The sequence below is a fragment of the Furipterus horrens genome, unplaced genomic scaffold, assembly GCF_987537825.1.
Source record: "Furipterus horrens unplaced genomic scaffold, mFurHor1.1.pri manual_scaffold_9, whole genome shotgun sequence".
NCBI lineage: Eukaryota > Metazoa > Chordata > Mammalia > Chiroptera > Furipteridae > Furipterus > Furipterus horrens.
Window position 1 is genome coordinate 15,123,995 of NW_028327179.1, and position 144,179 is coordinate 15,268,173.

The 144,179-nt window shown below is 38.9% G+C and overlaps 2 protein-coding genes, 1 long non-coding RNA gene and 1 other non-coding gene across 5 annotated transcripts; 2 read left to right on the forward strand and 2 right to left on the reverse strand.

Annotated features, from left to right (window-relative positions):
* Positions 1–215: 215 nt before the first annotated feature.
* On the forward strand, positions 216–61,993 carry HYCC1 (hyccin PI4KA lipid kinase complex subunit 1). Of its 2 annotated transcripts, XM_090287119.1 has the most exons (12): positions 216–428; positions 24,618–24,696; positions 30,963–31,064; positions 36,178–36,357; positions 37,184–37,264; positions 37,779–37,894; positions 38,275–38,370; positions 42,734–42,850; positions 45,975–46,062; positions 46,572–46,731; positions 60,161–60,456; positions 61,230–61,293. In XM_090287119.1, exons 2-11 carry the CDS (start codon positions 24,646–24,648, stop codon positions 60,427–60,429), a joined length of 1,260 nt encoding a protein of 419 aa, XP_090143245.1. In that variant the 5' UTR covers positions 216–428; positions 24,618–24,645; the 3' UTR covers positions 60,430–60,456; positions 61,230–61,293. The 2 variants fall into 2 exon arrangements, with proteins under 2 accessions (XP_090143245.1, XP_090143244.1); XM_090287118.1 differs by lacking the exon at positions 60,161–60,456 and having other exon boundaries at positions 61,230–61,993.
* A 52,732-nt stretch (positions 61,994–114,725) lies between these two features.
* Positions 114,726–117,725, reverse strand: LOC150001344 (uncharacterized). The gene is made up of 3 exons (XR_016513184.1): positions 117,613–117,725; positions 115,804–115,837; positions 114,726–115,347 (listed from the first exon to the last, which is right to left on the reverse strand). It is a non-coding gene; the product is annotated as an uncharacterized LOC150001344 (long non-coding RNA).
* LOC150001345 (small nucleolar RNA SNORD93) lies at positions 115,680–115,753 on the reverse strand. The gene has a single exon (XR_016513232.1). It is a non-coding gene; the product is annotated as a small nucleolar RNA SNORD93 (small nucleolar RNA).
* A 16,385-nt stretch (positions 117,726–134,110) lies between the features above and the next one.
* TOMM7 (translocase of outer mitochondrial membrane 7) lies at positions 134,111–141,752 on the forward strand. The gene is made up of 3 exons (XM_090287806.1): positions 134,111–134,289; positions 137,540–137,588; positions 141,526–141,752. Exons 1-3 carry the CDS (start codon positions 134,187–134,189, stop codon positions 141,539–141,541), a joined length of 168 nt encoding a protein of 55 aa, XP_090143932.1. The 5' UTR covers positions 134,111–134,186; the 3' UTR covers positions 141,542–141,752.
* Positions 141,753–144,179: the final 2,427 nt, after the last annotated feature.

A 144,179-nucleotide genomic window follows, 5' to 3' on the forward strand; every position in this document is an offset into this window, starting at 1 on the left:
ATCTCCCCTTGGGTGCTCCGACCTCGCCAGCTGCTGAGGCCACGCCCACCAAAGTCGTCCTCCCTGCCTCCCACCTCACGGGGCCGCCCCAGACCCAGCAAAGGGAGATTCTCATTGGTGGAGAAGTTGTTCTGGTCCCGCCCCGGGCAACGGCAATAGGCCAAACTGGCGTGGGGCGGTGGTGGTTGGCTGTCTAGGGACGGGTCTCTAGTTGTGCCTGTCAGACTATCTGGCGGCAGTGGCGGCTGTCGGAGCTGGGTTGTCAGTCAGAGAGCGGAGGGGGAAGATGGCTCGTCCGGACCCGTTTTGTTAGGAAGAAGGGGGGCAGGTGCTGCTGCTACCCGGGAAAACGCAGAGCAGACGCTGTTGCCGTTGCTGCGAGCCAGATAAGTCGGGGTTCCGGAGGCGGAGCTCAGAGATCCGCTCTGGTGAGTCCGGTCTAGCGACCCACGGCGGGCCCCCTAGGCGGCCGACGACCGATAACTTTTTTTGTCAGGGAGGAGCCAGGGCGAGGCAACGGGGAGGGAGCCGGGACTTTGTCACCCGGGCGGCGGCTTCGTTTGGGGTAACGGCTTCCACGCGAGGCGCCGCTGGTGGGCGCGGGGGCGTCACGGGCTGCGCGCGGCGGGGCCGGGTGAGTGGGCTGCTGTCGGCGGCTGCTCGTCCCGAAGTTGGGCGCAGCCCTCCTGCTGCTGCTGCCGCCTGGGCGACTGCAGCTTTGTGCGCGCGGACTCGGGTCTTTCTTCTTTCCGGCGAGGAGCGGTCCCGACCCTGGGCGTGACTCGGGTGCCACCGCCTCAGGGGTCCTGGCCGCCCCTCCGCGGGCTCGACCTGGGGTGGGGGACCCTCAGCCCCCACGGCAGCTGATGCTCCGGTCCGACCCCTCCCATCCCTTTCTCCGAGTCCAGCGAGGCTACTGCTGGCGCGCGGTCCGGTCTAGTGGCCAAAATGGTCACCGTCGATCCCGCTCGTTCTTTGAAAGCTTTCGCTTCGGTCTTCGGTCCCCCCGCAAGACTTTGGTCCCCCCGCAAGACGTAGAGATTGAGAAAGCAGCCGTGATTCTTGCCTTGCTTATTCTTCTAGATCTCTTCTTCAGCACTTGCCTCCTTCTTTCTGTGAGTTATTCCTCTCCCGAGGCCAATCTTAACAGGCTTGAGAATCGTCTGGGTTTTGTCTGGAAACTGTTGCATTTCAAGACCCCCAGTTTTCACGCTTCAGCTGACCCGAGTGTCCGCCCTTCAGTGTGCACACTTGTGCTCTGTACACTCACAGCTGAGACATTTCTGGGGGGCTGTAATTTGGCCATGCGGCTTTGCCTGCACAGAATCGGTTCTCTGAGAAATACCCTCTCGCATGCTGGGCGCTGCTCCGCGCCTCAGGTAGGGGGAGTTTGTTCCGCCGGCAGCTGCCACTTATCTCGGAGAGCGTCCTGCAGGCGGTGGGACCAGGCTGACCTTTTGCAAATGGTTTGTCCTTAGAGTCACAGGTAGCTTTTGGAGCAGGTATATTACCACTTGGTGCATGTAACACTTTATAGTTTGAGATTTCCAGCTTTTAAAAATCTTCTCTGTATAAAGTCATAAGGATCCGTGTAACCTTGAGTCAATGTTATAGTCCTGGGAGGCTTGTTTTCCTTAAGAACATTCTCTTAACATCCAAACTAACCCCTCATCCCCTCCCAATTTCTAAGCATTTTTTCCCACTTTAGGTTGATACATTTTAAGGTTTGCAAGATGAATGTTAGTCCGAAGCACCATATTTTTAAAATGCAGGGAAGGCAAGAAAGAAAGAAAGAAAGAAAAAAAAGGCTTTAGGGTCTGCTTGGCCAATAGTAGCTTCAAAGTCAGTTATTCAAATAATTAATTTAAACAAAATGGCAAGGGAGGAAACCGTCACATATTTAGGAAACAAATTCTGGGTTTGGCTTATTTTTTGATTTACTATGATTATTACCAGAGAGGGATTATAAACCCTCTTAGTTATCAGCATTAATAGCAGCTGGATATAGACATCCAGATGAGGCATTGGCTAGGTCAGTGTGTTATTCCTTATATGTTTCCTTTCTTTGTTGTATTTCTCTTTTCTGAAATCTGCTCTTGGTTGCATTTTTTTAGAGTGGTGTCCTTTTGACAGTTTAAAAATATCTTATTATCAAGATATTTGACTGTCGTATTCAAGATCCTGTTGTCTGATATTTATTTTATAATGAATATTAAGAAATCTCTAAATAATGTTAGTATCAAGACCATTTTGGGGGTTTCAAGTTTACATTTTGTATATTATTGAAATTATGTCAAACATATTTATTTTGTTCTGACAGGCTGAATAGGTACTAGGGATAAAGAATTAATGTCATAGCTCTTGTTATCAAGGAACTTACTGTTTAATTTACAAGACAGATAGGTAAAGTAACAATTATAATACCATGTGATAAATATGATTAGAGATATGCCTAGTGTAGTAAGGGAGCAGAGTAGGAGATGGCTACCAGTTTGGTGTAGTAGAGTCAGGAGCACACAGTAGAGTTTTGAAGTATGATATAATTTTGCCAAGTGCAGGAAGTGGATAGCTTTCCAAGAGGAGAATATAATGAGTGCGATGGCAAAGAGGCATGAGGAACCATGACAATTTAAAGATGTCGGTCAATGATAAATCCAAACTCAATAGCATTGACGCTGCTATGATTTGAATGCAGAGGTTAGTAGAATGGTGGAATATGAGAATAGTGAGGGTGGTTGAGGACCAGACCAGGGTATTGTTTCCTGGCTAAGGGGATTGGATTGAAGGTGATCAATAAGAAGCCATTTAATGGATTTGTGTTTTAGACCATCACTATGGTAGAGTGAAGTAGAATCTGATACGTCCTGTCACCTTTGGGAAGAAAGAAGGAGAAATCAGGACCCTGAGGGTTTGACTTGGTTTCATTGATTGGAAATGAGGAATAAATGGAGGGAAGATGATGAATTCTATTTCTGACTTTTTAGAATTTGAGGAAGCTATGGAGCATTCAGGTGAAGATGTAGATATCTGGGTCTATGGATGTGGAATTTGTAAAGGAAATCAGGATTAGAGGGAAGATTGGGGGTTAAATGGAAGCTGTATTTATTTGGTCATGGTGAAATGACTCAGGGAAAGCCTTTAGCATGATAACAGCAGTCCCCAGAGAACAGACTGATAAAGAGCCGAAACAGGTAGAAGAATAGTGTGAAAGAGATAGAAGAGTGCTGTAGTAGTTAGAGAAAGGTGAGACAGCCATCAGGAGAGATGCTAAGGGTGGAGAGATTTTAAAATAAAGGGGGAATGGATCAACAATTTTGAATGCTGTAAAGAGCTGTCAAGCATGGAGAGGACCCAAGGGACCAGTGAATTTATCAGGAGTCCACAGGTGACTTTACCAAGTACAGTTTTAGCTGAGTGTGACACAGAAACCAGTCTTCAAAAATTGAGAAAGAATGAATGATGATAAAGTAGACATGCTTGAGTGAGGCATTTCAAGAAAACTGAAATAATGAATTGAGAGAGGGTATAAAGCTAGCTATAGAGCAGTGGTTCTCAGTCTTAGCTGTACATTTACAATCATCTGGGGAGCTTTGAAGGATCCCAATTTCCAGGGACCCCCATCCCAATTTGTGTGGCGGGGTGGGACCTAGACACCAGTATTTATTTCAACACCTTTATTAAAGTGTAATTGGCATTTAATAAACTACACGTATTTAAAGTGTGCAGTTTGTATGACGTGTTTACACTTGCAAAACCATCACCACAATCAAAATAATGGACATATTCATCACCTCTAAAATTTTTCTTGTGTCCCTTTGTAATCTTTCCCTTTCATCCCCTGGAAACTACTGGTTTACTTTCTATTACGACAGAGTAGTTACATAGGTGTTTTAAAGTTCCCTAGGTTATGCCTCTGTGCAGGCATGTTGAAAACCACTACAGAGGGATACAGGCTGAAAGGATGCTAAGTCTGTCTCTTTACATTCATAAGGAAAGCAAGAAATGAGATATTCAGGCAAGATTAGCTATTTATTGGAATTAAGTTCCTGGGACAATAGAAGTGGTTGGAATTTAGAGCCTTGACCAATAAGAGAGGAAGATAATTCTGGAAGCAATGTCTCTAACAAAAATTATGATGTTAAAGATAGTATATTCCTTTGTTATCAGCATCAAAGCTGTCATCATGTAGTATCAAGGTTGGTGCTCTCAAGTGCTAAAAAAAAATTAGCATCTTAATGTTGTGAAAATGGATACCCTTCAGAAAACCCCTTTAAATGGATCCCGAGATCCCTGGCACCACCATGTAATGCTTTGTCATTTTTTGCAGGGGAACAGATGGAATTAACAGTTTGGCTATTGCTTATTGTTGAGAGCCAAGTACTCGTCTTTTTGGCCCTCTTGGAGTTAGGCTGCATATTTGCACTGAGGAAAGGGAACATCTAACATTTGAAAATCTCCTGTTTACAACATTTTTGCTCAGAAGAAATCCTGCTTGCTTGTGTCTTGAATATATTCCTTTAAAATATATTGGAAAAGAAAATCATTCCTCTGTCTCCCAAATGAGACAGAGAAGGGTTGTGACTAGATGTGTCGAAGGCCCACACTTTTTATACTGAGAAAGATAATACCTATATTCCCTCCATTTACTTTTTAGAAAAAAATTTCTGGCTCATGATTTGGATGTAGGTAAAAGCTGAGCACTACTGGTTCTGAGGTCCAGAGCTCTTTCCTCACCTTTGATTCTTACCTTTGGCAGGGGGCTAAATGCAGAATGGCCAATATCTAAATATTTTTGATATTATACTTGATCATAAGTAAAGGTGCAGTGAAAATCTTTGTTTGAATGTTTTCTAGAGTTCTGAAAATTTCATCCATTCAGAGATGATCATTATTAACACTTTGGTGAATATTCTTATAGATCGTTTTAATAGGTACTTAGTATTTTTTAACAAAAAGAAACCATGGTGAATGAAGACGTTTTTTAAATTTGCTGTTTTGTCACTGTCTTATTTTTACTTAATAGAATGAATGCTTACCCAAGTCAATAAAATATTATTTGTTTCCAGTGTAACATAATTTTAAATGTCTAATATTCCAGCAAATGGGTTTACCATAATTTATTTAACCACTATTTCAGTTGTTGAAAATTTAAGCTTTCTCCAGTAATTTTGAGTGAATAGTATAGCAGTTAGCTTCTTCACAGATTGCTATAAAGATATTGCCCATGTCTTTATTTTCTTAGGATAAGTTCTGAAGCCAAAAGTTATGCATATTTAAATTATTTTTAATAGATATTAATTGATTGCCTTCCAGAAAGGTTCATCTAATATTCACATTTATTAATTGTTTTGAGAAAGCCAGAAACCTTGCCATATTCAGCACTAGTAATTAAAAACTACCACTATGAGCCCTGGCTGGTGTGGCTTAGTGTATCGAGTGCCAGCCTGCAAACCAAAGGGACACCAGTTTGATTCCCAGTCTGGGCACATGCCTGGGTTGCAGGCCAGGTCCCTATTTGGGGGCACACAATAGGCAACCGTATATTGATATTTCTCTCCCTCTCTTTCTCTCTCTCTTCCCCTCTCTCTAAAAATAAATAAATAAAATCTTTTAAAAAGCAACAACCCCCCACCCCTGCTTTTTTGTTATGAAAAATTGTGTTTTCTATAAATTTTATTTCATTATTAGTGACACTAAATGTTTGAATATTTTTGTGATTTATCCATTAGTGTTCTTTTTTTAAAAGATACTGAAGATTTTAAATAATTGAGTTATGAGAGCTCCCTGTACAATATATAAAAGGGTTAGACTTTTGTCAAATTAGATTGAAATTATTTCTCCAGTTTGTCATTTGCATCCTAATGTTGTTTTTGGTGTGGGTTTTTCTTTTTAAACAGATTTTTGACTTTTTTAGTGTAATTAAATCTATCGAAATTTTCTTTTATGATATCTGCCTGCTTAGGAAAGCCTTCTTAAATTTCAAGATTATATAACTATACACATCTATTTCCTTATATTATTTCCACAGTTTTTAAAAACATTTACATTTTTAGTGTATTTGGGATGTATTTTAATGTAGAGTGGCCAGTCAATTATTTTAATACTGCCTATAAACAATTGTCTTTCCTCAGAGGTTTTAAATGTCATCTTTATTATATAACAAGTCATATATAGCTATATATATATATATATTCCTAGGCTTTTTATTCTGCTTCATTGGGATCTTTATTTTTTTGATCCAGTAATTTCAAACTCCTAAGTATTGAAACTTTTAATAATGTTTAACGTATCTAATTATATGGTTGTATGAATTCCTATTACCTTTTCTAAAGGTTTCCAACATTTCTCATATATTTCTTTTTTCAGTTTACCTTTAATTCAATTATTAAGATCCCAAAACAACCCCATTGGAATTTCTAAATCAATTTTTAGATATAGTTGTGATATCTTTACAATATATTTATCATTTCTCCAAGTCATCTTTAATGACTCAGTGTTTTGTAGTTTTCTTCGTGTAATTCTGCCTATTTTTAAAGTTAATTTTTGATATTTTAAAACTTATTGTTACTATTGTGAATGGAAACTTTTTTTCCATTGTATTTTGAAGAGGATTATATTTTCTGGATGGAACATAGAAAAGTTGGTGGCTTGTGTGTACTCTTTTCTAGATGGTGATCTTACGAACTCTTAATTCCAATAATTTTTATTGGATTTTTTTGTAATAAGGCAGTTGTAATGTTGGAAATGATGATAATTTTGTCTTCTTGCCAATATTTAATCCTTATTTTATATTTAAAATTACATTAACCAGAACATTTAGAATAATGTTAAATTATTGTAGTGAATAGTAAACATTGGCTTGCTCCTCATTTAAATGAGAATGATTTTACAGTTTCACAGCTGTGTATTCTTTTTGAGAACTTTTTTTTATAGCATTTTAAGAAAATAGTCTCAGTTTCCTTTGTTTTGTAATTGAGATTAAGTAGAAGATCCCAGAATGGGAATGGGATAAGTTTGTATAATTCACTTTATATAATTCACACTTTAATTTATTGGATGTTCAAGATTAATTTGTATTCCTGAATTCTGTTTGGACCTTGTAAATAATGTTAAGTGCAACACATTTAAGAGACCAAGGAACTTGAGAAACAGTAGTTTCCCACTGTAGTTTACATATTTGCCATTGTTTAGGCTTGTATCAGGGTAGCCTTTTGGTAGTAAATGTTAAGTGATATTTGTTTGGTATGTGTTTCTTGAACAATGAGTCTTTTGTTCTGATGAACATTAGTTGCTTTCTCATAAATGCATAAGGATTTATTCAGTTTTTGCACTAGGCTTAATGAAAACATTGTATTTGAGTTCTTAAACGGTACTGTGAAAATTATTTGAGGTTATAAAGTGACTTATAGGCTTGGAAATTTAAGAGAACATTATAAGCCTTGAACGAGTTAAAATTGCACAAGCAATTCTGTACTTTTTTTTATCTTTTTGAGCTCTTCTGGGTTTTTTTTGCCCCTTTAAAATATAAATATCAGTTAGGGTATGGGTTCCAATCAACATACACACAGTACCGTACTTCCCTCCCCTGCCCATGTGGGGCAGAAAAAGTTGCTGGTCTGGCTTCTTTAAACTTGCTAGGCATATATATGCCCTTTATCTAAATTTCAAGTTTCCCACTGATTTGTTGACCATAGATATTACAGTGGTGGACAGAGTGACGATACAGCCCCCCAAACAGTACATACTTCAGGCAGTTTAGAAGAGGGAAATACTTTTTTAGGAAATTGTGAAACTCCAAGTGGGCCCTGATAAAGAAGTAGAGAAGAGGTGGAAGTATTTTAGAAATGGGTGGAGGGAAAAGCATCCAATAAGTAGGGAGGGTAGAACTATGCCAATCAAATGGACTGTTAGAGAAGTACAGAAAATCAAAAGGATGATTACATGGGTGATAGAATACTGAAGTCAGTGTTCTTCTTAGTAGAGTTTCAGAAAGGAAGACAGTTGTGGCAAGGTTAGAAGTGAAAGAATGAGTATTGAGAAATAGATTTATTTATAAGATCATGGAAAATATATGATGAGAAACAATATATACTGTAAAGGGGGTTAAGGAATAAATTAGTGGTGAGATAATTAAAGGTGGTGGCATCAGAACAGGCCACTAAATCAAAGTTAATCATAAAGAATAAATAAGGATGGAAGTAACTGGAGGACATCAGAATCTAATAAAGCCTCCTTCTCATCCTCCCTCTAACCTCTTTCCAGGAAGTGTAAGGTCCTGAAATTCATTCTCAATTGTCAAATTGATATTTTGTAACTGATAATTAGTGTTGTCATTATTGACACCTGTGATGTGTCAGTGCTTTATTTGTATTATTTTTGGTCCCTAAACATTCTGGTAAGGTAGATGTTATCACCTACTTTTCACAGTTGAGGAAACTGAGGCTTAGAAAGTTCAAGTGACTTGCTGAAACTTGGGAATGAGTTTTGGACTTTTTCATTATATCATGTTGCTTCTTTTATTTATTGAGCTGTGTTAAAACACTGGGGTAGGGTGGGGTGCTTAAAAAAGGAATGTAATGTATGATTCCTCTCTTTATAGGAAGGAGTGGGAGAGAAATTTTAGTTATGCTCACTATACTTTGTGTTAGCTGTATTTTCTATTTAAAGTGTTTTCTAAAAGGATGCCTTCCAATAAGCTTATCCACCATTTCTGTAATATTTAACTTTTCACAATTACTTTTATTTGGAGATGAGATATTATTTTCATCCATGATAATTATTGATTGAAGGGAAAGGTATGATAGGCCAAGAAAACTTCAAGAAAAGTAAGAATAAAATTTGCTTTTTTCACTATGAGAACTTCAAATATCTTACACTATTTTAGTTAGCACCTCAAAAAGGCCAGCATCTTCAATGGAAATCATATTGAGCTGGTCACAAGATAGTAATCAGTGGAGATACTCTTCATGTCTCCAGATTATGAAGTCCTAGTTTATTGTAATATAATGTGATTTATTGAATTTGATTCCATCAACCAGTAATTAGTTATTGGTGAAAAATTCCAAACAGGTATTTAGTTTTCTGTTATAAACCTTTTATTCAGAAACAGTGCATAATTGAAAAAGACATACTTAAACTACTCTAGGGATTAAACATTCTTATAGGACTTCCAAGTACTTTTGGAGGAACCAAAACAGTAATTTTTGCTGTACTTACTTTAGTTTCATATTCAGCTACAAAGCAACATCTAGGTTACATTTTGTAATATTACTATAAGATTAATATTATTGAAAACTTTATTTAAAAAATAATTTTATAATTCAGACTCCGCTGAAACAAACAAATCGACTATTACCCCAGTTAATATGCATCAACATGATCATACTTGAACTATTTATTTTTGCTTTGGTTAGTATAATTTTTTAAACCAAGAAGAACAACTATATTAATAGGACCCACTGAGTTTCTGGTGGAGAAGAATCAAATAGAATTTTGTAGTACAATCAAAATCTGTTGCTTTTGTTGGGGAGGAAAAATAATTTTTCTTCAACCCTTTTAAATTCTTCTCTTGGACTAAGAATCATATTAACATAAGACAGATTAACAGGAGGACAGCTAAATTTATTATGTATGTACATACAGGGCTTTCCTGAGAATATGAAACCCAAGGACAGATTAGGCAGCTAAGGTTATTTGCCAATTTGAGCTAAGGAGAAGGGTAAGGTGAGTGTGTGTGGTTTGTGACTTCAAAGGGGAGGAAGGCAATTCACATGGAGATGGAAAAGCAAATGTTTGTCCTTTGTCCTCAGTATGTTAGAGCAGGGACAATTGTCAGTTAGAATACAAAAAGTGTGGGTAAGAAAAAAATTCCCCCTTTCTTTGCTGGTTCTTTTGGTTGGTTAAATTATCAAAATGACGTGAGACAGTTTAATAAGAGAAAAATCAAGCTTAATTTTCTGTGCATGGGAACTCCTTGTACATGAGAGTCAGAGACAGAAAAGGAAAATGAGATAAATATGGCATTCTGAACAAAGAGTGAGGTCAGGCACCGCGGGGCTTCAGCAGAGAGGCAGGTCATTGCAGGAGGATAAGAAGAGCAGATGATTAGTAATTAGTAGTTTGCCTTGCTGTATAGGCAGGTCAAAAATATTATTTCTGATAATCACTTATTATGGACAAGGCTCCTAACTTAAGTTCTAGGTGGTTGAGGTGGGGGCCAGAAGTTTCTCTTGAGCCTGCAGAGTTTCTGTTGCCTTTAGCTCAAAATAATCCAAGCTATGGGGTGACTTGTTCTGAATTCTTCAAACGCTTTAAAGGAATTAAAGTAGGACTGTGTTTTGGAAAATGTATTTCTGTATGCTATTATTTTTGGGAAAGAGCAAGGAAGCGGGCAGGGCCAAATGATAGCAAAATGATTACAATACAATATTTACATTGGGTTTTCTTTCGCACTCCTCCTCATAGCATTTGTTTTTATTATTTTATTTGCTTATACCATGATTTGCCTTGACCTGTTTCAAAATAAATTAAAGGACACTCACTTCTGCTGTGTTTTAGGTTTACTTGTCTCTCCAAGTGAATCCCTTAAGTCAGGGACTATGTCATGTTCAGTTTTGTAAACCTGGTATCTAAGATATAGTAAATTTAATAATTTAAGAATAAATGGATGATACTTAAGTATCTCTAGTACAAGAAAAGAGAGTCAGATTAGTTCCTGCAATCCTAGTTTATTATAGTTTTGATGGTGTTAATGGGCCACATTGTGTCCTTCCCCCATTTATATATTGAAGCATAATCCCCAGTATAATGTAATCATATCTGGAGAGAGGTCTTTACAGAGGTAATCAAGTTAAAATGAGGTAATTATGGTGGGCCTAGTCCAGTTTGACTGGTGTGCTTGTAAGGAGAGAAAATATGGACATGACTTGTACAGATGAAAGATGATGTGAAGACACAGGAAGAAGATGGCTATATGCCACGGAGAAAGGTCCAGAACAGATCCTTTCCTTATGGTTCTCTCAGCAGGATCCAACCCTGCTGACATCTTGCCTCCAGAGCTGTGAGAAAATAAATTTCTGTTGTTTAAGCCACCCAGTCTGTGGCGCTTTTTATAGTAATCCTCGAGAACTGATACAGGTGGCTTGTATGCTTGGATATGGCAAAATCCCAATCCCAAATACCTTAAATATGCCTATCCCCAGGGAACAGTTTGCCAAGCTCAAAGCCAAAACCTTAAAATGTTTATACTTCTCCCAGGCAAGACATGAGAGAGAGAAATTTGGATGGTTTAATAGAGAAAGTAATACCTAGTCATTTTCACCCCCCTGCCCCATCCTAATACAGTCATTGGCAAACATCTGGTTAATTTTTTAGTTCAATTGAATTTGTTTGGTTTGGCAAAGAGGAAGTGTTTATGGGATATTTATGTTCTTAAGTGTTGAAGAGTCTATGCCAAGAGACCTTGTTCCTTTTTCAAAATAGAAAATGGAAGAGGAAGACTGACTAAAATACTTTTTAATATAATGTTCATTTGAACTAATTACTTGTGCATAGTTTTAGCAACACTACTTTGTCTGTATTATATTCAATAGGAGCAGAGAAGTGTGTCTTTTGATTCATGTATATTGCTTTGATAGTTGCTATACCTTCAGATCTGCAACCAGTCATACTTAGTGACCACAATAATTTTCAGCATTTTTTCATCACATGCTTTAGCCACAAGCTAAATATAGTATGTCTGTCCAGAAGGTATCCAGCCATGTAATATGAAAAATAGAGACATTTATTGAAGAAGATACAAGATACAAGAACCTTTGTACACAGGACAGTGGCGTCTCATTCCCCTTCAAAGTAGGCTTCTTGGGACCTCACATAGTTTTCCTCATTGCCATCAGCTGTCCCATTGTATTTTCCTGAATCTCATCGATGGTCTGAAATCTCTTCCCTTTCAAAGGTGATTTTAGTTTTTGGAATAGCCAGAAGTTGCAGGGCATCAACTCTGGGCTGTAGCCGGGCTGAATCACTTGGGTGATTTGATGTTTCAAAAAAAAACTCTTCATGAGATGTGATGCATGAGCTGGCACATTGTTGTGATGAAGTTGCCAATCACCAGTTGCCCATAGCTGTGGCCTTCTGAATCATCCAAATAGTTCCCGTGGAGGAGTGTTTAAACTTAACACAAAATTTGATGCAGATTAGTTGCTGTACTCGCTCAGGCATTCTGAATGCAATGGCCACAGAGTACACCTGCTCCCTCAATGGCATCTACTGCCCCCACTGACTAGTACAGTGAAGTCATCATTGTTCATGCATGTGCATTCCAGTCCACTCTCCTTGGCTGCCAGGTTACATTAATGTCATTTTAAATTTGGGTCATATATTGAATAGTGCTGTGTTTAGTAAACTCTTTTATAGTGTTCTGAGGTAGTACTTTGCTGAAAGAGAAAAATTTTGAACATACACAAAAATATACCACTTGCTCATTCGTCACTTGGAAGCAGTTCACTAGAGTTCTGAGAATAGGGTAAAAACTAAGTTATATAGCAAACTGAATAAAGATCTCAGTCACAAAGTTAAAAAAATGTGTTTGCTATAGAGCAAAGCAAAACAAAACTACAAAAACCTCTAGCATATGGGCAAGTAAGAATTTTAACCAAATTTTGGCATTTAAACTTCAGTCACATCCATACAGTTGGGAGCACCCTTGTTAATAGTCTTAGGTCATTGTGGTAAATACCAGTGATAATACTTTTTCATCTCTTTCTCTTCATCCCAGTTGTTGATAAAAATACTGAAATCAAGAATTTCCTCAAAGTCCATGCTAGCAAGTGGCAGAGCTGGGTCTGTGTATAAAGACTGACTCCAGGAACCTACCATGTTCTGTCAATGATCCTACAGTTTTTAATTCTAGTTTTCAATTTGGAATGAAAATATTAGTGAGAAAAAGAGAATAAAGGTAAATTAGTCATAAATCAGTATTATAAACTTTGAAGTGTTATATGCTGGGAGTAGGACTGTTGATAGCATGAACGGTGGTGACTGAGAATGGGGACTCTGGAGTTGAGCTGCTTGGAGTCTAATGCTAACTCAACCCCTTAGTGTATGTGGCTTTTTAAAATAAAGATTTTGTTTATTTATTTTTAGAGAGAGGGGAAGGGTGGGAGAAAGAGAGGGAGAGAAACATCCCCAAGAGAGAGAAACATTGATCAATGCCTCTCGAATATGGCCTAACCAGGGATCAAACCTGAAACCCAGGCATGTGACTTGCACCTGTGACTTTTTGCTTTGCTGCCCGACACCCAACCAACTTGAGCCACTCTGTGAGGGCAGACAGATTATTTCTTTAGGCTTCATTGCTTGTCTCTCCTTCCTTCCTTCCTTCCTTCCTTCCTTCCTTCCTTCCTTCCTTCCTTTCTTCCTTCCTTCCTTCCTTCCTTCCTTCCTTCCTTCCTTCCTTCCTTCTTCTCCTTCCTTCTCCCTCCTCCTCCTCCTCCTTCTTTCGTGAAGTAGAGATTATATTAATTCACCACTTAGGAAAGCTGTGAGGATTAAATGAAAATTCCCTTAAAGCACTTAGCATGGTGCCGGACACATAAGTGCTTGAGGAATGTTAGTCATTACCCCAGTATTATCCATGGACATCCCACGATTGCTATGTATGACACCTTTGACTCACACTAAGTGTTTTTCAGACATTATTCCCAATGACACTAGTTGGTTCTGAAGAGTAAAAGATTCAATGGTCAATGCACTTGGGAAAATGTTTCATTCTAAACACCGTTCTTAGAGATTTATAGCACAGATTTAGCATATTAAAGGCCCCAAGAAGTCCTTTGATTAAGCTAAAAGGAAACAAATCTCTTTAACTTTCTTGAATAGTTAAATTTTCACAGGGAAAGCCTTTTTTTCTTTAGTACCATTGTTAATGTCTTTCTGGATAGCTTTCTTATAAGTTCACAAAGCACTGCCTAAACTAATGTACTTGCATTTACCTCATTTGTGAATTAATACAAATGGTGATCTTTTTATTTTCCCTGAATTTACTGTACAATGACAATATGATGTGTAGTTGGAAGGATCTAGGAGTTGGGGATTCTAGTAGTATTTCTGTAGCTAGGAGAGTGTTCTTGTGTTTAACCTCTATATGCACCTTGATTTTCTAATGTGAGGTGGATTGGCTAGATCTCTAAAGTTCTTTTCTTCTGAATTGTTGGACTTTATAAGAGATTTCAAAGAATATCTATTTAAGAAAAGTAACAAATGGGATAAATGATTGTAAACAGTTATATTTGAAGAGACATGTCACTGAAACATGCCTATTAGAGCTGACACTTTTTCAGCCTCAGTACCAACTGTTATATGACCAGTCTTGCAAATATATTCTAGGAACAGGAGCTGAATCCTGATCAAGTCCCTGATATCAAATTAATTATAGAAATAGCCACAAACAAAACTACAACCTGGTTAATAAAAATTCCTTGAGTACTTCAAATTTCTCAAAAGTCTGAGAAATCTGGTTAAGAAAAATTGCTTGAGCAGTTCAAATTCTGGTAAAAAGTTTAGTTAAATATTTTTTTACAGACTTAATTTAGATTAATTCATCATATTCTGGTAAGTCTGTAGCCTAACAAATAAAAAGTAATAAAATCTATCCTCAGCTAGAAATTATTTGTTAAAAAATATTTCCCCAAATCAATACTAATAATGATACCTTATGCTCATTTATCATTCTACAATTTATAGAGTGGTTTCATGTTTGTTTTTTTAACTATTAAGTGTGGTATGTAGGACAGCTGTCATTTTTTGGTACTTCAATGTCATTTATCAGCCAAGTTTCCATATTTGCCATGTCACATTGGAATAGTTGGTGAAAAGAGTAGTCTGGCCCCAGTTGCTATTCTAGCTTTTTTATAGCATCCTTAGTATATCATGTTCTATTGGTGTCACTCACTTAACTTCCTTGTCCTACATATTTCCTATTAATGCAGCCCATGGCATTAACTTTTTTTGTGGTTTGTTACATTTTAAAATCCCTCTTACTGTTTTTAAGCACCTAAATTATTTTTTCTGTAAATCGTCATGTTTCCCCATCCTTTTTGTCCATGTTTTAGACTCATTACCTTTTAAGAGTAAGTGCATGATACCAACTTGTCATAACAGTGTGCTTTGTATAGGTGTTAGCAGGACTAAAGTGTTTATGTCTCTTTGAGTGTGTGAGGGGTGAGAGTGAATTGGCTCAGGTTACTTGTCTGTGGTAGTGATAGCTCTCAGTAATGAACTAAATAAGCAGTTATATTAGCTAATTAGGTTAATATTTAAAAAATATTATTGGATTATTTATTTATTTTATTTTATTTTACTTTTTTTAATGTGTTTTATTGATTACAGTGTTACATTTGTTCCAATTTCCCTTCGCTCTGCTCCCCTCCACCCGGTGGCCCCCCTCCCTCCCCTTGTCCCCCTCTTTTAGTCCATGTCCATTGGTTGTACATATAGTTCTTCTCAACCTCTCTGTCTATTCCATTCCCTCCTACGATGTTTCTTAATTCCTATACCATCTCCCTCCCTCTCCCCCTTCCCCTTCCCTGCTGACTTCCCCCCAATATGCTCCCCATACCTATAGTTCTTTTTCCACTCTCATTGCCTGTTTAGTTTGCCTTTGTTTCAGTTCCCTAGCTTTTGTTGTTGTTTCTTGTGATGCAGTTTTCATTTTAGTGTTCATAGTTTTGATCCTCTTTTTTCTAAACCAGTCCTTTTAACATCTCATATAACAGTGGTTTGGATCTAATGAACTCTTTCAGTTTTATTTTGTCCTGGAAACACTTTCTCTGCCCTTCTATTCTGAATGACAACTTCGCTGGATAAAGTATTTGTGGTTGTAGGTTTTGGATTTTCATTACTTTGAATATTTCTTGCCAGTCCCTTCTTGCCTGCAGGGTCTCCCTTGAGAAGTCAGCTGATAGTCTAATTGGGACCCCTTTGTACATGATTCTTTTCTTTTCTCTTGCTGCTTTTAAGATTCTCTCTTTATCTTTAACTTTTGACATTTTGATTATAATGTGTCTTGGAGTGGTTCTCCCTGAGTTCAGTTGTTTTGGAACTCTCTGTGCTTCCTGGACCTTCCCCAAGTTTGGGAGGTTCTGCTTTATTATATTTTCACTTAATTTTTCAGTTTCTAGTTCTTCTTCTTCACCCTCTGGCAATCCGATCATCCGTATATTGGATCTCTTATAGCTGTCCCAGAGGTTTCTGATCCTCTCATCATTTTCCTTGCTTCCCGTTTCCTCTCTCTGCACTGGTTGACTGTTTATTCCTTCTCTATGTTCTGGTTTATTGATTTGAACTCTGGATTTTATTTCCTCACCATCTGTCTTGTATGTGGTTTTGTTCCTTTCAGTGTGAATGTTTTTCAATTCTTTCTCATCTTTTTCCAGATCTTTTGTTAATTCTGTAAGCCACCTGATAACAATGGCCCAGAACTGAGCCTCTTGACAGGTTTCTTATTTGTTCATCTGTCAGATTCTTCATCTGTTGCCTGGTGACCTGCGCCACCGGGATTTCTATAGTTGTCCGCCTCATTTTGACAGATGCGTTTTGTTTTCTTGGGCCGGCTATAGGGGACAGTGCCTGTGTACTCGTCACGACCCAGTGACCAGCGGCAATCTGCAACCTTTTTCGCCGCTCTGTGGCCCTTTGTCGTCACAACCCAGCAACCGGCGGTGGTCCAGAAACCTTTCTGGCCGCGCTGTGGTGCTTTGTCGTCACTGCCCAGCGACCAGTGGTGATCCACAACCTTTCTCGCCGGCACTTTGTGGTCACTGCCCAGCGACCAGTGGCGATCCGCAACCTATTTCGCAGCGCTGTGGCGCTTTGTGTGGGGGCGGGGGTCCAAGATGGATTCCTGCAGTTATTCCGCTAGGAGACCGGGATCAGTCCTCCCGCCCTCTGAGCCTCACTGTTCGGGGTGATGTGGTGGTTGCTTTTCTGAGCGTTGGGGTCGCAAGCTGCCGGGGTTCGACTGCAGCTGAGATTGCTCTCTCTGCCGCTGTCCCAGGTGCAACCACAAATAGCACCGCCCCCTTTCGCTCTTACCTGCCCGAAGGGCGCCGCTGGTTTATAACTTCATACGTTGGGCTTCCGTGTAGCTTTATTTTCTGGAATTTCTAGTTATCTTTTGTTTTGAAGTAGTTGTATTCCTCTCTAGTTGTAGAAGGAGACCGAGCGTGTCCGTCTAAGCCTCCATCTTGGCCGGAAGTCCTGGATTATTTATTTTTGAAAAGTTCAGGAATCTTTTCATAAAATAACATTTTATAAAACGTGTCATCCTAGCAGTAATGCCAACATCTCTTCATATCATGTCCATGGTAGCAAACTTTAAACCTACATGTTTAAAGTGTTTGAATTGTAAAATATGACATGTTAATCAAATACAAAATTCTTATAGGTAAGATTAAATTGGAGATTAACATTGTGGTAAAATAAGAAATTTACCTGTCATACTGTTTCCGAACCCAACCAGTGTGTGTGTGTGTGTGTTTGTGTGTGTGGGGGGGTCCTATCACTTGTGGCCTTCCAGGCAGATATCTAAAGATGGAGGTTGATGGAAAAGAAAGGAATTGCTTATTTAATGGCAAGTTTCTGCCTAAAATATCTGGGTAACAAAAGTAAGAGGAAAAAAAAGAGTATATCTATTTAACTATTTGTCATTACAACTACTACATAGATTCAATAACTGAAAATAATATAGGAAGAAAAGTCTCTTCACAGTGCTATTATCACCAATGTCTTTGGAAATAATGGCAAATTTCTGCCTCAAAGCCTGTTCCTTCTAAGATATTCAAAGAAAAATTACCCTGTCACCCTCTGGCAGGTCAGTTCAAGGTTGCACCAGGAACCTCTTTTCCCATCCAGAAATATCATGAACATAGGTGACTGAACTGGTCTACAGTCGCTGTCCAGCTTCAGGCATCTTTTGGAGTCTGTACCCCCAGGCCTGTGCTCATAGGCCTGCACTGGCCACCATTGACAGGCCTGCTGGCAACCATTGACACGCTCTCCCTCCCCGAGGAAAGGAAAGAACCAACTGCCTTTTTACTTTCTGGTGCGCTCCCTTTCAAAAGTCTTTTCCCAGAATCCCATGCATGTCGAAAGCCAGTGGGAGTGTCTGGCCTTCCAAATAATGAGGCTCGGTGTCCGCCATATTTGCCTTTGCCCTTCTTCTGGCCGCCATGTTTAGCAAGGGGGCAAAATCTCCAGTCACACATGCTCAACTCAACCCCTCCCCCATTGCTGAGGGGGTGTGTGCCCTTCTGTTACAGGATGGGACAGTTATTTATAATTAACATGATTGTCTATCTAGAAAATCCAAGATAATAGACTAAAGAATTATTGGCTGTCTAAACAATTCAGTAAGATTGGTTGAAATGAAATAATCAGAATGCATAGCAAAATGATGGCTTTCCTAAATACTTGTAATCAGTAATTGTAATTACAAAAAAGCAAAACATAAAGTTAAAAAAAAAAAAAGAGCTCATTTGTAATAGCAACATGAACTAAGCCCTATCAGCTAACAAAATGGACTTGTAGCATAGACTGCTGGTTGTTCACAAATATTCATTTTTCAGTTCTTAGGAGTAGAAACCAAATTTTTAGCTGTGTCACCCTGCTAAAGATTATTTTGCTTAGCCTCCCATAATGCTGTATGTGGTCATTAATACTTAATTGTGGTCAATGACCTGTATGTGTAAGTTTGTAAAGAGCTCAGGAAAGAAAGTCTCCTTATGGGGCATTCTCTATCCTCCTCATCTTCTTTTATGGAATATGGGCAGGATGGCTCTATGTAGGAGAGAGTCAGAGACCCCACATACAGGAGAGGTTCAGGAACAGAATGTTAAAAGGAGGTATGTATGTAGGGTATTCTGAGCTAACAATGAGGTATGGGTCCTTGGGGCTTCAAAGGGTCATTGCAGGACAATAAGAAGAGATGTTCAGTAATTAGTAGTTTGCCCTGCCAAATTGATTGGTCAAGAAGGGCAATCTCTCATAATCTCTTACCATGGGTGATGCCCCTGATTCAGATTCTTCTAGTTAGTTAAAGGGGTTGAGGGAAGGGACAAAGTGTCTCTTGAGTCCACAGAATCTTGGTTGCCTTTAGCTCAGAATAATCTGAATACCAGAGAGACACATCTTGGGGTCACTTATTCTGAACATTTTCCTCCTCTGAAACTTCCTGAGAAGTATCACATTCCAGGGGTTGGGTTGATTGTTCCATGTTTCATTTAACCAGTCTAAGTCTCGAGTATAGGTAAGTTCAATTAAACAGTTGTTATTCATTTCAGGACGTGGTGATGCAGGTGGGCTCCCAGAATTAGTCCTATGGTGCAAGCAATCAAGTATTTAATAAGAGGCATCTCTATGGAAACAAAAGAAGAACAAAGGTTACTGACTGGAGCAAACTATAATCCCATTTTCTGAGTTCTAAAGGCAGCCAGTAGAGAAGATTGCTAGATGTCTGGCTTCAAGCATCTTCAGATGAAGTGAAGGCAGGCATGACAGTCTGAGATTTTTTCTGGTTTGCAGTTTAAATGTCTCTGGTGATCTTTCTGCAACAAGCATGAAGATTTGTCAATCAATGGGCTGTAGTAGTGATTTCTCTGATGTTTATATCAAGTTGTCCCACCTTAGCTTGCATAGCTTTGAGAGAAGAACAGTTTTGGTTCTCAATGATTCCAAGTCAAAGGATGGGAGAAAAATTGTAACTTTTTGTCTGGAGAGTCATAGACAAATATTGGAGAAAACTAGAAGAATTCAGCATCCAGTCTATTTTACAGGTAGAAAATGAAAACCTTGAAAGATAACAAACGGCTCTAGAATTTAATATCCACAAATATGTATATTGAAACATAATTTTTCTCTCTGAAGTCATATTCATTTGCTCAGGTTGGCGTGGCTCTGTTGGTTGGGTGTCGTCCCACAAAGCAAAAGGTCACTGGTTCAATTTCTGGTCAGGGCACATGCCTGGATTGTGGGTGCAATCCCGAGGCAGTGCACCTGCGAGAGGCAGCTGATAGATATTTGTCTCTCACACCAAGGTTTCTGTCCTTCTCTCTCTCCCTCCTTCCCCCTCTCTCTAAAAGTAAATAAATAAAATCTTTCAAAAAAAATTTACCTCCTCAATTCTCAGTAACTTGATGTAGCCTGGTTTTATTTGTGATAACTTTCCTAATTTACTAGACAAAACAATGGATAAATACAGAAGAAAGCTCACATGAATTTATATTTCCTGTGCTTCATTTTGCTTCACAAATATGTATAATAGGATAAAAATAAACAAATCCAGGCAGAAAGAAAATAAGAGTAAGAGTATAATCTAAAACAACAGGTAAGATTAATTTAGACCTACTTTTTTTTTGGACAGTGTTAGGCCTGAAACTTTGACTCCCATTTTATTAGAATCAAAGCAAAGAGAATCAGTTATGAAATTCACAGTATCCATAATGTAAAAGCAAACCAGTTACTCTAAAGGACAGTTTTTCCTGATATTGAAAACTGAAGATGTGAATTTTTTCCTCTGTTGAATTTAAAAGGGGTTAACATGGTCTAGCAACATTTTCAGTAACATTTTGGATATAATTCCAAAGTGCAGTTTATCTAAATACACAGTTCTATGAAATCAATAATATGGTATAAATATGTGGTTTTCTGATTGTCTGACTTGATCCAAAGATAAATTTTAGAATAAAAAAATAAATGGGGTATTTTTTTTTCTAAAAAATAAAATGTGTGTCTCTCAAGTAATTCTCCATGAATGTGTGTGTATATTCTTAACGTTATTTTTCACGGGAATTCAACAACAGGAACCTTAGAATTTATTTTTTAGCAAGAACCTTGTGTTGTTCATTAGGCATATCCATTATGTACTTTGATAGCTGAGTGGAGGCTGTATGAGTTTATATTCTTCAGTAATAATATTGCACAATAATAATACTTTATTGCCACGTACTGTAATAAATTTTTTATTTGCAATTTTTTGTTGAACTCGTACAACAACCCCTTAAAAGTAGATAGTGTGGTTATCCCTATTTCACAGATGAAAAAAAAAGGCAAATAACTTGCTCCAAGTAAGTAATAGAATCAACATTCAGTTTCCGGCAATTCAGCCTCAGTTTCTACTACTTGATAATGCTAATGAAAATTAAGCTTAAGGCAGGGTTTGTATCTGAATTAGGAAGTTGCGAAGTTCAGATAGAGCTAAGATTTTTCCTCAAGAGACAATTTCTAAGGATGGGTGAAGAAAACGACATTATACTTTGACAAGTTTTGCTTGAGATAAATTTATTTTGCATATTCTAAGCTTCCTTTTTTCTTATTTATACTTAAGTAATTCCAGTCTTCTGAATAACAATTGTTGAATATAGTTATTGTCTTGGATATTATCACTTTTACCTTTGTTTTAGGAATATTAAGCTTTTGGGGCACCAAATGACTTGCCTAGATTGTTATTCTTATAGATAACTGAAATATAAGCAAATTAAATTACTTTAATGCCTTCTATAAAGTCAATTTTGGATGCATTTTTCTTAAGATGCATGATCTATTTGAAATTATTTAACTGAAATTAGGAAAAAATTTCCAGTATATTATGCAGCTGGTATTCCTGAAAGATGAATGAAAATTTCAGAGCCAATTTCATCATATTATGATATACTTTTGTCAAAATTCTTGCATTTTAATGCTTGTTTGTGCACATTTTTTAAAAATTAATTTTTAAATTTTGGGGGGGACTCCGCTCTGTAACAATTCCTCCCTCTCAGACTTAAGACCCTTTATAATCTTATAAAGGGCAATGGGAGAAGGTCTCAAGCTCCTCTAGCTGCTTCAAGCTGGACATGGTCGTTGTTCTACCTACCCTTGGGTCCAGAAATCCCTAATAAGAGAGGGGTGTGGAGGGGAGGGTGGCCTTCCCACATGGGGAAGGATCTTGCATACTCCAGGTCAGTTGGCTGTCCCTAGGCAATGGCATGCTCAATTTAACAAGCTGGCATCCTTGTCGTATTCTGGGGGCAACAGATTTGGCAACAGGGTTAAAAGGCATCATTAAAACCATAACCCCTAGATGACAAAAGGCAGGGATAATTTTTTTCAATGCCCCAAGTTAGGAAAAAAAAAAAAAGGCTTCTTTGAAAGAAGGGGTGAAAGGCACGTCGCAACTGTCCAAAGCCCTTTTGCCCGCTATACTTAGTTTGGGCTGGGGGGAATATTTTAGGTTTCCCCCTCTCAGACCTCTGGGCCCTTTCTGTCCAAGCCATTAGGATAGAAAGGAGAAACCAGTTTTAAAGTGAAGCCCACAGACCACCCCATATTTCACCAACCCAGCCACTTAGTTCAGCCAAACCATTGAGTCCCAGGAGGCAGCAATGCAGACAGGATTAAGTGAGGCCTATACATACAGACAATCATTCATGTAATTAGATCATAGACTTATGCCTTATGAAAACAGAACATGCATGTTAATTTATGCAACATAACCCACAAACCAGTCTCTATATCTGCAAGACTGTCTTATTGGGAAGATATTCAGTTGCAAGGCACTTGACATTCTTCTTGCCTGTAAATTAAGCATCTTTGATGATGTCACAGACCTAGTTTAACTTTCAAATGAAAACAAACTTTAAATAAAAATAAACTTTAAAGACAGTTGTACTAGTTTATAGTCTACCAGTGAGCATTGTGATTTTCCTTGAATTGTGATTTTTCTCCTTAATATTACCCTCTTTGTCATTAAAGGGACTGCATTAAGTCCAGTTTTAATTTATCCTGTTCGTTTGCATACACACAACAAGAGCAGCAAATGATCACATATGATTTTTAAGTCTGCTTTGCTGGAACTTACACAAGGAACCTTTGGGGTGACTTTCAGTCTGCCCTTCAGGGACATTGGTTTTTATTTTTTATTTTTATTATTATTTTTTTACTTGCATTTCTATTCTTTATATTTTTATTTTTCCCCCCACTAAAAATTTTTCTGTTTGTTTGTTTTTCCATTACAGTTGTCTCACTTTTTTCCCCCTCTTGCTTCCCTGCACCCTGCCCCCCCTTCTTCCACATTTGGTCTCCACCCAGTTGTCCATGTCCATGGGTCATTTATACATGTTCTTTGACTAGACCCTTCCTCTTCTTACCACTTCTCTCCCTCCCATCTCCCCCTTTGTTACTGTTAGTTTATTCCTCGTTTACATACCTCTGGTTCAATTTTGCTCATTTGTTTGTGTTGTTCATTAGTTTCCTGTAACAGGTGATAGGATAAGGTAATTTTCTTTTGTTGCCTGGCTTATTTCGCTAAGCATAATTCTCTCTAGTTCCAATCATGTTGTTGCAAATGGTAGAAGTTCCTTCTTTCTTTCAGTACTTATTCATTGTCATTTTCCCCCTTTGTACTCGTGTTCCTCTCTGTCTCTCTCTGTTTCTTCATCTTCTTAAAGCAGACCCTTTAGCATCTCTTGCAATGCTGGTTTGGTGGAGATGTATTCTTTTAGCCTTCTTTTGTCTTGGAAACTCCTTATTTCACCTTCCATTTTGAATGAGAGCCTTGCTGGGTAGAGTATTCTTGGTTGTAGGCCTTTGTTTTTCATTGCTTGGAATATTTTTTGCCATTCCCTTCTGGCTTGTAGTGTTTCTGCTGAGAAATCTGATGATAGCCTTATTGGAGCTCCCTTGTATGTTATTAGTTGTTTCTCTCTTGCTGCTTTTAGGATTCTCTCTTTGTCTTTGAATGTTGGCATTTTAATTATGATGTGTCTTGAAGTGGGCCTGTTGGGGTTCATCTTCATTGGGACCCTCTGTGCTTCCTGGACTTGCATGATTCTTTCTCTCCTCATGTTAGGGAAGTTTTCTGTCATTAGTTTTTCAAAGAGGTTTTCTATCCCTTGCTCTTCTTCTTCTCCTTCTGGAATTCCTATGATACGGATATTATTACGTTTCATGTTGTCCTGCAGCTGTCTTAGAGCCTCTTCAGTCTTGTTCAGTCTTTTTTCGTTTCGTTGCACTGTCTGTGAGTTTTTGTCTACATTGTCCTCCAGCTCGCTGATCCGATCTTCTGCTTCCTCTAGCCTGTTTTTAATTCCTTCTACTGTGTTCTTCAATTCAGAGATCGTATTCTTCATTTCCTCCTGGCTCTTATTGATAGCTTCCATGTCCTTTTTGATGCTGGTATAATTCTCAGTAAGTTCCTTATAGTTCTTCTGGAGTTCACTGTAGTTTTTCTGGAGTTCTTTGTAGTTTCCGCTGAGCTCATTGAGCTTCTCCATAATCCATGCTTTCAATTCCATATCTGATAATTTGCTCCCCTCTATTTCATTTAGCACTCTTTCTGGGGACTCTACCTTTCCTTTCGATGGGGGGTTGTTTCTCTGTCTCCCCATTTTTGTGACTCCTATTGTTTGTTGGTGCTTCTTAGAATCGGGACATTGGTTTTTAAATGAACTAGTAATTTATGTTTGAAATTGCTTTAATTTTACAAATAGGAAGTAATTAAAATTTATAGGTTTATATCTTTCTATAGTAATCTAACTATAAAGAAAATGTACTTAAAGTTTTAACAATTATCTGTTAATTTTCAGATTGAAGGTTCAGAACCAATGTGGAAAGATGTTCACTTCAGAGAAAGGAGTTGTGGAGGAATGGTTATCAGAGTTTAAGGTAATATTTGTTTTAATATAATAATTTTATTCCAAAGAAGTTTTGTCTGGGGTTTAAACTCTAGTGGCTTAAAAAAAGAAAACAAAACTGGAAAGCTAAATATCTGTGGAAGCAAAAGTATGTTCCAAAAATCTTAATAGTAATCTTTTCTAGGCGAGAATTCCTTTTTTCTTCCAAGTGATTCAAACAGTTTTTCTCCCTTTTATGGCAACACCATAAAGAATGGTTAAAATGTCTGAAGGCTGATGTCATGCTTTTCAACTACCGTGGAAGTTCCAACTTGTGTAATGAAAGTGGTCATGATCAACAATGAGGAGAAGATGGGAAGATATTTACCCAGTTTTCTATCAGTGGATCTTGCTCTAGTTGGCTAACTCAGTGACTGTATAAAGGGTGTATTAACTTCTGGTTAGTTGACGAAAATAAAACTTCTGTTATTTCATGGACTTGTCTCTGTGATAGCTAAAATTGTGTTGCTTTAACCAGTTAATTACCTTCTCCTTGTCCTCTGGGTCTCATTGTAATACATAAGTCTGTCAGACTTTTTGACTTATTTCAGTGAGAGAGACTACATATCTTGCCAAACAAAGGAAAAGAAAATGGTAGGATTTAGAAAAAAGATGGAGTTCAGATGAAATTTAAACGAAGCTGTATTTTTATGGACTCAAAACGAAGCAGAGCTATGTGTAAGTGGGATCAAAATCTGGTCTCAACTTTGAAGTAGACCCAGTGTCCTGTTGTCTTGGAACCTACAAAGTTAACATCTATGCGGAATGGTGTGTTCAGAAACCCCTCCACTGAACCTCTGTACCTTGGTTGGAAATTGAGCCTGCTTCTCTCTGTCAAGGTGACTTAGATCCTTTAGGCAAGAGTGGGATGTTTCATTCTCACTGATACATGTTTAAACGACAAAGTTTTTGATAGCTGTGATTTTAGATAATAAGGCTTCTCAGTGAGTAACAATATGGTAGTCACTCAAAAAAGGAGGTTGTTATGACACTTTTCAGCTACAGTGTGTCCTTGAGAGAAACAATGTTTCCAGTTAGGTTTGTAGCTGACCCTATCAGTCATTATTATCTTATCATGATGAATAAATGGCTGGGCAGATTTTTACATTTTCAGCTTTTATAGTCATGAATTGTGTATCCTCCTATGGAACCTCTAACTCATCATAGACCGATGTAGAATATTATAAGAGTGCACTGTATAAAGTACTTCCTACATATTTTAATAGTTTGATTAAATCTTATGTTTTTTTTTTTAAGATGCATATTCTGTCTTTGTGAATAAGTGTTCAAGGTGTTTTTAAGCTTTTTTTTTGCTTTAAGAGTGTTTAATATAATTCATTATGTCATGATCTTTTTTTTTTTTGGAAGTTTGTTGGAAATTGTCAAGTTTAACAATTGAGTACCACTTCTAGGGGATTCTTATGTTTAATGGTGAAGTCAAATTTGCAAAAGCAAATATAGCCACTTAGCCATTCTTTAATAGGGGAGTTGTGGAAAGACAGCATATTAAAAGATGGAGTGTAGGGATCAACTATTAAGGCAAGTAATTGAAAATTATGACTGATTTCCTTCCCATCTGTTTGTTTATTCCCTTCTCTTCCTGGCTTGATTACAGAGAGATACTCTAGGAAGTGCAGCAGTGAGGGGTAAGGGGGTAGTGTAGCAGTAAGGACAGTAATGTGCCCTGGGCTTGAGAAAATGGGTTTTGGGGGGCAAGGGTTATAGAAATGGCATGTAGAAGAGTCAGCCAGAGTGGTTACATTGATAGGTTGATTACTTTGAGTAAATAAGTAATACAGAGGATAATGGGATTTCGATTTCTCTGTGTCTGTGAAAGGAGTTAATGACATAGAATGAAGAAAGGCAAGAAAGAACCCTACAATGTTGGATTGGAATTAGGAGAATCAGCATGAACTCATGGGTCTAAGTATGTATATAATATATTTAATGTGTATATCCATACATATATGGATACATATATTTTCTAGCTTTTTTCACTGGAGGGCCAAGAAGCAATGACACCCCAGTAGCAATGGTACACTATGCACATGTCTTATTTTCTAAATACCATTTTTCCCTTAAATAAACTAGGATACAAATAAATAGTATTATCTAAGTAATATTTTGTCAATATATACAGAATGGGACAAAAGTGAGTTTACAATTGTTTGCATAGAAAATAATACAGTAGTAAATAATAATATAAGAATAAACTCTTTCATGTACTTTTGCCCCACCTTGTATTATGTGGATAGTGATATTTTATTAAATTTTTTTATAAATTTAATTCAAGGGTAAGGAAACTTTCTAATTGTGAGGAGAGAAGTGAAATCCTAAGCCCCATGAAATAAAAAGTATTTTAATTTGATTTTTTCCTAATCCTGTAAGATTAAAATTGCCCAATTTTCAACTAATTTGGTAAAACAGATGTTTCAAATTATTGTCTGGTTTATATTTCAGCCAGTTAAAGAGAAGATGTTTCCTATTCCTTGGTTAATTTGGTAGGCATTCCTGAAACTTATTCTGAGTGTTATTTTGAATTGTGTTACTGTGTGTTACCTTTAGCTCTCTTTACTTTTGATAAGGAGATCAAGGTTATCAGGAAAAATCAGCAGCATACTATAGGTAATGGAATGTAGAAAAGTGCTTGAGAACAAACTTCTCAAGTACTTTTAAATTTAGAGTATCTTGTCTTTTGAAATGATTTGTGATGTTAATTACAATTTTGTTTAAAATTTGGCAAAATTTGAAGACAGGTGCTTCATACTAAAGTATCATTTGGCAGACCTTTTAAAGAAAATGTTAGAATGTGACATGGTTTGGGTGGAAGAGAATTAATGAAGATGGATAGATGGGTGGGAAACCAATAAATAAAACAACTCTGTTAAAAAACATTACACATAAGACTGAATTTTGAGTTATATGTATTTATATAACTATATATTTAGAAAAAGCCTCTGCTTGGTTGTTTAATTTAATAACCATGTGCTAATATGGGCAAGGTCATCATGATTGGTAAAGTGGTACAAAGTCAGAAACCCTTTGATCTAATTATTCTTCTGGTAGGCAGTTTTATGATGTTGGACAAATCACATGACGTCTTTGGGTCTCGGTATTCTCAGCAGAAAAATTTAAGTGTGGGTGCTCTGTGAGATGATTTAGCTCTGCAGTGATGCATGGTCACAGTCCCAACTCCTGACTTCATAACTGCATTCACCATTCTCTTAAACATGAAGACAACTCAATTTGCTCTGTGTAAATCTTTTTCTTTTTCTTTTTCCCTTTGGAAGAACCATTCAGTGCCTACTCTGACTTTGGGCTCTTTTTGTTAGTACTCTTCATATACCAACAAAATAATTAGACCAGGACTTCAGTATTTTAAGATTTCATGAATAGTTCAAGCTCTAGCTTTTCAAAAATTTATTTATAATGTATTTCTTTCAGATTGTATTGTGTTTTTCTTAAGGCTATATGTAGATTTATCTAGCAGATTTCCAGACTCCAGACTCCTGTTTTTTTCGATTTTCTGATAGTCACTGAATATTTTTATGTGACTCAAAATCCAGACTTATGTGTAACATTTTTGAACAGAGATGCTTTATTTATTGGTTCACTACCCATCTGTCTATCTTCATTAATTCCCTTCTACCCAAACCATATCACATCCTTACATTAAAAAAATAAAAAACCCATCTGTCATACTTTAGTATGAATCATCTGTTTTTAAATTTTGCCAAGACTAATTTTCCAACATAATTTCCCATTATTACGTTTTTTTTTTTTGTCTCAAGTTCTGCTTTCTGAAATGTGAGAAAGCTTAGCTGGTATTTAAGAAGGCCAGTACCTATGAACTGATACAATACAGAAAAATTTAAGGGTTTGCTGTAACAGTATTTAAATCATTAGGATATTTTACTTTATTTTTTAAAGATTTTATTTATTTATTTTAGAGAGAGGGAAAGGGAGGAAGAAGAGAGGGATAGAAACATTGATGTGAGAGAGAAACATTGATTGGTTGTGGCGACCAAACCTGCAACCCAGGCGTGTGCCTTGGTAACCCTGACTGAGAATTAAACCAGCAACCTTTTGGTTTGCAGGAGATGCCCAATCAATTGAACCACACCAGCCAGGGCTCATAAGTTCTTAAGTTTTCAAAGCACCGTTCATAAACACAACAATTATATTTTCTCCTCTTCTATAAACAAAATTAACTTCTCTTGCATTCACAAAATGAAATAACAGAATTGTGATAAAATGTAATTGTTCACCACACTAATTTTTAGGAGACCTGTCCTGTCATTTAGCAGTAGTAGCCTAGATCCAGGGTATTTTCTAGAGTTTGTCATTTCTAAGGAGTGCTGTCTTTTTGTCTTTGGCTGCTTCAAAGAAAATAGTTACCTCATAAAGGTTAATTGGTATGTAAACTAAAAGTTATAATAGTTCACATTTTTAATGAATGTTTCATTTTTAGCCTAAAATAGTATATATATATAATAATCTTTATTTTCACTGATTTATTAAAGATTTATATTTTTGTTCACTAAGTTTTAAATTTTATATTTATATACACATATGTATACATATATAATAATGTATTTTACATATGCAATTCAGGTTCATTTCCATGCAGGGGATCAGAAACCTATTTATTTGACTATTATTCCCTTTTATATAAACTGCCTAGAATTAGGTTACTTTTGATCAAATGACGGAAATGAAATGTTGCCTGGAGATCTTTTGTTACATGCTTTTGAAATATTGAAGAATGCCCTAATCTCCTCTTTATATAAACAGTTGCAGTAAAACTCCCCACCCTGCCCTGAGAATGGTAAAAGGTTCCCAGATAGTTCACATTTACTTACACTCTACTAAACAAAGCTATCTTATTTTTTTAAAAAGAAAGAATCTATTCACTTATATATCCTAAGGTGAAATGTGACCTATTTTTAAAGAATCTACTGAAGTGTAAACAGTGACTATTTTTATTCCATTCATCTATAATAAATTCCTTCAGCAAAAAGTTTGAATACAAGGCTTTGTGCTGAGTGTTGTGGATGGAGAGAGAATAAGATAGTTCTTGTACTCAAGGAGCTCACAGTAAAGTAAAAATAAATCAGATATTCTTATTATAAAATTTATGCTGTTTAATTTTTCTTTGTGTATGTAGGCATTTATACCATATACACTAGCAATACCCACTTTAAATCATGAAATACTGGGATACAAGACATGTAAAAAGTAGTATATATTGGAATGACTGTTAGCAATATCTTGAGACATTATATCTACTGCAGGATTAACATTGGTTAATTGATTGCTTGAAGAAAGTAATATGCATGGAAAGAATAATGACTTGGGAGACAGACATATGTTATTCAAAAAGGGGTATATTCTAGAAGGACAGGTTTTCTTATCATTTATTAAAATTAAGTGTTTTGTTTTTGTATTTTGTTTATGCTTTTCAGATTTCCCTACTACTTTTACCCCAAACCATCTGACTTTTCTATCTATCTTTTCTCATTCCTCTCTTGTCATGGCGTCCTTTCTGAATGGGTAGTGCTGGCAAGCTGGATTGGTTGTCTATATTTTAAATGACATTAGGAAAAGTGGCTGGTAGTGTGACTACCTTGTTCTGCAGTTCTGAAAAGTCTAAAATTTCCCCCAGTTCTGTAAGGAGAGCAGCCTTACCTAAATTAATAGTCACAATATGAAACTCCAGGAGAAGTACTTTGATAATGATCTATGGCTTTCAGTTTGAAACATTATTAGATCCTTATACAACAATGTTCATTAATACAATGTTTATCAAAAAGCAGGATCAATACAGTTAATGAGGTTTATAACTTATATAATACAACAGAAAATGTATCTCTGGCTTTGCACTCCCATTTCTAACCCCATACTGTTGTCAAAGATGAAGTGTTGATGTTAATTTATGTTCCTGCTGATGATAAGAGGATTAAATATATATTTTTGTTTTTTTTTTTGCAATTATTTTGTTGAGATATAAGTCACATAAAATTTACTGTCTTAAGGTGAAAATACAGTGGTTTTTAGTTTATTCATAATGTTGTGCAACTAACACCAGCATCTAATTCTAGGACATTTCTATTACCCTCAAAAGAAGCTCGGTACCTGTTAGTCACTCCCAACTCTCCATCGCCTAATCTCTGGCAACAGCTAGTATAATTTCTCCCTATGGATTTGCATATTCTGGACATTTCACAAAAATAAAATGTATTTTTTTAATTTGTTTAGACACTACCAGAAACATCTTTACCAAATTATGCAACAAATTTGAAAGATAAGAGTTCTTTAGTTTCATCTCTTTATAAAGTTATCCAGGAACCACAAAGTGAGGTAAGTACTCTTACAGTTTATTGTATTAGTACTACTGATTGTACTAGTCCAGTTGATTGATTTACAAATTTTTATTGTGAAATATAACATAGATACAAGAGTAAGAAAAGCTATGTGTCTAAAGAACTATAGTATATATTATGAAGTGTTAAGCTGATTACCTTTGGGAAATGGGGTGGAGGGGATAAGAGAAGAATACTTCATGTTAAAAAAATGGCAGAGCAAAAAAGAAAACCTGTAATAGAATGAACTCTAATGTACCCTCCCCCAGGCTAAGAATTAGAATTATTACCATATTCCAAAAGCCATCTCTGAACATGTGCGCTCTCTCTCTCTCTCTCTTTCTCTCTCTTTTTCTATCTCTCTCTCTCTTGCTGGAGGTAGCCTAGGAAAGTCTGGGTCACTACATTCATTTATTCCTTCATCAGATATTTCTATGTCCACTGTGAGACAGCTGCAATGCTAGGCAATAGAAAATCAAAGATGAGTAACACATGGTCTTTATCTCAAAAAGGAAAGGAGTAGAAAATAAGTAAACACAGTTTCAAGGCAATTCTTAACTGAATCTAGATAGATATGCTTGAATTTGCCAGGTGTGCAAGATAAAAGGATGTACTAAGCTGTAGGGATAGTATACGGAGGCCTGAAAAAATGTAAGGCATTTAAGGAACGGTAATCACTGGCTGGTGCTTTCCCCAGTCTTTCATTCTTTTCTCTTGCCTCCATCACCTTTTCTTTTTTCTTTTTTAGATAGCAAATTTAGTTTGAAGATGATAAAATGATCTACATTCCAGATTCTGGTGCTTATTCATAGTAGAAATAAATAAGGGTTAGAAATAGCATTGGAAGTAAAAAGGCATGGCATTTGGAAAAAAACCAAATAGGCTAATGAATAGTTAACAGGAGAGAATAGTGGTAGGAACTGACACTGGAAAGAGGTTTAGTTTGTAACCATGGTGGATCATGAAATGTCTCATAAGCAGTTTAGACTTTTTTTGCCCTGAAGGGGTGACTTGATTAGATTATTCTTTTAGGAAGGTGACTGTGCACAGGATAGATTTGGAGAATGGAAGCTATGAAAATAGCCTGGGGCAGGGGGAGCTGTTAAGAACCTGAGCTGGGGCAGTGTCAGCTGGAAAGGAATGAGGTGGAGTAGAGGGGAGGAATATGAGGTGTACTTGATTTTGGTAGAAGACATGATATGCTCTTACACCACGAATCTTAATATTCAGTGGTAAAATAACTTCTACTCTGGAGTCCACGCCTATATGAACCTAATGTGCCTAGCAACACTAGAGTCTTTGGTTATTTGAGTAGTTCGCCTTTTATGGAGGGAGTCTGGAATAACCCAGCTTCTGCTGGGCATGCTATAAAGTGCCTCATGAATTTTAGGTGCTGAAGGGAAAATTAGGGAGTATAGTGACAAGCCAAAAATATTAACAGAATAACTGAATAGAATAATCATATTTTGCTGTCCTTCTCTCTTCCGCAAAGCTTCTTAATTTGTATAGTATTTGTTAAGTTGTTTCCTTGAAGGGTTTTAGTTTTTAATGTGTTTGGGAAGAAATTTTCCATGCTTAGTTGAAAATAGAGTAAGTATGACCACGTGCTTTATTATTTTTAACAAGTTAAGTCTTGTTTATAATTTTGTGCTTAATATTTTTGAATGATTTAAAAATTATTCCTCTGATGAAATATACCCAGGCTACTTTGGATAGTTTGTAAGGTGAATTTCTGATAGGCTAGTTTGGTTCATAGCATTTCTTTTATTCAAATTAATAATGAATACAGCTCTAATGGTTCATAGCACTATTTCTCACACTGTGGTGAAAGACCAGTTTTTAAGGACAAACATGCAACTCACTTCACATGGGAGGTAGCACACAAATTTGATAACCCCTAACTGATCTATATCCTGTTCAATAAGTCTGCTAATCATCCACTTGGATATTGTAGCAATATACAGTTGCTATAAAAGGTTCTGAATTCTTCCCTTCAATCTCTGTATTTATATTGTTGGGGACTGGTAACAATTTGTTGATGGTCTTCAGTCCATGGGAATACCATTCAGAAGCACTGATTTAGAAGGTTTTGCATGTAAGTTAGAATAAAGTGGAATAACATAAGTCATCATTTCTCTCTCTCTTTCTCTAAAATCAGTAAATTTAAAAAAAGAACATAAGTGCTTCTGAAATATAACAGTGTAATCTTCTTTAACACCACACCCTTCCTTTTGTCATTTAGAATATGTGTCTTAATTTGGAGATATTACTAAAAAGTTGATAACATTGTCTTTTGGCATTTTCAAAATTTGAGACATTGGTTCTGTTGTTATTTGAAACTGGGCAAATTTGATACTTGGATTTTATTGGTAGTACATTTTCATTATTATGTTTAATTCATTTAATAAATATTTGTCGAACCCATATAATGTATGAGAAATCACTTAGAAATATAGTAGTGAACAAAATAGACTAGTTTCTTGATCTGTGAATTAGAATTTATATTCTGGTAGGCGAGATACATTGAACAAATATCTAAGAGTATAATACAATGGCAGTTAGTGATAGAACTATGAAAATAAATGGAGTAGGGACAGAGGAGGTGAAGGTTCAATCAAGGTCTGAATGAATTAGAGGTGCAGGGATTAAGAAGCATAATTGGTTGGTACAAAATAGACAGAGGGAAGTTAAGAATAATATAGGAAAGGGTGAAGCCAAAGAACTTATATGCATGACCCATGGACGTGAACTAAGGGGGTGGGGATTGCTGGAGGGAAGAGTGGTACGGGCGAGGGGGACAAAAGGAGAAAAATTGGGACAACTTGAATAGCATAATCAATAAAATTTATTTTTAAAAAGAATGGAAAGAAGGCACATGATGATTAGGTTCTCATTAGACTCACGAAAGCCTATTTAACATACGAAAATACACTTGATGTGCAGTTCTCTCATAATAGTACTATATAATATAAAACCTATCTAGTAGGTTTTATAGTCATTTTATTCTCTGACATTTTTCATGTACATTTGTAATTGAGTCAAAAAGCCTTGGCTCCTGATCTGACCTTTCAAAGCTGTGTGTTTTTGGTCATAGTAGAGAGCCTCTTTGTCTCAATTTTCTTATGTGAAAAATGCATAATGATGTTCTTCCTTACAGTGTTGTGGGAATTGAGTGGGTGCATGTATGTGAAAACATTTTGCAAGCTGTAAAACAATGCACAGATATTGGCTTTTATTTCTATTGGTTTGATATGTGTAATTTCATCTTAACCCATTGAAACACCTAATTCCTACATCTCCTTTGAGTATGTCTTCATTTAGTTCTACTTTCATAAAGCAAAAACCCTTTTAATTTTGGATTTTAAACCAGTTTAAGGCCTTTTGAGGGTGTTTTGATTAAAATAGATTGTGTTCATGCTGTCTGTTGAATAAAGTTTCAACATAATGTTTCATAATTTTGCAAATACTTGTTAGACTACATCAATTGATTTAATCAAAGCTTTCCCAGGTATTTGGAAATGAGGGATGTTACACCACAATACAAGATTATTGACACTGGTCCATAAAGAAATTTTTAAAACTCCACCTGAGAGCTAAACATTCCTTTTTCAGCCTTTCTTTGTTCCTACCACCTCCAAACCCATTCTTTTAAGTTGCTACCCTAAAAAGTTTTCTTGCTATCTGTGAATCCCCATGCCTCTAGTCCTCCAGATTCCTGTTGCCTTTGCCGTGCCACAGTGAACACCTTTTGCCTTGTAACAGCTGTTGTGAGAATGGAGAAAATATTTCTTAACTGTCAGAAGTTAGGTAATTTTTTATTAGGAAAGACTAATTTGACTTAGTCAATGTTTATTGAAGTGTGACTTTTGCTATACCTTATATAGATAATACTTTAATTATACCCAATTTATTTTATATATTTAACTTATTTGAAATCAAACATCTACAATAAATTAGTTTCTGTTCATTACAATTATTGGTAGTAGAAAATCTGTTTAGTAAGTTGACTTAAAATATTACCTGATGGTTTGAAAAATGAGCACTCTGTGAATCTCTTGACATACTTGTTTATGACAATGTGTGATCACTGCATATAATTTAAGATAATACTTACCTATAAGGGTCTCTTATCTTGACTTTCTGGTTTTAAAAATGTCTATTATAAAAATAACGCCATTAATGGATAATGTTAGGGATATGGCAGGAGAGGGAAGGTTGTAGATAACCTTCAAATCATATTTAAAACAAAATGACAGCAATGTTTAGGTTATCTGGTGGCGATTAACTGTGGTTACAATAGAGAACAAGATCTCGTCGTCGGCAGCCGTCCGTCTCGAGAGACGATGGTGTAGCTTCTTAAGAGCTGAAGCTACAGAGCCTGGGCAGGGTGATATGGAGGGTCTGCTGTTGCCCATGCAGCAGACCCCCCCTCTCTTCGCAGCTGAAGGGTCCAAGGGAAAGACGGAGTCAATACAGCTTGGCTTCAGGTGCGCCGCAGGAGTTGCCGGTGTTGACTACAACGTCAAACCGCCTTAGGGACTCCGGCTCCGGATTTTCTGTCGGGGTTTACTCCCTTCAGGGGAAAGGCTAAGGGAACAAGATCTAGGGGCTGTAGAATTATTCAGCTACTTCACACACCAGTCATTGTAGTCAGAAGTGCCTGATTGTAAGCTCAGGTGGTGACAGTAACTCCCTTGGATTCCCATGTCAATTTTCCATCCCGCTAGCCAATTATTTATATATTGGCATTTTTTTAATCAGGAAGAAAGGATATTAAAGATATTAAGAAAGAAGCTCTTACAACCTAGGGACTTTAAGAAGTTAAATAGATATGGTTTTAATAACAATACTACCTCAGACTTATAAAACATTTTGAAGTTTTTAAAGTGCTTCCATGTGTACTGGTTTTGCTTTGGTCTTCCAATAGAGTTCAAAGTTTTGCTAAATAGCTTAGCAATGAGTAGTTCTGCTTCCAAAAAAAAAAAAAAAAAAATGGATACACATTTATATATTTTGGTAATTACCGATCAGGGAAAATCTTTTCTATTTTATGTATCAGTGTCATTCAAATCTAATCCAGTCCTTGAATTAACATTTCATCCTTCTTCCAGTTGCTAGAACCTGTCTGTCACCAGCTCTTTGAATTCTATCGCAGTGGAGAGGAGCAGTTACTTCGATTTACACTGCAGTTCCTTCCAGAACTGATTTGGTGCTACCTTTCGGTCTCAGCCAGCAGAAATGTGCATAGCAGTGGATGCATTGAAGCTCTTCTTTTAGGGGTTTATAATTTGGTTTGTATTTAATGTGGTTAACAAACAGTCTTTTAGCAAGAGAAAATACATAACCTTCTCAGTAAAAGCAAATATCTAATAGCAACTACTTTTCATTTTTGTAAAGCTAGTATTTGTTTTTTATACATCAAATGACTCATAGCTCATTCTTCCAAAAACCTACTTTATGTAGGTTGAGGGCTATACAGGCATACATATAATTATGTAAATAAATCTTTAGGGATTGACTGAAGACTGAAAATCAGACCAATTTCTTTATAGAAGTATCTGAAAATATTGTTGAATTTTAAATTTTTTAAAACTGAAAATCCATCATCTATAAATTGTCTGTGATCTTCATCAGAGGTTTAGGAGAAAAGATTTATAATTCTGTAAAATCTGGACTGTTTCCAGAATTCACACCATTGATTTAACATGTAGTGTGAATTACTAATAGTGTTTTTATATTAATTAGTATGATATTCTAGATACTTAGGTTTCTGCTTTTTTCAGAATGGAAAAAAATCAAGGGCTTTTTCTTAAGTGTGTTAATTGATTAAAAAATGTAACTTTTTACATGAGAAAAATTAATGATTATTAAGACACTACATCTGTATTTCAGCCACCTTAAGATTATATGTTACTTATATTACTTATATTTTAAAAGTAGAAGGTTAACTGCAGGTGTTTATGAATAATCGATGAAAGATTATCATAATTTAAGATTTTAGTTGATTTTAAAATTATTTTCTTTTCAGGTCAATTTTTAGACTAACAATTTAAATTTAGCTTTTCAATTTATGTGCAAAAATTAAGTATTTTAATGTACTTTCTTTTACTTTTGTAGGAAATAGTTGACAAACAGGGACATAGTAAAGTATTGAGTTTTACAATTCCATCTTTATCCAAACCATCTGTATATCATGAAGTAAGTGACATTTTATCAAAGTATGTTTATTGTGTCTAAGATCTGAAACTGCTATAAATTAGGGTCTGGTTATTGAGACAAATTATTTTTTAAATCAATTTATTAGTACCTTAAATATAAAACACCAAATAAAGTATTTACTATTACCAAATTTGAAAGTAGAAATAAAAATCATTTAACTTTAAACTAAAATCTGATTGTAAGTGATCTGGTCAAAGTATTCATTTTGAATATTTTTTCTCTCCTTCCGATGGATAAGAATAGTATTTTTTTTTTTTTTGTAGCAGTTATGTAATTCCATGGTAGAAATTTTGAAGTTAAACTATTACTTCTATTTGTACAGTAGTTTGGTTGTTAATTATTTATTAAATATCTGAGCATAAAATTTAGTACTCTGTGTATTTTTAAGATATATAATGTTCATGGCAGTCATTCTTAGTATTATGTATCTTCTAAATATCACATTTTCAACAGAACTTTTATTTTCTTATTTATTCACATGTCTTTTCTTTAGCCTTCCAGCATTGGGTCCATGGCCCTGACTGAGAGTGCACTTTCCCAGCATGGTTTATCCAGGGTTGTGTACAGTGGACCTCACCCCCAAAGGGAGATGCTGACAGCACAGAACAGGTATACGGCGGAGACATAACCTACTGTACGACCACACTGATTTAAACATTTATTTCAGTAGATTTATAAACAATGTTTAATGAGTTGTGTGTAACAATTTTTAAAAATTTTGAGTCATTTTATTAAAAAACATCTTTCTGATTTGTCACTTATACTTTGCTTTGGATGTCATTGGAGACATGAAATTTTTAAGATAATTTTCTTATGGCTTTTACTTGGGAAGTCTTCTTTTTCCTTTTAGTTTTCGTACTGTTATTGCTGTGATTATTTTGTATGGGTCTTCTCTGTAACATAATATGCCTCCCCATTGTCTACTTAATTTAATTATTTTTGACTTCGAAGTCTAAAGATCTGTAAATATTCTTTTGGTTTATCTTTAGGTTTGAAGTGTTGACATTCCTTTTGTTGTGTTACAATGCTGCCTTAACCTATATGCCCAGTGTTTCTCTTCAATCATTGTGTCAAATTTGTTCAAGGTAAATTAAAATTTAAATATTTTTAATATTGAAATATATGAATCTATGACTGCATTTGTTACATAGCTATTATTTTTGTTTTGTGTAAACATTTGCTTAAAGCATTAAATAAGTTAATATGAAGTTCAGACTAGCCAACACATAGGAATTCCCTTATTAATTATAGTCACAAAAAACACAATGAAGATGGTAAAGTTGAATAGCATTTCAGTGGAATATTTAATCAGAAAAGTGTCATACTATATAATAAAAGGATGGAACTGTTATGACCTTTCACTTTTTAGCATGTGGTTGGTTTCTGCTTTGTTTGCTTTAAAAAAAAATTATTTATTTTTATTGTGCTCTAATTTTGTACCAAGAAATAAGTAAGAGATATTGGTGTTTTAACTTTCCTTGTTAAAAAAATAAAAGAGCCAAGAGGTTGGTTAAATAAATTATGATAGTTCTTAGGTATAGCATATAAGCATTTAAAAATTCTGATTTAAAAAGATATTCAATAATAAATAAATTATTATACTGTGATTCCAGCATTGACTAATATGACCAGAATATCAATAATAGTTATGTCTGATTGGTATAATTATGTAATTTTTATGTCCTTTACTAAATTTGCTGTGATGAACATGTTACTTAAAAAAAGAAAAAGGAAAAAAAATAAGATTCAGAGAATGCCTTGGTAATTCAAGTAAACAGGGAAAATAGAGAATTAAGGAACTTGTAGAATAATTTAGGTAGATTTGGGGAATTTTGAAAAGTTAGTAAGAGGGAGGGTGCATAAAGCAATACTTAGGATTCAAATAAAACAAAACAAGTAAAAAAGCAGGAGTTGGTACTGAATAGGATAAAAAAACTTTGCAGGACAGAGGGAGAAGGGAGGTAATAAGGCGAGGGGCTTATTAGAGAAGACAGAGAAGTGGAGAGTTTTGCAGGTGATTTTTGAATTAGTGTAGTTACATTTCCTAGACCTTGGAAGATGATACCAATGTGCCCTCTCTCCCATTTACTGAGTCTTTCTAATATGTTCTAATATCTTTTAAGTCACAGGTGCCCAGACTTTTGAATTGCACAAGACCTGTAAAATTTCAAAAAAAGGCTGGAGTGGGTGGAGTATCTATGGAGTACTGCCAACTTTTTATTTTGCCAAGTGATTATACTATACCTACCATCAACGTTATTTAACGAAACCCAGATTATTTTAACATCAAAAAGCAGGGAGAGCGGAAGGGAAGGACAATCATTTGTAAATTAAAAATTGGATGTTTAGCTTTCTTTGTTTCTCATTTCACTATGCTCCAGTAAAACTTTGTTAGGGACTAAAGTGAGAATAAGGACCAACACTTCAGAAACACTGGTTTAGGGAGTAACTTGATGCAGAAACTTTCACTTTTAGGACTTAGACTACAAAATCCAGCTCCTACTCTGAAGCAGTGTCTTAGATGGTGGGACCTGGGAAAGCAGATATAGAGACATCTCTACCATATATCTGAAACAGTTTTTATATGTTGAAGTTTATTTAATGACACCACCATCTGGACCACTATCCACACTAGTGTAGGAAAAATTATACACTCTTATTATTCCTTTAGCACTCCCCCTCCAGATTCTGCTTCCTAGATATGACTCCAGTCCCACCTTTGCTCCTTCTCCCCACGATTACTTTAGTTCAGCTCACTTCATCTCACTCATGGGATATTTTGACACTCTCCTCTCCTGTTTCAGTGAACTCTTCCAATATAACCCAAGTGATATAATCAAGAGACCAATCTGATCATGTCACTCCCCTGCTTAAAACAACAAAACAAAAACCTTTAGTTGCATCTCGTTTTACATGAAAAAGCCAAGCAGGTTATAAGATACTCTGTGATCTGACCCCTAGCCAACTTCTCTGCTATTTTCTAGCGTCCTTGGTGTTTCACCCCTTTTTCTTCAAGGCTCAGTTCAAAGGAATCCCTTTCTGGGAAGCCTTCTCTGAACTTCTACTTTTTCCACTAGAGCTTTCCACTCTCTCCTCTTGTTACCTCTGTAATTTGTTCATTGCAAATATTTGTTTACTATAGTCTCCATGATTATATTGTGAATCCCTGTAGGTGCTACAGCTTTCATCTATATCCCTAGTGTCTGACACAATATAAATGTTTGATAAGAATTTACTTAATGAATAAATAAATTGAAAAATTCTATCTTTCATATATTGGTTTTCTGTTATTTACTACTGTCCCTATCATAAAGGTATAAGGTATAAGAAATTAAAATGGTTCTAAGATGCTTCTTTAGATAATATAAGAGGAGTGTCTATTTTAGTTTGGATATAAGTGTTTGTAACAGCAAGCAACAACTGAGTTGGTTTATTTCATGTATAGCTACTTTTTCTCAGCTTCATAGTCATCTCAGGCAGCTATAATAAAACACCATAGACTGAGTGGCTAAATGATAGACATTTAATTTCTGACAATTGCAGAATCCAGAAAATCCACAGTCCAGGCATCAGCAGATTCGGTTCCTAGTGAAGGCCATCTTCCTGGCTTGCAGGCTACTGCCTTCTCTCTGTGCCTTCACATGGCAGAGATTGACCTCTGGTCTCTCTTCCTCTTCTTCTAAGGGCACTAATCCATTGTGGGGGCTCCACTTTAATGACTTAATTTAAACCTAGTTACTCCCAAGGGCCCCATCTCCATATGTTACCATACTGGGGAATTAGGACTTCAACATGAATTTGAGGGGACACAAACTTTCCATCCATAAGTATCCCTGCTCCCTTTTACTCTTGGTTCTAAAGAGTTGTAAGATCCTCTCAATATCAAATAAATTTATATTTACTCTTTATAGCTTTGAATTAATGTTATTTTCAGGGGAATATTTTTGAAATGATATGTGGTATACTTGGGCATGTTTAAGTAAAGGCTTGGATTCCTTGAGTAGAGGTAATATTAAGTTCCAGTTAGTAATTGCATATGGGCAGGGAGTAAATAATTATAATCTATTGACTAGTACTATAATAAATGATGGTTGTATTATATCAACCATAATATATTATAAGAAGACAGCTATTTTTCCATTTTATTAAAAGTAGAATCTTACTCTTTATTTTAAAAGCAGTGCATATTGATCATAGAAAATTTAGAAAATAAATATAAATATGTAGAAGAAAGCATATGTATAATCCCACAGCTCAGAGATAACTCTATGACTTTGTATATGATCTTCTTACAGTGACACATGCCATTCACCTATTTATTACAAAATCAGATTAGATTGCATATGTTGTATGATTTTTCCCCCTGTCATTCAAATAGACTTTCAAAATGTCATGTTTAATTATTTCATAATTTTGTCTGAATGATTTATTACTGGTCCCTTTTTTAAACTTTAAGTGGCTTCCTATTTATTTAATAAGTTCTCTTTAACATTAGAACTTCTTAAATATTCTTCACCATAATAAATAATTTTTAAAAGAACAATAAACATTTATTTTTCATATTTCTGGAGGCCAGGAAGTACAAGAATAAATATTCCTTTACATTTCAATTTTTTAAAAAGATAGTTGCTTTAAAAACATTGGAAAAATCTATTGATCTTTCTTTAGGATTCTACCTTTGTTGTCATGTTTAGGCATTCAAAGAATATGCAACTATTTGCTAATGTTTTATTTCTCTTATATATATATATATTTTTTTTTTAAAGATTTTTTATTTATTCTTAGAGAGAGGGGAAGGGGAAGGGCAGGAGAAAGAGGGAGAGAAACATCAATGTGTGGTTGCCTTTCATGCACCCCCAGCTGGGGACATGGCCTGCAACTCAGGCATGTTCCCTGACTGGGAATTGAACTGGTGACTTTTCAGTTCGCAAGCCTGCACTCAGATCCACTGAGCCACACTAGCTAGGGGCTCTCTTATAACCGTAAGAAATCTCTATCTATTTTTAGTTTATTAAGGTGTGTACTGTATGATGTTTGAGTCTAACCTTAGAGTATTTTTTTGGAGCCTAAAGTTTATGTCAAGAACTTTGTCAAGAACAGAGAATCATACCACAATTCTATTTTGATAAATAATGCTGAGTTCCATGTAATAGGTTTTACAGTGACCAAAAATTATTAGTAACTGAATTGGTCAAAATCAGTGAATCAACTCTGAGAATCTGGTTCACTTAATGTATTCTAAAATCCCTCTAACTTTATACATTTTCCCCCCAGTTTCATTTGCTCACATAAATGTTACCAACAAATGTTCTGTTTAGAAAGATTCTTTGTTTCATAGCTATTAGGTTTGTTTAGAGAAAAGAACATATCTAGTACACTGTTGACTTATAAGTGTTAAAAAGTAAATTACCTAAATTTTTACAAAATTATTTATTTTGACCTTTCTAGAATCTGTGTGTGTGGATATCCTCGACAACATGTAAGAAAATACAAAGGTATAAGTAGCAGGATACCGGTTTCTTCAGGATTCATGGTTCAGATGTTAACAGGGATTTATTTTGCCTTGTAAGTTTATTTCAGATACAAAGTAAACATTTGACCTGACCTTTTTTGAAAGTCATGTTTTGTTACTTTATCGTTACTATATACTAATCTCAATACATGAACAATTGGCATATTTTTGTGAAAGAATATCAAGATCTTGGTAATAGTTTTACTTTAAATATATCACTTAATGTTCTGGAGAATCTGTATCCAACTGAAATACTTCATCATTTTTTAAAATTTAAGGACAGAATGAAACACCTAAATATATTCACGGTTCCTTTCTCTCTTTTATTTGCTGTAATTTTCAAAGAGCTTTTTTCCCCAATAAATAATTTTTTGTATTCTAGAAATTTTAATTATTGAAAAACATTTTAGAACCTCTTTGATCACAAAATTTATTATTTATTTATTATTAATTTTTAATATTGATGCTCAGCCTTAATGCCTTAGATACTAGTATTTTTCTTTGAACGCTATCTTTTACTTTGTAATTCTTTTGATCACAAATAATTTAATTTATAATTAATTTATTATTATATTAATTTCCAACTGGTATATAATTACCTAAGGTACTAGTATTTTTCTTTGAATCATATCTTTTATACTTGGCAATTCTCTTACTACACATATCTTACTATATATTTTGTATTATATTCACTTGATACTTAAATTTTTCTTGTAGATTATAAACTTGTTGACTGAGGCAGAATTTATGATCTTTGGGCTAAATCTGACCTGTTGCCTTTTTTTTACAAAAATTTGTTAAAACACAGTCATATCCATTTGCTTTCATATTGTCCAAGGCTGCTTTCTTTTTCTTTACAAAAATTTGGTAAAACAGAGTCATATTCATTTGCTTTCATATTGTCCAAGGCTGCTTTCGTGCTATAGTGATAGAACTGAGTAGTGGCAATAGAGACTGTCTGGGCCAAAAGCCAAAAATACTCATTATCTAGCACTTTAAGAAAAAGTTTGTTGACCATTGTGATAGACCATTAATATTGGCCCACAGTCTTGGAAGCTCTGGTCTATTTTATTTTCTCTCTCTTTTTGCTTTGTGTTTCAGATCAAGTAATTCTGTTGGTCTATCTTTGTGTTCGTTGATTACTTCCTTCACTATGTTGAGTCTACTAATGAGCCCACTGAAGGGATTCTTCATCTCTGTTATTGTGTTTTATTTCTAGCCTTTTTATTTGACTCTTTCTTAGTTCCCATCTCTCTGATGAAATCTCCATGTGTCCATACATGTTGTCCATGTTTTCCATTAAAGCCTTTAATATAGTAATCATAGTTATTTTAATTTCCCTGGCAATTATGGCAACTGAGTCATCTCTTACTTTGGTTCTATTGTTTTTTTGTCTCTTGATAGTGGATTGTTTTCTTCTTGTTTTTTGTGTGCCTTCTAACATTTGATTGATCATCATTTTGTTCATGGGTAGGACATTAGAGACTGAGGTAAGTATTATTTATGACTGGAAATGAGCATGATTCTTCTAGGCTGCTAGTGGTGTTACTATAGGCAGGAGTGGTTGGGATTGGATTTTATGGTTGCTATGGTTACCTTCATGGCACCACCTGCTTCAAATTTCTCTCATGTTTACCTGGTACTTAGGGTGAGAGAAGCTGGACTGCTGGATTATTTTTCTCAATATTCTTGCTCCATCCTCAGCTTTCAGCTTTCAGCTTTCCCTGAGCGTCTGCATTTTGAAGCGTGTCTCTCTCAATGTTCTTGTTCTTCCTGTAGGAGTAGATTGTTTCTCCCCCCTGTTTGGGGAAAGGGAGGTGTGGTGTTCTCTGCTGTCCTGGTCCAGCCTCAGTTCTAAGTAGGCTCTATATTCTTGCATGGGGTGGGGGTGGGGAGGACTTCCTCCTTCCTCAGTGGTCCTGCCCCTCCTCCAGTGATTAGACACCTAGTGGTCTCAGCGTAGGACTACATACTGATCCTCCTCCCACGGATAAAGGTTTTCCCCCTTTTTCTTTACCTCAGCTACAGTTGTTTTTAACCTTTGCCATTAGGGTGAAAGCATTTTTCTCCTCTTTCCCCAAAGGCTTTAAAATTTGTTTCCTGTGAAAAAGGGGTCTGGCTGGATCTTCATGTCTTTTCCTGCTTGGTGGACACTCTTTTCATCCAGGCCACACTTACCAAAGGCAGCATTCTCTGGTCCCCTGTCTTGTTCCTTGTTTTTCTTCTAAATCCCTAAAGGAGGTTTGTGGAGAAGAGCTTGTGAGAGGGTGTGAACTCCCCATGTATCTGCTCCCAGACATATGTACTCTTGTTGCTAACTCACATTTTGGCTTTTAGCAATTCATTAAAAAGTTTAGCTGAATTTTTATTACTGGCCTGCACTGTGGCCTCTCTCTCCTTAGGGGCACCTATCTGCCCTTAGGTTTCAGGTTACTTGGTTGGCCTGTGATATTAACTCCTTTCTGGATTCATAAAATTTGTTTTGGTAGATTTAGCTTGTTTATAGGATAGTAACAATGCTCTTTCCATTTTTTAGACCTCGCCTGCACTCTTGATCTAATTCATACTTATGTATTTTGCTGACAGATGACCAAGTCATTATTTCTGTGTCCATTTTCATCATTTAGCTGACTTTTAGTTAGAATTGCGCTATATCTTGAAAATTATACTCACACACACTTTTTTTCCTGATATATTGCTGATATTTGCAACATCCATCACATGTACTTCTAAATGACTGTCAAAATGCAAAGAAGTAATTACTTAGGATTATAAAAGCCTCAGTAGTTGTAGACTCTCATTAAAAATCATGGCAGTTACAGAATAATCTGAACATAAAGTATTCTGAACGTTATTCTAAGGTATATAACTTATTATGCTTTGACTTGCTTCGAAAGTGTAAGAAGCTTAGCAATTACCTGGCTTTTTGATATCTGTTCCATAAATAGAAACGTTCTTTAGACACCTATACAATTTTCTTTTCTATTAATAGGTTTTCAAATACAATTGAAAGGAATTCAAACATTAAAAAACATGTTTTTAAGGAGAGTGGAATGCTAAACAATGAGCTAATCTGATGTATTATGTTCCTCAGTAAAGATATTGTAGTTTCTCATTTTATTTTGTTCAATTATATAAAATTAATTTAAAATAATTATACTTTATTTAATTTTATAGTTATAATGGAGAATGGGATCTAGCTCAAAAAGCATTGGATGATATTATATACAGAGCCCAGTTAGAATTATATCCAGAGCCATTACTGGTAAGTGCCTCATTTATGCAAATTTTTAATTAAAAAATTCTCAGATTAAAACTATAAATTGTGGTGTAGCCATTCATAGTACATTTACTATGTCATTAATACTCAGTGATTCATGCTCCTGTTATATGAGGAATATTTTATACTTGAAAAGAATATACATTATAAAACTTAAAAATTTCATCTGGCTAACTTTTTAGATACCTGAGTCATTTTAACTTACAAGAATGTTCTCCTTAACATGCTACAGCTACATTTATTAATTAGCATTAGGCATTTGGAAACATGATTCAATGCTTTGAAAATTTTAATTTTCATCACTTACATATTTAACTATAAGTTTTCTTCTGAGCTCTTCCTCTTTTTGCTAGAGGATTTACATATCATCCTATAAAATACCTGAGAGAAAGTATTCTTCTTTTAGAACATGTAAAAATTTAACTTCTTGTTTTATCTAAGGGTGAATAATACATTTTTAAATACCAATCTTAAACTGTATGCTTCCTCCTTAGGTTGCTAATGCAATAAAAGCTTCACTGCCTCATGGTGCCATGAAATCTACTAAGGAAGGTACAAGGTGTATTCAAGTTGAGATCACACCAACTGCCTCTAGAATATCAAGAAATGCAGTAACCAGCATGTCAATAAGAGGTCATAGGTGGAAAAGACATGGTAAGAAATAAAAAACCTGTTCACATTAGAAGATTGTTGATTCAATTACATTTTCCTCAGTACTTATGGTGCTATAACTCTGACTTTAGTAAATAGTATCATAATGGCATGGAAGAAAGAGCTATTGGGTCACCTTTAACTTCTAATTTTTCATCCATGAGTAACAGGCAATAAGGCAAATAGAGCCCCTTATGTTATGTATATGAATGCAAATTTATTTAAACTTTGTATTGGCTTTTAAATTATACTTCAACAGAGTAGAAAAGTAGAAAAATGCATTAAAAAATCATTCATATATTTTGGGTTTCTATTCACAATTAATTTGCAAGTATCTCTTAATGTTTCTGATTTCTCAACTTAACTTTCTAGCAGGTAAACTTGCACATTGAAATACAATGACTAATAGGCACTTGAACACTTTCTTCTGGACTTCCTGTAAAGGATGCCAGAGTATTGATACTACACTAAGCGTTTCTGTTTTCTGGAAGTTAATTTTCTTCCAACATTGTTTGTTTTAATATTCCTTCCTGACTGCTTCATTTTATTATTTAAAAATTGGGAAGGGGCCAAAGAACATGTATGAATGGCCCATGGACATGGACAACGGTGTGGAAATTGATTGTGGGAGTGGGGGTTGGATGGGCAGAGGAGGGCAAAGGGGGAAAAATTGGGACAGCTGTAACAGAATAACAATTAAAAAATGGTTTAATAAAAAACATTCTATTGAAAGTTAATTTTATTCACCATGCCTTTTCAATGCTTCCTTATTTGTCTTCCTTCTCTTATAATTATTTCTTATTTAATTTCTTATTCTTTTTATAACTTTCCTTCTACCTAGAAGTTATTGTAGTGACAAATTTCAGTGTAAGATTACTGTCACCTTTCTCAGAAGGTGACCAGAGAGTGGGAAGCAAAAAGCCACTTCTTTGCCCTAAACAAACATTGATTAGAAGTAAAGCAAAATCAATTCTCTGTTTTCTTCTTCCTATAATCTGATGAAAATGGTAGCTCCTTTTGGTGTATTTGGTTTTATTTGTTTGTATGGTCTCTAGAGAAATGCAAAAGTTAGAAGAATGAGATTATTTATGGTGAAATAGAAAATTGGCGATGAGAACCATTGTTCCTTCTCAGGGAATCTAGAAGATAGTATGTCAAATAAAGAATGATAGTGAAATTTTCCAACTTTATCAACAATCATTTTGAATCTTTTTCTTCTTTAATGTAGTGTGACAATTCTTGGAAATCCTCTAAGAAGGCATGGAAGAGATGATAATTTTTACCATTAGCAAGGCAAATTATGCTGCTATTTAAAATATACAGTCGATACTTCAGTTTCTTCAATGAAAATTATGCACCTATATTCACCTATTTATGCCAAAACAAAAAACTGATCTGTAGGGCATAAATAGGTGAATATAGGCACAGAGTCAATGAACCAGGTCATATGGGTCATTGTGGCCACAATGGCTCCCTAAGTACCACTATAGGGACTGCAGGAGTGAATTTTAATTCCTTTTCCACTTTCCTTTCTTGCTATTTAGGTGGACATATTGGGAATTAGGAGGAAAAAAATATAGGTCCTGCAGTTAAAAATGTAATATTGAAGTTCAGTTGTATTTGTGCATGTGTGTGAGAGCAAGAGAAAGTGTGTGGATGTGTCCATGCATGCATTTAACAGAATAAGGTGTGTACCCTGCAATAAAATAGAAGGCATTTTCCAGAAATAAATGAAAACAAGAAAAAAGACTCCTTGAGGTATACTGTATCTATTAGGTACTTACGTATTTTTCAGATTCCATTTTGGCCACCACTTGGGCAGGGGATACTGTGTCTCAGAGCTATAGCCTCATGAAAGTAAATTAATTGCCTTATCACCTATTCCCCACACTTGTTCAACCTTCACAGCTCTAACACTTGGGCAACTCCTGTTTATAGGAACCACAAAGTCACAGATGAGGATTTAGAAGAGAATGAACTATAAGAAAAAGTCAGGTTCATGGAGCAGTTACAGAATAGGCTTAGTCTTGTTTACCACTTTTCTGTAGGGTGAATTCCCTTTATTTCTACAGGTAGGTTGCAGTCTCCCTTTTTCAGTGTAGTCTTGGCTTTCGTTTTCACAGCTGAATTTTTCAATGTTACCTTGTTTTGCTGAATTAAAAACTTTTCTATTTTCAATCTTTGTGGTTTTGATTCCTGCTTGAGCACCTTATTATTGTTCTGGGCTCTTTAGCTGATGCTGGCTTCTTATGGGGAAGATAGATATCTTTGTTAGAGGGCTTAAATATGTAAATAATTCTCAAGTTATAAACAAGTTTTTAAATAAATTTATCTATATAAATTATATTTATTATATTATATTAATATATAAGATATATGAATTAAAATTTAATTTATCTATACATCATTTTTTTCAGAAATAATGCTAAAGGGCTTGTAGATTCCAGAGTGACCCACAAAAACCTTTTCATTCCTTAACATTTCTGATGCAGAGTACTGTAGACTGGAGCTTTAGTTTATGGCTGTGTGAAAACACATTTAGAGTTTTTTTATTTGTTGGAACTCTAAAGTGCATTTCCTATCCACCTATATATAATCTCTACTGCTCCCTTACCACACCAAACCTCCCAGGAGGAGGGATTTCCTCCCAGACCCTGAACTGTATCGCACATTAGGAACATGGAATATGCAACTTCAAGCCAGTGATGACTAGGGTTAGGGAAGAGAAGGGAAAAGAAGCATGAACTTTAAGGAATATTCTTTTTCTTTTTCTCCTTGCCTCTTTGTTACTGCAGTGCTGGGAAAGAAGAAAGCAATCAGCCTCTTTTTTCCCCTTTCCTTGGGTTTCTTCCCTTTTATTCCTCATTTTTCTTTTATTATATTAGTTCCAGGTGTACAACATAATGATTCAATATATGTATATTTTCTGAAATGATCACCACAGTAAGTCTAGTTAACATCCATTGTGATGAGAACTTTTCAGATCTGCTCTCTTAGCAACTTTTGAATATAAAATACAGTTTATTAACTGTAGTCACCATGCTGTACATGTGCATTACATTTCCAGGACTTAAAAAAACAAAACAAAACTAGAGGTTTGTACCTATTGTCCAATGGACCATTTTTCACCCATAAGCCACCCCTCAGCCCTGAATGTCCCCCCATCACCAATCTGTTCTCTGCATCTGTGAGTTTGGTTTTTTGTTTGTTTAGATTCCACATATAAGTGAAATCATTTGGTAATTATCTTTCTCTGACTTATTTCACTTAGCATAATTCCCTCAAGCTCTATCCATGTTGTCACAAATGATAGGATATCCTTCTTTTGAAGCCTGAATAATCCATTGAATATATACCACATTTTTTTTTATTCATTCATCCATCGATGGGTATACAGGTTGCTTTCATATTTATGGCCTCTCTCTCTTTTAAATTATTTTTCTAGCCTATTGGAGAAGAGGAAGAGGAGTAAATGAGGTTTTCCCATGGAAACAGCCAAGCAGAATTTTCTATATTTTACTTTTTTTCTTTCTATCTCTGCATATCATTAAGGAATATAGATAATTAAGCCATGTGAACACGTTAGTGTGAGCCACCAAAAATTATACATGCAAACAAATACATTAACTTGGAGCAATTAATCACATTTATTCTTTTCTCTTACTTGTAACAGAAAAATTTCTTTATCTTAACAGCCAAAACTATTTTAAAAATTAATTAAAATAAAATCTGCTTTATTCCCCCAAAATTAATTTAGAACAATTTTAATTACTTATATTAAAATTTTTCTTTGGGTTATCTAGAATATATTTCAGGATTCTCTGAGGCTTCACAGATCTGCTATTGTTTTGTTAAAGTTAAGAATTATCCACAGCTTATATTTTAATGGAAAGTATTCTTTCGGAAGGTAAGAAGTTACTTTAGTTCTGCATGTTTCAGAGCATATATTCCTTGTTATGGTCTTGTTATTATTGAATGACAATACAAATTTCTGGAATTGTATTTTGACCAGTTTTTTTATTTACTTGGCCCTGTATTTTTTTTAAAATTAATAAACTTTATTTTTAAGAGCAGTTTTAGGTTTGTAGCAAAATGAGGTGGAAAATACAGAGTTCCCATAGACCTCCTGACCACCTCCTCATCCCAGCACATTTTCCCCCATTATTAACATCCCACACCAGATAAATATATTTATAAGGCCCTGTAATGAATTCTCAAGTAGACTTAGTAGAATGATTTTTAAAAAATGGTTGGTTTCAACTGCCATATATTGGAGAGACATGTTTGATAAGTAGTATGTTTATCTGATTTTGTCCACTTTTTACTTAATTGAATGACTTTATAATTCTATGTTAATATGTATGTTTGGAAAGTAAAATTACAAAGTAGAATTGCTGCTTTTAACTTTTAAGGGTCATAATTTCAGAATTAATAATTTATATATTATTTTTAAAAGCATATTGTGTTTCACTTAATATGTCTTTTTTAAACCTAGATTTTAAAGCATTCTACAGTTTGAGGTCTATTTAGTATTCATAATTTGAAAGTAAAATGAAATTAGAGGAAGATAATAAACATTAAAAAGCATTAAATAAGGGAAGAGAAGAATCATTAGATTATGACCATAACATGAATCAAAATGAAAATTCCAATAAGAAAAAATATGACAGTGAAATAATCTGTTAATTTTTAAAATTAATAATAATAATGCAATTTTATCTTTAAATATTTTTTAAAAAATAAATAGTTAAAAAGGAAAACAAAGTATTTCTTTAAAATTATGCTTTATTTCTAAGTCATTCTTAAATGTTGCTTCTAAAGCTATCTTCATTATCTAACATATCGGCTACAAGGGCCCTTTTTATCAATTCCCTGTCTGATTCTTACAGCTTCAAGATTCTTTCATACAATCTATACTTATTTATTTCCCTGTACTTTTCCATTCCCTCTCCTCTTCCAGAGCAAATTTAATTGCTACTTTTTTGTCCTTTTACCACCACCATGACTCACTCTTCTACTTCTAAAAAATTATCTATACTTAAAACAATGTAACCAACTTTCCTCCTTTTTTAAAAAATAGTTGTTGAAATACCACTTCTTCATTCTATAAAAAGTCCCCTAATTAAGTTATGGTTACAAATAACAAGTGCTTATAGTTTTTGCCAACTAGTTACTTACCTAATAAAAAGGCTTAGTTCGTGAAATCCCATTCTGTATTACTGCCCACCATTTTTTCCACCCGTGCATTTGTGAGATAATGAGACACTTAAGTAAGTGGAAAGCATTTGGCATGCTTTAAAAGCTCTACATAAAGGCTGATTGTTAATTAAGAACTATTTAATTTGTTTTATTAGCGACATCATAATTATGTTCTTGATAAATTTGTATTAGCTAGACTGTTGTTCAAATAGTCCTGTGATTCATTAGCTTTCATATTTCTCAATTTGAAGTAAACATGTTTAGTTTGAGTGTAGTATGAAACACAGAAATATAAATAGCAATAATCCATTGAAGGACTTTTTGTACTTTCTGTAATCCTGAAGTCCAGTTCTTTAACCCTATTACCTGACATTTATATTACCATTACAGTCGTTATTTTTTAGAATGTTATTTTAATACCTGTTTTCTCAATCCCCAATTGATAACATGAAAACAGAAGAGACTGAACTTGTATTTTTCATTTATGTATGGTTACAACTGTTTGCATCAGTTAAGTATCAATAATAAAGGCAATACTTGTAAACTAGATCCTTTCATTTTTTTCCTACTTTTGGTCCTGGCATATATTAAACAGTTTATTTTTATAATATTGCATTTGATTATTTTGATTTAGGGGATCCAAGAGAACAAAGTTTTAAGTAGTGAAAAATAATTGAAAGTAGAAACCGTATATATTTTTAAGTTTTCTAACAATTATACAAAATAAGTACCATGGGAATTTTGGAGTATTAATTATATGGAATGTTTTAGTGAAAAATCAAACAAAATACAAGTTATATAGGTGAATTTTAAAATTTACGTAAGTGAAATTTCATGTTGTTATAGCAGTTTTATTACATTTTCAGTATTAAGTTTCTATTTAAATGATGCCAAGGTGTTTAAATAAATATAAATATTATAACAAAATTTTTTTTTTAGTGACAAAATACTTTATTTGTTTCAAATTGCTAAGTGATTTAGAGCTAACTTATTAGAAGAGAAAAAAAAAGGAACAATAAAAAGCAGCAGTTCATGTTGGAAAATACTTTTTAAAAAACTGATTGTTGATTTAGAAAATGTTAAATTTCTATTGTATAATACCATATTGATGAAACAGGACATTAATAACTTTCTAAGTGTTAAACAAATCTAAATAATTATAAGAAGTGTATTTTGGCTCTGGCCAATGTGGCTCAGTTGGTTGGAGTGTCATCCCAGAACCAAAAGGTTGCCAGTTTGATCCCTTATCAGGGCACATACCTAGGTTTCGGGTTCAATCCCCAATCAGGGTGTAATGTGGAAGGCAACCAATCCATGTTTTCCTCTCATATTGATTCTCTCTCTCTCTCTCTCTCTCAAAGCGATAGAAAAGAAAATGCCTTTGGGTGAGGATAAAAAATAAATTTAAAAAGTGTATTTCAATTAAATATTTTAAGTTATTATTTATAAATATTTCAAAACATTTAAAGTACTCTTCTTTCTAGATATTACAGTATCTTTCTAGATACTCATAAACCCTGAGATAAGACATTTATGTTGTGGATCTGATTTTTATGACTTTATGAGAAAAGTATTTAGTTGGAAAAAAGTCACTAATAGTTACAAAAGCATTTTGAAAAATGCAGAAGTGATTATTTTGAACCTAAAGTAGCAAACTTTAAAGAACTGGCTATTAGAATTTTACATCTGCAATTAGAAGTGTATAATGTTTATGTTTTTAATTTAAAAGTTTTCTATACTCATTAAAGACATTTAGAATAAAAACTAACAGTTGTGTAAGAAGGTTTTAATGTTTTCAGTATCATCTTGAGAAACTCCATTATTTTCAGATTCTTAAAGTGCTATTTGAGGAAAAAGTTTTCCTTTCCCAATATAGATGATAAAACATTTGGACCAAAATAATCATTTCCTTTTGGCCAAAGTTAACATTGCATGAATTTTAACTGGCATTCTTGATATGGAGGAACTTTATACTCATGAAGGATAAAATAAAATATTAGGAAATATTAGATGACTAAAAGAAAAAGGACATATTATCCAAAGTGCTAAAATATTATGTTGGTACAATTGACATATGTAAACATTAGGTTTAAAGAGGAATGAACCCTGGCTTAGCCAATTTTAGAAAAGAAGAAAAACATCTTAGTCTATTTCTAGGTAAAAGAAAATAAAATAATTTTCTATACAGAGAAGTAAGATATTTCAGAATTGTTTCTTTGTAAATTGTTGTTCTACATTTTTTTACTAAGGAAACCTTATATAATTCTGTAGTTAATGAAGTTATTATTTATTGTTACTTATTGAGTACTACACCCGTTATAGGAGCATTTGTTGCACATTGCACAGAGGAAGAAATAAGCTTGTATAGATAGTTTTGTAATAGAAGTTGCTTACCTGTTTTTGGTCTGCCTGGTCATGAGGATCTTTAATCATCCTGAAGGATTCACACCTGGTCCAGCGCATCCATGTTACAATTCTCAAAGAATTTTTTTTTTTAACTTGAGACTTAATAAAAATGACAAAAGAAGTTATTGAGAGTGACTGAATCCACCTCAGGAAGGAAAATTGCATCATTTACTATATACGCAACAAAAGCAAAGGACTTGATTCACTCTTCTTTACGTAAGGAAACTGGTAATAGCTCCTAACCACTGTGTCTATAAATAAATCATTCTGGTTCACACTGCGTTTTTCTCTATGCTGCTCTTTTCTTATCTGGAAAGTCTACCTTTGGCTTCAAGAGCCAGATTTCTTAGTCTTTATGTTCAGAGTGTAGTCCTTTAACTGCCACAATCTTATTCTGTGTTTCTATGGCAGCTTTGCTCTCCTCTAATCTGCTTTGCAAATTACTGCTCAGGCTGTGAATTATGACAGTGTTGTTCTTTCTAACACAGGACACACTTCATGCTCATTATTTTGCATTACACAAATGTGACTTCTATTGATTAAAAAATGCTAGTAAAGTAACGCAAATAGTGTATCTGTGTACCTGTCAATGGTTGTTCACTGTAATTAGAACAAAATCTAAACTCTACTATGGCATAGCTGGTGATATGATGTCCTACTGACTGCTTGGACCTCATTTGAAGATCACTCGTACCCTGCCTTCTAACCCTTCAACATACTAAGCCATTCCTGCCTTAGGGGCTCTGCACTAGCTATTTGGAATATTCGAGCTGATATTTAAATGACGAAAAAGTGCCAACTTGCATACTAACTCCACATCATTTTGTAGCCAGTGCTTTTACATCATTCAGATCTCAGCTCCCTTCCTCAAAGAGAGCTTTTCAACCACACATCTAAAGTAGACTTTCTCTCCTAGCACCCTGCTTTCTCTCTCCCATTATTCTTACTTTCTTTATTGCTGCTTCCAATATCTGAAATTCTTTTGTTTACTTAATTCCCATTCTATGGCATAACCTCTGTGAGGGAAGGGTCTTTGTCTGGTTGACTATTGTGTCTCCAGAGGCTAAAACAATGTCTGGCACATAGTAGTTGCTCAATAAATAGTAGTTGCATGCATGAACAAGTGAATGAATGATAAAGAAATTTATAATATAGACTGAGCAATTTGTTCCTTCTTTTCTTGTTGTATTGAAAAACAATGTAACAGCGTGATAATAAAATAGGTAGAAGGGTATTCACTTATAATCCCAGTACATAAAGAGTTATAATTTTACAACTTTTTTCATACATGTATGTATGTTTCATAGTTGTGCTCTATTCAAAATTTTAAAAATTAATTTTTTGTTATTTTTCTTTTGTTCAGTTAACATTATCAAACATTTTCCAGAGTCCTCCTAGTAACTCCAATTATTTTAATGACTACATAATACCACATTGAGTTGATATTCTATCATTTGTGTAACTATTCTCTTAATATATTAAGTAATTTATTTTTAACTTTTTGCTATTATAGATAATACTGCAATGAATAGCTTAATGAATATAAGTAGCGTTTTTCTTCCATTGAATAGGATACATTATAAACATAGTCTGACTGGATTAAAGGATATGAAGTTGTTTAGGTATTTTATGACATTTAAAATATTTATATCCTATAACGTGTAAAGAAATGCATACAAATTTCTTTGGGGTTTACTCTAAAATATTTTTAATAATTAATGTCAGAATTGTATGATGTAGACATTTAAGCTGTGGATTTTTTTTTTAAGCTTCGGCTCATTTTATTGTTTTTGCCAATAAATTTTGTAAGTTCCTTGGGTCATAACCAGATTACTTTAGACTTACAAAGCAGTCTGAGTACAGAGCTGTGTGAATTCTATGAATAAATAAATTGTTCCTTAATTTAAATTATTGCTTTTAGTAAATAGGGTGGCCTTGAAAACATAAAAACTAAAGCGGGGATAAAGAGTTTCATGAGTTATATAATGGAGTAGATATTTGGGATTATGAAATTACATAGGGGGAGAAATCACAGCTTTTCATGATTAGTTTTAATGATATTTGTAATTTGTTTCACCTTTCCCCCTCCCCCAAAGCCAGAAGAAATTTTGTGGGGAGAAATGATTTGAGTGCCTTTGAGAACCAATTTGGAAATGTCTATTAAAAGTATCCTTTAACTCTCCTCATTTCTGTATATGGAGAGAAGGTTACCTATTTTAGAGGCTATACAAATAAAATATTATCTGAGAAGTTTCTCTTTGGATCTTTTAAAAACTTTTCAAATTATTTGAAATCAAATGTAAGTATTATTTTTATAGGTATAGAACAATCATGACATCTTTTGTGTAGATTTTTAAGTTTTGGGCTTTTAAACAGATTCTGTTTTCTTATGCATTTATATTCCCTTAAAAAATGTTCTCTTTGATTTTCTTAAAGGATTAACTGCCTCTATTTGGCTCTGTATGCTATCCTATGGATTACATAATAAAAGAACTGTAAATTTTTAAACATTTTTTTTGATGTTACTAAGCCTACATTTAGAGGTGGCTACTTCACTTTTCCAAAGCAAAGAGCCTTTGCTTTTCTGTCATCCAAAAATTCTTATTGGCATAAGCTGTATGTATATATTTAAGTAATACATTCCTAGCCTACCTTTCTCATGTCTTCTACAAGTTTAACTTAAGAATTTCACCTCATAACAGAAAATTTATTCAGTTCATCTAACGAATATTTATTAGGTACCTACTCTATGCAAACTGCTTTCCCAGGTACTAGTTATACAGCAGTGACCAGACAAAAATCCCTGCCCTCATGGAACTTACATCTAGTAGACAAGATAATAATTGTAAGTTAGAGAGTGATTAAGTGCTAAGAATAAAGAACAAAGTAGGGAGGGGGTTATATGAGATATGGGGCATATTGAGGGGTGGTCAGAGAAGCCTTCGATAAGAAGGTAATTTTTGAGAGAAAACGTGAAGGAAGTAAGGAGGTGAGTCACGTAGCTATATGGGGAAGAGCATTCCAGGCCTAGTGTGAAGCTGTGTGTTGGGGGATTGGGTCACAGAGCTATATAAAGGAAGATGTTGGCAAAATAACGGAGAGCAAGGTCATGTAACAAATGTTTGTTGGAGTTACAAATGGCCTTTTGTAATATTCCTGAGAATTGTATTTCTGTTCTTTCTAGCTCTGTATAGGATTTTATGCTTTTTATGAGTTTACTTTAATAAGCAGTTAAAAACTTTGCCATTTTTACCATTTTGACTGATAAACATATATTAATTAGTCAAAACCTTGTTCTTGTGAAAAACCACATGATCCTTTTTTTTTTCTTCCATTTTCTATTTAATTTCATGTTTTGAACATTTAATATCATTGCTTCTTGGGCTGCAGCTCTTCACCACTATCCCAGTAAATGTGATTAGCAATCCAGTTGCCTAGTGCTGCTTTATATTATCATTATGATGATCATTGTCATTTTATAGTTTTTTCTTGTAGAATTCTAAATTTTCACCATTTGAAATTAATGAGTTTTTGACATCTTTTTAAAAAATGCAATTAAAGAGAAATTAACTTAGGTTTTCTTAGAGACATTTATTTGCTTTTCCTTCTGTTTAGCCAAAACAAATTATTTGGCTTCTATTAAATGACTATGAATCTAAGTAAATAAATTAAATTAATTGAAGGATATCAGAAGCCATTTAACTCAAACTGATTCTAATGAATTGAAGAGTTCGAATTTATAGTATGTTAGAACAGACATTTAAAGTCAAAAGATTTTTTTTGTTTAGCTCCCCACTGAATAGTTGTGTAGCTCTTTCTGAACTTCAGTTTCCTTGTCTGTAAATGGTAGTCAAATGTAACAATGTAACGTATTGTTTTGAGAATATAATTGAATAATACAATGTGAACACTCAGAAAAAACTGTTCAGTGGCATTCAATGTAAATAGTATTATTTTCTATTCTGTTAGCTCATCTTACACTTATCTTTTAAAATTTTGTTAAGTGTTAATATGCATTGGCTTTGTTATGTCTGGATAATTTCCACAATTTATAATTTTTTGGACTGATAGATCCTTAGTGGATCTTCTGTGACTGCTTCTACAGTGCAAATGGACAAGCCTTGGTTGTCACCCAATGATGCAACGATGATTTTACTCTCAGTTGCAGTGGCCTCTGGCATTTACATCAGTAAGATTTTATCTGTCTTCGCTTTGAAGACAGCTATTAGCAGTGGGGGGGTAGGCTGGGTTGGAGCTTTCTAGTCGTAGTAAACCTGTGTTATAGAGGCACCCAGAAGCAGCAGTGTGATGCTGCCTTACCTACATGCTTTGGTCTGTCTAAGAAATAAAAATTTCATTTAGGGAACCTTCAGTCAAATTTTTCTGAAGCACTAGGTAAATGGGAAATTATTATACCAACACACTGACCAACTAGCCCAGGGCAACATGAAGTTTTAAGGACTTCTAGAAGTACATATTCCTGCTGTATATGGGGTACCCAGGGCATCCATAATAACTTCTGTTTTAAGTTTTCAAAATTTAAAAGAATCAGAATAAAACCGTGGTTCCCAAACTTCGCTGTACATTAGTTACCTGGAAGCTTTTAAAAATCCCAGTACCCAGATCATCCTCATACCAACTAAATCACAATGTCTAGGGTGAGAGCCAGGCATCAGTAGTTCTTAAAGATCCCTAGGTGACACCAGTGTGCTACAAAGTTTGGGAATATGTGGCTCTGGCCTCTCTGGCCTCCATTCTTTTACTACCTGTTACTGTTTCACATGTTTAGTACCATTAGTGAGAGCATTATAATCTTATCATGAAAAATATTTGAAAGTTATAGGTAATGTCCCTCAGGCAGATTTGTGGTCTACATTTTTTTTGAGTATACAATGTTTTACATAGTTGTATGTTGTTTTGAACTTTAACTTCCATTATTGGCCCATGGTAGATATATTCATGTTATTTTTTCCCCCATTTCTTACAGATATTTCCTTGACAACTTGAAATAAAAGCAGACCTTTTGTGATTTAAGACACAGAATAAAATGTCTACAAGTATTAACTAGTCAGGAGGTTCATTCCTTTGTCTTGATTACAATGATCATTTTCAGAATAAAGGTCCAACACACAATTTGTCTTTCCAAATCCATTTTTTGTTTTTCTCCAGTTTAGTAATGAATTATTACAAGTTGGCATAAATTTGTGGAATTAGTATGAGTCTGAAGGAATAGGCAGTTTAGTTATATCACAGCTGCATTAATATTTACTAGTATACAAAATGGTTGGTATGTGAGATAAACAGTATACCTGTAGCATTATTAACTATATCGTAAATGAATGAACATTTTCCCAATATTGTGATTTATTAAGTCAGCCTCAATGTAATCTAATAAAAATTGGAATTTTAAGTGTAAAAATGGGAATCCCTATGTGGCTTGGTTCCTTTTGTTGACAAAAGCCAGAGCTTTGGCTGTGTATCCTTGAATATTTGCCTAGGGCTTTACAAATAAGTTCATAATACTGTTTTGATTTATAAAAAATTTCTGTTTCATAGTCCATGTCAAATACATGTGTGAAAAAATACGGAGCATTAATTGATGTTCTGTGAGTTTTTCATTGTCATTTAAAATAAAGATTATGGCCCTGTTGTCTTTCCAGTGCTGTCAATATTGTAAATTATGGAAATTTCTGCAGTGCAAATATTTGACTTATTTCATGACATTCAGTTGTCCAGTTTTTGTTTTGAATCTTTTGTTTTTCTTGTTTTGCATTTTTATTTTGTTTTGTTTTCAGCCATCATTTTGTCTTATCATCTTCAATTCTAGAGCAACCTGACAACAATAATGATACTACTGAATTGGGCATCCTTGTCATTCCTGAGATTAGTGTCACAAATGTGGCCGGAGAGAGAACCGGGAATGGGGAAAAAGGCAGAACACTAGGAGAGATTGATGCTCAGCATATACAGGGTGTGCAGGAAACAGCCACAGATCCTAGAACTGAAAGCAAAGGCTTGCCAGAGATCAGGAGGCAAAAATCTGTAAGAAAAATGATGGAGGATGGAATAACCTCACCTGGCAGAGTGCAGTTTTAGCACAGCACTTTATAGCTGCACTCCAAGGTATCTCATGGAAAAGGGCCGCATGTTTTAAGGGACAGTTGCATAGTCACAAAAATTTTGCATGTCATCTAATAATCAAAATGCATGAATTATGCACCATAATTTCTCAATGACTCTTAATGTTCTTTGGAATGCTCATAAGTATATTATCTCTGTGCAAATTATTATGAAAACTGAGGCAGAAAATTGCCTCCAAAATAATTTTCTGCTCATGTTTTGAGATAAAAAAATATTTCATGTTTGTATTTTTGCCATCTTTGATATAGAATTTTAACAAGTTTGAACTTCTGATACTTATAGTCTATTTTTTAATCTTTATAAATAATCTTAGACTATAGTATACAACCTTTGAAGTTTTTAAAAAATAATACTTTTTTTTTTTTTTAAGTTCCTTGGTAAGAGCTTTGATTTTCTACTGCTTTGTTACTGGAGGAGAGTTTGCCCCTAATTTTACTGTGTGGTATTTTTCCTAATTGTTTGTCATTTTTTGCATGGATAGTAAGAAAGCTCTTCTAAAAACACAGTGGGGTGTGGTTAATGGCATGCTTCATGTTTAATATACTGTAAATTATTATTACTTAATTATAATGAACTAATTTTGATATTTTGTAGAATATTTTGATTTATTCTTTGATTTTGGTTTATAGCCTGTTGCTTTACCTAATTATGCTAAAGCTTAATTGATTTAAAGTATAATTGATTTGGTATTAATCATGAAAAATAATTACTTAAAATACTTAATGTTAATTAATCTTTGTTATTTCTTTGTTTAGGAAATACAGAATTAACAGGTCAAGAAGAACTGATGGACATATCCGAAGTTGACGAGGGATTTTATTCCAGGGCTGCGTCTAGTACCAGCCAGTCAGGTTTATCAAACCATAGTCACAATTCTAGTAACAAGACAAGTGTAGGAAAGACTCAGAGACGGTCAGGAGGAAGCAAAACTGGAGGAAAAGAAAAAGAAACTACAGGGGACTCTGGCAAAGATCACTTCTCTCGAAAACAAACCCAGAGAGCTCAGAGTGAGAATCTTGAGCTTCTCTCTTTGAAGAGACTTACGTTAACAACCAGCCAGTCCCTGCCTAAACCTAACAGCCACGGTTTGGCCAAGACTGCCGCGACTGTATTCAGTAAATCCTTTGAACAAGTCAGTGGGGTCACAGTCCCACATAACCCATCCCCTGTTGTTGGCTGTGGGACTGGGACAGATGCCAATAGGTTTTCCGCTTGTAGTCTCCAAGAAGAAAAGCTCATTTACGTTTCTGAAAGGACGGAACTCCCAATGAAGCATCCATCAGGCCAGCAGAGACCGCCGAGTATTAGCATTACTTTGTCCACAGATTAACTTGTAAGAGTTTTCTTATGTGACCAGTGAATCTGGAAATATCAGTTTGCTGCTTTATGGAAGTGCCCAGGGTCTTTCATCCCTGTTTCTGACAGAGCTCCGATGTCTTAAATTCTGAAGGCCACCTTGACTTTATGAAGGGAATTAATGTCTAGGTTGCAGTAAGTTGAAATAAGGTTTTGTTATTTATTGGTTGTGTGTTTTTCTCTTTTTTTCTTTGTTTCTGTTGCCCTAAGATTGTCAGTGTGACAATACCTTTTGGCAGGTTGTCTGATTAGGTTGGTTACATCTCACGTGAGGTTGTGAGTTGATTTTCCCCTTAATAACTTCTATCTTGGTAAATGTAAGTTTGGCCTTCAGAGTAAAAGGAAATATCCATGTATGGGAACTGTTTTTTAAAGGATGAGGCAGAAGTGCAACTCCCACTTGACTTCAGAAATTCTAGTTTGGATCGCTATAATTCAGAGCACAAACCATTGAAGACTTCCTGCAAATTATAAATCTTGCAACACAGCTCTCAAGATGACAGTGTTAACCATATTATTTGTCTTCAAATGAAGGAAATTAGGTCAATTTTTTAATCTATAAAATGTTATAAAAAATAAAGATAGTGAAATATGGACAAAGTACATTTACATATTAACTAATTTAGGGTTATTTTTATGTTCTTAAATTTAAAATTATAAAATATGCAAAAGAATTAAATGTGTTTTTAATTTTATGAACAGACCTGTTTGAAATGTTTTGATTGTGATAGAAAGAATAATTAATGTAGTTACCCCCAACAAAAAATAAAAGTAAAAAAGGCAATATGATGGAGCTAAGCAAATTTACACGTTGTTGTAGGGAACTATATGACCTCTGCATGGACATAAAAGTTTGGTGTTTGCTAGTGATGGTCATTTTAGCTATGGTTCAAGTTCCTGGAAATCATGAATATTTAAGTAATAATTCAGAGTAAGAGAGAGAAAGCAAGGCTGAGGATGAGAGTAAGCTGCCTGGGAAACTAGGCAGAGGGAGCAGGCTACTTGCTCTGCTTCCCTGTTGTTAGAGAGTGGTTTTCTTATTCACGGTCCCTAGCCATTGTCACACTGAGACAATGCTAGTTCTCTTCTGATACCTGGTATGCAGAGCTCAAATATGTGAAAAATATGCGTATTGAGTGCTAACACATTTACATTATAAATGCAGTTCTGACCATAACTGCTTTGGCTACCATTTTAAATCTAACCATCCAAAAGGCATGCACTAATTTTTATCCATTAACCCTGAATAGAATATGGGTTTTAACATAAGTAAATTTGATTGTTGTAATCCAGTAATAGAAATGGAATAAGATCTATTGGCATAAAATTGTAGTTAAAAAAGAAAAAAGAAAGTAAGGCAACCGGACAGAGTAAGTTTATATAGCATTAATTTAATAAGAATCCTGTGTACAATTTAAAAAGTTTGTAAAATGTCACTGTGAATTTCTTGTTGTCTTTTTGTAACTTTTTAAACAAAGAATTTTCCCTAGGCATAGCTACTAATAATATTAAAAATCTTGAGAACTAATTTAAAAGATTGGCATTTTAAGCAAGTTAAGGTGTTTAGGAAATATTGTAGAATAAGTTTGTGGAGACATTAGATGGCACAAATGAGAGATGAGATTTTAATGTTCAACTGCTATAATGGAAACTCATTTTGATGTTATTCTAGATCATTGGCACTCATGTGGTCTGAGAACTGCTAAGTAGCATTGACAGCACCTGGCGTCTTGTTAAAAATGCAGAATTTCGGAGTCATCCCAAATCTGCGGAATCACAATCTGCGTTTTAGCAAGATCCTTAAGTGATTTTCATGTACAATGAAGTTTGAGGAGATAATATCAAAGTGCAAACAAATCACTTATCTAATATTTAGAATTCTCAGTGGTCTCACAAATATAGATGGCAAATTAATTTTTAATAGTGTCAATGACATGACTTTATAAGTTCTCTAATTTTAAATTTTTAATGATTCTCATTTATTTTACAATAAAAATGTAACATTTTATATTTTTCTTGTTAACCATAAATGGAATCAGAGCTGTAGATGTCTATAATTTTAAGTATGAAAAGAATACCATGTTTTTATACAATCCACAACTAATCTGCGTGTGTATATTCTTTTAAAAACTGAAGGCTTACTCAGCGGAGTGGTTCTGAAATTTTGCTCCAAGTAATTACCACCAGTTAATTTTCTGGAGTACGGGGTTATATTAACAGTATAATTCTTTATTAGTACCTTTGGTACCATTTCAAATAAGGATTATACATTTGAAAATTTTTATATCTATTATAAATACTGGATAATGCTAACTATAGTAGCAGTTGTAATTATTCCTCCTATTCTCTTCCCACTTCACCTTTCCAAATTTGAAAGTTCAGGTAGCTTTTGAAAGTAATTTGCTCATAAAGATGCTGGTGTGACCATTTGGTCACAGACCTCCTACATATACAGAATAATACCTTTTTATCATGAGAAGGATTCTGCACAAGATTGGGGTCTGAGCAGAAATTGTAGCTCCATTCCACACTTTAAACCTCTCACTCTCCAAATACCCCAGCACTTGGGGTATTCTAGTGAATCTGGGTCTCAGCATTTACCTTTTGGAATCCAAGTGGAGGGAGAAGAAGAGAAGACTTTTCAAGGGAAACAAAGTAGACTTTTCCCAGATGACCCAGAACAAGTGAGCATCCTGAAATCCTTTGTATACCACCAATGAACTTTTTAAGGACCCTCTGAGATTGTAGAGTAGAAATTCTCAGTGCTTAAATGATGACCAAGTTCATTTTGAAAAAGCAATATTTTATTGCCCTTTTCAATTATGATGTAACTGCTTAGCAAACATTACTCATTTAAAAACAGAAAGTTGAATTAAAGGGAAATATATTTCTTAAACCAAAATAGATAAAGATTATCCCAGTTTTAAGGGATTTTTTGTCTATTTTGGAAGAATAAAATTAAAGTGTTAAAACCTTTAAATTTAAGTTGTAGAGAACAGTGTACTCTGAGATAATTTTAAACAAATATTTAAAATGGCTGTTAACATTTGAGTCTATAGACACAATAAATATATACTTTATTAAAGGGAAGCACTGCAAGGGAATATATATGTTCAATAATGTAGGTGAAAAAAATTTTTTAAAAAAGCCATTGAAAAAAAGAAGGAATAATTTGATGTGTACTTAAACTGAGCATTGTAGATAGAAATTAATGTGTAATAGTGTTTTCCCAATATTTAGATGAAAAATAAAAACTTCAGCCCTTTAATTAGCATGATTTTATACTTTCAGATTTGTTGCTTAGTAAAACTATACTCAGTACTTTGAGTTATTCACATTTATGTTTAATATTGTTAGATTCTTCATTAGAGAACATGAATATGTTGTCTTCTATACTTTGTAACTTGTGCATATCTAAAGAGACTAGCAGTGAACATTTTGGAAGATGTTTTTGTGTTTTTTTCTAGTGGTACTCTAGTACCTGCTGTGTCTTGCTACGAAGTTCCTATTAGTCAACTCAAGATCCTATTTCACATATTGTTGCTTTCTCTTAGGTGGAGTTTATTGTGTACTTCTTATCTTCTAATCATGTAGTGGTACTAAGCTTTTCATAGTAAGTATATCTGTTTCTAATTGTATTCCTAGAGTTTACATTCCTAAAGAATAAACTATGACTTTGGATATTTATATGTGCTCTTGACCTTTTTAAGCCTATGGAAATAAACTGGAGTTTAGTTTTTTGAAGTTTTGTATATTTGTGTAAATGGTCTCCATAAGCAATATTCTATACAGCAGTGTTAACTCTTTCATTAAAATAAAAACTGAAAAATATTTTTTCCAGATAATTTTACTCATTAAAAAAATTGCCATTAAGCTTTGCAAAAATCATGATGTGAAGAAAAATATAAAGAAGACTTAGGTGAGTTGAGCCATTGAGAGAGAGCTTTTTGGGGAACAAGCCATAGGCAATGGCATCTCATTCCTTGCTTGTGTTTTACGTGGCTGAGGGATGAGAAATGCGACAGGTCCACTAGTGTCCGTCCAAAGGAAGATGAGCTCTATGAGTCATGTATCATTGGCTGATTATTTGTCATACCAAAAGCACAGGCAAATTTAGATAAATGCTTTGCCCTTTTATCTTTAATGAGTCTTTATCTTTTGAGTGCAGATTATATGCCCAAAGTACCTAGCATAGGACTTTTGCATGATAGGTATTGAGACATTTAATGAATGAATGTGTTACATTGGTGTTTGGGGAAAACATCAATGATAAGGTCTCCAATGTATTATATTACAGTAAAATTTTGGAATTTCATTTATTGGCGCTAGGAAATCTCCATAGCATTACTTGAATTGCATTACCATGTGCTTAGAAACAGGGCCCTCTTAGAAATTTGAAATAAATATTGTGGTGTGTAGTTGATTACATATTTGGGTAATTCCATTTCATCTAAGAAACTAAGTAATTTAGGAACTATTTTCTGAACTTCTATTAAAGGAGTATTCATAGGGAACCAGAGCAACCAGAGCAGTGATTTTGTAAGCAGTTGTTAGTCTTGTGGAATATACACTCTTCTAGTGATTTTATTAATCCCAATGAATAGTTGACTCACCTAATAGAATCTGACTTTGGTAATAACAACATAATTTTATCTTTATAAGGAAAACTTTTACAAAAAATCTTAGTCATTTGGTAATTTTCCTTGCATTATTATTGTGGTAGTAGTAATATTTGAAATTAAAATTATAATCTCATTTAATCTTCAAAACAATTCTATAAAATAAGTATAATCCCCATTTTACGAAAGAGGAAACTGAAGCTCTCAGTAGAGCAACTGACTTGCACAAGGTTACCTCGCTGCTGGGTGACAAACTAGGACTTGAACGTGAGACTTAGGACTCACCTTTCTTTCTTTAATATCACTCAGTAAGAAGAAGACATTAAGTAAGTACTACATAGTGGACATATATTTGAAATTTATCCTGTTTGTCTTGTAAGTGATAAAGTTTGAAGTTAAAAAAAGTTTTCAAAAATAAACTATGCTATGTTTTATAGAATTTTAGATAATTGTATTGCAGTGGTACAGTGAATGCTGGTTATTCTGATATTTAAAATATGGTAAAATGCAAATTAAGATTTTATTTATAATTTGCCTTGTCAGATAAATAAAGATTAAAAGGATTGATAGTAGTATTGGTAAAGGTATGGAAAAATCATTAGTATCCAAGACCATTGGCAGAACTATAAATTGGTACGACTAAATTGGTGAGCAATTCAGCAGGATATATCAAACTTTAAAGTGTACTTACTCTCTGACCTAGCAAGTCTACTTTTCTGTTTATTCCACTATATTTTACAGAAGTTTTAGTATGAATGTGTAAAGGTATTCATTGCAGCATTGCTTATAGTAGCAAAAAAAAAAAAAAAAAAAAAGAAGAAGAAAGAAAGAAAAAGAATCTATAACTGGAAGTTTGTACATTTTGACCCCCTTATGCATTTTATCCATCCCCCACCTCTGCCTCTGACTTACTTTACTTAGAATAATGCCCTCAAGCTCCATCCATGTGGCCACAAATGGCAAGATTCCCTTCTTTTTTATGGCTGAATAATATTCCATTTATATATACACCACATTTTCTTTATTCATTCATCCATTGATGGACACTGGGTTGTTTCTGAAAGAAGGAACTTCTTGAAGAGATCTTGTATTCAAAAAGGGGCCTCCCTAAGATAAAGCCAGTTAACATTTATTAACATCAGCAACACAGACCTGTTAGTAAAAAGTGAATTGGCCTGACATGAAAAAATGATCTACTGTATTGTTCACACCAATTAAATGAGCAGTCCTTTAAAAAGAAACTTTGTATTTGTTGAACTCTCCCAAATATCATCAGATAATTTGTTAATGAAGTAGAACTAAGTACTAAAACTGCAGTAAGAGAGTGCACCACTGTGTCTCAGAACCAGAAAACTGGATATTTGTGGAGCTTTGGGGTCTGTGTTCAAATGGCTTAAGGCCTGTCTGTGAAGACAGGGAACTGACTGGATTTATGGAGTTAATGAAATGGTTTAAGATTGGTGGAGACAGCAAACAGGGGTCTTAAAGAGTGTTGTGATTAGCTAGCTGTTTGCCCAGGTAAGCATATTACTGTCTCCATCCTATAGGAGTTTCTTTAGGCAAACAAAAAATTAGGGATTGTTTATGTTTGTTTTGTTTTGTCTACAATATTATCTTCCCTGGGCATAAACAATAAATCACGTTGACGTAGGTGGGCTAGGGTTTTATCTAAGCCACATCTGTACTGATGGTTTCAGCTCTGTTTCTCTCTCTCTATTCAAAGATTGTAAGTCAGTATTACAAATACAGCATACTGATATGTCTTCTGTGACTTCTTAGGGTTCTACTGATGAGCTCCAAGATATTTTTCCTGAAGCTTCTTGACTCCTTTCACACTTGGTTCACGCTTGTTAAGTGCTCTGATATAATCCTCATCGCATTGTACTGTGATTATCTTTTCACATATTTCTCTCCCTCACTGGACCATCGCACTGTGGGAGTTTTAGTATGACACCTAATGCATGATAGTGAATAAACATTTGTTTTACTAGACAGAATATGAGTCAAATCCAGTAAGCGGGTGGCAGCATAGGGGATACTGTGTCGTTCCTCTTCCATTCAAGAGATGCCTGTAAAGCTCCTTTGATTCTCTAATGCATGTCTGCACGGAGATGAAGATGAAGGCTGTAAAAGTTGACTACTTGAGTTCTTTAAAGTATGTGCATAAAAGTTTTTTGAGAATTATGACTTTTTTTTCATTTAAAGTAATGAATAGCACAAACATTTTCTGGGTTAATGTTTGACATTTATTTTTTATTTTCTGGAGTGTTTTCTTCTGTGTGTCTGTGGTACACTTTAGTGATATGCAGACTTGTCAGAACATAAAGTAGGAAGGACCTAACTTCAACACTACACATTCTCACTTCCTGCTTCGCTTGCTTCCTTTTATAGAAGTTACAAGTATATTTAACTTTTATATCTCAGATACACTACAACCTAATGAAGGCCTGTAGTGTATTTATTTAAAACTTTTACTCTCTTCATTTAGCCAAGGTTCTTCTACTAACGTCTTGCCCCTTGTACTTTATAATTTGTATGAACATTTTCTTCTACAAATTTCTTGAAATGGAATCTTCTGGAACAACATGTCACCACTTTCTCTTCTAAGTCCACTCCGATGTAGAATTTTGTTTCAATATTCACTTACATCCATCAAGTTGTATTTAATGAGGTGGGGTAGGTCTGAAAAAAAGGAGAAAACAAGCAAACCTATGAACTATACTTACAAAGGAGAGAATATTTTATTTCCCAGTTCACTTAGAAGTTAAAAATTGAGTCTGGTTATACAAGCAGTCTGACACAGTATGCTGGTGCTAGCTAGATGTCCACTGTGGTTCTACAGTGCCACTCAGCAATGATTGCGGAGGACAGTGAGGAAAGGAACTCTGCAGTAACAGTAAATCTGAGCACTATTTCTTGTTGTCTGCTCTGTACAGAAGGTGAGATATCCCAAGGTACAAATGACGTGATACATGGTTGACCAGGTGGTGCAGGACATGGACATAATAAGCTCAGAGGATGAGTGAAAAAAATTGGAATCTAGATTGTAAGAATAGTTGTTTCCTACATAAATACTAAACAAAGGTGAAGGGGATACTAAATCAGATGGTCAAGTTGATTCTAAGGATAGCAATAGATCTCTTTTTGATATCCCAGTCCTTTTTCCATTGGTTTATGAATAAAGTGGCTATACTGGAAGTTCGGGGCTGTACATGGACTTCAACAATATGGCCTTCCTTTCATCGAGGCTACCCTGATGACTGTCGCTGCCAGCAGGAATGAGCAACCCTAAGATATCATGCCCTAGGGTGACCAAATAGTTGCTTAGTGGCAGATGTATCGTATCACATCTCTTTTCTCGTGGACAGGCAGCCATTTGTCCTCATAAAGTAGACAGTTACTGTGAGTCTGGGTTTAGATTTGCCTTCCCTGTATGCCGTGCTTCTGTGTGCAACATTAAGCACCCTACTCACCATCATGGTTTTCTTCAAAATAGTGCATCTAAGGAACTTATTTTATACTATAAGAAGTAAGCTCGAGGGGGAATACAACTTCCAATATTGCAGACTAGATAATTGACATCAAAATTTCCATGGACAACCAGATAATCTGAACACAATTTTTCTTAAATATGAAAATCTAGAGAGACAAACTGAACACTGGGGTTGTGTTTTACTAGAGGTCTTGGCTGATTCTAGAAGAAGCACATAATTGATAAGCAGTGCTTTCTTATCAGCCCTGAAAGGTTGGGGGACAAAAATTAGATACTAATTAGTGCTTGCCAAGTCATGGGGGAGGGCTTAGAAAACCACCATGCTTTGATTCAGGACCCCAGAAAGCTCCACCAAAGTAAAAGTGGATTGGAGGTATACTCCCCCTGCCCCTCCCCACAGAATTCAGCACAGCCTTATGTCAGTCCAGTTCCTGATTGGATAAAAATAACCCCTTATATGCCTGGTAATTTTAAAAAGTACTCTATGAAGGAAAAAGAAAAGCTATCAAGTCTCAAGTTCTACGGTTTTTCAAATTAAATGTTCAACAGAGAAGGAAAAATAAGCACTTCCACTGGCGAGCAGCACCCATTGAGAACAACAAGCAACACTGGATATGATTTTTTAAAATTGGTGTCATTGAACTTTCAGGCAACTAGGACTCTAATGTCCAAAATTCCAGAGAGGAGGTATGCAGAAAAGAGTTAATAACAGGCATGAGACACTATCCTTAGAAAGCCCCGCTTGCAAGGTTGACCTTCTGGTAGGCAAATGGGAACTTGAATCACAGGAATGTTCCCACCATTCCCTAAATGATAAGGCAGTTTACTAATGTATTAACTCTATACATACACCAGGGTTTATGCTGCACACCTACTTTCCTTCTGAGGTCTGTAACTATGTGCTAGGCAGAAAATACCTATTTGGCTAGCTCCCAATACAAACCCCAAGTATTAAGTCTCTAATGAGTGTTCTCAGCCGACAACATTTTACAATACTGTCACAGTTCAGTACTGAAGAAATTTCCCTGTGTGTTTCCCCAGGGAAAGGATTCTTGGAAGCTTGTGCTTGTTTTTTCCTGGATTTCACCTCAGGCACTTTTTACCTTTGCTGATTTTGCTTTGTTTTTGTTGTAATAAATCATAGTGACGAGTATTACTGCTGAGTTCTGTGAGTGCTTCTGCTGAATTGCTGAACTTGAGCAGTGTCTTGGGGACTCTCCACACAGAAGGTAACCCCAGAAGTAAGCAAACATTCTGCAGCTACTTCTTCTTTTATAGAACTTGCCGGTTTTTATTGCTGAGAATCAGAGAAGCAAACAAAATTATGGCAACCACATGGGACTGGAGAGACAAAGTTTAGGGTCACCAAATCAACCAGCACTCGAGAGACCTAAGATCCCAGTAAGGCAAGAAGGTTCAGAAAAGTGAGCCTGACATTCTGCTGATTTTCCCCCTTGAGAATTTGCTGAACTCTTGGACTGCTCAGAGAAGAAATGGTTAAGAAAGAGGGTGGCGCAGAAACCTGCTGAAGGCCAAAGCAAAGGCATTTTGTTAATATACTCATATATTGCATCATGGTATAGGAGAGACAAAAATTGGATTTCAGGAACCATGAAGAGAGAGAGGCCCTAGAACATACCCCAGAATCTCAGAACTGTGAAAGCTACACCCTAGGAACAGGAGAGAATCAGAGTAAATTAAGCCTTATAAAAATCGCAACCTAGTTTCACTTCCATTGAATGGTATATTGGATTAATGTGATCTGCTTGTCACTACTCTGTCTTCCTACCAGGGAATAGGGTGATCCCTCTCTGTCTAAAGATAACATCCAGGGACTGCAATGTATTATATACAATATCTAGCATTAAGTCAAACATTTCAATGAGTGCCAAAGAGCAGAACCGTGAACAAAAGGCAATGAAACCAGATTCACAGATGACCCAGTTATTACTGTTATCAGAGATGGACTTAAAAATTGCCTTGATTAATGAGTTATGATGGAGACTTTCATGAGAAACAGAATATGTTCTTTAAAATCAATTTAAAATTCTAATATTGAAAGATGCAAACCTAAAACTATGAACTCAATATGTTTAAGCAGAGTAGAGAATGGATTAAACACTCAAGAGAATGATTGCTAGGCTGGATTACAAAACTACATGATGACTACAGAAAACGTACCTTAGATTCAGACACAATAGGTGGAAAATAAAAAGATCCAAAAAGATACCATGTAAACAGTAACCATAAGAGAGTCAGAATGGTTACATTAGACATTAAAACAAACAAAAAATATTATTTGAAATAGAGAGGCATTTTACAATATAATGACAAAAGCTTCAACCCATCATGAAGATATAACAATTATCAGCATATGCCTAACAACAGAACTCCAAAGTATGTGAAGCAAAAATGGATAGAACTGAAGGGAGAAATACACAATTCAATAATAGTTGGAGTCTTCAACACCCTACCTTCAATAATGGATATAACAATGAGGCAGAAGATCAACAAAAATTTACCCTAGTAATTCAAGGTTGGGGTATAATCTTCCTAGAGATGCTATAACAAGTCACCACAAATTCTGTGACTTAAAACAACAGAAATGTATACTCTCACAGTTTTGGAGGTTAAAACTTTGAAAAAAAGGTGCCAACAGTACAATGTCTCCTCTGAGGGCTCTAAAGAAGAATTCTTCCATGCTTCTTCCTCAATTCTGGAGGCTCCCTGAAGGTTTTGGCTTATAGTTCCATCACTCCCATGTCTGTTTCTGCTGTCATGTGGCCTTCTTCATATGGCCTTCTTATAAAAACACCATTCATTAGATCTTAGGTCCACCCTAATCCAGTATGATTTCAACTTGACTGCCTCTCCAAATACCCTATTTACAAATACGATTACATTCTGTGATTCCAGGTAGACATGAATTGAGAGGGAGGTGTCATTATTCAACTCCATACTCATAACTGATGTTTTTCTCATAGTTTTTTTAATTAACTCATTTTTTTACTATAGCCCTTTGAGTTTTTCTTAGTGGTTGCTCTAGGGCTCACGGTATACATAATAACACATTAGAATCAGTTTAAGGTTTATACTATTTTAATTCCATTCAGATATTGAGATCTTACGCCACTCCTTCCCCTCTTTTTGCGTAATTATTGTTATACATACTGAATTTTTATGTGCTACAAAGTAATACATTGTCATAATTATGTCTTTAATTATAAAATTAATTTATATAATTTTATGTCTATTAAAGAAGCTGAGGAAATAAAGGACAAAGGGTGTATACGTATAGCACTTGTTATATTTAAGTTCTTATTTACCATTTTGATAGTCTTTATTAGTTCCTGTTGGTTTGATTTGCCATCTAGTATCATTTTCTTACTCCAGTATTTTGTTCCAACCCATTCCTTTGTACTATTAGTGCCAAATATATTACATTCCTATATGTGACAGATCCAACAACACAATTGCATATATATTTTTATACAATTGCCTTGTAAATCAGAGAAGAAAGAAGAAACATGCATTTATACTGCAATATACTTTTATAATTACATTATTACTCTTATCCATATCTTTGTTTGCTTTCAGCTTGAAGAATTTCTTTTAAAATTTCTTGTAAATTTGATCTGCAAACAATGAATTCTTTCAGGCTTTGTTTGTCTGGGAATGTCATTATTTCAACTTTATTTTTGACTGATATTTTTGCTGGATATCATTTTTGGTTGACAATTGTTTTTTCCTTTCAGCACTTTAAATATGTCATCCCACTGGCTTCTGGCCTTCAATGTTTCTGCTGAGAAGTCAAGTGTTAATCTTATTGGGATTTCTTTGTATATGATGAGACATTTTACTCTTGTTGCTTTCAAGATTTTCTTTTGTGTTTATCTTTCAGCATCTTTATTATCATATGTTAGACTCTGTATCTCTGCATTTATCCTACTTAGAGTTTGTTGAGCTTCTTGGATGTGTAGATGAATGTTTTTTTCTACATATTTGGGACATTTTCACCTATTATTTTTACAAATATTTTTTCTGCTTTTACTTTTTTCTCTCATGCTGGTACTCTCATTACTTGAAAGTATCCTTAAAGGTGTCCCATATTTCTCTGAGACTTTTCATTTCATTCCACTTTTCTCTCTGATTGTACTTTTTATTCTGTTTTTCTCTTCTAGTTGTATATTCTCTATCAATGTATCTTCAAGTTTGCTGATTCTTTCTTCCATCAATTCAGCTCTATCATTGAGCCCCTTTAATAAGTCATCATTTTAGTTATTTTACTTTTCAACTGCAGAATTTTATTTAGTTCTTTTTTATAATTTCTATCTCTTTATTGATATTCTTTATTTTATGGAACATTGTCATCACAAATTCCTCTATGTTTTCATGCATTATTTTATTGAGTTCTCTGAATAGTTTACAATAGATACTTTGAAGTATTTATCTATTAATCTGACATCTGATTCATCTCACAGGCAATTTTATTTGTTCTATGTGTGAACCACATTTATCTGTTTCTTTGCATGTCTCAAATTTTTTGTTGAAAACTGGACATATTAAGTAATATATTGTGACTGTGGATACTGGTTTCCCTTCCCATCCTCTGGGGCTTATTTTTGTTGTTATTTGTTGTTGTTTGTGGTGTGTGTGTGTGTGTGTGTGTGTGTGTGTGTGTGTGTGATGAGAGAGAGGAGGAGGAGAAGAGAAAGTTTTGATTAAATTATTTTAGTGAAGTTTGTTTTTTCTCCCACTCTGTGGTATCACTTCTTGGGGGTGGTGCTGTGGGCATGCAGAGTCATATTTGGATGACAGTGGTTTTAGAAGGGCTTTATTTGTGTTTTCCCCTGGTCTCTCTGTCAAACTGTCTACCTCATTTGGCATCACATCCAACCTTTAGGCTTTATGAATTACTGGTGAATTCCTCTATTGTTTTCAACAATGCACTGGGGCATAAATTGTTCTTCAGTCTGATCCAATTAAATTCAGGTAGGACTACTTTTTGAGGGTAGTCTTTGAAATTTTTTCTGACTCCAATAGGGCACTTCTTAGCTGTCATTTTTTTGGTTCTCTCTGGAGAACTAACTGGCCTGTGGTTTAACTGTTGCTTTTAATTGAGAGAAGCTATTGTTTTTCAGAGCACCCTTAGGCTTGAACTTTCCCATGGTCTTTCAAATAAAGTCAGTTACTTTGGGGAAATCTTTAGAGCTTTCTTGTCTAATGAACAACCTCTACCCCTGAAGAAAAGTCTCTGAAGCACTACTCAGGGTGCCAAGTGGGGAAGTAGCCTCTGATCTTGACTTGCCTATCCTGGCATGGAAACTCTGCCTTTTGTGTGAGCTGGAACTGGCATAATTGGGGCCCTAGTATTCTTGGCCTGCCACATCCGGGGTAGAGCCTTTATTCCATGGGTATGTGCTGAGTGGAGCAATGGCACCCCCACTCCTTGGCTGCACTCTCCATGAATTTTTCCTGCTGGAGTTGGAGCCGATGAGAAATGCTGGTGGCCTGCCCTCCTGCTGAGGTATATTAACCTTTGATTGGGAACTTAGGTGAGAGGAAGCCCAGCATTCTTGGCCATATTAGAATGGAGCTTCTGTCAAGTTGATCTGGGAGGTGTAAGGGAGGGAGAAAGTCATAACTCACATCCCATGTGCTGTTTTTTTTTCTGTTCTTTCTGAGTTTTACTAGATTTTCTTGAATAAATGTCATCAACATTGCCATCAAGTTGCAAATGTTCTGTAGTTTCCTATGAACTCAATCACTATACTTTTATGGACATTTAAGAGATGTTTATTGTTGGGTGAGTATACCCAAGCAGGGTATTGGTAGTATCTGCTTAGAAGGTTACACTGCCAGTTTTCTATTTTAGCCTGTAAATGCTGCCCTCAAGACTGTAAAGGAGGAAAGAGGAAGGACATCTCTAAAATCAGAGAAGGAAAACTCTGACTCCAAAAAACTTCCGCTGCCTTGCGGCATACCTCTTCAGGGGAAAGGCTAAGGGAGTAAACCCCGACAGAAAATCCGGAGCCGGAGTCCCTAAGGCGGTTTGACATTGTAGTCAACACCGGCAACTCCTGCGGCGCACCTGAAGCCAAGCTGTATTGACTTTGTCTTTCCCTTGGACCCTTCAGCTGCGAAGAGAGGGGGGGTCTGCTGCATGGGCAACAGCAGACCCTCCATATCACCCTGCCCAGGCTCTGTAGCTTCAGTTTCACTTGAGAGGACACTCCAGCGTCATCGCAAGATGTCAACTCAACACGGGAGGAGACAGATACCGGTTATAAGCTCATCCGATTGGCGAAGGAAACGAGCGCCAGGGGTCTCCTCTGACGGTGGGAGAGGTCATCGCACCTCACTGGACAGCTACCGTCTCGCCATGGCTCGCCTGCCCCACTGGGTGCGTGGGGATCAGAGAGGCGCCTCTCGAAAAGTGGGCCACAAAACACCCGCACCAGTTAATTCCAAGCAAACAACAAGAAAGAAGCCTCCGGCTCTTCGCCTCGCTAGCTGGAACATCAGGACCATGTGCCCCGGACTTACTGCAGACCTTCCGTGGATCAAGGGTGCCAGGAAAACCGCTGTCATCGATAGGGAACTGGCACGACTAAACATCGACATTGCGGCTCTACAGGAGACCCGGTTGGCCGACAACGGAACTATCAGAGAAACCAACTACACCTTCTACTGGCAAGGGAAGTCTCCGGACCAACCAAGACAGCACGGTGTTGGGTTCGCTGTGAAGAACACGCTTGTTAACTCCATAGAGCCACCCACAGGAGGCACAGAGAGATTACTTACCCTCCGATTGTCAACAACTTTCGGCCCAGTCAGCATTCTTAGCGCGTACGCCCCAACCCTCTGCGCCACCACCGAAGAGAAAGAACAGTTCTACCATGCACTGGACGAAGCGTTATCCAAGATTCCCAGAAGTAACGCTCTCTATCTCCTTGGAGACTTCAACGCAAGAGTAGGAGCCGACCACATGGCCTGGCCCACCTGCCTTGGAAACTTTGGGAGAGGAAAGATCAATGAGAATGGTCAGCGACTGCTTGAGCTTTTGTGTCACCACGGCCTGTGCGTGACAAACACATTCTTCAAGTGCAAAGAGATCCACCAGGTGTCATGGAGGCACCCCCGCTCCCGTCATTGGCACCAGCTTGACCTCGTCATCACCAGAAGAATGGATATTGGCAGCACCCTCCTCACCCGCAGCTACCACAGTGCAGACTGCGACACGGACCATGCCCTCGTGGTAAGCAAGGTGCGCATAATGCCGAAGAGGTTGCACCACTCCAAGATGAAGGGTCGCCCACGCATCAATACCAGTTGTGCCAGCAACCCAGTTAAGACCCAACAATTCATCAACAAGATGGAAGATGCACTCGGCGAGGGTGGCGGCAGATGACATTATCGAATCCAATTGGCCACGTCTCCGCGACGCCATATACAACTCCGCCATTATTGCTTACGGGAAGAAAGTGCGGAAGAACGCTGACTGGTACGAGGCTCACTGGGAAGAAATGGAACCCGTGATCGAGGCTAAGAGGAAGGCCCTACTGGCTTACAAGGTCACGCCCACTCCCAGTACACTTCAAGCTCTACGGGCTGCCAGGAACAAAGTCCAGAAGACCGCCCGCCACTGTGCCAACACCTATTGGCTAAACCTGTGCAGAAGCATTCAGGAAGCCGCCGATATAGGCAACACACGAGGAATGTATGAGGGTATCAAGAAGGCAACAGGCCCAATCCCCTCCAAGATCGCCCCCCTTAAGTCCAAGACAGGTGAGGTCATCACTGACCAGGAACAGCAAATGCGGCGGTGGACCGAGCACTACCTTGAGCTGTACGCAACGAAGAACACCGTAACAGACACTGCTCTTAACGCCATCCCAGACCTACCAGTCATGGAGGAGCTAGACACCCCACCTACTGCGGCAGAGCTCGGCAAAGCCATCGACCGCCTTGCTTGCGGGAAAGCACCAGGAAGCGACGGAATCCCTCCAGAAATCCTAAAGAGCGGGAAACCAGTCCTGCTACAGCCGCTCCACCATCTACTCTGTCTCTGCTGGAAGGAGGGTTACATCCCCCAGGATATGAGAGACGCCAACATTATCACCATGTACAAGAACAAAGGAGACCGCAGCGACTGCAACAACTACCGGGGCATCTCTCTCCTCAGCGTCGTCGGCAAAGTATTCGCCCGGGTCGCTCTTGCCCGCCTGCAGACCCTTGCTTCCCGCGTCTACCCAGAGTCCCAGTGTGGCTTCAGAGCTGGCCGATCAACAGTGGACATGATCTTCTCCCTACGCCAGCTGCAGGAGAAGTGTCACGAGCAGCATAAACCACTCTACCTCGCCTTTATTGACCTCACGAAGGCGTTTGATCTGGTCAGTCGAAGCGGACTCTTCAGCTTGCTACGGAAGATTGGCTGTCCACCACATCTGCTTGCTGTGGTCATGTCCTTTCACGACAACATGCACAGCACGGTGTCCTACAACGGCGCAACCTCTGAGGCCTTCCCAGTCAGCAGCGGAGTAAAGCAGGGCTGCGTCCTCGCGCCTACGCTGTTCGGAATCTTCTTCTCCATGCTCCTCCAATACGCCTTTAAGGACTGCAGCGAGGGTGTCTTCATTCACACCAGATCCGATGGCAAGCTCTACAACCTGGCCCGTCTACGAGCCAAGACCAAAGTCAAAGAGGTGCTCATCCGTGAGATGCTCTTCGCCGACGACGCAGCTTTGACATCACACTCCGAAGAGGGACTCCAGCAGCTAGTCACTTGCCTTTCCCACGCATGCAAGGAGTTCGGACTAGCCATCAGCCTGACGAAGACGAATGTTATGGCTCAAGGCACGGGGACTCCCCCATGCATCACCATCGACGGATACACCCTGGAGGTTGTCAACGACTTCACTTACCTCGGGTCCACCATCTCGAGCTCTCTGTCAGTCGACTTGGAGGTCAACCGGAGAATCGCCAGGGCAGCCACAGTTATGGCCAGACTGAACCGGCGAGCGTGGAACAATTCCAGCCTCACTGAGAAAACCAGACTGCGCATCTACCAAGCCTGCGTACTCAGCACTCTCCTCTATGGCAGTGAGACGTGGACCACCTACGCAAGGCACGAAAGGAAACTCAACAGCTTCCACATGAGGTGCCTGCGACGCGTCCTGCATGTCGCCTGGCAGGATAAGGTCCCCAACACCGAGGTGCTGAAGCGAGCCAATATGAGCAGTTTGCATGCAGTTCTTAGCGAGAGACGCCTCAGGTGGCTCGGCCATGTCAAAAGAATGGATGCAGGCCGTATCCCCAAAATCCTCCGCTACGGCGAGCTAGCAGAAGGCAAGAGGATGACAGGGCGCCCAAAACTGCGGTTCAAAGACATCTGCAAAAAGGACATGACACAATGCTCCATCAATCTCAACAATGGGAAGTTCAAGCAGACGACCGCCTAGCCTGGAGGCTCGCGGTCAGGCAAGGTACGTCACGCGCGGAGGCTGCGCGCAACGAGGAGGCGGTCCAGAAAAGATCGAGGCGGAAGCAGCGTCAGCAGCAGCAACAACAGCCATCTGCCTTCACCTGTACCAAGTGCGGCAGGGATTGTCACTCCCGAATCGGACTGCACAGCCATTCTCGGCGGTGCAGATAGACTCTCAGGAAGCTACGCCATCGTCTCTCGAGACGGACGGCTGCCGACGACGATACTTTTATGATAATCACTAGCCAATCTTCAAATACATTTGCCTTTCTTACTTTACTGTTTGTTCCTTTTTAAAAAAGATGGATATCTTGCTTTGCTAAGTTGAGGCTACATGACAAGAAACATTTAGTTAGAATATACTTTAAAGTATAGTTCTAGAATTAAAAATATTTTGAAGATATGTAGATATGAGAACAGTAAATGATTTCTTTCCAGGGGCTATTTTAGGGTTAAACTATCTGGCTGCCAAAGACATTACTAAAGTTTTCATTTAAAGTATCAAGACTGATTATCAAAATTTGTCTGGTATATCCCTGACTGGTGTGGCTCAGTGGATTGAGCACCGGCCTGTGAACTGAAGGGTTGTGGATTTGAGTCCCAGTCAGGGCACATGCCTGGGTTGTGGGCTGGGTCCCTGTTTGGGGGCATGTGAGAGGCAACCAATCAATGTTTCTTTCGCACATTGACGTTTCTCTCCCTCTCTTTCTCCCTCCCTTCCCCCCTCTCTGAAAATAAATAAATAAAATCTGAAAAAAGATTGTCTGGTATAAAAACAGTATCAAACAGAACTTTAGTACCAGGACAATTGATTGTAATTAACAATTAACAAATTAGCCAAGAAAAACAAAAAATATAAAAACAAACCAACCTGTATCCTGCTACCCTCATTTACAGAGACCATGTTTACCTCATACCTTCTAAGGTTAAGTGTCTCTGAGCAGCCACCAAACTGATGGCAACTGCTAAGGTCCAATTCCAGTAATTGATGGCAGATGCTATCGTACAAAGGCAAAAGGTCATGAAATGCTTCTTGTCTGTTCCTGAAACCAAAACCTGTATAATGAGCACTTTGCATGTTTATTACTTTAGCATTTCCATGAAATGTTAATTTCTGTTAGCTTTTGTGGAAGTCCAAACAGATAAGCCCTAATTGAATAACTACTGTAACATAATAAAAGAAAAACATTGACATGAAATTATGAGAGCAATGTAACTGTTGTGGATTCTTGAAGGGTATTTTTTTGACATGGAAAACATTTATTTCTTTATTTTTAAATTTTTATTGTAGTTCTTCAATTACCGTTTATCCCCCTTATACCTCACTCCCTGCCCCCACAGCCACCACACTGTTGCCCATGTCCATGGGTCCTTTTTCCTTTTTGCTCAATCCCTCCACCCTCTTACCAGCCCCCGGTAGATGTCAACCTGCTCTCTATGAGTCTGTCTCTGTTTTACTTGTTAGTTCAGTTCATTAGATCCCACATATGAGTGAAATCATATGGTATTTGTCTTTCTCTGACTGGCTTCTTTCACTTAGCACAATGCTCTCCAGGTCCATCCATGCTGTTGCAAAGAGTAAAATTTTCTTCTTTTTTATGTCCAAGTAGTATCCCACTGTGTAAATGTCCCCTAGTTGTTTTATCCGCTCATCTACTGATGGACACTTGGGCTGCTTCTGTATTTTGGCAACTGTAAATGATGCTGCAATGAACATAGGGGTGCTTATGTTCTTTTGAATTAGTGTTCTGGGTTGCAAGGTATTTTTTGAATAAACATACCTCAGAAAGAGTAAGTATATGCTTGAGATGCCTTCTTACAATAACTCACTAGAAGTTAACTAAAATTAGTTGGCCAGGAAAATAACAGTGAAATGTAATGATATATTTTATTTCCCAAAGTAATTGGATTTCTAAAACAAATCTGCTTATGAATTTAAAATATGAAAAATTACACATTTTAGTAAAATTTTACACATCATAATTTAGAGCTCATACTCCTACAATTATACATGTGCTTCTTTGGTAAAAAATTTTATCATAGCAACCTTACCCTCACTTTGCATATTAAAAGAAAACTAGCCTTTTCTGGTAAATAAGGATAAATAATATTAAATGTTAATTAGACATTACTTGATATTCCTTGCTGGTGCTTATCAATGGCCTTATATACTTTCCACTCTGTTGTACTTCAGTTGTACATTTTTTATAGCCTGGTTTATTTCCTCTTTATTTCAGTTACTTGTGTTTATATGTAGTTCATTTGATCTATACACATGTACTAACACCTGCTATATACCAGGCACTCTGCTGGGTATTGGCAAAGGTGAGAAGGACATGATTATTTGTGCTAGGTATCCTGACTGAACTATGGGAGCACAATGTGTGAGGGGTGGGAGATACTAATTTTGTCTGAAAGAGGGATGTGGTGAGGATGCAACAAAAGAGGTACTGTTTAATTAACCTAAATCTAAGAATAGGGTTTTGCCAGATGAGTAGGGGAGAGGAGGCTCATGGGGACAGGAGTATTAGACAGAGGGAACTGTGGGATGAAAGCCCTGGCAGAATGAAAGACCTTGATGCATTCAGAGCATTATAGGCACATAAAGTTAGGGAGTCCCCAAGACCACCTTTAGATTTAATAAATCACTAGAAGGACTCACAGAACTCACTACAAGCTGTCACACTCATGGCTTAATTACAGTAAAAAGACACAGATTAAAATCAGCATGTAGAAGAGGTACATGGAGCAGAATCCAGAATTCCACGTGGAGTTTCCAGTTGCGCTCTCCCAGTGGAGTCCTGGACAACACTAACTTCTGCCAGTGATGATGTGCAACAGTATGTCTATTTCCTTCACCAAATTAGGGAAGTTTTCTTTCATTATTTTTTCAAATACATTTTTAATTTTTTGCTCTTCTTCTTCTCTTTCTGTCATCCCTTTAATTCAGATTTCGGTACGTTTGGAGGTGTCCCAGAGGCTCTTTAGACTATCCTCATTTCTTTGAATTCTTTTTTCTTCTTGCTGTTCTGGTTGAATGGTTATTTCTTCCTATGTTCCAAATCATTGATTTGAATCCTGGCTTCATCCCTTCCACTGCTGGTTCCCTGTAGATTTTCCTTTATTTCACTTAGTGTAACCTTCATTTCTTCTTTTATGTTGTTGCCATACTCAATGAGTTCTTTGAGAACCCTGATCACCAGTGTTTTGAACTCTACAACTGATAGGTTGGCTATCTCCATTTTGTTTAGCTCTTTTTCTGGGGTTTTGTTCTGTTCTTTCACTGGACCATATTTCTTTGTCTCCTCAATTTGGCAGCCTCCCTGTGTTTGTTTCTGTGCATTAGGTAGAACTGCTTTGACTCCCTGTCTTAGTACACCTGTTAAGTTGTATGGGGTGGAGCCTTGGGCATTCACCAGGGTGGGGCAACCCACTTAACTGCTTTGTGGCTCTGCGTTAGGGGAGGGTTCAGAGAGGGGACAATGTTGCTACCTGGCTTCTGGAGGTTTGCCTGGCACTTGCTTGTTTCCAGTCACTTCACTCACTCTCTGTATGTGACTGGTGCCCTTTCAGCTATTGCTCTGGTGCTGAATTCCAGAAGGGCTAGGTCTGCATGTGTTCTAAGTCTGTGTGGGCCCTTTAAGTGGAATCTCCTGAAAATCTAGCAGTTTCTTCTGCCACCCCAACCCCAACTGGTTTTTACAGCCAGAAGTTATGGGAATTTATCTACTTGGTGCTAGACCCCTGGGCTGTGTGGTCTGGCCTGGGGCTGGGATTGCTCACTGCCAAGGTTTCCCTCCTGAGTTTTATCCACCATGTGTGAATGCTGGACCACCTGTCTGCCTCACGCTGCATCTCCACACCTCTTTGTGCATTTCCACCTCTCTGCCCATCCTACCCATCTGGGTGAATGTGACTTCTTTAAGTCCTTGGTTGTCAGACTTCCATACAACTTGATTTTCTGATGATTCTGGGTGTTATTTGTCTTGAGGTCTAGTAGTAATTCTTTCTGTAGTTGTGCAAGGAGGCAAAGCATATTTACCTACACCTCCATCTTGATTGGAAGTCTTTTCTCTCCTTTTCTATTTTAAAAAGAAGGTAGATATCATAAAAAATTTTACTTATAATTTTGTTTTACAAAGCCTAAGTAGCATTTTAAGTATCTTTTATTTAATATGCTTTAGCACAACATGGATATACTTGGGAAAATATGCTTAATGAGGGGTAAAAAGAATTGACATTTGCAGTTTAATTAAATATAAAATGTTTGGTTTGTAAAAACCAGGCCTGCGAGTTTGAAAGCACATTTCCTACTCTCTTCTCTAATGGGAGCTTGTAGCTCTTTGTTAAGGATGATTGAATTTTGAATTCTCTAGGGCAGAGACTTTATGTTCTATCTCATTAGCGACTGGTGTGTACAGAGAGACAGGTTATTCAGCCTCATTGTGACTTATGTTTTAATAAATGCACACACAGGTATTATCTTATTGAATTTTCTTAACCTTTTCAGGATGCAGTTAAGGATAAGGAAGCCAAATGAATGGTATATCTAAATTCACATGACTTGTATTATGGGAGTTGAGACTGAAACCTAATCCTGAACCCAATACTCTTTTCTCCCCTGAAGCATCTCCAGGTCTCCCTGCTTTAATGTGTGATTGCCCTGGAGTGGGGCTGTGCACATCTTGCATGGAGGCAGACTCTCCTGCCATCTAATTGTTTCCTGGGGGGACAACATGGGCAGTTTGAGTAGGAAATCATTGTGCAGGCCTGTCCCATTTACCATCACTGGCCCTCACCCACTAAGTGCCAGCATTGGCCCCTGTCATTGTGACATCCAGAAACGGGCTCCCACATGGCCAGCTGCCTCCTAGGAAGTGGCTCTGTACAAGCGCTCTCCACCAGGCTGCCTCTCTGTCACAAAGGCAGGGCTCACAACCACAATTAGTAAAAAACAGTCTTGAGAAAGGCTTTCAAACATCTTTGACCAAATGCATTGAATGCTTGGCTGCTTTAGGACACAGGAGGAAATATGTAGAGGGGATAAAGGAGTGTTTGGAATCCCCTGAGCAAGGGGATTGCCAAAGCTTAGAAAAGGAGCTACCCATTGGGGTAGAAGAACTGTCCCAAAATAATCGTGATGATAACAATAGTAATGCTACCACTGCTATGTATCAGGCTCTATGTTAAGCCACTTATATTATCTCATTTAATTCTTCCAACAGCGGCAAGCAGTTGTTGCTACTATTATCTTCATGCTACAGAGTAGTGAACGACCATCACTCCTTGCTACACTCACTACTGCAACCCCCTTTCTTGTCTTTCTGCTTCCATGGTTACACCCAGACAGCCAGACAGCCCACAAAACCAACCAGAGCCATTTCTATCCCATGAAATCAGATCCTATCACTCCTCTGCTAAAATTCTCCGACTCCTTCCTGCCACTGAATGAAATCTAAAGTTCCACAGTGGCTCACAGGGCACATATGCACTGGCCCCATGGAACTCTCTGACCTCAACTCCTCCTACTTTGCCTCCCACTGACCTCACTCCAGCCATGCTGACTCCTTGCCACTCTCGGATCAGGCCAAGCTTGTTCCCATCCGCAGCCACTGTTCTCTCCCCCAGATATGGCTCAGTCTTTTACTTCCTTTAGTCCCTGATCCATCCTCACACCCAACGGAGCCCTTTCCTGATGGCTCGACCTAAAATAGTCTCCCTTCTTCACTCTCTTTCCTTCACCCTGCTTTACCTTGGTTCACAGCACTTTGTGTTACCTGACAGTATGTTAAATGGTCTTTACTCTTCTGTTCATTGTTTCTCATTTCATAAGAATGAGAGCTTAGTAAGTACAGGCTTTGCTTGTTCAATCCCTAGAATACTGGTTGGCTGCTGAATACATGTGGCTTAGAAAAGTTATTTGCCAAATGTTCAGAGCTAATAAGGGGTGGATTTGCACTCTGAACTCCCAGACTGTGGAAGAACACTCCTCTTTGGAAAACAATATGTGGCAGAGAAGCTTAGGATGGACAAGAACAAGGTCTTTCTTCTCTCTGCCAGGGAATGCCCAGTGAAACTTTTTTTTTTTTTTTTAAAGACCCATGCAATAACCAAAGAGAATTGTACAAAAGGCAAAACTAAGGTGCAGGCACTTTTAGATACTTTAGGAGTCTGCAGCTAAACTAGAACCAAAGCCCACTTCTCCTGGGCTGTGCATTTTGCTAGACAGCTGTATCCTTTAGCCTTGCAGCTTAATTGTCAAATGAAAAAAAAAAAAAAAAAAATTCATGCATCTGTGAACTGTGTGCCCTTAAACCAGCTCTGTAGGGGTCAAATTGAACAAATTAATTCAGGGTTAGTTCAGAAATAACTAAACCAGACTTGCAGTCTGCCCAACAGTGTTTGCTTTGTTCCATTGCTTTAGAATCATATTTGATTTATGAATTTTCCTCTTCCAGTTCTTGGCATTGTGTCCTCTCGTCCCTTGCTCTGTCTGCACCAAAGCTCTCAGGGAGCCTGGCTAGCTCTATATTAAATGCTTAAAAATGATATTTAAAAGTAATTATATAAAATTTTAAATGGTTTATCTTTTTGGCTAGGGGGAAGCAAGGGAAATCGACAGACTAGATCCTCAAGTGATATGGATTCAGTCTCTTGCTGGAATTTGCAAAGCCGATTAATCCGATCTTAGTTTTCAGAAGATTGTTTTTAAAATATAGAAATTCAAGAAGATAGCTTTTGAGAATGCAAATTTTGAAGAGTTTAGAATCTTTCTCATTTCAAATGTAATATTAACCATAGAGCTCATTAAGCTGGATATCACAGTGTGTACAATACAAAGAAATCACAATAATAAAATCAGCCTCTCTGCCTTGCTGAGGTTCGGTGCTCTCTTTGCCCGACTCCATTTCCTGCGTGTTACTGTTTAGAGAAATAGCACTGTACACAAGAGATCGAAAAGGTGGAAAATTAAATTATGACAACGAGCTAAGAAGTGATTCATGGATTCAGCAGATGAAACATGATGGGTGACTTGCAATGTGGAAATGATGCTTTTAAAACTTTTCAGGGTTGTTTGCCTCTCTGTCGGGGGCGGAATAAGATTTATGCAAGGGAAGAATGATAAGAATGCCGAACATCTCATAGCAGTTAGGGGGAACATGCAGTTCACAAGGAGGAAAAAGTGTAAGAAAGGCTGGTACCCTGGGGTGGCCCACATGACTGTGGGATTTAGGGGTCTGGGCACCAAAAGGGGTTTAGCACTTGGTAGGTCTCTCCCCTTGCCTATTTACATAGATTTTACATTTCTGTCATTTCTGCCAATACCACTGGAGATTTCGTTTTGCAAGAGAACATTAGCACATAAATGCATCAAGTAGAACTAAATTTTAATAGACAGAGCCTGGCACTGTAGAAAGGGTTATACATGAATGAAAAAGGAAGAAAGAATGTCAGACCTTTTATTCAATTTTACATATTTTTCTTTCCACCATACATAGAATGCTCCTAGATGCAGTAGAAATAAATTATAATTCTAAAGAAACTACTCTTCTAAATAAACACACTATACACATGCATTTTTAACTATTCAAAATGATTTTTTTGGTAATTCAAATATTTTCATTTAAAGGGGAAATTTCAAGATTAAGCCAGCTGAAGCTTTTTCTGACATCAAATTAACATAAATGGAATGATTTATCAGAAGAAGAGTGTCTGTATATCTGAGTAATCTATATGGAACATTTTATTTTCGAATTTCAACCCGCCTAACACAGACATAGTAGTTAATAACTGCTTTTAAAAGTTCACAGTATTTTTGCCAAAGTGTCTATATAATCCAGTTTCAATTTACTGATAATTAAACTTGTTTTCACTTTACATAAAAGATAATTGATAGCTTGTGTAGTCTGTCCTATCTTGCTGAATTGTAGACATATGGCAATTTTATTCCCTGATTTCAGCCCTCAAGTTTTGAGGATGAAAGGGATATAGGGAAATTTATAGACTAATGAATTTCCATTACTAGAATAATGAATTTCCATTATTAGTAGGACAATGTGGGGAGATTTGAGGTGCTTCAGAAAAACCTTACCACCTACAAAACTCCAACCCCTTTCACCCAAAAGAGTTTGAAATATACCATTAAAGACAAAGTGTTAAAAACATTGTTACCTCCAGGGACCCTCTTATACAGCATCTCTCCTCTGGGAGCTACAGGGTAAGCATATGTACCCGGGGCTGGAGATGAGGACGCATGCTTTTATCCCATCCTTTTCTTCATGATTCAGACTGTTACTGAGCAAAGGCAGGCTCATTCATGTGGTGCCTTAGTGTGTGACCCAACAATTACTGTTGAGAAAAACAGGTCTTTATTTACAATATTCTACCCTTGAGGAGCAGGGGTTTGGAGCACTTCAGCCCGGAGCCCTGTTCTCCCACAAAACCCAGCACTTCCCTTGCTCCCCAAAAGGCTAGAAGCCAAAACCAAGCTCAGTAGTTCCCCATTCCTCATCTGTCAGCTCTCTCCTTCTGGATCCAGGGAACGTACAGCAAAAGCATGTGCTGTGTTCCACCGGATCATGGTGAAGTCCAGGAAAGGCATAAGTCCTAAAAGCGTCCTCTCCATATGTTCTAAGTTCCAAGAGTCCAGACAGAGTCCGGGTCTGCAAGGCAGAGTCAGATGGAGCAGGCACGATCAGAGCAGCAGCATGCCTGCTTTCTTACTGGCCTAGGCTGCATGGCTGAATCCTGACTACAAGCTGTGTAGCTTCTCACACGGCTGCTACAATTTGCTGCTCCATCATGCTCCTCTAACTTACTTCTCCCATTGTGTTTCTTCTCATGGCAGATGGCAGCCCTTCGTTCTTTCAAACAGCATGGCCCCTTTCCTTATGGCTGGATCCTTTCTTTCAGGAAATGCTTGGCTATCTCCTTATCATTGATATACAAAGTATCTTAAGCAATAAATAACATCTTTACCAACCCAAGCTACCAGCCTGCCATAGATAGGCAAAGTACCTTAAAAGCTGTATTATTTCCTTCCCCCATCCCCCAAATCATGGTCTGTGGGGAATTTGGGGATGCCCCCCCACCCTGTTACAAGACCATTAACGAGGACCCTGGGAAGAGACACTGTGACGATAATGATGCTGGGAGGGCTCTCCTGCAGTGAGGAGCCCTAGAATCAGGACCCTGGCATCCAGGGCAGTGGGAGGGCACAGAAGAAAGTCATTGTAAGGAAATGGAGGCTGTAAAAAAAAAAAAAAAAAGACTACTTTACAGTTCTACTTAAGGCCACTACCCTGTTCTCAGCAGGCTCTAAACTTGTGATTAGTGTGGCGAGGCAGATGGGGCAGGGAAGAGTTGCTTAACCCTTCATGGATTTCTGTTTAGCATTCTATAAAAGAAAACTCTGGTTAATTCCAGTGCCCACTTTATAGCTATAACTGTTTGATGCAAGCAGGCAGGGAGTCTAAGGACTGGATACTAAGGATTGACTTCCTTAGGCAACTAGAGAGTCAGGTGGGGCTGAGAGGTTCTGTGCTTGTATCTCTAACTCCACAGACAAGGCTGACCCTGAGAGTCAGATAAGAAATAAGGCTGGGAGCCCCTCAACCTTGAAGCTCTGGGGCTACATCTAGGGAGTGAGGACATGGTTGGGGATGTAAAGTGGTTCAACAAAATGTGGGGTGTGGGGTAAAGGAGTAGAACTTAGCTTTCCTGAGGGCTCAGCACCTGAGCATGTGGGGCAGGTCATGCTATTGGCTGCCCAGGTCTTTACAACCTACTGCAGCTCGAGGGAGAAGGTAGGGGAAGCTTGGCTGGGTCTTCCTCTCCCCCTCATCCAACATCGCAGCCCTTACATTTAGCCCCCCTGTGCGTTCTGAGTTTTATCCTTGCCCATTCACACCATAACGGGTCCCAGTTTTCTGTTGAAAGACTACTTCTATTCTTAAAATATATTTCAGAAACACTGATAAAGAGTAATAATGTGGTTATTGTCAACCACCCCTTTCTCCTCTACTGAATGAAACATTAACAGTGGGGTTAAGGGAACCTTATTGGAAAGACGTGCTGACAAGCAGCTCTTCAAGGCTTTATCTGAACTCTTCATCAGAAAGGTAGGTTGGTGATGGATGGAGGAGCAATAGGTCTACTCCATTATGCAAACACCCTTTGGGTGGAGAACAGGCAATGGCTAAGATTTTAGAAGCACAAAGGCTAATGGTCTTGGTTTTTTAATATCCTCACTACTGGCCATAGTGGGCATCGAATAAATGTTGAACAAATAATTGAATGAACCTTTTTAGAGCACCCATCCCTCTCTCTTAGCACTCACTTCCCCAAATCTGCCCTCTAACCCCCTAAGTCCACCCCCCTAAACAGCCCAGATGAAATTATTGTCAACCAACTTCTACCAGATGAATTTGTGTTGTTGTGACTACTGAAAAATCAATCTTGACTCTTGTGGTACCCAATAAAGCCCACATACTATTAAATGCTATGCATATATTAAAAGAATGAGCCAGACTATAGTTTATAAATGCACCTAACTTTATGGAAAGCATATACTTATTAGTAGGAAGAACCTCTTGGGAAATCATTGGCTTCTGCCCACTCACGCAACTTTGTTTGTTCCAACAGTTAAACACTGATTACTGTACTGTATCAGCACTTAGAAACCGTGTAATCTAATTCTCTCATTAAATAGATAGAGGAACTGAAGTTCAGAGTGCCTTGATGGTTATCCCAAGATCTCACTTCTAATTAGAAATGCTAGAACCAAAGCACAAATCTCCAGACTCTCAACCTAGTGACATTTTCCCCACAAAGCAACTGCTTCTGGAACAGACAGAGAAGGGGCAAGGGACAGACTCTCGTTAAAGCCACTCACTCGGTTGTTAGGAATAGACAGGCATGGAAAAAAATGAATAAGATAGAACTATTTACATACCCTCACACGGAGACCTCTCCAGGCACTGTTGAATGAAAACAGCAGTTGCCATACAGTACATAGAGTTTGAGTCCATTTATGTGAACCAAAATGAATAGTGTATACTTTTTATGGAAAAGGTCTGAAGTGTGCAGTCCACCCTGGTAACAGTACGCACTTCTGGAAGGGTTCTAGAGTTGACAATAGTGATCAAACGAAAGCTTGTCCTTATCTGTATTGTTTCAGTTTTTATGAGGAGTATCTATTTATGCATATTCATTTAAAGGAGTAAACAATATTATTTTTCCTTGTGCTCTGTATCACTCTGCAGGGACTCAGTTTGTTACCTTAATCCCAGTGGAATATCTGCATTAATCCCAAAGCTTTAGGGGTGATAGTCTGGCATGGAGGGGAAGGAGAGAGAGGGTGTTTGTGGGCTTAATTTTATCTTTCTCAAATTTTACTCATTGCCTTCTTCCTCATGATAATTGCCATTTTGCACTTTTACCTCAGGTCAAGCCAAACTCCTTGAATATAATAATGATGATAATAATAATAATGATAATAATGAAACATGCAAATACTGCTAATAATAAATGACAATAGCTATGTTCTTTTGAGCACTAATTCTATCCCAGATACTCTTCTAAGCATCTTCATGCATTATCATGGTTTAAAAAGAAGTTGTTGTTTATGTTATTACTGTTGTCCTAATTCCTCCCCCTTTGTTCCCCTCCACCCAGCCCCCCACTCCCTCAGGCAATCCCCACGGTTGTCCATGTCCATGGGTCATGTATATGTAATATTTAACTAATCCTTTCATCTTCTTTCAACCAGCCCCTGCCTCCCCCACCCCCTCTTAACAGTCTGTTTCTTGTTTCCATTACCATGGTTTTGAATTTTGTAACCACTTGTGTTAAGCCTCACAACCACTGAGCGAGCTAAGTACTATTATTACCCCAATTTTAGAGGTGAGAAATAGGCTCGAAGAAATCAATGAGCCTGACGGCAGCCACGTGGCTGGTGAGTAGAGGCGCCGGGATCTGAACCCAGGTTGTTTAACTTGAGTTCGGGCACGGTATCAGCATTTCCTGCGCATCGGGGTTGGGAAATACAGCTGATCTGAACTGGACCGCGCCTCCCTTTGGAGAGACCTGTCTGATCTGGTTCCCCATCGCTTCCTCCTTGGGCCGTTTAGCCTGTCAACCTAAGGTTTCAGCTGTCGCTGCGCTACTCAATCAAGTGCGTAATTCTATCAGGCGATGTGCAGTGAGGGGGTAAATATTCTTCTCTGGAGAATAAAAACCCAACTACTCTCTTGTGCAAGCCTTGCAACAATTTCCCGGTTCCCAGTTCCTCTTCCTTAGAACAACAAGAAACATCTTTTAAGAGAGAAGGGCTGGCTCCCCAGGGACGGTGAATACGAATTACTTTTCTTTTCATATTGACTTTGGATATATCAGTTTTATTTCTTACAGGTGTGAAAAGCATGGAGTGGTACATTTTAAAAAGGTTTTTATAGTTTGTGTAGAGAAAGGTATTTTTTAGGAAGCTGTTTGTCTTATGCTAAATAAGAAACAGTTTTCTCACCATGCTCAACTTCTGACCAAATTTTGGGAATTGTTTTATTGTTTCACTATCCATGACCAAAGCACCTCAGATACATAACAGAAAGTGTGTTTAAATATATGCACATATACTTATGTATAGCCCTGGCTGGTTTAGCTCAGTGGATTGAGCGTCGGCCTGCGAGCTAAGTGTCGCTGGTTCGATCTTCCAGTCAGGGCACATCAGAGAAGGAAAACTCTGACTCCAAAAAACCTCCGCTGCCTTGCGGCATACCTCGTCAGGGGAAGGCTAAGGGAGTAAACCCCGACAGAAAATCCGGAGCCGGAGTCCCTAAGGCGGTTTGACGTTGTAGTCAACACCGGCAACTCCTGCGGCGCACCTGAAGCCAAGCTGTATTGACTCCGTCTTTCCCTTGGACCCTTCAGCTGCGAAGAGAGGGGGGGTCTGCTGCATGGGCAACAGCAGACCCTCCATATCACCCTGCCCAGGCTCTGTAGCTTCAGCTTCACTGGAGAGGACACTCCAGCGTCATCGCAAGATGTCGATTCAACACGAGAGGAGACAGATACCATGTCACTCCCGAGTCGGACTGCACAGCCATTCTCGGCAGTGCAGATAGACTCTTAAGAAGCTACACCATCGTCTTTCGAGACGGATGGCTGCCGACGATACTTATGTATATATATGTATGCATATACTATGTGTATATATTTATGTGTATATGTGCATTTCTAACACAATATAATGTGTGTGTATATATATATCATTGGATGAAAAATTATACAATTCTTCTCCCATTCCCAAGTACCATCAAGTTTCTGCCTCAAGTGCTGAATTGGCTTTTTTGACTTCTGCCAAATCCTGCTTAGGGAAGCCCCCTGCAGTTCAAAGTGGTGTTAATATTTCTATATACTTAGTGAATATTTTCCTTTTAGAAAAACAACACCTGCTCCTTTTTTTCTCCACATGGTTTAACACGTGTGCATTCAAGATGAAGCGGGGACATGTCTTTGTCATTCTCTGAGCTTCCAGTCCAGGGCCTAGTGCTATTGTTCTATTTTTATACTTGTGAAAACAGCAAACAGGGTCATTTCTTGAGTGCCTGCCCTTTGCCCAGCCCTGTGTCTGGGACCTGAGATAGGGACCTGAGATAGGGCAGAGGGGAGCCCTGTCCTCAGGGCCAACCTTTAGGATTCTCTCTGTGCTGGGCTTCCCATTTCCAGGACTACAGCATCTTCAGGTGGGTGAGGAGCTTTGACAAATGGGTGGTACTGTACACATTTCTTCAAACAAAGCCATTTATTTTAGGCTGAAGCACTTGCAGCAAAATCTAAATAATTTATCTGGAATGTGTCAGGTTGAATGCTTTCAGGATAGCTTTTTGCCTTTCTTTGGTAGAACATTTATAAAGTAAAAGCCTTGTTATCTTAGATGTTTCAACTAACTCCGCCATTAACTGCAAACAAGATGTATGGACTACACATGGAGGCAGGTCTCAAGACTCTGAGCCTGTTTGTAAGAAATATTTTAGGTCATTAATGAAGTAAATTGGGGCCTCAAGAATTTTTTTACTCAGTGCCCTAAGGTTTTGTGAAACAAAGAATAAAAAAGATTTTGCTGGGCCACAGCTTCCACTAGTTGTTACTCATTATGTTATGAACGAAAGAACTGGAAACATCCCCAACCCCACCGTCCTCCACCCAAGAGAAAATACTGATCCCTGAAATTGCTGCAAAAACCAGAATCCTTCTGGTTAGGTTGCGTTGCTCTTGGAAAGAAGGCCAATCCACCTAGGAGGACCGGCCCTGAACTTTTGCTTGACATGAACCTTTAGTAGCGTGTCCTCCTTTCAGAGCCTGGGCAGCGCCATTGCCCGAAGGAGTGAGGCAGCAGCAATGAGCATCGATGCCTCAAAGCCTTGAGGGGGGAAGAGAAAGATGCTGGGCAGCCTTGCCCTGGAAAGGCCTGGGGAGCCACGGCCTAAGGCGACACTAAGCAGGAAGGCGATCTGGGCACGTGTTGCCACTTACCTCTGTAGAGGGCCAGCTCCTGTTTGCCTCTGATTTCTGACATTATTTCAAAACAACACTTTCTTCTTTAAGAATCTTAATAAGTCTTCCTGCACGTGGCCTAGGTTTTTATGAGACAGAGATGTTTTGGAAATCTCCCGTCCTTGTCCAAGCTGAGACGAGAGTGGGGAGGGGTCTGCTTCTCCCAGTGCAGCGCGCTATAGGCCCTGAAGGGCCCCTGTCAGAGCACATTGTGCTGGGAGGTCAGGGGTGGCAGAAAATACCGGCCCCTCTCCCTGCAGCCCACAGGAAACACTGCACCTCCTGCACATTCCACGCAAAGCGGTCCACGGCAGCGATGCCCGTGTGTGGTTCAGAAGCCGTTCACTGAGCCGCTTCGTCATTCCTCTCCATGGCCCACACCTTCCTGCTCTCTGTGTTCGGTAAGCAGAGTGTTCAAGTGTGAGAAACTTCTTGTTTAACTCTGTTGAGAAGTAAAATAGTCATTAGCAGAAGCAAGCGTTTGCTTCATAGGGATATATGTTCGTAAAAACACAATGGAGCTTTTGTTTGTGACTTGCCTGAGTTACATCAAGTATAAAGTGGTCCTTTTGAAAAATTAAAGTGGGAAAAATAACATATTAAAGGACAAATTACTTACACCATTGTTCCTGGGTTGAATGGCAACACAGATAATTCAGCCAACGCATATCTTTAACCATTTTTTTTTGTGTGTGTGTGAAAAATTTGTGTCTCTGATTAGAGCTGGCTGACTGTTTCTCCCAAAATAATGGGCTTTGAGCATTCATAATAGGCCTCTATCTGTCAATAGCAATTGCCATGATTTTATTCAGATGCAATAAAGCCCTCATAATAGGCTACACAATTAACTTTCTGCAGTTGAAATGAATAAAACATTAATGGTTAGAGGAATCCAATTGGAAGTAAATTAAAACACTTTGGATTCTCCCAGTTTATGACCATAGTAGAGTAGTTTACATGAATTTTTTATTATTTGAAATCTTTTTCTCCTAGCATGGAGTAATGGTGGGGGAATTAAATGACACCACAAGTTTGGGAAGTGGGAAAAAACAAGAGTAGCAATGCAAGCACCAGGTGAATGAGGAGGGAGAAGAGTCATTTAGGTGAGTCTCTGCTTAGACACCACTCTGAGAAGCTCTGCTTGACAAAGGGGACACAATGCTGCCACATTCACATCAACCACCTGAAATTGCATAAGCCCTCTAAGCATTGTGGTTTTGATGAAGTCAAACAGGAGGTTTTTAAAAAGCAAAGACAATCAAGCAACATTTGTGCTTTTACATAACAAAACTGTACAAAAAATTCAATTGATTTCACCAATTTAAATGTCACAAAACAATTTGCTTTGTTTTCTTTTCTCTCCTCTTCCAGAGTGTAGGTGCCTCTTAATTTTTCCTAGTTATGTTTATAAAGAGTGCTGATGATTTCAAATACACAATTAGTGTTATAATGACCACAACTGTGGCTAAAAAAAAGAAAATGTCACCTATTTTTTTTTTTTTCCAGACCGTTTGTTACATGTCTGTTGTGGAGTGGAATGTGTAGGGCCTTTTGGGGAGGAGGGATAAAGTGAGGTCCCCAACCAGAGAAGCTTTACTTCACACTGTCTAACTGAGAAGACCATCAGGATACCAGGAGAGCAATCCCCCAAAAGTCACCAATGGGAATTCTTTCAACACTTTTTGAAAGGCATGTGACTGAGTCTCTTGGGTGATTTGGTACAATCCTAACTCCAAAGCTTAATTCAAATCTTCCAAGGGCTCTTCTGGGCTCAGAAGCCATGGAGGGCTGGAGAATGAAACTTTTTGGTTATGGTAGAGGGAATGGTGAATCTTTTATTTGTTTACTTATTTATTTTTGATTAAATGAAGAAGAAAAATTAAAACAAAATTCCAAGTCCCATGTGCCTCATTTAAATGGAAGTTTTCTCCAATCACAAAAGGATAATTGGGGGATACTAGGAGAAAATGAGTAAGGACTAGCTCACCGATAATATCAGAGAATGAGTAATATTTTTAGAAGGGATAATGGCATTGTGGTCGTGCATGGGCAACAGCAGACCCTCCATATTACCCTGCCCAGGCTCTGTAGCTTCAGTGTCATCGCAAGATGTCGATTCAACATGGGAGGAGACAGATACCATGTCACTCCCGAGTCGGACTGCACAGCCATTCTCGGCGCTGCAGATAGACTCTTAAGAAGCTACACCATCGTCTCTCGAGACGGACGGCTGCCGACGACGACGACGTGAAGGAAAATGGGCTTATTTTTAGGAGATATGTGCTGAAGTGTTAGTATTTGGCATCTACAATTTATATTCAACATATATTGAAAATACACATACAGAAATAGAACAAATGTGATAAATACTAGCAATAGTCAAATTGAGACAGTGGGTATATGGACAGTCATTGAACCAATATTAAAGGGTGTGTCTTGTCAGTTGGAAATGTTTCTGGCTGCAAGCAAAAGACAAGGGCTGAAACTTTAACATTCATTACTTAATAAACTAGAAGTCTAGAAGTTATCAAGTCAGGGTGGGTTCAGCAACTTGGTGATGCCACGCAGACCCTGCCTTATTCTGCCCATCAGCCTTGTCACCCTCAGCTGATTGGCTTCTGAAGCTATAGATTCGTGATGGCAAGGCAGCTGCTGCAGCCACATTCAAAGGCCAGTGGGTCCTCGGGAACAGCCAGAGCAAGCTCTCTTGCACTTGCCTCTTTTCTTAGAAAGCTAAATCTTTCCCAGAAGCCCTTAGGAGACTCTGGCTTGCACCCCAGTGGTTAGGACAGTCAGAGGCCAATCTTAGCCACAGGCAGTCTGGGAAATGGGGTCAGAGTGAGTGTACATCCATGATGACGCATCCCCTTGGGCTGTGGGTGCGCTGTCTGAGCACAATCAATGTTCTGTTAACAAGAGAAAGGGAAATGGCAGCAAAAAGGGAAATGGTAGCCATTTGCTAAGCAGACGCCTTTTTTCTCTGGAGGGGAAATTGTTCTGTTTTTACTAGGTAACAGAAATGATTTTAAATGAAACTAAAACAAAAACTCATCTCACACTATATGTATCATGAGGATGTTTAACAGAAAGATAAATGGTGCCCAAAGGACTACTTTTCTTGTCTTCCTATGCATGATCTGTTTACCTCAGTGAAATACAAACTTTTTAGCCATCCATGAAAACTATCTTTTGTTTTCACTTTCAAGTTTGGTGACACATGTTAAAAAACAGTTTACTTTTGAAGATGGTTCTCATTGTGATAGACATTATGCAGCAGAACAGAATATATAGCACTATTCAACGTATTAGCCACAGTTGATCAAGTGTCTTCTATATGCAAGGTGGGTGACATGTTCTCTCATTTATGCAAAAAGGGTGTGCTTGGCTGTTAACAAAAACCCCCAATTCAGTCTGAGTTATCAGACTTAATAAAGAATGAGAAAACAAAAAGCTTTCAGCAACTGTTTTAATTTCTACTTTTTTCCCAACCTGCAGGAGGCCCTATAATCAGACACCCTCAATATCTGAGCTCTTTAAATGAAAGCCAATGATTGGTCTTAGCAAGTAATAGTCATAACTAGAGTCCCCTTCCCTATCCCTTGGTCCAAGACCAGGCTTTCTTTTACAAAGATGCTGCAAACTCATTGTAGAAGTATTGGAATGAGTTCCCAAACCATCAGGAGCCATAGTCACATGTCCTTGGAAGGCATAGAATCGTATGGACTGGTCTCCAAAGGTCTTCAAGTGTCCAGAAGTCCCTCACTACCACAAAGGCCCATTTGTCTGATGTTTTAGCATTTGGTGTTGATGGCTGACATTGTGTTCAAATACATCGTGACTGGCTGTTTCCTGTTTCTGGGTAACCTCTGGGATGTAATTGATATGACATTGTCTCCTACATGGAGGCTTTCCTGCAAGATTGGCTTGTAACAGGTCCAAGAGCCCTCCTCTTCTATGCCAAAAAGGCTGACCAGGCTCCCTGACTCAAGTATCTTATTGGGGATCTACCTGTAGCCTATGGCTTGCCTATCTCTCTGCAGTGACCCCTTGGAGCTGTCCTATCACTGATAGAAACCAGGTGACTGTCCTATATCCAAACAGATTTCATCCTTAGGATAAGTATTTTTTAAGTGATTTCCTCCAGTGTTTTATATGAAATATTTTCTTTTGATTTAATATTAATAAATAAGGAGACATTACTTTTTAAAAAGAAAGGTCCATGTCTTAGAGGAGGTGAGAGAGATGTGGTGAGGAGCTGGCTTTGCAGGGAGTATGGATGGTACCCATAGGAACAGGAGGGATGGTGGAGCACAGGTGTGGGTGGTGAGCAGGTGCTGTGGTGGGAACTCAGAAAGTCCTCTCCCACTGCTTTTATACCTCTTTAGTGACAAAGGAAACAAGGCCATCAGCTCAGAGCAAGGGTGAGAATGATTTCAGGACAGAAGTCAGGATAATGGGGAAGTCGCTGTCAAGGAAAATGCAGCAGGGGAAGAGGGTGTATGTAGCCTATTGTCAGTGAATGAATTTGAAGTGAGATCAGCCAGGGTGGGGTAATATACTGCTGGCCAGACCATCCCCCCTGGGTAGGCCAGAGGGAAGATCAGAAAACATCTTAGGAATTCCTGATGTGAGAAGCCAGCTCCCAAGAAATTCTTGATACCAGCTGGGGGCCAGTGGGGCTGACCTGGGGCAGGTTGTGGTACCAACCAAACACCCTGCTCTTCATTGCAGTGCCTGTCACTGAAGATTTGTCCAGTGCTGGGGTGTGATGTGGATAGCAAAATCCTGGTGCCTCAGGCAACGCTGAGGTGGTAAAAGACGGGGCTGTACCTGGGGAGGCCACAGGATTGGGCATCTCTACAGGGGTGAAGGACCCAAGACACTAGTCTTCCGGGTTTGGGACATGTGGCTGGGTAGTGCTCCTGTGTCAGGGGGATGCTATGTCCAACTTTGACGTCCTTCCTTAGTGCCTTATGCTGCCTCTTGGGTTCCAGAGGGCCTATTAAATAGGATTTTAGTTTCTCTGAGTTAACTGGCAAAATCTGCTGTAAATAAATACACGTACTTTTACTATTTAGTAATGTTTATCATTGGTATATATGTTTTAGAAGCAACTTTGACCTACCTCATGAGCCCAAGATTTTTGTTTATGGAAGCTGTGCCTTATTAATATGGGTAAGATGAATCAAAATGTAAGTGCTCTATTTTGGATGGTTAAGGGAACTGTCATAGACAATTAGAATGTCTCAAAATATCTGACGCAAAATATGTGTATATTTTTGTTAAAAATGTTCTTGGATGACCAATAGAGAAAGGTGCATAAAAATATGTATCAGACATGATTGTAATAAATAATTACGAAGCAAATACCATGCAACCACTGGTTCGATTCCCAGTCTGGGCACGTGCCTGGGTTGCGGGCCAGTTCCCTGATTGGGGGGCGTGCGTAAGGCAACCAATTGATGTATCTCTTGCACATCAATGTTTCTCTCCCGCTCTTTCTCCCTCCCTTGCCCTCTCTCTATAAACAAACAAACAAACAAACAAACAAATACATAAATCTTTAAAGAAATCTAGGCTTAACCAACACCTACGGAGTCCCCCAGGGAACCCTTCTTCATCACACCCCCTCCTCACTAACGAAATATAGCCACGAGCCTCCCTTTCATGGCAACCACTTCCTTGCTTTTCTTTATGGTGTTATCAGTGGGGTAGGGCATCTCTAAATGATATTATTTAGTTTAGTGCAAGTTTAGCATGAACTTTCTATAAGTGAAACCCTAACCTACGTATTCTGGGTGTTTTTTTTTTTTTAAGATTTTATTTCTTTTTAGAGAGATGGGCACAGAGGGAGAAAGAAAGGGAGAGAAGCATCAACGTGTGAGAGATACATCAGTCAGTTGCCTCTTGCACACCCCCAATTGGGGACATGGCTCACAGCCCAGGCATGTGCCCTGAGTGGGAACTGAACCAGGGACCTTTCAGTTTGCAGGGCAGTGCTCAGTCCACTGAGCCACACCAGCCAGGCCTAACCTATATATTCTGTTGTCTTGCTTCTTTTATTCAGCATTGTGTTTGTAGTTCCCATGCTGTTGCAATTTGGTTTCATACTTTCCACTGCTGTGTAGTATTTTATTGTATAATATACCACCATTTATTTTATTAGTTTTCCCCCAAAAGCCAAATTTTGGCTTTATTAAGCTTTTCTACTATATCTTCATTTTTCTAGTTGATTCATTTCTGCTCTTACTTTTATTATTGCTTTTCTTTTATTTCCTCTGGGTTTAATTTGCTGCTTCTTTTCTAAATTTTTCATATCTTCTATCTATATGAGTTTAGACTTTCTTTTCTAATATACATATTTAAGACAATAAACTTCTCTTTAAGCAGTCCATTAGCTGCAACTGACAAGTTTTGATATGCTTTGCTAAAAATATTTTATAATTTTCTTTATGATTGCTGTTTTGACCCGTGAGTTATTTAGAAGTGTATTCCTTAATCTACAAACATATAAGGAGTTTCTGATTTTTTAAAATCAATTCTAGCTTAATTGCCTAGAGGTCAGAGAACATTCTCTATATGGTCCAATGTTTTGAAATAATATTTGCTCTATGATTCACTGTCTGGTCAATTCCTACAAATGTTTCATGTGCTTAAAATATGTGTGTATTTTGAAATTGTTGGGTACAGTGTTTTTTTATGTAATATTTAGGTAGAACACACACATAAATAATATATGTATATATTTAATATATATTAAAAAATTTTTGTGTGTCCTTTCGATTACCAAGAGGGATGTGATACATTAAAATCTTCCACAATGATTGTCTACTTCCTCTTTTAATTCTACACTTTTGACTTATATATTTTGAGTCCTTGTTATTAGGTATATACAAAATTGGAATTTTAATATTTTCCTAATGAATTTAGCCTTTATCACCATGAAGTGACCCTCTTTATTTCAAGGAATGCTTTTTTCTTTTCTTTTCTTTCTTTCTTTTATTTTTTTTTGGCCTTAAAGTCTGTTTGTCTGATACCAATTTAAGTGACACAGATTCTTTTTGGCTGGTGTTTGCATAATATGTCAGTCCATCCTTTTACTTTCAATCTTTCTTATTCTTTTGTTTTAATGTGTCTCTTACAAACAACATCTGGTTGTATTTTAAAATCCAACTTGTCAATATTTATCCTTTAACAGGAACATTTAGTTCATTTATACTTAATGATAATTAATGATATATTTAAGCTAAATATATCATGTTATTTTTTGTTTTCTATTTGGTCCATTGTATTTTTTCTCCTTTTTTATCTTTATTTTTTAAATATATTTTTCCTCAATTTGTTTTTCTGTATTTTATTGTGAGTTTTTCTTCAGACATATCTGCAGTTAATAGATTTTTTTTAGTTATAATCTGTATTGAACTTATCAAGGGAATTTAAAATTTAAATTTCTATTGCTTTATTTTTCAGCCCTAGAGTTTCTATTTTCTTTTTTAAACTGACTATGTCACTTTTTATTCTTTCCAATTCTCTGCTCAAAGTGTCAGACTTGGCATTTATTTCCTTAAACATAGTAAGCATTATTATTTTACAGCCTGTGGCTGATGATTTAAATATCTGACATCTCAGCAGGTCTGTTCCTCCTGTCTGTTATTTATCATAGCTCTTGCTCATAGTGCTTCATTTCCTTGTACGACTGGTGAGCTTTGTGTGCTGGGCATTGTATTTTATCATCACTACAGGTGCATTTTCAAACCTCAGATGATTGTATCTTCCTTTAGAGAGGATTCTGATTGGCTTCTCCCAGCTGCATAGGGGGCTGTAGCTGTTGGGACCAGTTTCATCCAGTTGCAAACTTTAGGTGTCCTGGACCCTCTGGATGAGGAAAAGCTGGATTACAAGTTCGGGCCAGGGTTGTCTTCCTTGTAGTTTATCCTTACTCATCCTGTGGGCGGGTTTACATGGAATCTCAGCTTAAAGAGGAAACCATTTTATCCCTGTCCTCACTTTTGATGAGCATGGACTTCTACCATCTGACGTTCTGAAGCCACCAAAACTGCAGTTGTGTTTCATAGCTGGTTCTTGTGACGGAGGCAGGTATCCCAGGGTGACTTGTGTTCACTTCTTGAGGTTCTCATGTTCCCACAAGTATTCATCTGGTACTTTCTCACAGGATTCTTGGCTCTTTGATGCTTTCAAAATTTTAGAATATATTCTGTCCAGCTTTTAAAAGTATATTGTATTTGAAAATGCTATAGACGTACTGCATAAAAGTATAATTTTGACATTCTGGCTTTAAATCTTGCATATTAAATGCCCTTTGGGTGAAATGCATCTTTCTGGTTTTTAACTCTGTTCCAGCCTTTAGGTCAATGACTGACATGGGCCTTGCTTCTGCTGCCTTGCGGGGAGACCGAATGTGGCACGTTGCCATATCTGTGTTCCTGATAAAATTATATGGACACAAACAACCTTCTTCTAACCTCAGTGTTTGGCTTAGTGGTGGCTGGATCCTCATTAATATTTGGGGTCTTAATTGGTGATTGGACTGACAGGAAATCGAGGAATAAAGGTAGTTCTCTTGTGTATGGCATGTACAATGATGTGGTGAATTATGATCTCACTTGCTCGTTTGGTTTATTTAGTTAAACTTTGTGTCATTCTCTGGCACTACATTTAAAATGCTTTAATGTAGTTTTAGATTCTTACCCATCACAGATTTTTAATATTAAAATCCTGAAATCATGAAAAAAAAAGAAATTCTGACATTACCTGTCTATAAGATACTCGTGTTATTTTTATTAAAGGCAATTTCTATGTGTAAAAGATATCTTTGGACCAAGTCATCTGTTTAGACTATGAATTAATATCTGGAGACTTATTGTTCAAATGCAGATTTCCTTTTAGCTTTTGGCTCTAATATCTTTTGAACCCTCCTTTCCCCAATAGGAGTGTAAAATTTCCTAAGTGTTTCCTACTTTTTTGATTACTAGTCAGTGTGATTGTTTTCAGTCTATCTAGGAGGCTTGGAAAGACATTCTCTAAAGCCACATCCTCTGAAAAAGGCTAACTTATTTAAACTCCGGAGTACTGGTTGTTAGGCCATATTGATAACTTCAGTTACAAATGAAATCCAGAAGAGTATGATACAGCAGCAGAAAATTTTAAGTTCTTTATCTAGTATCCTCCTTTTCATATCATTTTTCTCTCAAAGTATGTTTTCATTTACTCGCAAAGCCCAACTTGTTTTTTCTTTTTTCCTTTTGGTTGCAAAGGCTTTGCCTTAGTGAGCCCATGAGCCTGCTCTTTGCTTCCTTCTCAAGCCTGCAATTGCTGATAGAAACAGTAATGGTGGTTGGCACAGCAGTTTGGTCAAATGTAGTTTCAACTTGTCTCTGAAAACTGAGAGTAAATCTTGTTTCCATGCGCAGTGGCTCAGGCCTTACTCTTCATTCGGATGCCTCCGCCACCGCCTGCTGTGTCGGCCTGATGTTTGTGTTCCCCTGCAGAAGGGAGGTGGACCAGCTCTGGCACGGCTGGCGCCCTGTGAGTGCCCCCTCTCCCACTTGCTCCAGCAGAGTGCACGTCAGAGACAAGACCCGAGTGTCCCTTGTGTCCCTCGGTGAGTCACGGCCCTGCCCACTGGTTTTGGATCTGGCCCATCTTCCGCCACTGTTCTCCTCACCCCTAATTTGTGAATCAGAGCCTGAATTCCACAGGCATGAAGTCAAAAGAACAGCAGAGTCTCTGTCGGCAAAGTACCAATTAGTATCAGATCTGGTGCTAGTGGGAAGAAGAAAATGCTTAGAATCAACACAATAATAACCTTTGGCTCCTAACCTACATCGAACCTCTTTCTCTCAAAGGGTTTTGTGTTTAGATGTTCCTGGAGCTGTCAGATAAATAACTGTATGTACCACAATGGGCTGAGAAAGTCTATTCTTGGCTTCCAAGCTCCCTTTACCCTCTTTCTGCATGTGGCCTGCTCTGCAGCTGTGATTGCCCTGGCAGCTTTGGCCAAGCAGACCAGCACGGCACTGACTATCACCATTTAGAGGGACTGGTTTGTGAACCTCACAGGTGACAACAGAGGCCAGCTGGCTGGTGAGCTGTGCCACCTGAGGCATCCTGGGTCCTCTAAACAGCGGAGAAGTAGGCCTGGCTTGGTGAACACAGTGAATGAGCCAGCCAGTCAGGCTCTGAGTGAGGCAGTCAAATAGCCTTTAACAGAAAAGTATTTGAAGTCAAAGAGACCTAGATTTGAATCCAGTTAGGTGATGGCTCTTACCAGCTGCAAATTGTTTAACTTCTCTAGACTTTACTTTGCTCATCTGTAGAATGGGAGAAATAATGATAACTCTTGTTCCCCTTCTGCCAGCTCAGGTTTGGGAAGGATTCTGTGACATACAGGATTTGTAAAGCCCTTAGCACGATATGTATGCATAAGAAGCACTTAAGAAATGGGTGATATTGTTATTATCAAAGGGATATACAAACTGTACTTTTGGGAAAGAAGTCCCTCAAAATACATTATAGAAGCTCCTTGGCAATTTTAGACATAGAAAATCATGCATTAAAAGATTTAAAAATTCTTACCACCAGTGATAAGCTTCCATTCCCCTCCAACCCCAAATTTATCCCAAATGTGACTGTTGATCTTCACTTATCTGAAAGTGAGAGAAAGAATTTTTTTTTTCAGTAATGGAACTAAATGGAAGAATCTGGCATCTTCTTTGTGTTCTCTTCCATTTATAAAACTTGGATCATCACATTGTGATATATTCAGATTGCTAGCTTAAAGCTGGAGATCTTGTTCCATCCTTTGTCTGTGCAGTTGGCACTTTTGGCTGGAAAATATTCATGACTGTTGATAGCCAAGATAAAGGAAGCTATTATGGAGGAGTCTGTTAAAATATGCTTCTTATAAAGAGTAGAAGCCCCTTATAATCATGTTTTCTTTTAAGCTACCCTTATTTGGATGTAGTGTGGCTTAAATAATACCATCTGGAATAAAACAGCTATGTGGGCAAAAGCTGGGTGACGTGGCATTAAAAGTGTCCCCTCTCTCTGGGTAAGAGAAAATCTTCCGAGTCTCTGTTAATTAATTTTAAAGAAATCTAAAATAAATCACGGATCCTGGTTGGAGGTTCATTATAATTTTTAAAAACAATCTTGTAAATATATTCTTCAATTACGGTAGGATAATAGTTAAGAGAATAATCTTTGGAGTCAAACTACCTGGGTTTAAATGCCAGCTCCACCCTTTACCTCCTCTGTGACCTTGAGCAAATAACTTTGTGCCTCAGTCTCCTAATCTGTAAAAGGGAGATCCTATCAGCTTCCTAGAGTTGTGAAGATGAAGTGAGATAAATGTATGTAGAAGGCTTAGAACTATGTGCCTGGTACAGAGTATTCAACCAATTCTGTCCTTTATATCCATTTGTTACGTTTCTCCCCTGCCAGCATGCTTGTCGTAGTGATGCCTATTAATATTCCTGTCGTTGTAAGATAGTAGGGTGTGATAGAAAAGAGCGCTGAGACGGAGCTGAAATAATTAGCTCCCAAAACCCTCGTGTCTCTAGTCCTCAGTTTACTCATCTGTTAATTGTTCACATTCCAACAACTGACCATGAAGGCCTTTTCCAGGCTGAAAATCCTATGATTAACCAATAGTTAGACTGAAAGGAATCTTCGCTGTTTTCACCATTGTTCACCGTGTACATGGGTAGCTAATCTAGCAAATACATGGCATTATTGACCAGGAGGAAGGACTGATTCAATGACATGCACACTTTCTTTTCTGTCACTTACAGGGATGAACGCCGTGGTCCGGCGGCTGGACCAGATCATTGATATATTTGCTTCCCTGTCTGTGAGCCAGGTGAATCTGGCTATCTCATGTGATCGGTTGTGGTTTCATTCTTGGATGGAACTTGGCTTCACTTCTTGTAGAGTTTCTATTTCTGTCCAGGGTTTACCAGCTAGTTCCCTAACTGGCTGTAAAATCCCAGCAACAAGCAGGGGGACATTTCCTAGAAAGGCAAGAGGAGGCTATGAACATCCAAAGTAATGCACACTCAGAGACAGCTTTTTTTCTTTTTTTCTCCTTTATGTCAGCGTTTCATTTCTTCTTTCTAGGGCTTGTGTCTGATCGTAATCTCAACATTCTCCTGCACATGTACTTAGAAACGTGAGAAACGAGTAGGCTTCCGCTGTGTCATTGGTCCTGCGGTTCACGGGGCTGAGCTCATTGGCCGGGGCAGGTGGGGCTGCCGTGCGCAGTTACACAGGTTGTGCGCTGCACAGCTCCAAGGGCGCCGTTCAGAGGCCGCAGGGTGAGTAGCGCCCCCACCAGCCTGTGCAGCGTACAGCCTGCACAACCTATTCCATGGTCCTGGGGGCAGGTTACTCTTTCCTATCTCATTCAAAACATCCTCCCTGAAGATGCTAGGCTAGAGACAGCTGTGTTGGGGAGTATGGTCTGCTCTTCCTGACGGGTAGCTTTGCTCTGAGAAATCACCTGGAGACCGTTATAAACAGGTTTATTGAGGAGGGAGGAGGAAGGGGGTGGGGTGGAGGGGAGAGGAAACTCCCAAACTAGCTCGAAGGCCCATAGGAACCAGGGAAATCGGGAACATATGACTCCTGGTCCACCTTGCAGGCCTGTAGGAACTGCCTCCCTGAGCTGTTGCAGGCACCTTCGCCACACTTTGACAAACATGCATTTCGGTTAGGGTGAGTTTACCCATCAACACATTCAGCAGGTCATTTACATCTCCCTGCTTTTCCCCCACCAGGCCAGTCAACATATCGGGCTAGGTCTCTCAGTATTTCTTCTGGGAATGAGCAAAGTCCATTTTCAGTTCCTATGGGAGGGGCTAAGACCAGGTTAATTCGCATACCATTCATTTGCATACATCAAAAGTCCAGGTGGGCATTCCAGCTGCCTCCCTGTTCTGACACTTTCGTCAAGACTATATGATGAATTGGCTATCACTGCTATCAGCCATGATTTTTTAAAAAATTTTATTAGAAATTCCCTGACATTGGGGTGAGAATGGGAAGAAGGACTGGCCAATCAATATGACCTTATTCTCCAGAGATGAGAACTAGCCCTACTACCTATTAACAATGTTGCCCATCTGCCTGGTCAGAACAGCCCAGCCATGGCTTCTGACCTGAGTTTCTCTTCCTGAACTTCTCATAATTAATTATCTTGTCTCTAAAGTTGTTTTTGCAATTGCAGCCCTCCAGATCTCATTGCATGAATAAAGTGTGTGTGCTTTTAGGGGTAGGTAGATATGTAGATACTCCTATTTAGATGATGGATGGATGGATAGATACATGATAAATAGAGCTATACTCTTCACTTATGAGCTGTGTGACCACACATGGTTATTCATTCAGATTCTGTGTGTCTCACTATCTGTAAAGAAGGAATAACAATAACAGCACTGACCTCATGGATCTTGTGACAATTAAATAGAATAATCTGTGTAAAGCCCTATTTTGCTCCCTGTCATAGAGTAAAACTTAAGTCAATGTTAGCTGTTTTTTAAACATCTCTTAAAAAACAAACAAACCCTGCTCTGGAAATAAATAATTTTCCATAACCAAGAGCGTCACCTTTCCCACAGTTCTTGGTCTGGAATGGATTCGGCCTACCTGACCCTCTCTCCTGTCCTCACAGACCTATTTGGCTTCTCTAGTCCTTCACAGAGCTTGTCTTAACTTGTGCTAAATACCTCTCACAAATGGTTATATATTTAAAATTTTTGTTCACAATCATTGCCTATTCTGTCCTGGAAGACTGAAAGTTATTAATCATTCCCTTGTCATGAGTATCTGTTTCTTCAGAAAAATACCCAAGGAAATACCCATCACTGTTCCCGAGAGTTTACTACCAGAGGCCTCCCTTGTATCTTCCCTCCCCTGTCAACACCCACCTTCCTCATGTCACCACATGACTTAGTTTGGGTTCTCTTAAGAGCAACCCTTGAGACAAGGATTTGAGGTGAAAACTAATTTTTGGAAGGTGACCCCAGGAAGCATGGTGAAGGGATGGGGATGGAGACAGGGAAGAGAGAAAGCGTATTAATGTGCATGTTACCATTGAGGGTGGGCTCCACCCTGCTGGGGCCTCTTAGAGACTGTGCAGGGCATACCTCCGACTTGTTCCACCAAGGGCCAAGGAAAGTGGGGTGTTTCTCCACCAAGTCTTGTCACTCATCCATCAAGGGTTGTTCACAGGGACATTGACTTCTGTGTCTGTATAGCCTGCCCTTATATTCCTGTGGCTGGAGAGAGACCCATGGGCAGCGACACAGCTGCTGGGGACAGGAAGCCACCCGTGTATACAGGAATTGTCCAATGTAGAAGCAGATGAGGTTGGGAATGGGCTGAGGGTATGTGAGCAGGGAACTGACATAAACTTATTTGGACTCTTGGGAAACCACTGACAGATTCTTCAACAAGCCCCACATTTTAGAAAAGCCAAAGGACCACAGGACTCACTTTGAAAGATGGCAAGCCACAACCTCAGTGTTTTCCCTCTGTCTTCAGAACGCGCAGAGGCTGCTGTGCACACGCCAGAAGGACTGGGAAGTCTACTGCAGGCAGACTGTCTTCCTGGCTGCCTTGGGCTTGGCCTTCCTCTATGTGACGGTGCTGGGGTACGACAGCATCACACCCACTATGCCTACACCCAGGGGATTGAAGGCTCCCTGCTTAGCATCCTCACAGCGCTTTTGGCTCTCTCTGGCCTGAGGGGTACAGTTCTCTTCACCAGGCTCAGGGGGTACTACAGCTTGGTCGCCATGAGAATCATAGCCAGCTGTCTCCACATGGGTTGCCTGGCGCTCTGCGTGTTTTCTGTCTTTGCCCCTGGAAGTCCTTTTGATATGGCTGTTTTCTCACTTCCATGAAGCAACAACTCTACTTCAAACCATGAGGTACTAAAGGAGAATCAGGTACATGCTTATTCCTTTGAAAGAAATATGAACCGACCTATCCTTCCTGATCACTCCTCCATCCACTGGACCGAAAGCACAGTACTGTTTGAAGGTGAGCAGGACCCCAAGTATCCTGAGTCTTACATCTCCATCATCTTGCTTTTCTTGGGTGTGATCCTGGCCAGAATAGGTGAGCAGGCTGTGATGTTGCTAAGTAATCTTAGAAGCGTTTGATGGACTTGCCATGGTGTCATTGTAAGTCTTCATCATTTGTTCATTGAGAATCCATTATGTGACAAGACAGGGATTCTTTATGTGATACTGGTGTTACTAGAGTGGTTGAATCAGACAAGGTCTTGGCTCCATGGAATGGGAGACCACTAAGTAGTCAACAACAGTCAACACTAAAAGTAATATGAGCTGTTAGGGAAGGACAGAATTATTGGGAACATGGAAGAGGGACACCTAATCTCATCTTGGGGATTAGGGAAGGCTTCCTAGAAGGTGGCACACTTAAGAGATCCCTGAAGGGCAAGCTAGACCAGTGACATGGAGGGGGAAGAGTGCTCTATGCCAAGCAGACCATTGTGCAAAGGCTGAAGAGTGAAAGCACGCAGAGTTGGGGCAGTTCTTTCCTAGGCGTCAGGCATGTAAATGCTATGGATGGCATCTACATTAAAGAAGCATTTTGACCTGGATCCTTTCTCCATGGAATGGAGATGGGGATAGGGGGACGAGGGCAGCTTGGTAGAGCCAAGGCTTTCTTTAGCTGCACGGGTGAGGGCAGTGAAATCCCTTCCCAGGGGCAGGGTGCCTAACATTGAGGGTCTACAAGCTTGTCTGCCCCAAGAACTTGGTCTCTGAACTCTGCCACCTACCATATGTCATCCTACCTGCAGTGAGGACATATCTGATTTAAGTCACCACAGCTCAAAGCCAGCTGACCCCCAACATCCACGACAGAAACGCAGAGTGGAAAGTGTGGTGGTGGTGGTGGTGGTGGAAGGAGTGGATCAAAAACCAAACATGTCTTTCTCATTCATTCAACAAGCATCCTGTTTACCTCTTCCATGTGCCTCACTCACTACTCCAGGAACCAGGCTTCAGCAATCTCCCCCCTCCTGGGGCTCAGAGCTTCCCCTTCTTACCTCTGGGGCCACAGTGCAGCGGAAGCATATGTTTCTGATTGTTGCCATGGAGACTCAGAACTGCTTGATCTACAGAAGCTGTGGAGGTTGGTAGAGTGGAAATGAAAGTTTGTAGGTCCAATGTAAGAGGTTGTAAAACCATGGGCTGGCCTTGGAACTTTATTTCTCTGCCATAACATGTACGCATAAGAAAGAAACTGTGTTCTTAATTCTAAGTAGCTGATTTAGAAACCTGTGCTTTTTATCTGGAGATTGTCTAACTTCTAAAATATTTTAACTATAGTACTCGATAGGTGGATTATCTTTTATTGGGGTATTTAGCTTGTACTTCTGGGCTTTAATTGCATGAACAATTGGGAGCAGATTAGCCATTTAAGGTTTATTCAATTCACATTATATTATGATAATCAAGTATTTAGTTCAAAAAGAAGAAAAAGAAAAAGTCCACCAGTGACTCCTGTCCCCAGGTGACTTGACTCCCCGTGGTGCAAAGGAAATGATCACATTGGGAAATATGAACTTTCATCATCAGTGCCTGTGATCTGGAAGAGCACTCAGTACCAGAGAAACTTCAGGCTTTTCTAGATCGCAGTAGCAGTTCATTTTGCCGACCTTGATGAGGATGCCAGAGATTCCCGGCACTCATGCGGGAGACAGCTTGAGGCCTGGGGCCAGGCGGCCTGATGGGGCTGGTGAGTCCCTAAGCTCTCCACGCCCCAGGCTCCTTCTCTGTAGGACAGGATAATAATGAGATCATCCCTGTAGGCCATGGGGTTAGCACAACACTTTCACAAATACAGGAGAGACTCGTTCAACATTGGTATTAATTCCCGTCGTTAGTCATCATTGTCGTTCTTAGGTTTTGGCTGCAATTCTGGTGTTTTCATGAGCGTTGCTGTGTAGGGGTACAGTGTGGGGTGTGCAGCAAGGCAGAGAGAACCCCAATGCTGAGTGAAATGGATGTTGTGTGGCTCCCACACACCCAGCAGCAGCAGGTACCATTTACAACTCTTCCAGCAGAATCACAAATGACCTGGGGGTGGTGGTGTGGGGTTGACACCGCACATGTTGAAAGCACCGGGACGCCATTCTGATGGAAACTAAACTACAAAGAACTTTGGCTACAAGACAATTTGGCACATGGCCATAAGTCACTTTGCTTTACCAAATCTAAGGACTATATAACTCTTTGTGCTCTCCATTTAGGAATAATTCTGGCAAGGCACAACTGGCCCTTACTTCTCTGAGCGCTTCACACTGTGCCACGGCAGCACGCTGCAGACACTTCCTAACTCTAAGCACGGCGTGTTAGGCGCCCGGCGCAGGGCTTCTACAAATGGGCTTCAGGTCAGTGTCCAGTGCAGGGCACGGCCTTTGGCAGGCCAAGCCCCTAGAGACTTAGAGGCCATAGCAGGATGTCAGGACAGCCCAGGAGGATGAGGGTCCTGGCCAAGGGCTCTGGGGCCACAGCAGGGAGACAAGGGCAGCCCATTAGGACAGCAAGCCTGGCCATTGCCCTGCAAAGGCAGACACTGGAGGACACAGCACATTCACTCCAAATAATTCTTGAGTTCAGAGCTGAGTCCAGGGATCAGGACAGAGGGTACCAGGAGGCTTCTGAAGGGCCAGGGCCAGATCCTCTCTATTGGATTGTGGAACCACTATTTGCATGTTTCCACGAATATTTTGATTCATGTGTTAAATCAGCACTGCCCAATAGAAATATAATGCAAATCACATTTATATAGTTTTAATATTAATTTACCCCAATATGTATATCCAAACTATTATTATTTAACTCGTCGAGATATTTTACATTTTTAACATTAATTCTTCCAAAGCTGTTGTTTTTTTAACACCTCAACGCGTCAATTCAGACTAGCCACATTGCAAGTGTTCCATAGCCACACGTCGCTAGTGGCTATGGTATTGGAGTGCAGTTTGGACTTTATGATGATTTCCAAAGTTCCATATATTCCTCCATGACGGGAGGTCCATAAATGATACAATGGGTTCTCTTCTGCCTCAGAGAGTGGAGGTAACATGCCAGGGCATCTGTCCAGCTGGAAAACCAATGGTATTAGGCTTTGTTCCATTGACTACACCATTCTCCTCTGTTCCCAAGAACAGTTCATGGTGACACACATCACACTAATTTGACCGGATTTTATCTCTCCCTCTCTGAAACAGATTGATGGGGAGCTGTCCTAGAAATGCAACTGCCAACGGTGGAGGGTATCCCCAGACAACTGGCCCCTTGCAGTACAGATAAATCCCACTAGGGGGCCTTCTAGTCATGGTTGCCTAGCTCCGGATTGTGATAAATCACTTTATAGTAAAATACTGGAATCAGAACTTTTCAGTTTATGAATACAAGGCACATTTTGAAAAAGCAGCCTTTATGAGTACAAAATAAAAATAAGCCTTTCAAAGACATCTCTGGCTGTTTATCTGTTCACACAATCTCAACATGGCTTTTCTCTCAAGAGGTGTAAACCCCGACTTTGGCTTGACAACCAACCAAGTGGGTCCAACCACGCAGGGCTTGACTGACCTCACTACTCTGGAGTCCAATGCATCAGTTTCCACTATATCTAGATCCCTTTTAGTTGTCTGGACAGACTTCTCTGTTTCCTTCAAGGTACTTGAGATCACGAGGGGGGAAAAAGCATCTTCTCACTTGGGTTCTAACAGCCTGGAGTGCAGATGACTCTGCCTCTTCCTCCTTCTCTTCCATTTAAAGCTTCCAGTGCCAAATGGAGAATTTGCCAACTGGCTCTTTTCTCTGGCTCCTAGGAGGCTCGGAGCTAAATTGGCAGAAGCCGAAAGCACGGGGTCAAATGGCTTGTTTTATAATCCTGCTCTCTTCTTGCTGAGCCCCCATTCCCTCTTCTAATTATTGCATTGTTTGCCACTGTTTATAAGCCACCTCAAGTCATTCTGGAACTATAGTGGTGGTGCATACATAGAGATTAAGTCTCTTCGCAGTATGGCCTGACAACTGAATCTTTGATATGGACTCGGATGCTGGGTGAAATTATTTCTTAGAACAGAAGTCAACTGATACACATTCTAACTGGCTTCATCTTATATGGTGATGTGGGTAAATCACATCGTGCAAACTCCATAGTCAAGAATCATCTATCAGAAAATGCAGCAAACGGGGAAGACATAGTAAATATTTGCCAAATTCTATAAATATTTAAGGCTTTAGGAATCTCAAAAAATACACACCTTAGTTTGGAATATTAACCTGAGCTACAAAGATTTGCTTGCTTTTAAGAAACAAAAACTACCTGTTCTCAAGGGTTTAGGAACACTGTGGAGTACCTGTCAAAAATGGGATATGCCCATTCTTGAAATCAAATTGACTCAGTACCTGAACTGACATAGCAATAGTGTAACAGGGACACTGGGCAAGTCACATCTGGGGAGGTGAGTGGTGATGGGCATTCTTAAAGAGTTCCCATTTTCAATGAAATCATAACCACTAGTGTAAAACTATTTTCAGTCACATTTTCTTTTATAGTCATAAAGATTGTCTTCATGCCCAAGCTTCTCCCTTGGGAATAAGTCCTCTTTGAAAACATTTCATTCAAGTCAATGCGCTTCACTTCCCGGGGCACTTTAGCACAGAAGGGCCTGGTCACTGGGTCACACTGGCACCTTTCCGTGCCTGCTTTAGCTCTGCCCAACACGCAGGCATGTGCCGTGCCATGGAGGCCAAGCTGACTGCAGAGTCCTGGGATAGCTCCACTCCTCATCCCAATTTCTTTGGTGATGTTGGACTTATTTTACTTAATCAAGGTATGGACAACTCTGTTTTGTCATGATAGAGGGGAGGCAGTTGGGAGGAGATGGAGCAGGGAATGTACCAAACATAAAACCACAAGCGGGCATCGGAAAGGCACTGCTTGCTCCTCCAGGCAGAAGCACCCGTCCTGGGGACAGGGCTCAACAGACTCCGAGGGTTAGACCTACAGAAAAGAACTATGGCTCACCACCAACGCTTGGCCTATCCCTCCTTTCAAAAATGCCTTCGAACGTCCCAAGAGAAGAAGGGACAGAGTTCAGACTGAGTCTTCCAGGAATAAACCATGTGGCTTAGGCAGCAAGCTTTGAGATCTACCAGAGCCCAATTACTCAGCACTTCACCTCATTTCCCTAATTCCCTGCCTATCCAGCTTTGGCCAAGGTCATTCAAATTTTTCCTGGAAGTGAAAATTGCCAATGTGGAAAGCAAGGCTACAAGGAACCCCAGTAGTGCCAATAAAGTTACAAGGCACAAAGAACTTCTGCACTCCAATTTTCTGCTACCATGTGGCCCCTAGAAGGGATTGTCAAGAGACTGAGGGAGAAGTGCCATCCCACAGGTGAGATTTAAAATGCAGCTGGTAAGTTGAGGAAATCTTGTTGCCAGAAACATCCACAGAGAAATTGTATATCCTTGATAACTGAGCCAACATATACCTCTTGGTCCTGTTTCTCAGGTATATATTGCATACCAGAGTCACTTATGTGACTTCTACTCCAAAGGGATTTTGATGTTGTTGACACTTTTAACATCCCAGGACATCATTCAAGTGCTGACCCAAGACTGTTGTCCCACAGACTTCATTGGAAATGTCATTAAGATGCCAGAAAGGGTAAGTTTTAGAGTCATGTTTATTGAAGCATAATTTACATTCAGTAACACTCAAATTCGAACACTGCACAATAACCACTATAATTAACAGTTCCTCAAAACTCCCAGTGCCTCTCTGCAACCAACCCCTCCCCAACCCTGGGAATCCATTGATCTGTTTTCTGTCAAAAGGGTCAAATTTAATCATTAAAGTGCTCTATTATAGAAAAATCTGTAAGGATATAAAAGCAAGTTTTTAAAAGGATACTTTGGAACAAATAATCTTTGTAACAGTCAAAAGAATGGGATTTTAAAATAACCTTGTAAATTAAAGCACAGTTGACAAAGTTGTCTTACAATAGTATAGAACTGCTAGTCTACTTACTGTGTCAAGCTGCAGGCTTGGGCTGGGTGGTAGAGAAGCTTTAAATAATGGAACTGAATTCTATGGAAATTCTCCATGGGGTAGATGGGTCTTAGAGAGAGAGTTGGCACCTCAAAACTCACCCCTTCTCTTACCATGAAAGAAACCAAGAAAGCAAAAACCGCTATTTTGCATATATCAACCGTCACAAGTTCAAATACACCTTATCTACTTGAAAAGCTTCTTTCAAGCACCACAATTCTGTCTTTCAAGGACCAGCCCTGTAAAAGAGGTATCACAGTGGGTAATTAGATTAGCAATTACTAAATGCCATGCTATAAAACAGCTTGTTCACAAAGCTGTGTAGATAATAGAATTCCCTGCCATTTAACACTGTCAACTCAGACACAGTAATGTTCTGACATAAAAAAAAAACAATTTTTAAAACTCAAAATCCCATCTTATTAATGCTAACAATTCACCTCAACCTTCTTTCAAACTCAAAATGGTCTCCATTGGAAAAACATTTTGAGAGATTAAAATGTCAATCACTTAAACATACTTTTTAAAGTGGGAAGGGATGTGACTGCATTTAATAAACTCCTATCTAAGTTGGCCTCAGGTAAATCCTTTAATCCATCAGAGTGGAAGTTTATCCAATCAGATCAGAGTTCTCATCCTTGGCCAAGAATTCTCTTCAGCTATTTAATAACTTAATCCAAATTCCTTCTGTTTACCTTAAGTTTGTCAGCATCTTGAGCCGGACTGAGCCTGGTAAAAAAGTGAGAACAATGTTAAGAATATCACATGGTAACTTTTAATGTTTTGTTTTGGTAAAGAATGTCTTTTACTGTGGCTATTTACTAGCTACTTTTGATTTTTTTTAAAAGTTACTATTGAATAGAATTACTATTTTTTTAAAAAGCTACATTCTCCAAATGCCCTGACACTTGGGAATCTCCTGTAATTTCCAGCCAGACGTAAAATGAAGAATGAAACCAATTCCTATACTCTAGGAATCCATTTCACAGAATGCCAGCAGCCACCATTTTTACAACTTTATCTTTTTATTACATTGGCATGAAATAAGATCAATTTTAGAAAAAATATACATTATTGGCAACAGTTATCTGCCTAGGGAATAAAAAAGAAAGCATTAATTGATTTAAAAACCATAGAAAGCCAGAAACTTCTTTGCCCAGAGGCAGAGGCAGAGAGAGTCCAGGGGTCCTCACAGCTCAGGTTCCCCCACGCATAGACACCGGCCCGAGCCACTGCCTGTTTGAAATGCTGCGTGGATTTAACCAAACACATGCGTCTTTCTCCGACAGAATTGTTTAAACCATTGCGCTCAACACCTGAACGTTGCATTTCCCTGTGTCCTCCTGCTATTCACCAGAGACTGAGGAATTGAGGCAGGAAACGTGGTCCGCGTGCTTTGGGCCTGTACGTCTGAAAAGCGGTGCTTAGAACACAGCCTGCAACACCCCCCACCTCTTTTCAAAGCATGATTAAAAATTGACGGTTGTCTAATCAGTAAAGAGATCTTTCACAACTGAGGCCAACATGGCTCACATTTCAAAAGAAGATTCCTAAGTGGTACCGATGATTCCTTCCTTCCCTCACTGAACTCTAAATTTAGATCTTGAAATACGGAGAACAACCCCTTCTACAGCAATATGTGACAGTAACGAACCCTTAAAATGCCCAGTGAGCTGAAGAGCGCCTCCCCAAAACGTAGTGCTTCTTTGAGACAAAACTTTCTCCGGGGCGGCCTTGCACGTTTATCTCAGGGGACGCCAGCAGTCCCGATTTTCTCCCAAGACTGGCTTCATGCCCTGAAAAATGCCACCCGCTCCCGCAAGACTCACCCCCAGGCTCTTAGAAAGCCCTACCACCGCGCGAAGTGGCAACCGAAAGGCATTTGTGCCGGGAGAATGGCTGTGTGGGCGAAAATTGCCCGTGTGTGTTGCTGGCACCGTTATTACATGGCTCGCGCGGAGACTTAAGAAGAGTTTCAGATCCATGATCTCAGCCACTTCCTAAACTGGCTAAGTCCCGGTCCCCAGAACCCCGGGGCGGGCAGGGCCGCCGAGGGCGCCCACTACCGGGACACCGCCCCGGGCTCTGCGTCTCCGCCCCGGCTCGGGTCAGTCGTATATTCGAAATGCTATCTTTTCCTTGAAAAGGAGCTTGAAGCTCCCTGTGGTCCGATCCCTTGGGTGTCGGGGCCACAGGCACGAGGGTTGCCAGGCGCGCGGGCAAGGGGGACTTTGGGCGTCACGAGGGTACTTTCCGGGGAAGAAGGTTCCCCAGCACCATGAGGGTGTCCCCACCCAAGAGGAGCCATCAGAGGCCTCCCACTGGGGCTCCTTCCCCCGGTTGGTAGGGCCTGTCCCGAGGAGTCGCCGAGGTGAAGCCGAACCCCGGCCTTGGAGGCTCAGACTGGGCGAGCTCGGGGACAAGGAGGGGCGCGCCCAGTGTCAACAGAGAGACCCCAGGCCACGTGGCCGGCTCCGGCGTCGAGCCACTCGGGAGACACTTACCGAGACGCGCGCCACGGTCGAAAGGGGAGGGCGCCGGAGAGGGCAAGTTTAAAAGGGTCTGGGCTGTCAGCACCCGGAGGCAGCCAACCAAAAAGTTGCCCAAGTGCGGCTCCCTGCCCAGCATCCGCCCCCGCCCAGCACCCCTCAGCTGCGGCCCCGCCTGTGGCGCCCGGAGGCTCTCGCTCGCCCCCTGCCGGCGGCCTGGGGAAAGCGGGCGAGCAAAGACCCAGGACCACCAGCCCAGGCCTCAGAGCCTGCGGACTCGGGAAAACCCACCCCGAACACCTCCCTGGGTGTGATATCCATTTACCTTGCTTCAGGTTTAATGAAATTCCTGACACTCAAATACTGTTAACTACCCGCCGCGACCCACATATCCCATGCCTTCCCCCAAGGTGGTCTGCAAGTCACAGAAGCCCCGAGGGACAGAACTCGCCCTCCCCAGGCTTGCTGTTGCATTTAGTTTTATATTTAATCTCTACTTGGAATTTGGAGATTTAGGGCTTCCTAGAAATGAAAGCACTTGAGATAATTTTGGTTGGAGGGACTGTTTAGTGCAACAGATATTTATTGAGTGCTGAGTGTGCCAGGCATTGTGATGGGTGCTGGGGTGTGAAGTTGAATGAGAAACTGCCTCTGCCCTCAAGGAACTGGTTAAGTGAGGTTCACCAGCTGATAGGAGCCCGCATAGTGTGCCAAGGGCATAGCACAAAGCTGACAAACCCAGCTAAGGAGTCCGTGAAGGCTTCCTGGAGGAGGGGGTACCAAGGCTTAGACTGGTGTTACCAGCAGGAAGCTGACAGCACATCAGATATAGGAGAGGGGAACTCAAAGAGGTCCAGAGAGTTAAAGAAGATTTATAGAGTAGAAAAGATGTTACAGATCATCCAGAATCTTCTCTGGTGCAGTAGAGCCAGCCCTAGGCTGTTCTCCAAAAGCAGAATTGTCCTAAGGATGGACTATAAGCCCCGGAATTCAGCATAGTATCTGGAATATATTTGGGTAAGTGGGAAATGACTCCAGGGAAAGAGATTTGCAATTTCTCCCCCAAAGTAGTTGAGTATCACATTATAAAATTCTTCTAGGCTCATAATGACAGTATTTAGTGGTGGGGTTTTATATAGCTTTCCTGGGTCACCTTGGGTGCGAGTTTATCCCTGCACTCCCAGTACTTGGCCTAAGCCTTGGTGCAGCCGGTGCTTGATAAACCTGCTGAATTTCCTCTCTTGGTGTGTATTTGGCCTGCTTTTCACACATGCTCTCTTGGTGTGTATTTGGCCTGCTTTTCACACATGTGATGCCTGCTCCAGAGCTGGCACCCCAGGGCATCAGGTGTTAGGCACCACTCTGCTGCTAGAGGGGAGACCTCCCCACCCACCCCTGACATCCCCACCGGGCCACCTGGCCATGTTTCTCTGTGGAGGAACTTCGGTTGAATAATGCCCCTAGCCTCTACCTACACTTGCCTCATTCTCTTCCAGAAGAGGAAGGAATTCCAATAAATCCTGTGCTAACATGAATTTTGAGAACATGCAAACTGGTGTAGGCTTGTTGGCTTCCATCCTCTGCCTTTCCCCTGTTCCCAGTGATACAGGCTAAGATTCTTATCTTCTTTGATGGGAGGGGAGTCTGGGGGTAAGAAGTGAGCATCTGAAAGCCATTGAGGGTTTTCTAGGTGTGCAGGCAGTTGGAAAATTGTAAGTGTCACTACCTTTACCTGTGTGCCAAACCAAGTTAGCCCTGCAGTAACATGATTCTGCATTTAACTCACTCTAAAGTTTTGGCCCCCACATGTTATGGCAGGTGATACCCAGTGACTCATCTGTCTCAAAGAACAGCAAATCCATTAGAAGGATATCAGCTGTGCTGATACATGTTCTTTTTCTTCCCTCCATGCCCAGGATCAGTATAAGAAAATGGTGACTCAAGGTATGGACTGAAAAGAAGGATAGAACAGACTCAGCTCTAAAGACTCAATCTTATCAGTAGTAAAGCTAACACTTTAATTTCCATTCTGTACTTATATCTGAGTTGGTTCTGAGCACGGGAGGGGAAGAATGCACATGATTTGTGACCCTCCCCAAACCCTGCAGTTGCCTGATCCGTATTTCCAGGACATCCAAAGACTCCCTTGTTCTCAATGGACTAACGTCAGACAGATGTTGGACATGTGCTTTTGCAAATTAATGGGCCCCTTCAATTACTCTTGTCTCTGTGTTTAATGTGTATGTTATTGTGTTGTTGTAGTATAGAGTCAAAAGATAAAACAACCACCAACATTATTTATGATTTAAATGATCACTCTAGTCAGGCAACATTTTATTTGGTGTCATTAGGCTCTTAGCTGCATGCAGTTCTGGGCCAGCAGCCTGCCTTTTCCAAGCAGCTATAGGCTCGTTGGTTTTATCTGCCTAAATAAACTGTGTGGCTGATCAGCAGTTAGAGGGTGTGCAAGTTAGTGTCCTGGAAACCCTGGAATACAGATGCGCTTGTTTCTCACCCCAACATGGGCTCAAACAGACTATTAAAAAAAATAATAAAATCCCTGTTCTTGTTTTCTTAGTTTGTTTTTTAGTTGAATCATAGATAAGGAGAGTATTTTGAGGGTTGCAAGATGGGAGGGGGTTGTGGGGAAATGGGTGAAGAGGTGAGGGGATTAAGAAGTACAAATAGGCAGTTACAGAATAGCCATGGGGATGTAAAGTACAGGATAGGAAGTGGAGCAGCCGAGGAACTCATATGCATGACCCATGGGCATGAAGAATGGTGTGGGGCTTGTTATAAAATAATTAAAGTAGAAACATACTTTAACTCCACATCTTTCTGCAACTAACCTTGTATTTCCTTGTTTCTTTTTGTAGCAAAACTCCTCAAAAGCATTGTCCACGTTTGTCTCCAGTTCCTTTCCTCCATTCTTTTCTGAATCGAATTACATTGGGCAGCCTCTGAGATGGTCTCCAATGGCCCCATCTCCTGCCATTCATGCTCTGGCGTGATTGCCAACCCCTTGAGCATGGGCTGGACCTAGTGAATTTCTTTTAATGAATAGCATCAGCAAAAGCGATGGGACGGCATATGAAAAGATGCCCCACATCTTATGTCATTAGGGAATTGCAAATTAAAGCAACAGTGAGATACCGTGAGACTTTATTGGAATGGCTAAATTCTGAAACACTGACATCAAATGCTGATGAGAATGGAGAACAACAGGAACTTTTACTCATATTCATTGCTGGTGGGAATGCTGAACGGTGCAGCCACTTTGGAAGACAGTTTGGCAAAACTAAACATTCTTTTTTAAAAAGATTTTGTTTATATATTTTTAGAGAGATGGGAAGGGAGGGAGAAAGAGAGGGAGAGAAACATCGATGTGTGGTCACCTCTCATAGGCCCCCAGCCAGGGGCCTAGCCCACAACCCAGGCCTGTGCCCTGACTGGGAATCCAACAGGTGACACTTTGGTCATATTGGCCAGGGCTAAACATACTCTTATCATACAATCCAGCTATTGTGCTCCTTGGTATTTACCCAAAGGAGTTAAAAACTTATATCCATGCAAAAACCTACACACAGATATTTATTGTAGCTTTACTTATAATTGCCAAAGCTCACAGGCAAACAAGATGCCCTTCAGTAGGTGAATGGATAAAGAAACTGTGGTACATCCAGGTGATGGAATATTGTTCTGTGCTAAAAATAAATGCTCTATCAAGCCATGAAGAGACATGGAACTAAGTGCATATTCCTAAGTGAAAGAACGAATCTGAAAAGTTTACCTACTGAGCAATTCCAACTGTATGACACTTTGGAAAAGGCAAAACTGTGAAAGCAATAAAAAGAGCAATGATAGCCAGAGTTTTACGGGGAGGGAGGATGAATAAGTGGACGCATCAGAGGTTTTTAGGGCAGTGAAACTACTCTGTATGATACTGTAAGGGTGGATACATGTATTGTTCATGTGTCAAAACCCATGGAATGTATACCACAGAGTGAACCCTGTGGAAACTATGGACTGTGATCTATAATGCTGCATGCAGAATATTGGTAGTGGGAGAGTCTGTGTGTGTAGGGAGGATGTGGGACGTGTCCTTACTTTCTGCTCAATTTTTCTGTAACGTAAAAATGCTCTAAAAAATAAAGTCTTTAAAAAAAGTGATAGGGCGTCAGTTCAGAGATTATATTACAAAAGATTGTAGCTACCGTCTTGGGATGCTCTCTCTTGCCTCCTTTCTCTTAGATTTCTTGCTCTAGGGGAAGCAGGCTGACATGCTGTGAGCTGCCCTATGGAGAGACCCACTTGGCAGGAACAGATGTCTTAGGCCAATAGCCAGCAAGAATCTGAGGTCTGCCAACAGCCACATGAGCAAGCTTGGAAGTGATCCTTCCATGGCAAGTGTAAGACTCTAGCCCTGCTGTCAGCTTTGTTGCAGCCTATGAGACATAGCTCCCAGCTAAACCCCACCCAGATTCCTGACTCACTGAAGCCTCAAGATAATACATGTTTATTGCTTTAAACTGCTAAGTTGGGGGGGGGGGCATTTGTTACACAGCAGTAGATAACTAATACAGCAATCTGTCACTCCATGAAAACTGCTCTTTTCAAGGTCCACTGTGATTTCAGTCTTGAGTTGTCCTGTGAATTTGAAGTGTGAGCAGCCTCTCCTCCTTAAACTGCTTCCCATTTGGCTTCCAGGTTACTACACGTTCTTGGTTTTTCTCCATCTTCACGCTGCTTCTCCTCAGTCTCTACCACTGAATCCTTTTCATGTCCCCACCTCGACTCTGTGGAGTTCTCCAGGGCTCAGTCCTCACACCTCAGCTCCCCTTGATCTGTCCTCTCTGGGTGAAGACTTCATCCAGGTGTACAGGTCTAAATGCCTTTTTTTTTAAAAATATGAGATCTGTGATTTACTTTATTTTATTTTATTTATCTGTTTTTAGAGTGAGGGGAAAGGAGAAAGAGGGAGAGAAACATCACTGTGTGGTTGCCTCTCACGCGCCCCCTATTGGGGACCTGGTGTGCAACCTAGTCATGTGCCCTAACTGGGAATCGAACCAGTGACACTTGGTTCGTAGGCCTAAATGCCATTTTTACTTCATGACTCTTACATTTCAGTTGCAGGCCTCGGCCACTTCCTGACCCCGAGGCTCATATGTCCAACTGCCCAATCAATATTTGCTCTTGGGTTTCTAAAAGTTATTTTGCAATTAACTTACCCAAAACTGAACTCTTGAGTTTTCACTCCTCAAAACTGATCTTCCCACTGTTAACCCCACTTAATAAACAGAAGTTTCATTTTTCAAATGCCTATGGCAAAAACCGTGGAGGTGTCCCAGATGCCTCTCCTTCTCTTGCACCTTACACCCATCGCTCAGCAGCAAATCCCATCAGCTCTACCTCTAAATCCCAAATCTGACCGCTTCCCAACCACCTAGTCAAGGCTCCCTTATTTCTCTCCTGATTATTTTAACAGACTTCCACTTTTCCACCTAAAGTCTGTTCTCCACACAGCAGTCAGAGTGAGCTCTTTAAAACACAGGTGAGATTAGGTTGCTCCTCTGTTCAGAAGTCAAGACACCTCTCCTTTTTCTCAATGTAAAGGTGGAGTCCTTTCAATGGCTTACAAGGCGACACCGGTCCTCCATTTCTTCTCTGTCCTACCCCCTGACACTCTCCCTTTGGCTCGTTCGCTCCAGCTGCACTGGCCTCCTCACTGTGCCTCCAACATGCCAAACACAGTCCTGCCCCAGGGCCTTAGCACTTGCTGTTCCTCTGCCTGAAATGCTCTTCCTCCAGGTTGCATTTTGGCTTGCACTGTCTCCTTCTTCAGGTCTCTGTTCGTAAGCCACTTATTCCGGAACTGTGTTTCCTAAAAGTCATATGTTAAAAGCCAAACCCCCAATGTGACTATGTGTGGTGATAGGGCCTTTACAGAGGTCGTCGTCGTCGGCAGCCGTCCGTCTTGAGAGACGATGGTGTAGCTTCTTAAGAGTCTATCTGCACCGCCGAGAATGGCTGTGCAGTCCGACTCGGGAGTGACACGGTATCTGTCTCCTCCCGTGTTGAATCGACATCTTGCGATGACGCTGGAGTGTCCTCTCCAGTGAAGCTGAAGCTACAGAGCCTGGGCAGGGTGATATGGAGGGTCTGCTGTTGCCCATGCAGCAGACCCCCCCTCTCTTCGCAGCTGAAGGGTCCAAGGGAAAGACGGAGTCAATACAGCTTGGTTTCAGGTGCGCCGCAGGAGTTGCCGGTGTTGACTACAACGTCAAACCGCCTTAGGGACTCCGGCTCCGGATTTTCTGTCGGGGTTTACTCCCTTAGCCTTTCCCCTGAAGAGGTATGCCACAAGGCAGCGGAGGTTTTTTGGAGTCAAAGTTTTCCTTCTCTGATGTGCCCTGACTGGAAGATTGAACAGAGGTAATTAACGGTAAATGGGGTCTTAAAAATGGGCCCCTAATCTGATAGGATGGCTTCCTATTAGAAGAGAAAAAGACACCAGATATTACTCTCTCCCACCGCACCCCTATCTCCATAAGAAGAGGGATGAGGCCACGTGAGAACACAGTGAGAAGGCATGGTCTACACTCCAGGAAGAGAAGCCTTACCAGAAACCAACCCGGACAACAATTTGACCTTGGACTTGCATGCTCCAGAACAGTAAGGAAATAAATTCCTATTGTGTAAGTCTGTGGTTTTCAGTGATGGCAGTCCTAGCTGACTAATAGACCACCCAAGAAGTAAGGCCTTGTCTGACCACCCAGTACAAAGGGCCAGAGCTGCCCCACCCCCATCTCACCCAGCACGCCTCTGCCCCGACTCTGTTTTTTTCTTCACAACACTCTAACCTCCTTTTCTCAAGGTCTTATTGTTCCTCTCCCCTGCACAGAGCATCAATATCCACAGCCCCCAGCACTGTGTCTAGCACATCTTAGACCCTCACTAAATGCTCGTTAAAGGCTCAAGATTGAACTGGGCAAACTCCCCCATGCTAACACTGCTCCAAATTCCTCACACAACTACAGGTGTTTAAAAGGAAGGAAGTGCTGTCAAAAAGTGAGCTCCGATCACAGTGGCCCCCTAACTTAGACAGCCTCACCTGTATAATTCTTCGAATCAATCAATTCTTGGCTGCACATACTAAATAAATATATTAGGGCTTAACTAAATAGCGGTTTTATTTTCCTCACATAACAATTTAGAAATGGTGCAAAGGGCCCCAGTTTCTTTCTATCTTTCTATTCAGCCATCCTTAAAATATAGCATTAGCCCTTCTGATTGAATCCTTGTGGTCACAATATGGCTGCTGCACATCCCTCAGCTCATCTGCATTCCAAGCAAGAAGACTGGGAAGGGTGAAGGGCACCGCAAATGCCAATTGGGGTAACTCTTTTAAAAAGCATTTTCCCAGAAGCTCCACTTGATAATTTCCTCTTATACCTCATTAGCCAAAACTTGTCACGTGCTCTCCTTTAGCTGCAAGTGATACAGGGAAATGCATTAAAAAAAAGAAAGAAAGTTGGGCACATTATCACCTTGAACAAAAGTGTGGTGGTTTTGTAGAACAGAAGTGGCAGAATAATGAAAATTGTCTAGGTAGCCAGCCAGGAGAGCCTCTTTTGCACACACACACAAAATTTCCTACGTCTCAATTCCCAAAAGAATGTAACCCCAACACCATGTTCCATATTTCTACTTTCATCTGGATGAGGTTTCAGGTATGAGAACAGCGTGGACAGAATTACAGAATTCCTGAGTGGCTGTGAGAAAAACCCTCTCTGGGGCTGGCTCAGTGTGGGTGTGTGGGACAGAGAATAGTGACAGATGGCTTTTGTTCGGTTGTACATTTCTGTGATTGTTCCAATCAACATTGCTAGGTTTAAGTTTCAATAAGGTAGGAATTGTGACTCAGGAGCCTCATGCAGGCAGCTGCTTTTAAGTGCCTTTCATAGCAGTGATGAAAAATATGTGAAGCTGCTTGATTGCATTATCCTTTCTGATTAATGCATACTTATGACCCTTGTGTGGATGCCTGGAAGTAGCTGCCAGGCCCATCTGAGCTGCTGGGCTCGTCCAAGTTTGTGCTGGGTAATTGAATGCAGCATTGCTACAAATGGCTTCTCCTAAAATCATGCCTTAAGCTTACAAACAATTAGAGTAAAAACAATAAATAATCTGTTTGTTCTCTCCAGAGATGTACATAACATGTGTGCTTCAGTCCTAACCCTTGACGTGACTAAATATCTGTGCGATCATCACTATTCCGCCTTGAAAGAGAGCAACAGGGTCTGGTTAGCTCCTCTTGCTACCATCCTGTGTCCTTTCTCGTCTCCTTGCCAAATGCAGCCTTCAGGTGGAACAGTGGCATTACAAGGCTGTGTGGAAAGCAGGATTATTCTGTGTTTTCCCCTGCTGAGCCTGCGCCCTTTAGAGCCTGCGTTCTGCTAGACAGGGTGCGAGAGGCCTAGGGGACTTTATGGGTTAGTCAGATAAACCTATTCAGATGCGATCATTTAAACAGGCTTTAGAGGTGAACGTTCAGTCTATTTTTGTAAAAAGCCCAGTCTTTCCAGTTTCTGCTCCCCTTCCTTCTCCTCTCCAGGACATCTGGGAAGGTGTGTGGGGAGGTGCTAATGTGGCACCGGGTGGGGGTGGGGTGGGGAGACAGGCAGACACTAATCGGCCTTCCCATTGGCCTTTGCTGCACTAGGGGCTGCCCTTGGACAGTTACCCCTGAGATGGGACTGTTACCAGCCCTGGGTCCTCTCTGCAGTTGGCTGCTGAAACCTGGGACCTGGTCACCCATGGTCACACTTGCTCTTGGTTTAGGCAAACCTTGGGAATCTGCTCTGGACAGCTATAAACAAACCTGCACTCTGATTTCCAGCCCAGATGACCCAATGCCATTCTGATCAGTGCCATTCTGATTGGTAGAAGCTAATATTTTGAATATCGTCCATGAGCGAGACCCCTTTCGAATGTCTCGTTTTTAACTAAAATTGCTGCTTCATGTTTCCAACAGGGTGATTTGCCTGCAAAATATACTATTACCAAGGGGTCGACTTCATGGATGGTTTGTTCAAGCGAGACAGAGTAGCTATTAAATGCAAATATTTTATTTATTATTATTACCGTGTAGTATACCTTCTGACAGTCATCAGTGACTGGGCTAGAAAACAGAGGGATACAGAAAGTCATTTGATTTTAAATAAAAAATAATATGGATTAGGATACAACTCTCTTTGGCATGCCTTAAACTGAGATCAACTTCTGTCACAAGATACCTCCTACTACTTCTGGTTGCAGATAGAGGATTGTAATACAGGCGCAAGGCGACAGTCACACTTGCCAATCTTTTATTTGCACAGTGGATTTGACTAAAGTAAATAGTGCTCCATCTGTCATCTCATCTATCCCTCAAGATAACTGAAAGGTAACCAGGGCAGGTAATCCCAGGGTTGCAGACAAGAGAGCCAGGACAGGAGTGCCAAGTGACCTGCTCGAAGTCAAACAACCAGCGAGCAGCCACCTGGGAAGAGAAGTCAGTCTGATTTCCAGCCACAGATGTCCTGCTAGAATCTTTATTGCGGTTGCACATTTGGGTGCCTAGACTATTCTTTTTTTTTTTTTTAAGTATATTTTATTGATTATGTTGTTACAGTAGTCCCATTTTTTTCCCCTTTGCTCCCCTCTGCCCAGTACTCCCCTTCCCTCCAGCAATCCCACCCCCACTTAGTTCATGTCCATGGGTCGTGCATTTAAGTTCTTTGGCTTCACCCTTTCCTATATTATTCTTAACTTCCCCCTGTCTATTTTGTACCAAACAATTATGCTTCTTAGTCCCTGCACCATTTCCCCATTTCCCCCCTCCCCTCCCAGCTGATAACCCTCCAAATGATCCCCGTACCCATGATTCTGTTCCTATTCTGGTTTGCTTAGTTGGATTTTGTTTTTATTTTTTAGATTCAGTTGTTGATAGTTGTGAGTTTGTTGTCATTTTAGTGTTCATAGTTTTGATCTTTTTCTTAAGTAAGTTCCTTTGACATTTCATATAATAATAGCTTGGTGATGATGAACTCCTTTAGCTTCACCTTGTCTGGGAAGCATTTCATCTGCCCTTCCATTCCAAATGATAGCTTTGCTAGATAAAGTAATCTTGGTTGTAGGTTGCTTTTTATCACACTGAGTACTGCTTGCCAGTCCCTTCCTGCCTACACAGTGTCCTCTGAGAAATCAGCTGCTAGTCCTATAGGCAGCCCCCTGTAGGCAACTCTTCGCCTCTCTCTTGCTGCCCCCAGGACTCTGTCTTTATCTTTCACCTTTGGCATCTCAATCATGATGCATTCTGGTGTGGACCCTCTGGGTCCAGCTCGCCCGGGACCCTCCGTGCTTCCTGGACCTGTATGTCCAACTCCTTCATAAAATTTTGGGAGTTTTCCTCATTTTTTTCAACTCTTGCTTTCTCATTCTGCACTGGTTGACTGTTTTTTTCTTCCTTATGTTCCAAATAATTGATTTGAACCCCGGTTTCCTTCCCTTCACCATTGTTTTTGTGTGGATTTTCCTTCGTTTCACTTAGCATACCCTTCACTTCTTCTCTTATCCTTTTGCCATACTCAAGTATATCTGTCAAGCCTGTGAGAATCTTTACCACCAATGTTTTGAATTTTACATCTGTTAGGTTGTCTATTTCCTCATCTGTTAGGTTGGTTATCTCCTCCTCACTTAGTTCTCCCACTGGAACCTTGATCCATTCCCCCTTTTAGGCTCTGCTTCTCTGTCTCCTCATTCTGACAGGCTCCTGTGTTTGTTTGTCTCTGTGTCTTAGGTAGAGCTGTCGCTCCTGTTATGTTGTAAGGGGCAGAGCCTTGGGGATTCGTCAGTACAGAGTGACCTGTTTCATTATGTTGTGGCGCTGTATGTGGGGGAGGGGTCCGAGAGGGAACAATGCTGCTTGCCCAGCACTCACCCCTTTTCCAGGCACCTCTCCCACTTCCACACTGGACTGGCGCCCCTCTAGCTGCTGTCCTGGCCGTTGTTCCCAGAGTGGGTAGGTCTGCAGATGTTATAGGACCATGGGGGCCCTTTAAGTAAGTGGACTCTGCTGAGAGACCAGCAGTTTCTGCCTCCACCCCAACCCCCACTGGTCTGCACAGTCAGAAGCAATGAGGCTTGATTTTCCCCTGTGCTGGGACTGAGCTGCGAAGTCTGGTGAGGAGCTGGGAATGCTCCCCAGGTGTCCCCTCCTGACTTTTAAAAACATGTGACTGCGCTTTCCGCTGGCCTGCCACAGCTGCCGCCACCACACCGAGTCCTCTCCACCCGAGCTCCACCCCTCCTACCTGTCTGGATGAGTATTTCTTCTTTATATCTTTGTTTGCTGGAATTCCATGTAGTTTGATTTTCTGGAACTTCTGGTTGTTTCTAGTTTTGAGGTAGTTGTATTCCTTCTTAGTTGTGGAGGGAGACACAGCATGTCTCTCTACACCTCTATCTTGGCTGGAAGTTCCTAGACTAGTCTTAATCACAGAGTCAGAGACTGAGCACACGCAGGTGGACACTGTTATTAACTTTTAGTAATTTTAAGAAAATCTGAAATATTTTTCCTCCCTAGGAGACAAGTTAAATAAATTATTTATTAAAAGTACTACTATGAACCTATTAAAGGGAACTTAGTTATGTACTGATATTGAATAATCAATAAGAAATATTCTTAATACTTTTCATTTTTGACATACTTTGAGACTTAGAAGAAGTTCCAAAAATTGTATAGAGAGGTACTGTGTGCCAGTAACTGTCTTCCTCCAAGGATAAGATTATACATAACCATTATATATTGTCAAAACCAGGAAATTGACAATGGTACCATACTATTAACTCCAATAAAGACTTTATTCAGGGTTCTGAGAAATATTTTTATATGAAAAAGTGAGATAGTGAGTGTATACTATGCATTATAGTTGTCTATTTGAAAAGAGAGGAGAAGGATGTGTGAGTGTGTGTTTATGTGCTTGCATACACCTAGGGTATCTCCAGAAGGTACCCAAGAGATGAAACACATTGAGTTGTCACCTACAGGGACAAGAACTAGGAAGCAAGGTGCCAAGAGGCAGAGAGAATTTAAGCTATGTTCTTTTGTACCAATTCATTGATCTTTTTAAAAAAAGGGAATGAGGAATTTTTATATGACTTCATACAAAATAATTTCTAAGTTATGTTTTTAAGTGACAAATACAAGGTAAATAATTGTGTATGCACCCCATTTACAAAAAAAAAAAAAATCGGGAGGAGGAATGTGTATCTTCACTTCCACATACACAGATATTCCTGGGAGGACATACAGGAAGCTGGTGATATTGGTTTGCTTCCGAGGATAAAAGTGGGCAGCAGGAGACAGAAGCGGGAAGGAGACCTTTTACAATACGCTTTGTACCTTTTAAATTCAGACTATGCGAATTTATTTCTTCTTCAACAAAATTAAAAAAATAAAACAATTAAACCCTAAAAATAAATTACTTTCACCTTGTAATATTTTTCCCCCTCTAAAATATTCGGCGGCTTTCCAGCTACTCTCAGGCTAAAATCCAAATTTCTTGACATTTATGTTCTTTTTATAACTTCAGCTCATTATTTCCTGCCTGGAGCTTTCTGTTCCACCGAAAGCGTCTCACCATCTCGACTCATAGTTGTGTGCTTTCTGGCATTTCTTTATTCTTCTCTCCCTCTTCTCCAGCCGTCAGAATGTAGCTCAGGTTCATGTCTGTGAAGTTTTCCTAAGCAGTCTGGCCCTCTGTGAGTTCTCTTCCAAATTCCTACAATAACATATTGTCTGCCCTGCACATCTGGCCCTTACCCCATACCCTCTTTCTTATCAAGCTTATGTGCACTCTGTCCCTAGGTAAGATGACCAAATCCAGTGGGCAGTGTCTGAGTATGACAGTCTTCTGAAAGTCCCTATTTCTGGCAGAGACTTACACCTGGTTGATGTCACAGTGGTGCTTTTTTGACTAATCTCTTCTTTGTGGAAATTTTATTCCATGCATATGCTTGCTGATGTACTTAAGAATCCTGGGCTGTTATCATGACAATAAGAAATTGTATATCCACCCAAAACCACCATAGCAGAAATAAGAAGACAAAGAGCTGAAATTCCAGGAAGCACATGGTGTTTGAACAGCAATGTATTTTTAAATATAACCTTGCTGGAAAACAAGATGCATGCTAAAATTTTTCCTTCTTTTTCATTTGGCTGCATTTGGAGACTAGGCCCTATTTTTCCGGTAACCATGGTGAATTAATTAGCTTTTCTGATATGTCATCAATTGGTTCTTGAGGCTCTCATTTTGAGTAAATGGAAGAGTTGGATTTAAATCTTGGCAGGTCTGATCTCAGACCCACTTGACTTCTAAGCTGCATTGCCTTAAGATTTAATACAGACTAAGTGTGAAATATATTCTTCAAGGAGCCTACGCTCAATTGCATATTGCATCAGTCTGTCCTCTATCCACTTTATAGCTGTGTATGTAGCAGGTGCAGCCATTTCCTGGGGGGCTTAGAATTAGAAAAAATACTCCTGAAAAAGATTAATCTTTGAAACTCAAGCCAGGAAGAATGAAGAAATAAACAACAAACCATCAACAATAATAGGAATAGCTTATCTTTGCTTAAGTCTTAGCTAGGCATTATATTTCAGGATATTATCTCTTTTATCTTAAAAGAACTGACTGAGATGGGCATTATTGTTTACCTTTTTTTGCAGATGAGAAAAGAGACTGAGAGAGGCTAAACTACTTGACCAGAATCATACAGCTAAGTGATAGAACCAGAATTCAAATGCAGAACTTCTGCCCCTGGGTTGCTGGGCCTAATCTTGACTTTATGTTATTGTTTTTCCAAAGATTAGTCATAAAGCCTTTATGTGGAAGATTGCACCTCATTTTCCTATGTTTTCCCATAAATGATCCATAGCACAGGGACATTGTCAGTACTCAATATTCCAGAATTAATAAAAGCATAAATGGCTTTTATGGCTTATAATGTGCATTAATAAGATTATGATGTTCAGGTTCAAAATTCAACAAACCAACTATGTCCCAGGCAGTGTGAGGTGGTGCAAAGAGCATGAGTTTTGGAAGAGCTAAACGAAGTCTGTAAAGTGCTTGTCACACAGAGACACCCAATACCTGGCACTTTTCTTGATACATTTACATGATCTGATTTAATTTTTCTCCCATGCAACTTTGTCAGGTAGAGGATTCATCAGTTCAGGCTGCCATAACAGAATGCCACAGACTGGGTGGCTTAAACACCAGAAATTTATTTTCTCCTAGTTCTGGAGGCTGCAAGTCCCAGACCAAGGTGCAGGCAGGTGAGGCCTTGCTTTCTGGATTGCTGAGGGCCTCATGCTCACCGCATCCTTGCATGGCCTTTCCTCTGTGTGTGCAGATGGAGAGACAGATCTCTGGTGTCTCTCTTTCTATAAGGACACCAGGCCTATCAGATGAGGGTCCCACCCTTTTGGGACCTTGATTGTCTCATTTAACCTTAATTACCTACTTGAAGGCCAGATCTCCAAACCCCTCCAGTGGGGGTTGGGGCTTCAACATATAAATTTGGGGAAGGGGTGTTGGGGCACACGATTCAGTTCTTAACAAGTAGTTTACTCTCTTCCCATTTTACAGATGTGGACACAGATATTCAAAGGGATGTTTCCTGTACTTCCATGAAGCCTGGTCGTGCTGTCAGAAATGTCCACCACCCATATTTCCATAGGTTTCTTTCCTTCTTGCAACCTAATCCTCTCCAGAGGTAATTTTTTTCTAAGAAAACAGTCTGTAGCATCTTTGCTTTGGATAGTGCTGATGAAACCCTGACAGTTGATTTTCCCCTGAGTTCTTCACCTATATGTTCACCTCTCTTGTGTTATTTTATAATTAGCTGACACCATGGGGTTATAACAAAATGCATTAGTTCCAATTTCTTCTATCATACATCACAGAACAGGAACCATGCCATAGCCAGGCTTACCAACTTTGGAACAAAGCTGGGGAAGGGAATGTTGTTCAGCATCCAGCAAACTTCAGGTGGAATTCTCTTGTTGTCCTCTCACCAGAAAGCATGGTATTCTCCAGCTGATGACTTTGACATCATTTTAACTCAATATTCTTTACTTCATATTTCTGTCTACTCATGCCTTCTACTGCTTCATGCCTTGTATAGTCTGCCTTATCAGCTTCAGTCAAATTGTTATTTCTTTGTGCCTTGAATTCAAATCTCACTTAGAGAGGGTCTGATTGGTTCAGCCAGTTAGGAAACCGTTAGGTCCCTGGGCAGCTTTTAGTCTAATCGTATGTGTTGCTCCAGGACAATGGGAAGAGTTTTTCTATATATCACAGCTTCAGAAAAATATTCTTTGAGAATACACCGTGGCTTTCTTCTAGACCTTGTTTACTTCTTTCTTCTAAGGCTGTGTAGTGTTGTGGTTAACGTTCAAGTTCTGGGGTAAGTGTCTGGATTTAGACCCTACTACTAGCAGTTACCAGCTATATGAACTCTGGCAAGTACTCCACTTCCCTGTGACTCAGTTTCCTCATAGATAAAATAAGGATTATAACAAATAGTCCCTACCTTACAGAGTGGTGCAGATTCAATGAGTTAAGGCATGTGAGCACTTCCGGCAGTGCATGCAGATGGGCCCTGTAAGTTTTAGTTTTCATTTCTAATTGATCGTCTGAGTGTTCTTGCCCACCAGGAAGGACAATGTCAGTTATTTTGCTAAGGACAACTCTAATTTAAATTTACAAATAAGCATTTAAGGTATGTTTTGTGGCTGATTAAGTAACACGATTAACTAAGGCTGTTAGTTCCTGATGAAATTCACCATTCCACAGGTGTTACTTCCAGTCATTGGGGATGTAAGATTAATGCCTGTTGTCTATTTAGAGAGAAAGCCACGTATATAAATATTGATGAGTCAACTGCAGCGTAGGGGCACCGCCAGGAAGTGCTTATCTTGCTCTGCACAGGGGCAGGACAGGGAAGATTGTATATTGGAGAAGATAACTTGACTGGACCTTAAAAAGGGATGTGGGAAGGCATTTCTGGCAGAGGTAACACCAAGAGATAAGAGAGAATATGGTGCTTTAAAGGAACATGTGGATCTTGAATCTTTTATCCAAAAAACTAGTCCTTTTGAATATAATGTTCCCCCTGTGTGAGGCAAGGAGCACTTGAAGGTGTACTTTAAAAATTGGGTAAGTGTGAAAAGAGAGAGGGCGTCCCAGACTGAAGGAACGGTGTGTCTGATGCCCTGCAACCAACGAAACCAGGCGATTGCTAAACCGGAAGGTGAAGTTCAGCCTCCAGCGAGCAGAACTGACAACGCATGCGCCTTCAGTAGACCGTGCGGGAGGAGCGAGGCAGGTTCAGGACGATGAATTACGACCTCTGCTGGCGACGTCACGACTCTTGCCGTAAAAGCCGGGTGTGGCGCCTGCGCACCTCCTTTCCTTGTGTGGATTGTCAGCGCCGTCGCTGCTGTTGTGGGTCCTCGCTGCGCCCCCTGGGCCGTCACCATGGTGAAGCTGAGCAAAGAGGCCAAGCAGAGGCTGCAGCAACTCTTCAAGGGCGGCCAGTTTGCCATCCGCTGGGGCTTTATTCCTCTCGTGATTTACCTGGGTTAGTGAGAGAAGACCCTGTGAGCAGACGGGAGGCAAGGGGGGCGGGGCCCGCGACTCCATTTTTGGCTTCTAGCGCGGGGGAGACCAACGTGACCACGCTGAGCGGGGCCTTGGAGGCCGTCTGGTCAACTGGGTATCGTTTCAACTGCGGTTCGAAATCCTGTTCTACCTTTTAGTATCTTTACGGTCTGTTGGAAGTCATGGAATCCCTCCCGTTCTGTTTTTACATCTGTAAAATGGAGGTGACATACTTTTCAGGATTGTTGGGAGAGTTAAGACTGCCTGACGTTTGTGAAAGCGACGCATTTCACTCTTTGGCCGTAGGTGGATTTGCAGGGCGTTTGTGCTCACCTGGCCAGGTGGGCCCGAACAGAAAGAGGCCTGTAGACGTCGGAATGTGCCACTGCCCGGACGCGTGATTATGACAGTAGTTGTTGGATGCCTCTGCTTTCTGAGCTGGGCAAAGTGGCGTGGATGCTTTTTATTATAGAACCCATTCTACAGGCGAGGAAACCAAGGCATAGAGAAGTTTTGTCCCTTGCCGGAAGGCTACACAGCTGTTAATTTGGGGGGCGCTATGAACTCAGGCAATGGGACATCAAGGCCCATGCTCTTATAAACTTGATGCTGTACTGCAAAGACTTGTAAATGCTCAGGCAGTTATTTTGACGTAGGGCTGCACATTGGGACTTGATCCCATTTCTAGCCGTGGGTAGTTTTTTCTTTTTAATCTTATTGCGCAACTCAGGCAACATGGTGAATAGGAAAGAGCCCCAGCTGTCAGTTTGAGCATAAAGTTTGACATTTTATAAAATTGACGTTTTAAAACCCTATGCTTGGAACAAGGTGCTGCTTTCTATTTGTTTTAGGTGTCATGCATTGCCTAAGAGAAAGGACATCTTGACAGCCTTTGATTATGCTGGAGGTGGTTCAGGCAGCTGTGGCTCCTATTTCCTCATGAATTACAAGCCAACTGATAATTTGGGAATACTTAAGTATTCATTCAGGACTTCAAAAGATCGTTTTTCTCCCTTATTTTGAATACTTTTTTTTTTTTTAAACATTACTTTCCCAGATTTTAGTGGCTTTGTAAGTATCAAGGAGTAGAGTAATTGACAGCCTACTGTTGCAGGCTGTGCAGTTCCCCCTCTTTCTCTCAGGCTCACCCCTCCCCAACTTTCAAATGGTAGAAGGGCCCAGATTGGATAGTGAAACACTGGGACTAGCTCTCCTTTTAGTAAAGAAAGGGAGGGGGGCTTTGGCCCTCCCCCTTCACTGTGCCATTTTCTTTTTCCATTGTAAATCTTTTCATCTACCTTTCCCTCTTTCTCTTTTTGAGATTTCTGCTTTCCAGAAAGCTGTAGCTGCTCGCTACAATGTGCGTATCAAGAGCTTTGGTCTGAAGAGTAGATGATGCTTTTCTTTTCCATCCTAGACTTCGTTTTCCTTTCTGTGCACATGAGCTATATTCTCTTTCCCAGGATTGCCGTTATGGTGATTTTTACCCTAGCATCCAGCTCAGGTTGAGATTGATGTTAACGCTGTCTTTTCAGTACTTTTTCCTTGTTAATCATTTGTCTTTTCTCTTACACTATATATAAATTTATGTCTAACGTAGCTTCTAGGTTTCCCCCCCCCCCCTCCACCTCACCTCTCACTAAGACCTGAAACTGCACATTGAACTTCTTGTGTAACTTAGGTTAAAACATACCTTTTTAAGTCTTCAGGAAATATAGTGGGATTCTAGTGCTATAACATAGGACAGTCAGAGAAGGAAAACTCTGATTCCAAAAAACCTCCGCTGCCTTGCGGCATACCTCTTCAGGGGAAAGGCTAAGGGAGTAAACGCCGACAGAAAATCCGGAGCCGGAGTCCCTAAGGCGGTTTGACGTTGTAGTCAACACCGGCAACTCCTGCGGCGCACCTGAAGCCAAACTGTATTGACTCCGTCTTTCCCTTGGACCCTTCAGCTGCGAAGAGAGGGGCGGTCTGCTGCATGGGCAACAGCAGACCCTCCATATCACCCTGCCCAGGCTCTGTAGCTTCAGCTTCACTGGAGAGGACACTCCAGCGTCATCGCAAGATGTCGATTCAACACGGGAGGAGACAGATACCGTGTCACTCCCGAGTCGGACTGCACAACCATTCTCGGCGGTGCAGATAGACACTTAAGAAGCTACACCATCGTCTCTCGAGACGGACGGCTGCCGACGAACATAGGACAGACAGTGACATAATAAGGAATCTGTTTTGACATTTACCAACAAAAAGATTTTAATGAGTCACCAGTTGAAAGATAATTTTCCATTGTGTGTTGAATTTCTACAGATCTTGTGAACAAAGGCTTTTACTATCCTTTGTTCCATATTATCTATTTAAGGATGTTTGTAGAATGAACAGCCTTGGAAAATAGTACTTACCTCCAGAACAAAGGGGAGACATGCTTACTGCCCATTATAAAAGATTCTGGTTCCCTAACTGCAGGGTTATCTCTTAAATGATCGTACTCTGATGATGGCTATAGCTGGGAGTAATACATTTTTCTTTATTTCTGACTTGGAATCTTGAGTCTTCTATCAGCATCTGTGAACTGACAGGCTAGTTTGTTGTCTTGGAAATGGGGTAAAATTTTATACCCCTCAGTTCTTGATGACAACTGTGATTTTAATGAATTATTTCAGCAAATTAACATGTCCTATTAATAAATACATTTTAAATGGTAAAAATGTTAATTTAATTGTGTTTGCAATAAGAGTGTTGACTTAATTAGGTTGTTGAATAATAACATGATTTTTTCCCCCCCCTCTTTTTTGCTTTATAAAGAGGCTCATGGGGGATAAATTAGGATAAAATCAGATATTCTCAATTTTTTTAAGTTTCTTTAAAAATTTTTTTTGCTTTTTGTAGTCCTTTATACAGTGTGATTTGGTAGTTGCAATATCTTTTTTCTGGGTAATGACTAGTAATGAAAGATAGTGCATGCTGAGGGCTACTGTCCTGATTTTGTATAGTAGGAAGAAGGTAGTTTGCCTTCCCTATTGATTAGTCCTGGACATAATCTCCTACTCTAGTGAAGACTGGAAACTGTTCTGTAGCACAGGTAAATCTAGATAAAGCTGGTAGATTCAAGTATCGTTCTAGCTACCCCAGGTTATTGAAAAATCAAGTCTTGATTGCAATTTTTTGTCTGCTGGGGTTTTAATTAGTATTTATTGTCTTTCTCTCTTCTTCCTTCCCCTCTCTCCCAGGATTTAAGAGGGGTGCAGATCCTGGAATGCCTGAACCAACTGTTTTGAGGTACAGTTCTTACAAATAAACATTTCAGTGCAAATGTTCATATATTAGTACTGAATCACTGGGAAGCAAAGAAGCAGTGGTGGTAGGCATTGTAATGGAACTTTGCCAGTCGATATAGTTTTGGGCTGTTGGGAAACTGCAGTAATTTGCATATCAGTTTAGGTTATGTTAGCAGGTAAGTACTTTCTCTCCCCTTCCTAATTTTTATTTACTGTACCATGTTGTAACTATGGTGAAGCATATATATATTTTAAAAGAACTAATTGATCTTCCTACACTTTAAAAGGTAAACTTTCTAATTTCCCATATTTCTGTCTTATTTTTATTCAGATAAATACAACTTTTTATATCATTCTAATAAGAGTACTTAGGATTTTATTTTCTTCACCTCAAATTAGAGTTGATATCCCATATATTTTTCAGTTGTTGATTAATTAGGTTTTTCAATTTTTCAATATTATGCATAACAATATAATGAGCATTTTTATGGATATAGATTTTATAGGTTTTGATTTATTTCCTTATGGTAAATTCTGATGGGATTAATAAGTCAAATGTATGAACACTTATGGCTCTGAAAATGCATTGTCAAATTTCTCTCAGAAACAAACGTGCCAGTGTTTGATAAGCATTTGTGAAAATTACACACATACACAGCTACAGAGTCTTTAATTCATACCCTGGCACATGCATGTATATACATATACTTATGAAAATATTCATTTACATGTGTGCACACACACATATAAAGGCAGAATCTAGAGCAGGCATGTTTGCTTGTAGGAAGGACTGATGCTCGTGGCGCTATGATGACCAGGACCCCGCACAGCTGCTGTGAGATTTCAGCTTGACCCTCTGTCTTACAGACATTTCTTGTGGGTTGCCCTAACAGACTTTTCCCTGGCCATTCTAGTTCTTCCATTTTTTCGGACTCCTACTCTAAGCCATTTTCCCTAGAATGGGCAGAAAATAATAATGACAATATTACTAGCTATTTTTAGCCGTCACTTCACAATGCATCACCCACTCTTTTAGGTGCTTTATATACAATATTTCTAATTATTACTTCAGTCCTTTGGAGCAGGTCACAGTGTGTAGGTGGTGGAGTATGTCTGTCTCCGAAGACTACACTCTTTCCACTGGCTCATGTGGCCTCGCCCGGATAATCTTACCTCTTACTTACTGTACTTAGCACAGTGCAATCTGATAGGAATTTCCTTCACCCCCTCAGCCTGGCCAGCCTCTTTTCTAAGAGGAAAGGGTTTTATTTTTCCCTGAAGTTACCACTGTACGTGCCTTCAGCTTGTCCATTTCTGCAATTATTCTCTTTTCCCTAAAAAGGGCTTTAATAAGTGGTCTTCACTCACTGCTTCCTTTCTTTACTTCCCTACCCCCTTAACTTCGTTAACCTTCATCCTATGGCTTCTTGCAACTGCTTCCAGAGATCGCCACTAAGTTCCTTTCTGTTTAGCCTCTACTCTGCACTGCCAGTTTCCTTTTTTTCAAATGGGGACTTGAGGTAATGGATCTGCTATTTACTAGTGATTGACCTTAGACAGGTGACTTCCTAGGGAAACATTACCTTAGGAAACATCAGAGATGGGACTACCTGGTCAGACGGAACATTTTCCAAGCACTGGGAGTTACTATCAGATATCTTTCCCCAAGAGGCTATTAACCTTTGTAAGATGAAGTTTCCTGTTTTATAACTTGGGCATAATACCTACTTCATATGATTGCCATGAGGGTTGATGAAGAATATTGTATGTAAAGTAGTAACAGTACTTGGCAAGTAATGTGAGAGTGGTAAACTGTTAACAGTAATTTTTAATCTTACGTCATCTTTAGCTCATTTCCTTCTTCTCTAAGAACTGTGCTCTAGCTGCAAGATACTGTCTGCCGCTCCCAGAGTGAGTGTGGATTTTCACGCTGTCATCTGTGTGCTTGTGCTCCCTCAGCCGAAGGCTCCTGCCCCTCAGTTTCCCCCGGATGGAAACCTGCCTCCAGAAAAACCCAGTGTCAACTGTCACCTCTGCCCTCAATTATTTTCCCCTTCTCCAGCTGAAACCGCTCTATTTCCTGTGTTCCTGTAGTGCTCGTTTCTGTCTTTGTCTGCCTTATATTATGCTTGTTTTGGATTTACATTATATTTTGTCCTGCAAGTACCTCAAGTGGCTGCCAACAAGTGTTGAATTAATCAGATGACTTAATGTCTTGGTGGTCTTTTGGACAGCAGTCTTTAGTATTACATCTTGTGGTGCAATTTTTTAGATTGGACCTGCATGCTGGAAAATAGCATTTTTTCTGTGTCCCAGGTCACCCAGGATCCAGAGGTGGGGCTAGAACATACCTCTCTGTTGTACTTGTGGCTTCATTGATCTCACCAGGAGTTGACCCTATAGCGGACTGGATGAAGCAGTCATCCCCTGTTCTGCATTTCTTCACCTTACTGTCTTCTCTCCTCTTCTTTCTGGTGCTGACTCTTCTTTGTCATTAGGTGCATCTCTGGTTTCCTTCCAGGGGTCCTTGTGGTTAGTAAACAATTGACTGAGTGCCCGGAAGAGTTCTCCAGTTGTAGCATTTCGTGTGCTTTGCTGCTTGTTCTGGGGAGACTGACTACGGAGCTCTTCCTGGGTTGCCTAGTTTGTACCTTGAAAGACAGGGAATTATATCTGCTAGGCTTTATTAATGTAAAATTTATTGTTCATTAATATAAAGTGTTTATATATGAATTTATTTATATAACACTAATGCAAATAATATGGTTCATGATTTACTAGTCTGTTTCCTTTGCTAGTAGTTGGTTCCTGGGGATTAGGCCCGCATTCATGTTGGTGACCTTTCTCACCCAGGATGATGCATTTACGTGGTTGGGAAATGTTGGTTGATACAAACTCAGTGCTTTAATGAATAAGGACAATATCTTAGCAAAACATTACTGAGGCAAACTATATCAATACTAATGTTAACTAAGAGAATCATTGTTCCCATTATTTGTATAAGGCCAAGGAAACTTTTATTTTTATTTTGAATGCTCATTACCATTGAGAAGGAGATCTTAATAGATGAATAATGTATTTTCCTATCTTAACTACATTCAGAAATACTTGGGTTTAATGGGAAATATTAATACACTTGAAAATTGGCAATAGACACATATTCGTTTTTTTTCTCAGGCGAAAGGAAAATACTTAAAAAAAAACTTTCCAGAATGCTCAAATTGTCATTTTGTAATGCAATTTTATTGCCATGTTACTAGAAATCACATTTTTAGTCAACAACATTTGGAAATAAAACACCTGGATCATGTTGCTTAGTCAGCAAATGATTCAGGAGTTTGCGTTAGTAGCTGGAATGTATGGAATAAGAATTAGTTGAGGCAGTAATGAAGGCTGGTTGCTTTTGGGATGTGTGTGGACTAATGACCAAGAGTACCTGGGTCACATCTCACTCTGCCACTTAAAATATGTAACCATTTCAAAGCCTCTGTTTCAACATCTTTAAAATAGGGATCATAAGCAGGAGTTGTGAACTTTCTGCAGTGTCTGTTCCATGGAAAGCATCGAATAAATGTTATTATTAATTTTACTGATGTTGGATCTAGTAATTATATAGCTTTATTTTCTGGGTTCATCAGTCCTTCTTGTTAATGAAAATCATTAATCATTTATCTTTTATTGGCCTCAACTTACATTTTCCTTTTTGTTTATATAGTAACTACTCTCAAAACTAACAAAATTGTGTTTCTTTAAATATAGGTCTCTATGTTAGATTTTTTTTTTTGTTGTTGTTCAATGAGATTGAGATCCTTCTAGTAATTCTGGATTTGGTAGACAAGTAAACACATGAATGTATAAAATCTTCTAGTTCTTAAACTATGTTTAAGAAGTTTTTACCGTGGGGTTTAATTTATTTCTCCTCTTCACAAACATTTTAGCTTACTTTGGGGATAAAAGACTGTTTGGTCACCTGGATTTGGAAGCAGTCAATGGACAATAACAACATGGAAGGTGTGCGTTCTGGCTGGGATAAGAGATGGGACATCGTTCAGACGTTCACCGGTTGAATGGCACAGGGCTCTTCTCATGCATCTGTGGCAGAGTGGAACCTCTACTGACTTATTTATGGTAGACTGTATCGAAATAAATGTCTTTAACAATGTTATGTGTTGAGTCCTTTTTCAATTGAACACAGTAGGACTGTTAGGTAAAAATTTAGTCTTTTAGTACTTTTCCAAAACAGGGAATCTATATTTGTGCCTAGATGCTACCTTAAAAAGTTAAAAATTCCCGAGTTCATTTCTTAACACATAGATTCCAGTTTCCCTGTGCATTGAATTAATAAGTTCCTTGGGCTGTTCTGATGTAGGGAAAGTAGAAACAGCTCTCAGTTTGTGAGACACTGGGCCCTTTCTTCCTGCCCTGAATTGGAGCACAGTTCTGATAGAAATAGGGGTTCTCTGGCTCTTTTGGAAGGTGATGGGATTAGCTTTGGGGAGTGTATGTCTGATTTATTTGTGAGTCAGATGTGAGTCTAAGATTTCCCTTGGTGTTCGGAAATGAGAGCTGGCTGGGCCAGAGCCCATGAGAGCCACACAGAAGGGTAGCACTTCCTGTTTTCGGATAGAAGAAAAGGCCGCGAATGGGAACGAGTTTGCAGTTCCAGGCGCCGGTTTCCTGGGAGGTTTACCTGTACTTGTAGCCTATTTATAAATAGCTTTTTCTGTAATTCTAACAAAATATATTTACTTAGTTTGGGGAAGTGTAATTAATGTAGGAAAGTAGGCCTGAAATAAGATAGGACACAGTTTGGGTTGAGCGCCTTGGTTTGAATGTTTTAAACATCCGGTGTTTAAGTAGATGATAATTAGGAGTGTGAAATGTAATTTCAGGTGACTGCAGCTGTCATTACCAGAACGTTCTTATTTCTCATGTAAAACCCTCCTGGCTATTTAAACCTGTTTCCTTACTGTCACCTTTGCTGTGGACGGGTAGGAGACTGCTATCGAGGCTTACTGCCGACGTGGATTTTAAAAGTGGAATCTTTGAGAGCTAACTGCCAGAAAACCATTTTTGGTAAGCACTTAATATAATTGCTTCAATATCATAAATGTCTGCACATATGATTTTGCTAAAGAATAAAACACACAACACACCCCCCCCTTTTAGTTTAAAAAAAAACTTCGATTTAAACCTCATAGAGTTGCTTAAGATTGTGGCTCCTCCCCCCCACCCCCCACCCCCGCTCCCACCTCCCTGCCATCATTCCTTTCTTAAATTTTAGTGTTGTCAGTAATTTTTTGTTTAGATAGAGTTTTGGTGTATATTTTATTCCCTTTCTCATTTAGGATTTCTAGAAATTGAGGAAGTAAAGCTACAGCAGGTGCCCATTTTTTTATAGAATACTAACATGGATAGTAAACATGACTGGTTTTATATTTCAGGGGTTAACTTGTAGCAGTCTATAAAACCTAGTAGATTTTAAAGAAAAGAATCAGGAATTAAGTTGTAAGGGATCAGTTCCCTGATCTCACATCTGAGGAAGTTAAGAGAGTTTAAGCTCTTGTTCCAGACACAGGATAAGAGCTGATACTAGTATACACTTTAATGTTTGTGTGTGTAGACAGTATATAATATCTTAAATATGTGAAATGGGTATGGCTAAGCTACATTTTATTGAATTTTAGTTTTTAGGGCAGTGCAGTCTGTTTCAACAAGAATTGGTCTCTGTCCTGTGCTGGGCACTAAAAAGAGTTCTTAAAGTTAAGATCATTCCTGACCCTGATTTGCTTAGACAAAAACAGGACCTGACTGAGTCCTGGCCCTGCTACTTAGTTCCTACCTTAATGGAAAAGTCCTTTAATTTTTAGGCTTCAGTTTCTTCCACAGAATAGGAATAATACTTGTCTCAAGGTGTTATTTCGTAAACCAGTGGTTCTCAGCTGATCCCAGACAAGCATCACCTGGTTATAAATGCACATTTTCAGGTGTGAAAACGTAATCTGTATTTTACTTTTTTTTTTTTTTTTAAATCCTCACTGATCTTAGAGAGAAACATCAATGTGAGAGAGAAACATCGATTGGTTGCGTCCTCTATGCACTCCCGCTGGGGGTCAAACCCACAATTTAGGGGTGTGCCCTGACTGGGAATCAAACCTGCAACCTCGTTGTATTGGGACAATGCTCCAACAAACTGAGCCACCTGGCCAGGGCTCTGTGTGTATTTTAATGACTTCAACCATTATTTTAAATTAATCATTTTTTTGTGACAGTTATGGAGTTGCATGCAGTTTAAGAAATGGTAAAGATCCCTGTGCCGTTTACCTAGTTTTCCCCAATGGTGACATACTGCAACGCTATAGTAGAGTATCAGGATATTGACCTTGATACAGTCAGAACTTTTCCGTCACCACAGGGATCCCTCATGTGGCCCTATTACAGCCAACCATCCTCACCCACTCCCTAACCCCCTCCCCCAACCCCTGGCAACTAGTAATCTGGTCTATTTCTATAACTCATTTCATTTACACAAATGGAATAAGTAACCTTTGAGATTAGTTCTTTTTCACTCAACACAATTCCCAGTAGGTTG

Coding starts and splice junctions, on each gene's coding strand:
- HYCC1 (XM_090287118.1), top strand. CDS start 24,646: ATGTTCACTTCAGAGAAAGGAGTTGTGGAGGAATGGTTATCAGAGTTT. Junction 31,065..36,177: donor TCCAGGAACCACAAAGTGAG/GTAAGTACTCTT, acceptor TCCTTCTTCCAG/TTGCTAGAACCTGTCTGTCA. Junction 38,371..42,733: donor TTGTGTCAAATTTGTTCAAG/GTAAATTAAAAT, acceptor TGACCTTTCTAG/AATCTGTGTGTGTGGATATC.
- TOMM7 (XM_090287806.1), top strand. CDS start 134,187: ATGGTGAAGCTGAGCAAAGAGGCCAAGCAGAGGCTGCAGCAACTCTTC. Junction 134,290..137,539: donor TCCTCTCGTGATTTACCTGG/GTTAGTGAGAGA, acceptor CCTCTCTCCCAG/GATTTAAGAGGGGTGCAGAT.